The sequence below is a fragment of the Neltuma alba genome, unplaced genomic scaffold (assembly GCF_004799145.2).
Source record: "Neltuma alba isolate B1F8T4 unplaced genomic scaffold, ASM479914v2 tig00012190_pilon, whole genome shotgun sequence".
Classification (NCBI taxonomy): domain Eukaryota; kingdom Viridiplantae; phylum Streptophyta; class Magnoliopsida; order Fabales; family Fabaceae; genus Neltuma; species Neltuma alba.
The window spans coordinates 164,072-280,665 of NW_021636730.1; the positions used below are offsets into that span (position 1 = coordinate 164,072).

Sequence of the window (116,594 nt, forward strand, 5' to 3'; positions counted from 1 at the left end):
CTTATAATCACATCAACAAGCATACAAGGTAAATTAGAAAGTGGTTACCTCAAGTTCTTGACACAAGAACTAAGAGTAGGAGGATTCAAGACCCAAGAGCCCAAACCAAGCTCACTCTACAACAATAAGTTTATAAACATATATTAATAAAAAGACTAATTAATATAGCATTAAAAATAGTTTATTAACTAAATCCCCATAATTGCTTGCTTAAAAAATTATCCTTAGAAAAATAATAATTCATCTATTCCTCCAAGTGACAATTCCTAATACTTCCCAACTCTATTTCTCTCATTCACATCATTAATAAGAATATTTCCTTCAAATCATCCAAAAATCTCCAAAAAGTGTTTACTTTAACTCTTAGAAAAAAATAATCATGTACTATCTATACCTCCAATCATTATTACAATCTTATTCCCTTCTTCCATTAATCATTTCCCATTCATTGGAATTAATAACTTTTAATATTTTCTTAATTTACTCCAAACACCCAACTTCCACTACTTAAAGTCTTTCCAAAAATCATCAACATTACTATTTTAGTGACAATTCTCAAAGTTTAAGCATTGAATCCTTAATATAACCTCAAATGAACTCAACTAAGAGATAAATTTCGAAATTAATATCATCATTAACACAAATCATAATTTCCCAACTAATCCCTAATTTACATTGCCTCAAATAAACCATCCAACTAAAAATCTAAGTCATAAGGCTTCTATTCTAACCCCATAAGCTCCATTAATATCATCAAAGTAAGTTAAAAGCCTCAAATCATTAAAAATCTATTAAGCCCAACACATCTTATTTTCTGTCATAAACTTAAAAATAAATAGAAAAAGTAGGAAGAAAATAGCTTACCTAAATAATTTAGAAGAGACCAAAGAATCTCTCCTTGCTCACACACCGTCTATCTCTCCCTCACTCTCACTCACCACTGCGGCGAAAGAAGAACCGAGGAAGAAGGAGTACTGACGCGATGGAAGGGAAAGAGAAAGAAAAGAACAACAAAAAGAAGGTCGCCTCCCAGACACCGAAACAAGAATGAGCGGGTGTGTGAGTGATTTTTTTTTTAAAAAACCAATAGAGTCACGTGAGCCCACACCAACGCCTTCCTAAACCTTTTTATTATTTATTTTATTTATTATTATTATTATTTTAATAGATAAGGGGGTCACTCCCCTCTCCCAAACGTACGGCAGTGGGTGGCCTCGTGCCACCCACTTGCTTTATTATTATTTATATATATTTTTAATTATTATATATATTTTATTAAAATTATGATTTATCATTTAAACAGTAAGATTAAATTTATGTAAAATTAATTAATCCCATTTTAATGAAACTTAAATCCTAAAACAAAATTTAGAATGTTACAGTGTTGAGGTACTTTTGTTTGTTTCCAAATTTATTGGGCATTTTTCTTGTGATTTTGGAGAGTCTTGTAAATTTATGGGGTTTTTATTGACGTGTGTATTGGTAATTGCTTCACCAAAATCTGCAATTAGTGAAGTGTTATGTTATTATCAGGTCTCATGCTCCTGCTAATAATCTTAATGATGATTGTGATTTTACATAATCATAAAGATGTGTATTTTATTAATATTTGTTTGGTACAGTTAAATATTTAAACTATTTTTGTACTTTCTATCTCTATTTTGAGTGATTATTATTTATAAATTCTATTCTATTTTAATGTTGTAAATTAAATTGTATTATTTTAATATGACCGGTTCGACCCCAGTCCGACCTTCGGTTCGACCAGTGACCCTTGACCCATTGTCTCGATCGGTTTAGTTTCTGGTTCGATTTTTTGTTCCTTACCCTTTTCTTTGACGGTACAAAGTATAAACATCAATCCGACTGCCACAATGCCAAGCTAGAGGATCTCTGAGGCTTTGTTTGGTTGAAGGGTTTTTTAGAGGAGGGGAGGGGAGAAATTTGTCTTTTAGTGCTCCCCTTCTCTCCCCATGCTCCTCTCCAAATTTGGGGTTTTTTTGGAGGGAAGAGAAATATTATATATAATAGTAACAAAATTACTCATACTAACTTTTCAATATTTCAAGTTTGTCTATCTTTTTTTTTTTTTTTTTTCACTTCTTTCTCTTTTTAGCCACTAATAATATTTGATAATTATAATATTATAATATATACATATCATATGTATTAGTATATACATATCATAACATGTGTGTATTATAATTATATATGATAGCGTCTGTATTATAATCTCAGATAACATGCATGTATATTAATATATATATATCATAACGTGTGTGTTATAATTATATAATATGTACACATCATATATATTAATGCATATATTTATAAAATTAATGAGATATAATATTAATTTTTTTGTCACATTTTCTAATTTTTTTATCACATGTAAGTAAGGTAATTGGTTTTTTTAATTGATAAATTAAGAAATAATAATTTTGACATAAATATTGTAATAAAAAAATAAACCAGTCTAAATATAGAGATAATGACATATTTGTCAATTTATAATTACCTCTCCTCTCCTCCTCTTATAAACCAAATAAGAAATACTCCTCCGGTCCTAATTATAAGACCCAATTGACTTATTTGAGGAAATTAAGGAAGTAAGTTAAGTTGGTTATTTATAATAAATAAGTGTTGTTATTCCTAAAATATCCTTGCTAATTAAGTATATTGGCTAGAACTATCATTATTAGAAGGATTATCTTGGAAAAAAATGCATAAATATAAGAGACAAAATGGATTGGGTCTTATAATTAGAACCAAATAAAAAGTCAAATTGAGTCTTATAATAAGGATCGGAGGAGTATCTCTTTCCCTCCTTTTCTCTCCAACCAAACAAAACCATGACTTCCCTTCTCCTCCCCTCCGCCTCCTCTAATTAACCTCCCCTCCCCTCCCTTCCGTGGAACCAAACAAAGCCTAACTTCTGAGTCGACGGCCTCTATAAGCAAAGTCTCCCTCGCTCTTTCATTTCATCACCGCCTCATCATGTCTGAATATCCAAACAAGCCCCCCGGTCACGGATACGGTTACGGTTACGGTGCGCCGCCATCAGGCCAACCATATGGCTCGTCGCCACCCTATTCCGCTAACCCCTATGGCGCTGCCCCCCCGCCGCATGGCCAAGGTAACCCTTATGCTCCGGCTGCTGCTCCTTACGCTGCACCCTACGCACCACCTGGTCAGAAACCCCACAAAGATAACTTCCAAACCCACGGCGGCAGCAGCGGAGGCTACCCGCCGGCGTCGGCGCCTTCGTACCCAAGCCCTTTCGCGACGCTGGTGCCGTCAGCGTTCCCTCCTGGCACCGATCCCAGTGTGATTGCCTGCTTCCAAATTGCAGATCAAGACGGCAGTGGATTGATCGACGACAAGGAATTGCAGATGGCGCTTTCCTCCTACAATCAGAGCTTCAGTTTGAGGACTGTTCGTCTTCTCATGTATCACTTTACCAACACCAACATCAGGAAAATTGGTACTCTCTGTGACATTTTATCTGTTATTTTATTTTTTTTCAATTGATTATGGAATTGTGAAATTCGGATAGGGGATATTAAATTTCCCGATAAATTAAGCCGGAAGAGAATTCTCTCCGGCATGTGGTGCTAAATTTCACGGCCTCGCCGACCCGGGGCATTGTCATCTTCATTCGGCAGCAATCAACCTAAAAGATCCCCGGTGGATGCGTCGGGTCACCGCCTGGACACGTGGCGGTGGGTTTGGTCCTTACTTTGGTCAGCATGCAACTGCATGTAAAATGTAAAACATGCCCTTGCTATTTTTTTAGCTTTTTAAATTTCAAATCATAACCTTTAATTTCTTAAACTTTTTTATTAAATATTGGTCCCTATTGTCTAATACAAACATAGACTATTTTGTTTTGAGATCAAAATTTATGATTTAAAATTTAAAAGACTAAAATCAAAATAAAGATAAATTTAAAAGGTTAAAGATTATATTAATTTTTTTATTTTTAAATTTAAAAGACTATTTTGTTTTGCTCGTCATCTGTTTTTGACCTCTGTGAATATATGGGCCAAAAGGTCCTAGAATTATATTGGGCCACCTTGCATGAATTACGCGGATCTGGTTTGGTCAACTAAACGCGTCTCCCCTTTATATTGTTTTTGTTATCCTTTGTTTTGTCCGCCAGATATCTTGTTTTTATCATCAAACTTAATATAATCTTTGGTCGTCAAATTTGTCTTCATTTTGATTTTAGTTCCACAAATTTCAAATCATAGGTTTTGGTTCATCAAAAAATAAAATGGTCCAAGTTTTTATTAGATTATAGGAACTAATATTTTAAATAAAAAAACTCGAGGAATCAAAACTTATAGTTAAAATTTGGGGGACTAAAATCAAAATTAAGATAAACTTAAAAGACCAAAATTTGTATTAACCCCACCTTTTATATTATAATCTGTTGTATTGTGTTTGACTCCAAATACCTATGTTTATAAAAAAATGTTGCCAACATATTATATAGGTACGGATGAATGGATATATCCACCTTTTGGTATTGACTTTAATGGGAGTGGTTTATGCGGGCCCCCATTTATTATGAGCGGAATAGTACACGCGTTGCTCTACGCTGTTTGTTACGTTTAAAACTCGAGAGTTGATAAAAGAGCAGCTCTTAAATACTTACACTTGATAATTATTTATGAGGATATCAAAATATACTGGAATTTGTGCCTTAACTGAAACTAACTTAGCTATAACTCGACCCGGAAAATGGAGTGAGCTGACTGGAACGTGTCCTTATATTATTTATATGATATTTGGAATTTATTTACATTTTCTTTCTGTTCTTGTCATTTTAATGCAGGACCAAAAGAATTCACTTCTTTATATTACAATCTTCAGAACTGGAGGGTAATTTACTAATTTCGTCTCTGTCAATCTCAATTCGAAATTTTCTGTGTTCCTTTTCGTCACATTCTGAATTGTGAATTCTGGTCATTTCAGTCCATTTTTGAGAGATTTGATAAGGACAGGAGTGGCAAAATCGATTCATCCGAGTTGAGGGATGCACTACTGAGCATGGGGTTTGCTGTTTCACCGACGGTACTGGATTTGCTTGTCTCCAAGTTCGACAAAACTGGTGGAAAAAGCAAGGCTATTGAATATGACAATTTCATTGAGTATGATTTTGCTACTTATCCTTTTTTGTTGGATATTAACTTATCATCCTTTTAAAATTTTGTATATACGGCACCCTTTTGGACTGATTTTTCCCCGTTTCCCTTGTCTGCCGATGCAGGTGTTGTCTTACTGTTAAGGTGAGTTCCGAAGTCACGCTTAATTTTAACACGGTCATATTCATCTTGAATGGTCAATTAGTAATATAATGTTTGATGTTTTATGCAGAAGTTTGTTTCTATATTGAATGGCACCCAATTCCATGATTAAAACCAAAATTTTCTTTGGCCAAAATGATTAAAACCAAATTGAACTTCCAACAACAGGATGTTTAACAATCACACTCCTCTCATTTAACCAAGGAATGACTGCACAATCTGCCAATTAATGGTTGTTAGTTTCTGGAAAGTTAAAAGGGTCTGACTTTGAATCATGTGACTTGCAGGGACTAACCGAAAAATTCAAGGAGAAGGATACCAATTACTCTGGTTCTGCAACATTCACGTATGAGTCGTTTATGCTGACTGTTCTGCCATTCCTCATCGCTTAGAAAGTATTGGCTTGCCTTTGCGATTGCTAGTTCCTGGGTTTTTAAACTGCATGTACCTCCTTTCCTTTGTGTTCAAATGTTGTAAGTAAAAAAGCTCCATGATCTTAACACTACTTGTGTTTAAATGTTGTAAGTAAACAGGTTCTGAGATAGTGATGTGATCTTAGCACTGCTTTCTTTTGTAAAAATTGCCTTCTGTATCGTCTGGCATCATTACCAGTTCAATCTAAATAAATCAACCCTGTGATACCAATTTTTCCCCGAATTCAAATAATTTTAAAGTTATTATTCCAGTACGTTTAATCTGGCCAAAATTGCGACTGTATCTCTGATTTAAGTGAACGATAACTTGGAAATGATGGAAGCTGTAAATCATACCAAAATGGTTTATTTGTTGTCCATCCGACAACGTCAACGGCCATACAAGGTTTTCACTTCCCTCCCTACCTTACATATTTTTATGGTCCCTTGGTATATAACCAAACTGGTCTTCCGTCAAGTTCCTGCGTAGGCCTTGAATTTTCCTCGAATCCCTAAAATTATAAATCACAAAAATCAGAAAGCTGCTCAAGGAAGATTTAAGAATGTTAAGTAGCATTTGATTTTAAGTAATTCCGAAGATAAATCAATAATTAATCTTCAAATTTGATAGAGTGGAGTCTTAACAGTAATAAGAAAGTAGAGACAAGCTTGATTTACTTACATCATTAACAGCGTCCCTCAATGCTTTCACCTGCTCCCTAGAGACTGTCCTCACCTGTGATAGACGAACACAATGTATAAATACAACAGAAGAGATTAAAAAGTTAAAAGTTGAAGCCATTCGTAGTTTAAAGGATGGTGTGAAAGTAGGGAACCTTCTTCACTATAGTCCAGACGACGCCTTCAGTGCAGGGTGGAACCGTAAGAGATCCAAGGTATCTATAATACTTCCTGCTTCCAAATTTAATGACTCCAGGGTTTAAGATTCCCAAATCTCTCTCTTCTTCACCAATGGACTTTATGTGGGGAATTAGCTGCCATTCAAAAAAAAAAAGAAAAAGAAAAAACGAATCGTAAATTAATAACTCATACCCGATCATACGCAATCTGTTCAAGGAATTACTTGAACTTAGCTAAAGAAGCATCATGTTTTGCAGATTACTTAGCTAGGCCTGTGCATGACAAGGCTGATTATTTTTGTATCCTTATCACCTTCCACCTTTAAATGCGGAGGTGGAGATTGATGAGGGGAACTAAACGCTTGCTCTTTATACTTTAAAAAAAAAAAAAAAAAAGCATCCTGTTTGTGTCTGCACATGTTAAATTTTGTAGGGCCGAAACAAGAAACGTCAAACCTTTGAAAGCAAGGGATCAGGGCGGCCATATTCATATAAAATTCCAATAACAGCCGACTTTCCATCATCTGATTCATGAACTGCATGGAGCTCCAGGTTGAACCTGAAAATCAAATTTGAGTGAATGTGACAACACTAAGAACCCTCACAAGACTGTTCTGGTGAATCGCGTGCACCAAACTAACCTTTTCTCGTTCACCGTGTGCTCCGAAGGTGTATGCCAGTGGCACTGTACTAGTTTGTAATAAGTTCCGTTTATGTTAATCTGCCCTGCATATCCCTTCCAATGGACCTGCAAAACAACACAACGCAAACATACTTTCACATTTTACACAACACAAACATATTTTCACATTTTAACATATCATAATTCTATTGAAAAGACCTCATGACAGATATCTAAAACTGTGCAAGAGTTACTGTCGATGGAGGAATTTGCATAAATAGAATGAAAATGGGGCTACCACAATGTCGTGGCCCCTATTCTTGATGGTAGCTGGAGCAGGTTTATAGTCCCTCTTGAGTTTGCCCAAGTCTGGACAAAGTTGGACCCTTTCGTCTAGAAGATCAATGGGAGATTGCAATTTCCCAGTCCCACAGATTTTCCATTCTGGCTTCAGACTCCCCCAATTTTTTGGTCCTTTCCCGGTTTCCTCTTCGTACAGGAATGGGTGTTCGTCCTCTGTCCAAACACCAAATGAAATTCCATTCACAAAATAAAACAAACCAAAAGGAACCAGCACGATATTTCACGAGAAAGGCATTCTCCACGCGTAATCACTGCCTCGTCTTTAAGCATTAAAAGAACAAGTAACCAGTTTACTTGCAAAAATTAAGTAGAGAGAAATATTAGTAAGCAAATCATGTTCACTACGTCATGTGATCAAATTCTTGTCTGTCTACAAAAGAAAAACGCAAATCGAAGCTTTGTGAGAAAATCATCCTGAATCCGCGTAACGAAGATGCCATTATTTTGAAACCAAATATCGTACACGTGAAGAAACAGAGAATGTACTGAGAGAGAGATCATACCAACTTCTTCCTTAGTCTCATCTGCGAATAGGATAGCAGACGAACACAGAATGAGAAGGAGGACGTAAAAAATCGATCCGGGGGAAGAAAGAGAGGCCATGCTTATCGTTGATTGTGCGATGAATGAAGACTAGGTAAAGATATTGTGAGGATCATGTATATATATAGAGAGATTTAGTATACGAATCTCTTTAGTGCTTTGGTGCTGTGGGGAAGCGATCATGGCCTAAAATCTCTCGCCCCTACTATTTACGGACAAGAAATTTAACAAGGCAACTATTTCCTTTTTCGTGAGCCACGGACAAGGAGAATTTGTTTTGTTCTTATTTTCTCAATATTACCATGTTATTTTTTTTCCTCATATCGAACACGCCAAATTCAAATTCAAATTTACGACCTTATTAGTTGTAAACCTACTTACTAACTATTGTTGGTCTATCATACTATCGTTTATGGTAACATTTTTCCACATCATCGTTGACTTCTGTTGCTTCTTTTGACCAGCCGTACACTTCTGTTGCCGAAGTCTAAGGGCAGGGAATATTGTTATTATTTTTTTAAGAAAATGTTTACATGTATAAGATGTTGTATTCTATATTTTAACATCACTGTTTTACTTGTATATATATATTATCACATAAATATGGTTTTTGGTTTGATTGTAATTCTCATAAGAGAAGACAAGGGGCCAACAGCCTAAGACATGTTAGACAAAAAATCCAACAGATGTGGGGATACTGTCGTTATGCATCCCCGGGAAGGAAAGACAAGTGCAGTTAATTATAATAATTAGTGAATAACTCAAACATTATAACTATTAATTTCTTAATTATTCGGAAATTAAGTTTTCAGTTACTCGTCACAGGGTACACCGAAGAGTCCTAAACCACGATTTTGGGCGTGGGACTTTTAGACAAAAAATAACGGAGATCTTACTCATAAGTAAATTAAATCCGGGCATGTTAAATGGCATAACGATGTTGGGGCCAAGATAAATACTTTCTGCCATCTATAATATATAAATGGTAAGTAATTGATTTGCATAAATTGAAAAAATTGGCTAAATTAGCTTTTTAATTATAAATGAATGCTGATTCATGAAAGAATGTGTATTCATGTTGGATGAAAACTCTTTTTATCATGTGCAGTCAATGTGAATATTTTTATTTTGAAAAAATTTATAAATTTAAAAAACAAAATAGATTAAGATTTTGTATTTAAGATAAAGATAAATATTCTCACTCAATAGAATTGGAATAAATAAATAAGTTGGGATGGTTAACCAACCCCGTCTTAAATTTTCTTTTGTCAAAAAAACCCTGGTGGTATCAAGTCTTCGGTTCGGTAAAGCCCAACAAAAGAGAAGGCCAAAGATTTCATGATGCCTTTTTTGACGAGGGGAAGAAGAAAATGTCAGGGACGGACGGATCAAATTAAACTACGGGTCACGGCATTAAAAGTAAAAAGTAAAAACAGAATAATAGCATCTACCTTTTGTTTTCTCACGTACGTTTTGTGCCTTTCTTAGCGTGACGAGTGACGCCCGGAATTTTTTTTTTAATTATCCTCTGATATAAAGGAAGAAACTATTTATGGCCAATAATCTTTTGGTCAGAAAAAAAAAAAATCCACGGTTAGTATGATGCGCGAGTTGTTCTTTCCTTTGTACTGCAATTTGTGCAGCTTACAAGTCAGTAAAAGTTAGCTCAGTGGTAAATATCAAGTTAGCTCATTGTATAATTTATAAAATTATAAGTTGAAATCTTGTCATCCATATAAAATTATTGTTACCAAACAATTTTGTAAGTATCTTTGTAAACACTCTTTAAGTATTGAGACATGTCTTGACCCTAACAAGTTTTTAAAACCTAATTTACTTAAACTCTTTTTTATTAAAAGAAAAAAATATATATGAAGCTGTCTCATCTTTAGTTTAAAGCTTTTGGGCTACGTGCAACGCACTCGTGTGATAATGTATGTTGATTGTTGAGAGTGAATGGCCAATTGATCCAATGAAACTGAGGGAAAATGTTAGGGAAAAAGATTAAAAAAATTACCCTTAAATATAGAAAATTTCAGATCAGTACTGGTGAAAATCAAAAAGCTCATTCAAAGCAGGAGTACTGATTTAGCATTTTCAAATGTTTGCAAAAAAACAAGTTTGCCTCTGAATGTAATTTTAAAAAAGACGAGGCAAACACGGGAGGTTAATCAAAAGCCAGAACAGGGTGCTGATAATACTTGAAATCAAGCACCACGGAATCTTGGGATTGGCCGATATATGCATTTGAGGCTTTAATAAAGTGTATCAGGAAGCCATTGCAGATGTCCATGCCACCGAAGTTTTGTGGGTTTAGGTCTCTCGGTTTTTTCACATCATGCACGAAGTCTCCGAAGGTGGAAGCAAAGAAGATTGCAGTGCTCTCGTAAAAAGAATAGCCCTTTGATTCCCGGATGCCAAGCACATGTCGTGTCAGATCCTGTTGAATAGCCCTTTTTGCTTTGATAATGATGATGCCAAATAATGTGTGATTTGCTGAGAAAAACAGGGATTAGGGAAATGGGACAGGGGCAGCTAAGGAAATTAATGTGATCTTACTCTGACATATATGTGTGATTGTGTGTTGGGTTTGGAATTAAATTTAAAAAAGGTGAAGCTTTGAAAGTGCTTGATCAAGAAAAAAAAAGATAACAAATTGGCAGCACTTGTCCAAGTAGTGAGTGAAGTTATTGTTGGCTAGATTTATGCCATAACAATGTATGAATTAGGTGTTTGCTTCCTTATCAAATTTTTTGACAACTGTGTAATATTTGATGATTATTTGTATTTAAAAGAGATCATTTGAATCGTATAATATTTATTGGTTCACAGTGCCTTTATATGAATGCATTATAAAAAATATAGAAAATTCATAACAGGGCATTAAGTTTACAACATTTCCAAATATATTAACAAAACTTTTACATGTATTCACAACAAATAATTAAGAAAATTTATTACAATTGTTTGTCACATTGATAACTTTTTTAAACATATTAACAGCACTTTTATATTTGTTGACAACAAGTAATTAGGGAATCATAATAGAACAAACCAATTGGCAAACTTAGGCAAGTTACATGTTGTCAATTGGTTAGAATCGTTGACAAATCTTCCGAATATATTAACAATAATTTTATATATACTAATAACAAGTAATCAACAAGATTTATTACAGGACAAACTAATTGAGAAACTTAAACAAATCACATATTGTTTTCTTGTTAGGTGTGTTGACAATTCTTCTATATCGATTAATGATACCTTTATATAAATGGACTGAATAACTTGCATTTGGTATTGTCTTTTCTTTTATCAATTTATCAAAGGCAAGCTTATCTATTACTAAGATCTGGAAATATCAAATTAGTACTCTGACGTTGGGCTTTTTTTTTTTTTTTTACTAGCATTGATATGAAATTTTGCATATTTGAGAATATTTTTTTGTCCTTTTCTCAAAATGTTAATGGGTTTATGGCACCTCAAGATTTTCCTCCGGATTTTATACAGGCACGCATGCGTTGAACTGTTGCATGCACGAGTAGGGTCCATTTGTTAATTGTTATGGACTCGTTATTCTGGCACGGGGCAAATTCATCTGAACATGGGGTCCCTTCATCTACCTGCGTAGAAAGTGTTCAATGGGCTCCTAGAACCCATCCTCTTTGGACTATTCACATCTAATCCGAAAATTTTTTTTTTTTTTAAATAATTAGTATAAAATCTAAATCTAAAATAAAAATATTATCTCAACTCTCACTTTTTTTAAAAAATATTTTTTATTTAAAAATGACTAACTAAAAAACATTAAATTGGGTCGGTCCAAATAGCGCAATTTGTTATAAATTTCATGAAACAAAATTGAAATTCCACCTCCGGTTCTTAATATAAGAGCTAGTTGACTAATTTGAGTAAACTAAAAAAATTAGTTAAGTTAGATATTTAGAATAAATATGTGCTATTTTCTCTAAAATATAATTCATAATCACCCGTATTAGTCAGAATTATTATCTGATGAAGCCTTTAACATGTACAATTACTATAATAAATATCTTAAAAAATAGTTAAGCACGAGAGACGAAATGAATTATGGTTTTATATTTAAAACCAAATTAAATATTAAATTAACTCTTATATTAAAAATTAAAAATAGTACTAATTAATTTTTACTTAGGCTGGGAGCGTGCAGTAATGTCTAATGTGTTATTGATGTTAAGGGGATCAGGCGAGAACAACCTCGGCACCCCCCCTTTTTTTTTTTTTTAAAAGCCTATGAATATTTCTGTGATTTTATTTAGAGGATAAAGATGTACTTAAGACAAGTCACCTTATTGAAACAGACACACGCAATACAGGGCTGCATTGCCTCCGCTGCTTTAATTTTTTAAGTAGGTACAGGGTTCAGTATATCTTTCTAAACGGAAATAAAAAATGGGAAAAAAAACTTGGTGTCTGGACTGCATGCTCATGGAGCCGGCCCGTCAAAGACGCTGGGCTTCGAGTTGGGGTAAGTGGATTACTGAGATTGGTAGTTAAATTCTTGGGCCACGCCATGGGGCTGGTATATCAATGACACAACATTGATATCACCGGGTGTCCGGGTCTTGAGTTTGGGTTAAGTCCGAACTGCTACTTAAAATTTTTGTACTAAAAAAAAAAAAGAACAGTAATAAAATAAATAAATAAATATCTTATTAATGAAAGCTGAGTCTAATTAAATGAGTCAGTTCTTCCTAACTAACGCAGTGAATCAATATTCCAACTATTGTTGAAAAAGGTTCTCATGTTTACTATCCAACAATATCTCTAATAAGATTGAGTTAATATTACATCAATATAATACATCCACAATTATATTTATAGAATAATTCAAATACACAATAAAAAAATCATTGTAGGGGGGATTTTTTTTGAAGCAATAGTATGCTAAGAAAGTCTAAGATTATAGGTAGAGTTGAAATCTTATTTTTATTTTTATTGAATTTTTAAAAGAGAAAATACTACATCTTTGCTGTCTAATTTTGAAATAACATAACTACGAAAGGTTTCATATAAAAATACTCGTACTAAATTTTCAATGATAAACAAAAAATTGAGTATTATAAAAGGATTTTTTTAATGCCAATGAGTATTATATTTTTTCGCCAACGAGTATTATAAAAGGATAATGGTTGTTTTTTGGGTGATAAAAGGCCCAAAAAAAAAAAAAGGGTGTTGGCGGCTCGGGTCATGTGAATCCGCACCTGTTCCTCATACCGTCGGGTCGCATTACCAGCACTACTTATCATAGTATCTCTCCGGCTAGGGTTTAGGACTTCCTTGCGGAGACTCTCCTGTTGTCAATGGCGAATTACGACCTAACCCCTCGGATCTCGCCGCACTTGGATAGGCATCTCGTTTTCCCTCTTCTCGAGTTCCTTCAGGAGCGGCAGCTATACGAGAATGACCAGATTCTCAAGGCCAAGATCGAGCTCCTTAACAAGACCAACATGGTCGACTATGCTATGGACATCCACAAGAGCCTCTACCATACCGAGGATGTACCCCAAGGTACTTACTTTTCCTTGTGCTCTGGTGTTTGTTTTGATTTTTGCTATAATCTGACGGCAGATTGGGTATTTTTCGTCAGAGATGGTGGATATGAGGGCCGAGGTGGTGGCCAGGCTCAAGGCACAGGAGGAGGCTGCCGCACCGCTTGTTGCCTTTCTGCAGAACGCCAGTGCCGTTCAGGATTTGAAGGCCGACAAGCAGTATAATCTTCAGATGCTCAACGACAGATACCAGGTTTATTAACTTCCTTTTATTTGTGATTTTGGGAATCGAGTTATGATTTTGCTTCTAGATAATATGGCCAGCCTAGGAATTGAATTTGGACCTAGACACTTGATCTCTATTTGAAGAATCTTTCCACCTCACACTTTCCCCTATTGTTGAATAGTTGTGTTCGTTGGCGGATTGCTAACCAATTTCATGGAGTCGTTGGCGTGTTCCTAAAATTTTTGTTAGTAATTTGCTGACCGGGTTTAAGGCATTTTGCAAATATTGGCAGTTGGATGACGAGAATATGCACGTATTCAAAATGTTTCTGTATAATGGGTGGTGGCATGGTTTCATAGAAGCTTTGTCACATGTCTCTTGCTTGGGACCTAAATAAATTGTATCGATCAATTCATAGAAGGGCGTTTTTCCCGGAAAGCCCGTCAGATTTTGCTTCGATGCTTAATTGCATATGCATACCTAGGCGATATTGAACTGCTTTTTTCCCTGAAGGTGTCATGGCAAGCTTACATGTTTGTTTTAGTATGCTTCCACTTCCAACTGAGAATCCAATATAATAACGTTTTGATAATGTATTTTGACATCGCTGCTGCTTATTTTGCTCCTCCTACTTGGGATGCTGATTGTTTAAATTGCTTGATCGAGTTGTGACTCTTGAAATGATATCTTTTTAACAGATTGGTCCTGAGCAAATAGAAGCATTGTATCAATATGCTAAATTTCAGTTTGAGTGTGGAAACTACTCTGGTGCTGCTGACTATCTCTATCAGTACAGGGCTTTATGCACAAATAGTGAACGGAGTCTGAGTGCTTTATGGGGGAAGCTTGCAGCTGAGATATTGATGCAAAACTGGGACATTGCTCTTGAAGAGCTGAACCGTTTGAAGGAAATAATTGATTCAAAGGTTTGTTTGATGTTTGAATAGTGCCATCGGGAAATATATTTATTGATTGAAAATTTGAAGTTATCTAAGTAAGCATAGGCTTATCTTTGCTTACTTTCATTGCAGAGCTTTGCATCACCCGCAAATCAGGTGCAAAACAGAATATGGTTGATGCATTGGAGTCTCTTCATCTTTTTCAACCATGATAATGGAAGAACGCAGATTATTGATCTTTTTAATCAGGACAAGTATGCCTTCTGGACTGAACCTGCTTTCTTTACCTGTCTTCATTTGTTCATAGACATCCCACTCATCTCATTTCCGTTGCCAATCCTTATTAAGCTGGATAGTTACTTCCTTCGTTGCATAATATGTGCAATTTTACATTCTGACATATCTAAAATAATACATCTTTTCCAGGTATTTGAATGCTATTCAAACTAGTGCTCCACATCTTTTACGATACTTGGCGACAGCATTCATTGTCAACAAGCGCAGGAGGCCTCAATTCAAAGATTTCATTAAAGTTATTCAGCAAGAGCAGCATTCATATAAAGATCCCATCACCGAATTTTTGGCTTGTGTTTATGTCAACTATGACTTTGATGAGGCACAAAAGAAGATGAGGGAGTGTGAAGAAGTAAGTCACTTTCTGCTGACTGCCCAATATAACCCCCTGAGAGCATTATGTGCGCTTTCTTAAGTGCTAGACGTTAGAGTTGAAGTATATACGAACTTGCTGTTTCACGTCTTTCTTGCTTATAATTTGTCTTTGTACACCTACATTATTACTGAAGGAGCTTGTCACATGCTTACCACCTGCAATAATGCCAGGTAATACTCAATGATCCCTTCCTTGGTAAACAAGTTGAAGATGGCAGCTTTTCTACCGTACCATTGAGGGATGAGTTCCTTGAAAATGCCAGGCTGTTTATCTTTGAGACATACTGCAGAATACACCAACGGATTGACATGGGGTATGAACCTGCTTTCTGATAACTAATTCTGTAACTCCATTTATGCTTTTCAAACGGACTTATTTTCAATCATTTATGGAAAGAAACAGTTAGTTGTATGCCTTTGCAATCTTCTCTCCTTCCTCTCCCCTCCCCTTCCCCCCTTTCCTCTGCCTCTCTTCTAATCACTTTACTCTCCATAACTAAGTATATGCATGAATTGTAAGACTGGTTTCACCAATTGCTGGTCTTTCTGACAGAGTTCTTGCTGAGAAGTTAAATTTGAACTATGAGGAGGCTGAGAGATGGATTGTGAATCTCATTCGTAGCTCAAAGCTTGATGCCAAAATTGACTCTGAAACTGGAAGTGTTATCATGGAACCCAATCATCCTAATGTGTAAGTGATCAAATCTCAAGTCCCATGTTGGCTAGCCTAATTTTCCCGACATATCGACTGTAATCTTTTTCGTTATTCTTGATCCGTACTCGTTGAAAATTCACTACCGCAGATATGAGCAACTTATTGACCATACCAAGGCAGTGTCAGGGCGGACTTACAAGTTGGTCAGCCAACTTCTGGAGCATGCACAAGCACAGGCAGCTCGATGAATATGGTTCATGAGCTGTGTGGAGGTTATACGCTCATGTTTTTATTGGATACCTCGATTTTGTTTTTTTTTTTTTACTTTTTTTAAATTTACAACTGCATTCAATTGGGGGGCCACAGTACTTGGAGCATATGGCTTCCTATCTTCCTTTGTCAAGAGCAGGAGTAAAAACTATGTTAGATAATTCACCTTTGTTTTGGCCTTTTCGTCCGCCTCTGTGCCAAGGAACTAAGCTCTTGTAGTATTAGTAAGTTATTTTTACCTCCGTGATTTCAACTAACAACCCCCCCCCCCCCCAAAAAAAAAAGGAAAAGAAAAGAGGGTGAGCGCTAATCTGCGTTTTTTTTCGTAACGATAAATTTTTAATGGCTCAACGCGAGATGATTACATATTTTACCAATTTTTATGGGAGACAAGCATGTGACTATTATGGGCAAACAAGCGAAGGAAGACAATCTTATGGTTTTTGTCACAAATTTACTAATCATATGCGGGTAGCGTCTAAGCAAATGCGGATCAATCTGAAGTTCGTGGAAGACATCCGGGATGGATCTTAGGAAGACTCAAGTATCCACTGGAAAATTACTGTTGTTCTTCAGATAGTCAAAAAGAAGTAATTTTTACCGAACAATAAAAATATTACAGGGGTATTTAGGTGGAAACAAGACTATAATTTTAAAAATATTTTTATGGTATACAAAGTAAACATGTGGAAGAATTTGTTTTGATTTGTAAAAAATGTGTTTTTCAATAATATTTTTAGGGTTATCTAGACAGTTTTTACGTTTTTTAGTTTTTATAACATGAAAATGAAATATTTTAATTGCTATTAGTAAGTGGGGACATGACCTCCGTTAATTCCGAGCCTACTTTTGGGCCCTGATTTATTAATTTCGTAAAGGAGAAGTGGAGATCGCAGGTCAGATCAAGATGTTAAATTCTCATTCAAGTTCACCTGTCATGGTTTTGGCTTTCGGCGTCCACCTAGTCGTGGCGTCCATCGGAATTCACCGACTTGAAGAGCCAAATGAGGTGGCAATACTAACTTTGACATTTGGCCTCGTCGCCTGGTATATTTCTACTGCGAGGAATGCTTGGTCTTCAACCGCATTGTAAGTTCATCTGAAGTTCTTCCAAACTTACCAACTAATGTGGACTTGTTGAATTTTAAGCATGCCACGGCAAATATTATGTATTACCTCGGGTAGTTAATATAATAGTTAGTTTGACATCTAATTTAATTCTAAATATTAGACTTCAATTTATTTTATTCCCCATATTTATCTAATTTTTTTCACAATAGTTCTTGTAATAGTTACACATGTTAAAAATTCTATCAAATAGTAATTTTAACTAATATATATAATTAGTAAGGGTATTCTAATAAAGATAACACCGATTTATTACAAATAACTAAATAAATCTTTTTTAATCTATTCAAATTAGTTAATTAGCTTTTACATACACTATTAAGGACCAAAGGTAGTATTAATTAAAAATTGGGTTAATATAATCTTTGGTTTCTTAAATTTGCTTTCATTTTGGTTTTAGTTCCGTAAAAGGCAAAATAATCTAGGTTTTTATTGAATTATAGGGACTAATATTTTAAATAAAATGAAACTTGAGGGACCAGAATCTATATTTTGAAATTTCAGGAACCAAAATTAAAATAAAAGCAAATTTCAAGGATTAAAAATTGTATTAACCCTTAAAATTTTGTTTTTATTTTTTTAAGTTCATTATTTTTTTTTATTTTTCTTTCTTTTCATCTTATTCGAGCCAAACAAAGGGCGAAGCTTCAGATGCACCTCATTTATGAAGTAAGCAGAATAACCTGCTTCCTTAGTTGGACTGCAGCTACCAAAGGATCTATTCTCCCAGACTAGTTAAAATCGCAATTTGAGAGTCGGAAGGTTTCTTAATCGAAAATTACAATTGCTGCTTCTGAAATGATGGGAGATGCTAAGATATTTATTTCCTTGGATTTCAAGAATTTGTATTTTTTTTTTTTTGACCGGATTCAAGAATTTGTATTGAGGTCTTCGTTTTTTTTTTAAAAAAAAAAATTTCAGGTTCAAACTAAATATGCAAGAGAACGAAAATAGAATATCCACATAACAAGCTTCCTCCTTTTTTTCATTGGCCATTATATAGGAGGCTCAGCTAATTTTTTCTTGCTTTACCATTATTTTTCTGGAATAGTTCTTCCGTTATAAATAAGCTGCACGAAATAATTGAATCATCGCAAAAGGAAGAAGCAACAGTGGTCGTGCTCACAGTTACTGAAAGCCGAAAATGCATATAATTCATTAATTGCCAATAATTCACAAACATAATAGTCAAAAGGTGGTGGACATTGGCTTTTGAAAGATTCTGTGGCCAGGGGCAAGAATTGCCAATGGGTCATACTCTGATTTTCTTCGTCTCATCACTTGCCATCTTGTCCCAAAGTGGCCTTCCCATTCTTCTTGTGTCCTGTGATGTGCAAGATATTGCTTCACTCCTAGCTGAGCACGCTCGCAGAACTCTATGATCCTTTCATTTCGCCTTTGAATGTAGTCTAAGCTATCTTTCCCTGTCGAAAATGGTACGGCCGAAGAAAGAAATGCCACCAGGTAGAAAACATCTTCCTCTGGTGTGACCAAAGACGTTCTATTGTTCCACCTATTACGAGAGAAAAGGTTACGATTATCATTTGCTAGCTTTAAGGTGGACCATGATTGGTTCCGTTAAGGGTTGACAAGATAATAGTACCTTGATTGATTGACGGGGTATATGAGTATGGGACCGTTGCTTGTTTCCCCAAGAATTTTCTCAAACACCTCATGTGCAAACTCATGGATTCCGCTTCTTGGGATCATAAGATTGAGCCAAGGATGGGGAACTTCCCACAAGCCCTTGGCTCTCAGCTTCATCTCAGAAGCATGCACTCTGTCCTGGAAATCCACGTAAGACACTTCTGATAGGAAAAGTGTCGATGGAATATAGCTCAGCTCTGATAACAGTCGGTCAACTTCCTGCATTTCAAGAGGTATAAATGAGATAGAACCACCGAATTCTCAGTGAAGACTCTCTGGTTACTAGCAATTTGCTAAGGTTAACGACCTAGCTACAGAATTCCTAACCTGATTCATGGCTTCAGTTTCGTCTGGGTTGAAGTATTTTGCCACCTCAAGACTGTAGAAGGTCCTCCCATCTGAATTGAATTGGCTGGCTTGAAGTGGGTCTTTGGGATTAAAGGATGACCTCCAGTTATTAAGAATGCCCGTTCTGTTTATGATTACGAATCCTTCAACATAATCAAATGTATTTTCTAGCGATATCAAGTACTCTTGATCCCTTGCAAATATTGAGAATTCTGAGTACAACACCCTAATCCATTTCACCTGGCAGAAAGTCGATGATCATGTCACAAGTAAGACATTTGCTAGGAGTGAATTTGTACTAATATCTGAAAACATGAATGTACAGTTACCTTCATTGGCGCTGGTTCAAGAGAAATTCTAGCCCTGGTTATGATTCCAAATTGACCAAGTCCACCAAGAACACCGTAAAAAAGGTCGGCATTCTGGTTCTCTGAGCAGGTAAGCACGTCTCCTTTTCCTACAACAAATATGTTTTGCGTACCAGATTAGTGGTAAACGTTCAAAGGGATTGTCACGCGAAAACATTTGCTCAGTATGTTGAACGAAGTTTCTCACTTCAAATATGTTCCTGTTGTCATTAAGCTACTAAAATAATATCCTCATGTGATTTCTGATATGCTCCAAGATTTGTCCAGAACCATACTATATAAAATCCTATTTAGTGGGGGAAGGATAATAGATTTTGCTTGATCAATAATACCTGTGACTACTTCCAGCTGGAAGATGTTATCGATCTGGGGTCCATGCCTGAAGGCTTGTCCGTTTATTCCAGCATTTGATAGAGTTCCCCCAACAGTAAGATGAAGATAATCTGTCCAAGATTTAGGTGCCAGCCCGTGCTTAAGGGTCTCATGCAGAATGTTTATCCATAACTCACCGGCCGAAACATCCACGTAAGGAAATTCTCCACCATGAACAGTCATTTCCGGTCCCTCCAGCGACTCCATGTTCACAACTAGGCCTTGATATGCTTGTGCCTGACCTTGAAGAGAGTGACCGTGGCCTCTGGCTGCAATCTTTAGTTCTGAAGTAGAATCCGTTTCAAAAATATGCTTTATTGTGCGTGAGATGTCTGAAACTGCTTTTGGATGCAGAATTGCCAGAGGTGGACAATGATATATGTTACCAAAGTCTTTGGCTGCATGTTCATTGTCTTCCAAACTGAAGTAACCATCAAGAGCTAGTGTTTGCAATGACAAAAGAATATCATAGGCAGGAATTCTTGGGGTAGCAACAGAGTTATTTCTGCATTGGTTAGCTTTAATTGGTAAACAGTTCAGGCTCACAACTAAGAAGACTATAAAAAATAAGAACTTGCTACGTTCAAAACAATCAGAAGGCAATGACCCCATATTTTCTCTGAAGTTTGCTCAGCAGGATAGGGGCTAATGAGGGGATTGAATGCTGTATTTGGAGGCGGGGAATAGAAGAAATTTAGAGGAGCGCGGCCAAACGAAAGAGGGTTTTTTTTTTTTTTTTGGGGGGGGGTGGTGGTGGATGTTGAAGTTGCTCAGGCACAGATCAAGGGGGGGAATTTATAACACTTCGTCACTGGTGTGGCCCTTTTCTTTTTAGGAAGAAGGCATGTTCAACATTTTCAGTGGACTTAAAGAACATAAATCTCTCCGTGGGACTAATGGTTCTCAGACGTGGGATTTGGCACATTTCACACTCAACTACTGATTGTCAATAATGAGGTGGGGTTTACAAGAATAGGAATGTGTAGCTCTAATATCTATTGTTAGATGTTAAAGATGGGAAAGAGTTTTGACTTTTGAGATGATATGCAAGAAAAATCGTCATTATTAGGTTCTAAGAAGAGGTATGCGATATGAATTTAATAACCATGTTACCATAAAAGTTCAAAATATATTATATTTATGAATTATTGTTTATATATTTCTTTTCTTTTTAACGCGGAACTATTTATTTGGACTCAAATTCAAAATATATTGTCACTGATATATTTTCTCTAGAAGAAATTATGACGCAACAATGTCATGCATAATGCTAATAGTGTACCGAAAGTAAGCCTAGGATGGCATTGGATTGGGGACCATTTTGACTTACAGGTAATTGGTTGTAGATGAACTTAATCAATTAAATGCATCACTGTCAGGTTTTAGAACACACTTCCTTTGTCTCATGGAGAGTGATTGCCGGGTCCGGCCCGGCCGGCCCCTACTATACCAGCTTCCTCGCCCTGCGATTCTGTGAGAATTGAGTCAGATATCGCGGGGTCCCGTTCTAGAATTCGCCTATTCACTTGGCATGTTTAATTAAATGATACATATTTCTCCCCCCCCCCCCCAACCAAAAATTTGTGCCCCCTTCTTCAATAGTAATTCAATCATTTACATTATAATATAACTTAAAAAAAGGAAAAAAAAACCCACTTCAACTGAATTTTTATGGAAGATTTTGATGAATAAATACTTAAAAACTATATATACTTTAAGATATACTAGTTCTTAATGCATGATATGCCTTTTATTAGTTGTAATGACTGTTGAGCTGCATATATATGTCCTTTGTTGCTGCTGTCGTTAATTAATGCAAGAGCACAGCCGACATCTTGAACATAGAGCTCTCTAAGGAATCCAAAGAATCTATATGCTGGAATTTGTTTATCTTATAATTCACAGTGTTGAAACTTGAAACCATGTACAGTTCATAAATCTGCAGTATTCCCTCTGTATATTTTTAGTTTCTGATAAACTTTGTTCATCTTAGATCCCTCTATCAGAAAAGCATATTCCTTTACATCGACTTAGTGTACTTAAGATTGAAATTCTAGAGTGCTCATAAAAATCGAGTCCACATTAATAATAGCTAGAGTACGAGAATATTTACCGAGGGATTATATTACTGATTTTTTTTTTTGTCGAACATTATATTACTGATTGAGCTAATTAAGCCCTTTGGCATTATTATATATCTCAGTTTATCTGTATTGTTTGCATCCTTCCAGTATGTTGAAAGAACTGTGACACAGCCAATTAATTATAATTTAAACTTCGTGTTCTTTTAACCATAACAATATGGGATGATCATAAATTAAGGCACTTAATTAGGTGACGTGTGCTGAAAAATTAGGTGGCCTGGGAACATTCATTCTTGAATACGATATTTTTTTTTTTTTGCCCTTGAAGACTTTAGATTTTATGTGGATGCTGATATTTGATGATTAGAGGAATGAATGGGGCAAGCATTACATAATCAAGTGGGATCATGTAGGGATCAGTACACGTGAACTTCAACGCAGATACACTCAGCACTATCCAAAGAGCTAGTTTAATCAATTACTCTTTTGACTCTTGATCCTACTGTATATCTAGTAGTCCCCAAATCCTAACGTGACTTGAAAACGATGTATTTGACTTGAAAGAAGCGTGTATCTTCCTGGTGATATTATTGTGTGCTGCTTGTTGTGTCTGTAATCTTGCACACGTAGAGCCAAAGAGAAAGCAGAAATGCATTTGCCTTCTTAACATACAGGAGTGGCTTCTCTCCACTGCGTGTTTGGTCCGCTGCCGAAGTGATGCCGTTTTGTAGTTGATTTCCTTCTTTTCTTTCTTACATTTCCATGGGTGAAGTGGCGCCAAGAGAGAGAGAATGGGATGAGGAGACTGTTTTAATTTTTGGAAAGTTGATTGTAATTGGGATCCACTCGAAAGGAATGAAAAAATATTTACAAAACACTACTAAATAAAATCAATAGAAATGATTTTAAAAAGAAAATAAAATTAAATGAAAGAAAAATTAAAATAAATAAAATGATTTTGTAGATACACAATTTTTTTATATTTCTAAATAAAAATTAGTAAAAGATTAAGAGTTAAGTTCCATCCAGCCCCTTAAAATATTTCTATTAATTTTTATTTAGTAGTATTTTGTAAAGATTTTTTTTTATTCCTTTTGGGGGATCTCAACTAAGACCAACTTCCCAAAAATTAGAACAGTCTCCTCTCTCATTCTCTCTCTTAGCACAGCCTCACCTATGGGAATGTGAGGAAGAAAAGAAGGAAATCAGCTATAAAACGGCGTCACTTCAAGCAGCGGACAGGCAGCATGCGGCCAGCAGAAGCTACTCCCCTTAACAGAAGCTTGACATATATGTGTACATGCTGAGAGATATATATATATATATATATATATATTTGTGAATGTGTATGTGTTTGCCTTCTTAAATTGACTGGCACGCCGTGTCATTTCCCCTCCTCCTTTCAAGTGTGAAAGCTACCTGAAGTCGTTTCATATATATAATTACAGACTTAAAGCTCGTGTGTGTAAATAGCTCTCCCGGTACTTGTTATTCTCATGCATTTTTCCTAGATGCCATCCACGGTATTTGTCATCAAATTGAAGCGATGTTGTAACTACTATATATAGGCCTCGAAAAGCTTGATGGCGAATTCTTTTGTTTCTGTTCTTGCAGTTGTTTTACTTTGCAGATACACATGGAAACCAGGAAATAAAAATCTTGGAAGAACTGTACGTATCTTGATTTGAGAAGTACGCAGAGAGAGAGTGCAGGCATGAGCTTGAACCACACACATACACACACAAAATATTGAGTTCATTGACGTACACTACTGATTCTGTTGGCAGGTTTACCTGGGATATTCCTTGGACATACTAGCTAGCTAGACAGAGAAAGAAAGAGGTACATTGTTGTTTTGTTGTGTCATTGTTAGCGTCCATATACATGGCCTCCTAATCATTGTACTTGTGCTGCTTCGTTATATTCTTCCTCATACTTCATCATTCCCCCCCTCCTCTCTTTCGATCTCTGATTGGACAACGTTTTCCAAAAAACCCTCTTTCACACGCACAATATCATTATTATTATCTGTGTGCCCAGTGTGCTGATATAAAGTTACTACTTCAGTTACACCGCCCACCTCCATATAAAGGGCTGTGATTGTGTTAATTTAGCATCGAGGTACTAGTTTCTTCACTCACTCTCTTTTCAACTGTTCCTTTTTCCATCTTTGGATGAGCGATCGATTTAGGTATACTTTTTTCCCTCATCAAGTTACATAGAATATAACAAAAATGATGTGTAAGAGATAACTCAATTATAGGATGCCTTTTTGTGTCGTATAAGCCATGCAAGCAAAGAAATCTGAAACACATACTTATGGGATATGGCCAGCACGTAATTATTAGCCTTTAGTTATTGTTAAGGATACCTAATTAATTTCTTGAACGTTAGGTTTTACTGTTAGCTAGCGTTGTGTCTGAGATAATATATATCCATTTGTTGCACTTTACTGACACATATATTTACTTGGTATATAGAACATCATATTTATTTTTTCTTACAAGAGGAGGACTAGAATGCAAGTATATTAATTGCAATTTAAATTGAAATTGTGTTGGATAAATCATCAAATGCTTCTCTGGCTAAATTGATAACATCATCATTGAATCCCATTTGAATGATAAGAGAAACACTATATAATACAATAAGAGAGAGTCAATTAAGAGCTAAATTCACATAATTATATGTTTGTTCTCCTTGTGTTGCGGAATCAGCCCCCCACTTCTTTTTAAGGAAAATCATTCATTTTTGTCGTCTTACGTCTCAAACACGATTATTTTATGTTGATTGGGATAATCAGTCAAGTCCTGAGGGTCATCCCTAACCAATGATACCTGTGTATTCAAAGGCTTGAATCCCAAAACTAAAACATTAACTCGTGGGCCTGATTATTATAAGGATATTTAATTTCCACACCGATTGGTTAATTAATTAATTATGAAGAGCTGGATTTATCATTCTACTCGTTTGCCCTTTTGATTTTTTTCGCTGGCACAGCTAGCAATGTACGTAGAGTCACAATCATGGAGATGGAAAAGTAGAACTTTTTTTTTTTTTGGCCGAATAAAGCTGAGTATCTATCATGGACGCTACTACTTCATGCCCGACCAACACATTATATGTCAAGACCTTGCATTCTGTTTTGTTTAAGTAAAGTTGGGTAGAATAATGTTACTCCTTTTTATGTTAAATGGTTTGGCGCCAAAATTACATCAAAAAATATAATACTCCTTCCAGTTCTGCATGCAAGAATTATTTGTTTCGGTTTTAAATATAATATATGGTTAAGATGCCTATAGCATTACGACGTATTTTTTCGGATGCATCCAGTACCTTAAAGTATTTTGTAATGTACTTAACACTATGAAATAACTTTTTAGGTACATCTAACATCTCAAAGTATTTTTCTTTAAGTGGTTCCAACACCCAAAATTTTTTTCGGTGCATCTAGCACCAAGGCAAAAATAATACTTAAAAGTATTAAACGCATCTAAAAAATACTTCGAGATATTGAATGCGTTTAAAAAAATATTTCAGGACGCTCGATGGATCTTAACCCTATAATATAAATATATACCTCAATCTACTTTAATTTGTTTATTAAAAGGGATTTCCATCAATAAAATTAGTTTCAATACAAATATAGATTTTTTTTTCAATAGGAATCATCTCAAACCACGATAAGAAATAATTTGAACTGGAAACAAGCTTGAATAGATTTTCATCGGACTCTCCAACATAAATATCGTAATAAATCTTGTTACTTAGGAGAAATCGAGCAGATGTAAAAGTGGAATGAATGAGAACGAAGGAAATGAGGACACGACAGGAGATGATGATGAATAGGAGGGTGCCAGGTGGGGTGGCATCATCGTAAAATGGATTTCCAGCACTGGCTGGGTAACCTAATCTTGTTTCCCATGTCTGTTAAATCATGTCTCTTTAATTTATACATGTTGGGGAAGCCGAAGAGACATTTCTTTCTACTTTTTCATTTCAGTGGGTTCTGTCTTCAAGCATTGGCAGGAGGAGAGTTGTTAACCTACTTATCTCTCATTGGCCACTCTTCTTTTCTGAGTGCTCTTTGCATCTTCTCATTTTTGTACGTTTCTCTAAGGACAACCACCCACCCCTTCCCACTTCTTGATTTTTTTATCCTACGCATGCAAACACTCCCTCTGCTAATTACTTTCTTCACCTATGTCCTTTTGCATTTCCACATGTTAAAGTTATTACTTGCATTGTCTTCTTCTACGCTGGCTAGCTAGCTTCATATATTCATTCATATTATATATCATGACACTGTATATATATGTACTAAGAAAAAAGAAGAAGCTATGTATATATGTTTCTTGTTCCATATATTCATTCAACATGTTATTACTTGTCTTCTTCTACGCTAGCTAGCTTCATATGTTCGTTCATCTTGTATATCCCGACACTGTATGTGTATGTACTAGGAAAAACGAAGACGCTATGTGTGTGTGTGTGTGTTTCCTGTTCCATATCAGGATATCGCATCGATCTGTTACAGGTGAATATGTATATGCAATAATTGATGAAGTGCAAGGAGTGAACAATACATAGTGGTCACACATGGGAGCTGAGGAAAATGATCCATATCGGAGACAAGCAAGCTAGCTAGGGCTGCATATGTCGTACATTAAGTTGAAGGGGATAAGATAGCATGTGGATTATGATACTATCTCCATCGCTAGTGTAATTTAACTATTAATTTGATTTTAAATATAAGATTTTAATTCATTTTATCTCTTATATTTATTTATTTTTTTCAAAGTAATGTTTATAGCATATATTAAAGATTTTATCAAATGATACATAGTTTTAACTAATGTACATGATTAACAAAGGTATTCTGGGAAAAATAACATCTAGTTATTAGTAGTATAAATAACTAACTTAACAAACTCTCTTAATTTATTTAAATTAGTTAATTAACTCTTATATTAAAGATCATTTTATTATAATCGACCCGGCTCTTCGTACTGAGTTCTTACAAATTATCTACTAATTGAATTAAACGAAACCACCTCTCGATCTCTCTTTGTGGGCTGTGTTTGTTAGTGTAAAGATTGGCGGAACAAATGGCTGTGGTGTTGAGCTTTCAAGTGAATTAAAGGCGTCTTAGAAGGACTATTTTTGGGCCTAAAAAAATATCAAACTTCATTAATTGAAGTCTTTTCAAAGGGTTTATGACGATGAGATATATCCCAGAACAAGGACTTGAAGCTGCAAAGCACGAGACACATATCATCTGTCAAGTCCTCCAATGCAGACACCTGGGGTACTTGGTCCCCACTTCTCCTGCTTATAAGCACAAAACACACACACACACACACAGAGATACGACGATTGCGAAATAAAGCATAATAATCTTTGACAACATGCAAGACCCGACACACAAAATGTGCGTGTGTGTGTGTGTGACCAAATTTATTAAAGCACGCCTCAAGCACTTAATTAGCTGTTTAAAAGATAGTGCTCTGTCAATCACTTTCTGGAGTGAGGCCTCAACTCAGTCTTGTCCTCAGCACATGTGAAAACGACTATACCTTACTTCACACAAATCTCATATTATACCACACCACACATATATATACACGCGCGCGCAATTAACGTGCTATTGTACGTATACATATACTGCATGTTAACTGTGCATGCATGAGTATCAATTATACTGCTGCGTCTGCTACACACACATATGTTTACATATGTGTGTGTGTGTGATGTACTTGTTCATTGATATATGGGTCCTCGTGATCAGCCACGTCTCGTTTATAATGTGGCTGCGACCAGCGACAACAACAATTCCGCTATGAGCGCCACGTCTGGTTCATTTCAGTGAAGGACGCGTTTCGGCAAACCCTTATTTGGAGCAGATTCACCATTTGATCCGATTTTGATTTTTGTCAGCTACTTTTATATTACTTCCGGTCCTAATTATAAAAACTAGTTGACTAATTTGAGGAGATTAAAGAAGTAAGTTGAGTTAGTTATTTGTCCTAAATAGGTGTTGTTTTTCTTAAAATATCTTTGCTAATCAGGTGTATTGACTAGAAATATTATTGTTAGAAATGTTACTTTGAAAAAAAATATAAATATGAGAGACAAAGTGGATTGGGATCTTATACTCCTCCGGTCCTAATTATAAGACCCAATTGACTTATTTGAGGAAATTAAGGAAGTAAGTTAAGTTGGTTATTTATAATAAATAAGTGTTGTCATTCCTAAAATATCCTTGCTAATTAAGTATATTGGCTAAAACTATCATTATTAGAAGGATTATCTTGGAAAAAAATGCATAAATATAAGAGACAAAATGGATTGGGTCTTATAATAAGGACCGGAGGAGTATTTATGATCAAAATAAAAGTCAAATAGGGTCTTATATTAAGGACCGGAGGTAGTATTATTGATTTCACTTTGTCTGAGTTTAAGTATGGGGGCTAAAACCAATACTAGTTAAAAGTATAGGTATCATTCATTAAGTATAGATTAAAAAAGTATGAAGTTACAGAGATCAAAACCAACAATTTAAAACTAATTAGTAGGCTCGGTATAAAAACTAATAATAATATTAACCCTCATAATCATCATCATCATCATCATCTTGGCGGTGTATCTTTAATTATAAAATTAAAGGAGACTCCCAAAAAAAAAAAAAAAGATTCTCTCGAATCCTCGTACGGGGAAAGAGAGGATCTCAGGTTGGTACTGGAATTGGAGGGCGATCAATTCCGTAGTTGACTCACCACAAAGGCACAAATCATAGCATTTACATAAAGTTGTATACAATAATTCATTATTGTGATGAATGATTATTGTTTCCCACCTTAGAAGGTTATGCTTCAATTAGGAACCTCACCTTCTTCAGTCTTTCCCCTTCACGATTCAAGACTGAGAAATAGTAACTGATATTTTTGAATTGTAATTCACATCAGACCCAATCAATATGTACTACCTCAAGTCCTAATTATAAGACCTAGTTGACTAATTTGGGAAGATTAATGAATTTAGTTAAGTTAGTTATTTGTCATGAATATGTATTGTCTTTCCTAAAATATCCTTACTAATCAAGTGTATTGGTTAGAACTACCATTGTTAGAAGGACTATATTGGAAAAAGTGGATAAATATGAGAGACAAAGTGGATTGGAGTCTTATATTTAGGATCAAAATAAAAGTCAAACAGGATCTTATAATTAGGACGGAGGTAGTACTAATTTGGGAGACATCGCTATTATACTGACCATGCCTATCAAAATGTGCCACGTTTGGGCATTAAGTTGAAACTTATTTCAAGTTTTCCGCCATTCATTTGTTATCTATTGATATTTTATCAATGCGTCAACTTGGCTACCCGCTAAATTTCCAAGCCTCCTCACTTTTTCTCAAATTTTCATGCATTTTTATTTTATTTTTTAATTTATAATTAGGCACTTTTTCTGCTGTAACGTGGCATGACTTATTAACAGTGGGGAAAAGACCCAATGATAGAAGTGCGAAAACTGATCAAGATTTTTTTAACTCTCACTCCTCCACCTCCCATTGCTTCCCTCATGCCACATCACTACTTTTTCAGTCTCCCCATTAACATTAATCCGGATTTGATGCACATAAGGTCGTTGAAGGTCTTATTTTGTCTTTTTCGCTTTTATGTTTTCGGGCCGAAGTTATAAGTCTGGGTTTACGTGACTCGGTACATGCAAAGCCCACAACTCACAGGAGGACCCAAAATTCCAAAATTTTAAGACCGATTTGAAATAACTTATAAATAATTTTCTGATCGTAATTTATATATAAGAGAAATTTTGTTTTAATTGACATAAACTGTATTTATAAGTATTTTTTAATGTTATCCCAAACAGGCCCCTAGTTATTTACATTTTTCTCCTTTAAATAAAAAGTTGATCGATTCACCCCCAAAAAGAAAGAAAAAAAGAGAGCTGGTTAAACTTGAAACCACGTGCTCCCTACCCGACCTTCAGAGATCGCTCGAACCATGCGGGTGACCAGTCACCAAACTAACCGATCCAACTAGCCGCTCAGCTCTGAATTTTAAAATGCCATTCATCGAATCGGAGCGTTCAATTCCTCCACCTCTTAGCTATTCAGGCATGCGAATTTCTACACTGCATTAGGACTCAGATATGCTATTTGACTACAAGTTATTCAGCTATGCTTTTAAAAGTATTTTTATAATATATGAAATAAATATATAAAAGAACTTGTTTCGATTTAAGAAAAAATATTTTAAAAAGTACTTTTGAAACTATCCAAACACCACTTATAATAACAGGCCCAGAATCCTTCCTGTGAAATTCACTTTTATTAAAAAAAAATAAAAACCACCGAGAAACCCAATGGATGTTCAAAAAAAAACACGCCACATCCAAGTCCTCCTCTGATTCGAAGTTTTCACTGCCCAAATTGAAGTGAAATAAAAATATGAAACCAAAAGAGGAAAAGAGGGAATAAAAGAAACCATATTCTGGCCTCTCTGTGCTTAGTTACGATATGTCAGAATATATGAACTCCTCTGGCAAACAGAGTATGTTTATTGCAACTCCATCTTAGACATCAGCCAAGTTTCCCACTGGTCAGGGATCAAGGGTTTGATCAACTGAGAGGATAGAACTAGACATCATCTCAATGGCAGAGGCAAAACAAATTAGGACTTCAAGATTGGTCTCCAAAAGCATCCCATATATCAAGCATTCCCCTTCTTGGTCCATATCTTCACTCCAAAATATAAATTTATGCAGTCAGTCTACGTACTCATAGTTACAACTTACACATACATATGAGTCTTTTCATCATTCTTCACGAAATAGAGCACACTTGACGACGTGATTCTGAAGCAATAATCAAGCCATTTACCTCTTTGCTAATCCGCTCTTGCAAGTGACTAGAACCACATTATCTTAACCTCACTGGCTCACTTCAATTCAGAGCAGCACAAATAACGGTTTCTAACAGTAACTATAGGTTTGTATAACCTAGGTTTTCTTATGATGATGCTATGCTGACAGATGACTTCCAGAAAGGCCTTTAAACGCAACCCATGTATCAAGAATTTTATTTATTGTCTAGATGTTCGTTCCAAAATCTAACTTAACAAGTTAATATCGATACTAAATAGCTACAATTACAAATAAGCCAGTTCACCATAACTCGCAGTACGCAGTACAAAGAACACTTCATGGCTTGGATTTCAAAGCAATATCATATAATTACCTCTTCAATAACCCAGCCTTGGAAGTGACTTGAATCCCATTAGCTTAACTTTTGACTCCGCAGAACAAGAAATCATATCTACCAGTAATTAAAGGCCTTCTATAACATTGATTTTCTTATCATGACGCCATGCTGGCAGTCGACTTCAACTTCTTAGGTGGCGGGTTTCCTCCAGAGAGAAGCACATACAAATAGAAGCACAGCATCGCAGAACTGAAAACAAAAAAATTCATCCAGTAAACAGGAGTCAAAATCAGTGCCTGCTAACCAGAAGGCATGATAAACTACTGACAATTTCAAACGATGAAAACAAAATAAGTAAGGTTGGAACTTGGAAGTCAAGTGGTGCCAGTACCTTATAATAGCGATGAAGCCAGTTGGAAATAATTTCTTTGCCTGGATTGAAAATAAATAATAGTGTAAAATGATACTGGCCAAAAGATGAAAGCTGTTTTTGTCGAAATAGATAGATGCATTACCAATGAGTAGGCCTGAAAATTTTTCCAGATAAGAACCCCTGACAACGCTGCAAAATTCAGCAACAAGAGGTGAGATGACATTGTAACAAACTTAACAAGCAAGAATGTTTTTTCCTGATTTACCCCAAGTTAGGGTGCTCTAACACAATGACATCATATACCTGCTTGTCCTAGAATAAATGGTAAACTAGATTTTCCTTGCCTCCAGACCTTTAAGCTAAAGGTACTGAGGAACAGTAAAGCCCCTCCAAAGAGAACACCGTTGCTCAGTGTTGCAGTACTCCGTGACAAAAGAAACCCAATAATTCCCCCACTAAGCACAAACCCACCTGCAACAGGAAACGGATCAGATAAGGCATCACATCTTTGTTTAATAAAGGCAATAGGGTAATATGTTACATGTTCACATTAATGATGCACCAATAAAAATTCAACACCCTGTTGAATAAGAAATTCCATCTTAAATTACTTCAGAGTATTAAGTGCTAATAGTCCATCTTCTTTAAAACAACACTCTGACCCTTCATTAACACATTCTTAAGATAAATCAACACATTGAATCAATCAAACTTTCCAAGATTTCTCACTTAACAACCTTAGAACATAAAGTGAGATCATTTTCTTTCCAGAATGATCTAAGTCAAGCTATTTCCTTCAGTTTCCAAGGGTCTTGCAATAATTCCTAAAACTCGACATCTACTATCAACCTGAATTAAATATTAAATAGCCAATAATGAGCACATTATTTAAAGACTGCTTTAAATTATTTAGTGATCTGACTAAGTTAAAAAAAAGGGGGCAAAAAAGGGGGAAGCCATGTGCCCAAACAAATATATTAATTCAGAGCGGTGTTCATGACCCCAAAAAAAAAAAAAGAAGTCAATTTGTCTGCTTCAGTTCTAAGGGAATCAAAGAAACACCCAGCACATAAACATTCTTTTGTCCATTTGTAATAATAGACAACTAAAGGCACAAATCAAATCATTAAGCTACTAATAACCTAAATCACTTGACGTGCAAATAATCAACCAAGGAACACTTACCAAAGGGGATGCCTAAACAAAAATCATGAATCTTTGCAGTCTTTTTCTGCAGATCGGCATCTTGATCCTGCTTTGCCTCTCCAAACCCTTTTTTCCCAGCATCCTGCTTTTCTAAAGTTGAGTATGACTCTTGCTTCTCTTCGACATGCAATTTCGGAATATCAGATGTATATCTAAGTGAATTTTTGGCATCAGAACCAGTAGCATCTGTGCCATGCCCCTCGAGACTCATAGCAACTGATAACTATACCAGATATTAGAATCAGGATCAAATAATTGCTCTGGAAAACTTGCATTTAACAAAAATAGTTCACTTTGCAAGCTTGTTCATGTAAATTGCAATCTCACGAATAAAACTACACTTTCTATCTTCTAGTTTCAAAGATAAGCCTGTAAGCAAGTGTGCATGTCACCGAATCATTCACACACACACACACATCATGTTTACGCAAATTTCTAATACTCTCTTCAGCAATCTCATCAGAGTTACATGTACAAACAGTCGAGCATGTTCGTTCAGTGCAGCCATGAGCAAAAGCAAGAAATTAAGAAAACCAATTGCAGGAACAAAATGGTCCATCTCAATCATTTTTATTTACATTCTTCGACTTCGGAATCATTCACGCGACCAACTCAACTAAAATTCAACTAATTCCAAACTCGCCTACAAACAACAAAGTTCAAACTTTTATAAAACTTCAATTATTTTCCGTCGTTTCAATGAAAGAAGACCTTAACGACGAAATTCAAGAAAACTGAGAACCGAAACTGCGAAGTGGGATGTACCTTTGAGCAAAGTGGTGAACATTGAAGTGAACGTTTTCGCAACTGCAGGCTGCGATCAATGGCGGGGAAGCACGAAAGCTGAGAGATTGCAGCAGCCATCGCGGTGTCGTCAGGATTCAAGATCAAGGCTCGGTCTCGTTTGCGGCCACGCTACGGAATTTATTGCCCAGCGGCCATTGCAGATCTCCAAATGAACGAGTCGAAAAAAATTTTTAACAATAAAAATGGAAGCGTGCTTCCGTTCCCTGATGTACGAGTTGCAATTTAAGAAATAGTACTTCCTATTCAAATATAAGCTAAACCTTTTAAAAAAGATTGATTTTTTTTCTAAGATAATATTTAGTTTTATCCAGATATTTAATAAGTTTTTTTTTAATTTTACCCCAATATATATATTTTTAATTTATTTATTATATTTTTTACTTATTATCTTTATTAATAAAAATATATTAGAAAAAATAAATATATACCTTACATATTTATTGTTTTAAATTAATTTTAATTATTTTATTAATAAACTTAAATAAATAAAATTTAGCTTATATTTTGAGTCGGAGGAAGTATTTCTGCTGTAAGAAAATAAGATAAGAAAAATAAATTTATATAAATTAGTTATTTGTAATAAATATATCTTTTTTTTTAGAATACCCTTACCAATCAATTATTATTTTATAAAACATTTAACATATACAACTATAATAAAGACCACTTTAAAACAATAGATAAATATAATAGACAAAATAAATTAGTATCTTATATTTAAAATAAAATTAAATATCAAACTGAAACAAAATAAATTAGAATCTTATATTTAAAATAAAATTAAATGTTAAACTAATTTTATATATTAACTAACGAATTACTATTATATGGTGTGTTTGTATGCTCATTGAATCAGGCATATGAAATTAATTCGTTGGCAAAAAAAAGATAAAATCAAGTCACAGCAAATATATGAGAATTAAATATTAATTAGCAATTTTTTATGACTGGTAAAAAACTAAAAATGATTCGTCCCTGTCTGTTAATATAATATGGCTGCAAGGAACCCCGCCAAAGTTCCCCGAGAGGTCTCTTTTCCCACTTACGAGCGACTCGTTCCTGCTCTACGACTGCCTAGTCCCGGTCACCTGATGTGTAGGGCTTGCCCAACACCCTCAAACCTGCCATTCTTCGGCGCCTTACTCTGCACAGTCGGAACCCTGTTCACTACAGCTTAACTGGGTAAACCGTTGGAAGCACGGCGCCGTAAGGGTGGTGCCGGAAGCACTGACAATTAAAATGTCATTCTTGACTCGTCTCAACACTTTAGCAAGACCTCTCTGCTCTTCTTTCTTCTGCATCTCACGGCAGGTTCTTCTCAAAATAGTTTCTTTTTCTCCCTCTGTAACTAGACTATTGACTTTCAAACTCGTGAAGGTTGCAGCATACTCTTTGGTTTTCTTTTGGTTGTGGCGCCTTCTTGTGTGTGTTCTTATATTCAGTCGACCGATAGATGGCTATTTATGTATCTACTTATATATCTTTCCTTCTTTTTCATTATTTTTGTCTCTACAGATAGTCACTTTCCTTCATTTTCTTCCTGAAGCTCCTGTGGTTTCTTTTTCCCAGTCTTCTCGCTTCAATAAATTGTCTAGATCAGCTGTTTTTTTCCCCTCATTGTAAAAAACTTCCTTTATTCACAGTGCATTCCATGTTTCGTTGTCATATAGGAATTTGACGGTTTTCAATAGGAGTTTTATGTTTCTTTGCTTGCCCATGTTGCATGTCCACCTTTATGACTTTATTTACTTGTATTACTCCGGTTTTTTTAATATTTGGACATATTATGCTTGTTAACTTCGTAAATTGGATGTCCTGTGTTAGAATCTTAACTCCATGAATTCTTTGATCGTTTTGGTTGTTTCAGTGTTTACTTTCTTGTTTGATTGGATTAAATGACAGCATGACAACAATGTGAGTACGGCCCCTATTAATCCATGTTTGGTTTTTAATTGTGTTTTATGATGGCAGTGGAGATTGGAGAATTATTGCTTGTGCTAATTTTCTTATTATTGTTTATTTGCACAAATTCATTTATTATGTTTTGTTTACATTGGTCACCAATTGAGATGTCTTTTGTTTTATTTGGATTGTGGTTTCTCTCAGAATGGAGGTAGAGATGCAATAACCAGGATGGGCATGAAAACCTGCTCTCTTTCTTCCGTAGGTATTATCTCCCCTTTCTCTGTTTTTGCCTTTTTATCCATGTTATACATATATTGTTGGTAAGGACTCCTGCACGGATGCACATGTGCCTATTGTTATGGATATGACACACCCAGTTATTGTTTTTGTCTCTTCACTCTACGAGAGTACAAGTTCTTGTTGTTTCAAATCATATATGATTTGGAAAAATTACCGGATATCTTTGTTTGTTCTAACTGGTAGCTTCATTATGCCTCTGTTTAACTGAATCATACAAAACCTTTTGATGTTTTCATATTTAAATTGACTTAGACGAGATTTTTCAATCTTCTGTTTTCCTATTTTCAGTTGAAGCTTCGGATTTAGAATGCGACCAGATTCATGAGGATCTGAAGGCAACTGAGAAAGATTCTGCACTACGCTTAGCTGTTTCACAACTTGCTAATGAGTTTACCAGAGAGTCAATGTTATCTTTGCAGAAGTTTTTTCGTACACGTCATGCACCTGTGGTTTCTACAGGCTCCCTGAAGCTGGACCTAGCTCTTGGAGTTGGAGGGTTACCAAAGGTGATTATAAAACTAGCACAATTATCAATCGGGCAAATACCCGGTGTATGAATGTGTCACACATTCATGGCTTTTAGAATATGGATCACATGTTTGCAGGATGCTGATGGGTGACATAAGTGGCATAGCACATATACTTGCTATGCCTTTGAGGGTAAGATGGCCAACGCTCTGCATTTATTGGCCTTCATGGCTCTGCAGCAGGCCTTAAAATGCTTTCTAGCTGTAATTTGGTCTTTAAAATCTCAGAAATTTTCTTAAGGTTGAGTTTGGCTGCCCAAAAAATTACGGATATTGGCATACAGCCAAATGTTGTTGATTTATTTGGAGAAGGGGTGTTGGAGATTTATGTTGGCCTTTCTTTGCTGCTGTTTTTCAAACGCCCCACCCCACACACACGCACACAATATCACTCAATTGTCCATCTGAAAGTCGGAGACATAAAGCTAAGAACAGATTCTTTTACACAATATATAAATTTTGGGCATAATTTTTTTTCTCCTGAATTGTGTGACTTGAACCTTTTTGTTTTCAACAATTTCTAAGATGTCTGTTTTTTGTTTGTGGTCATTGTCTTCTAACTACTATTTTTAATCCATGCAAAGGACTGCCATACTGCAGCCTTGCATGCTGGTTAAATGCGCGGAATTTATATAGTGATGGTCATGCTGATGTTTCTGTATCCTGTTTTACCTACTTTAAAGCTACTTTGTCAGTTTCTTAACATATCTTAAAATAAGATTCAATTCATGATGTGAAAATAGGTCTTCTAATAACTAGTGATAGTGTAGTTCTTGGCGGTTACAACTTCATGGCTAAAGCAACTATTAATAGTCTGGTTTTTGAATAGTCAACTTCCTTCAGATGGTAGAAGTTGATTCATTTAACTGGAGCTAGCTAAAGTCTAAATTTCTATCAGTATATGAGTTCCCTTAGCAAAAATCCTTTTGAAAAATTCAGGGTAGAGTTGTGGAAATTTATGGACGAGAAGCAGCTGGCAAGACAACACTTGCACTTCAAGTTGTAAAAGAAGCTCAGAAGCTTGGAGGTACCTGCTGGCCATGCTTATCTTCATTTTTGCTAAATCCTTTTCATGTAGAAGAATTCAGCTTTTTTTTCCCCCTTGCTTGGGATGAAGTTTAACCTGTTAAATTGTTCTTAAGTAATAACTACAATTGTCATCTGTATGAAACTACTCTGTTACAGATACTTGAATACTGAAAATGTTTGACTTATCCCATTTGAGTATCTAATGCCATTTTTCAGCTGAGGAATTGTAAACTTGTGTTCAAATCTTACACTAGTAAGAAAAATAAATGACGTTTTGATTTTCAGCTCGTCAACTGACACATGAGATGGTTAATTCTCTTGTTTTCCTGTGTCTGTTGGAATCATGTTGGCGTGCATACTGTATTCTTTCATTATTTAATGTGCTTCAATTTGTTCTGTTGGCAGGATATTGTGCATATCTTGACGTAGAAAATGCATTGGACCTTTCACTTGTAGAATCAATTGGTGTAAATACTGAAAACCTTCTTGTCTCACATCCCGATTGTGCTGAAAACTTGTTGAGCATGGTGGATACATTGACGAAAAGTGGAGCTGTGGATGTGATTGTGATTGACAGTGTAAGTGATTAATTTTCAGTGTGAACCTCTGTATCGTCTGAGGATTTGGAAGAGTGGAGTGGCTTCAGATGATGCTGCTTTTATTCTATACCAGGGTGGTTGAGTGTTGAATTCTGAACTTTGAGAAGCTTGGCCTAACCGCCTATGCCATTTTATAAAATGGAGAAGAAAGCTCTTGCCAGACCTCAATTAATTGCTCCTTTTGATTTGAAATCCTGATCTTGGTAAAATTTTTGCAAACCCCCTCTGTTTACAGTCTGTTAGTCTCTCATTAGGCTTAAAAGCGGTATCTGGCTGTTAAGATAACAGCCTTATAGAAGTTTGCTTAACTGCATAGTAACGGACTGTCATTCCAAATAGTTACATTTCATTCATACATTCCTTCATAGTAATGGGCAATACTGTTCTTCATGCTTACTCAAGCTATTCACCATACATTGCTTTCAACCATTTTATCTTTGATTTCGTTCTTGCCCCCTTAGGTCTCCTGTATGAATTTTCTCATGCTCATGCATTTGAGAATTTGTTTTCCCCCACTGTTACGCATGCAGCCCATCTAACATGATGATAACTTACCTGGTGTTGAGCTACTCAGATCTTAACGTAATATGTTTGAATCTGTGTCCTAGTTTATTCTGATCAACACTGGCTGTATCATCCCTTCAAATAATTAATTCTTAATGCTCTAGTTTTAAGGTCTCTAAATCTGTTATTTAAATCTCATGATTACCTGTATCCTGATTTTTGAATACAAACATACTACAGAACTAGGTGTGCATTCTGCGACGACCCCCCCCCCCCAAAAAAAAAAAGGAAGGAAAAACTGGTATCATTCTGTGTTATGATCAGGACCAGACCCTTGACTCCAAACTGTCAAGAATTTTATTTTATTCTGCATTCAGTCCCATTTGCAACTCAGAAACTCATACTTTTAACACGCTGTGAGTTCAGGAGCTTAATAGATGCTCAATTGAGCTCATTGAGTGGATCAGTCGGTTTGAGGATAATAGATATGGTGTTTGTATCCTTGACATTTATTTTTTCCCACTTCACTAAGAAGTTTTTATCATTTCAGGTTGCTGCCCTGGTCCCAAAACGTGAACTTGATCAATTAGGAGTTGGCTGTAAACGAGATTTTCTGAAGCAATTAATGACTCAAGCACTACGGAAAATTCATTATTCACTATCTCACTCTCGAACTCTTATCATTTTCATTAATCAGGTCATAGACAAATCTTTTGTGCAGCGTGCATGTGGTGGTCTGAATATATGGTAAATTATGTCTATGAAACATTATATGGATTTACAGTTCAGTTCTTTCACATACAGGTTAGATTAAGTCCAACATCAGGTCAGGCATATGGGCCTGTTGAAGAGGTTACTTGTGGTGGAAATGCCTTAGGATTCTATGCAGCTGTACGCTTGAGACTTTCAAGAATGGGGTTGTTGAAAAATGAGGATCAGGTAATTTCTGTTGGCGTCTTTGATTTTAAACTGGGATTGCCCAAGAGTTGTCGTTTCTGCCAACTGAATCACTATTACTATCCATGGTATTAGTAAAAAGGGAATTCTCTTCCCCAAAACTCCTTTGTTTTCTTTTGCTTTTTCCAGGACTATACTGAATGGCACTAATTATGTTTCTCCTCGACTCATCAAGATACTTGTTTTGATTGTTTTCTTCTCCCTCTTGACTTCTTCAGCCTGAGGGTCTTGCAGTCTGCGTGCAGGTGGTAAAAAATAAACTGGCACCTGCAATGAAAAAGGCTGAATTGGGAATCAAATTTGGAAGAGGATTTTGCCTTGAAACTGAGGTCTTAGAGTTGGCTTCTGAGCATGGAGCGATTGTGAAGCAAGGAGACAGCTACGTTATCGAAGGATTGGCTTTTGACAGTAAACTTGCAGCTGAACGTTATTTGGCTGAAAATGATGGGATTCTTGATAGATTGGTCGCGGACTTGAGGCGAGTTTTGTTTTAAAGGGTATGATTCACTTTCAAATGGATGACTTGTTGCCATACTCGGCTCCGATCCTTGACCTTAGCAAATGTACTCAGTGTTGCCCTCGATGGGCATCCCTCATCAAATACAGGATCAGAAGAGCATTTCTAAGTTATAGGGGTGTACTGTGTAATGACAAGAACTGCTGCAAGCTAACTGATTAAATTGGACACTTGAATTGAATCATGGTCTGGAATCTATAGATGTACAGCTATCAATAGTCCCACTTTCCATTTATTTGAATTAAGATTTTCAAAATAGGTACGATGGAATATTTCGATTCTAGTTGCTTCATTACAATCCGTAATTTTAGAGCAGATTATTTGCCGCAAACTTTTCAAAGAAACACTGGAAACCAAACTAACAATGCAATGGTACAAAAAGAAGGATCAAATCCGAAAACCAATTTTGACATGTAATATGTACCCAGTAATAACATTGCCAATCCCCAAAACCTGTAAGAATTCTTCGAAAAACCAGAATGAGAAAATTCAAGACAGCCCAAAAAGAAAAAAGGCATATACATTTGTGAAGATGTCATCAGATCAGAATGTGAGCAAGTTGAAGGTTCGGCAATGCCCCTCTCAATCTCTGGTATACCAGTGACACAGCCAAGCATGAATCAAACCTTGCAAGTTTGCCTCCGCATCCTTCTGACGATTTCAGCAACACAGGTTCTCAACACATTCTAATGATAATGATGGTGATCAGCACTCTGACAGCTCTGCCAAAAAACCTCATTGTTTCTATTGGTGCTGGCAGGCGCACCATAACGAGAAGACCAAAGAGAAATACCCTCCTTGTGAGGCTCACTCTGATTGGGGCATAATTCCAGAAACTCTGTTCTTTGCCTTGGTGTGCTTATCGATCTTGCCTTTGCCCTGGCAGATTCCGTCGCAGCCATGTAAGTGGGGAAAACTGGAGAATTTGGCACGGAACTGTCATCTGCAAGTGACACTTTCTTTACGTGAGAAAATGATTTCCTTGGCAGTGAAATTTGTGAAATCAATCCTTCCTGTGACTCTTCTCTTTTCGCGCTCTTCAGTGAGACTTGTGTTGGACCATGCAAGTCTGTTGTGATAAGGTTTGAGAGAAGATCTGGTTTATGAGAGGCATCCCTGTTACGTGTTTCTTCCTGCAGCCATTGTCCTAGAGTACGGCAGCTCTCTCTTCCAAATTCCTTAGGGGGCCCATATTCTTCTGTCATGTGGGAATTTTTTCTCTCCTACAAAAGATAATTACATGGAAATTCTCAGAGATATGATGATTCTGAATCACTGTCATGAAATAGAAGACTCAGAAATAACCAAACTGAGCCATAAGTAAGATGAAGTCAAATGACATTACCCTGTGTGAGAAGGAATACTGTTTCATGCGTTCTCTTCTGATAGTGGCCTCTTGTTTTCTCAACCATATGGCTTCTATGTCTTCTTTTGAATGCAAGCTGCAATCCCAAGTCAATTGACCATGGCAATCAGGATAGAATTTCTCCTGTGGATTAGAATAAGGGATTTGTCATATCAATGTAGATTTGATTTATTGATTTATGGTGTCAAAATTATTCAGACATGGGACCTAGTCCTAGAAAGGAGTTCTGAAGCTGAGCGCCTGGGTGAGGGAATTTCACTAAACATGGAGTTAGTAAGTTGAATCAGTATGAGGACAAAATTTTAGAAATCATTCAAACCAGTGTTTTATTAAATTTTTGCTCTCTAGTTGGACATACAAACATGTCAGAAATACGCTTGACTCACAAGTGATCTAACGTGTTATCAGTGATCAGTTTGGTCTATAAATGTATGGTAAATCAACTGTACTAGAAATTATTCTATATCGACAAATGAATGACTGAAACTTTTTGGATTGCACTCTTCCATACCTAATTTAATTGCCCATATTCACTGAAAAACAGTTTCATATGCCTACCTTAATCTCCTTCTCTTCCAACTTCTTTTTCTGCCTTGGAAACTGATTGCTCTTGTCATTCTTGTTGCTTTTTTCTGCAGTATGACTGTTTCTTTCATATATTTCTACCGTCTCTCTTGCACCTGAAGGCAAATGCTTCAAAGTACAGAACATTTGACGCCTCACAGCTTGACCACGAACTATAGCTTGAAGTCTCACAACTCCCTTCAATGCTCTTAATGCTTTTCTAGCCTAATTTCCAACTTCGAATTCAAGTTACTTAAGGTGAAATTATGCATAGAGCTAACTTCACATTTTCAATGAAACCAAGTAGAGCTAACTTCACATTTTCAATTTAAAGCTGAGTTGTGAGGAAGCTTACAAGATGTCCACGGTATGCGCTTTGAATTTTAGTGGCAGCCAAGTTCCGATTGCCATTGGATAGATAAGAATAGGAACGGGAAGAACCAGTTAGCCTGACAACCTCAGCAGCAGCATGAGCGGCAGCAAGAGCAGCTTCTGCAGCAGCTGCTGTTGCAATAGCCGCTGTCAAAGCATGCTTTCTCTGCTCTTCTTTTGCTTTAGTAAGTGCTCTATTTGGTGCTGTAATTGTAGGACATTGTCTGAGCTTAAACCTTCGAAGACTCCATCCCCATTTCTTCGGCTTCTGATGAGATTACAGATTAGAATACATACATACGTGTGTATGTGTGTATATATCTATGGACACACGCACCAACAAAACAGGTACTATAAGATGCATGCTTCTTGCTGTATTAAAAGGTTCCAGGACTTGTCTTACTTTGGCTTTTGACTCAGGAGTGAAGAGCCTTTGCACCCATCCGAACCAGCACTTCCACTTTGCCATGGAAAGCTATGACATCATATAAACCAACTTCTTCCTCTTACACCATTATCTATTCCTCATTCACTTCCTACATTTGATATTGAAGAATCAGCAGGGGCCAAAGCCAAGAAAAAAATTCAGATACTCGATAGACAAGACTTTATAATTGCTAAGTGGTAATTAAGATGTTTGGCTTATCTTTATTCTGCTTTAATTGCTCATCTAGATGTTCACCAATTTGTCAAACATAAAGCTATCCTACAACATCAAGTGCCAAAAGAAAAATCACAACTTTATATTTAGTAACCTGAACTACTGAGGCATTAAATCAAACAAATTGCACGAATGAAAGGATAAGTTGATTAATGGTCAATGCTTCATGGAGCAGCATGGTGATGCAAAACAAAGACTGAAATAAATGAAAACATAAGAAAATCAGAAATCCTTACTCCCATCATACAGCAAGCCCTCAAATCCATCTATGCTAGCTAGATATTTCCTGAAAATTCCAAATGAGTTTCTCTCATATGGATGTGGAAAAATACCATTGACTTCCTATCATTATCTCTGTTATCACGTAGAGGAACATTAGTGTGCTCAAAATGCGAGAATGCAAGAAGCCAGGAACTGCATTGGGAAAGGCAAGCCGATCGATGACTATTCCAAATGATGTGGCCTATGCAGTTAGGTTTAGATGAATGGTGACTTTATAGCAAGTTCATTCAACTTCATGGGGTCCCTCTTCTCTCTCTCCCCCACAACCGTCAATTTTACAACTTCTTGGGTCCTTTTCAAATGTCTGCTTTCATCAAACTTAGTAAAATATACAACTTCCCCACTTGAGAATATTTTCTTTTTTATTGTTCCATACTTCCATTGTAGCATATTATTTTGTTTTGCCAAGCCGTATTCGTGTTGAGCTAGCCTCTCTCACTATTGAATTATTACCATGTGAATTTAACTCTTTGAGGGATGCCAAAAGTTGGGGCTCTTTTGGTCAAGGATGTGTAGCACTTGTTCCTCTGTACAAGTATGCATTTTCCACTCGAATTGACCAGCGCAAGGAATATATTTCCTCGTGTGAAGTTTGAGACATTATAGGATGTCGAAGTGACCCATGAAATGCAAAGACATTACAGTTTTACCTAAATCATTGTTTATAAATATCAGAACTCCCGTGGCATAAACTTAACCTTGAAACTATAAATTACTAAATTTACTGCTGGAGGGGACCAAGATCAGCATATTTGCTATATTATCTGTATGTTTTGCAAGCCTCACAAATATCAAAAAGAATATTTTAGGCCTGAAACAGAGCATTGAAATGCTCAGAGTTAGAAGAGGTTCTATCTTTATCTGTCTCTTTTTGGTTCTTGGTAGGTTAATCGTTATCTGAAATCTGGTCCCAGTGTCCCTCCAAGGTACTTGATGTGATCACGTTTGTGACTTCTCACAAGGTCGAGCCATTCAATAGTGGTCCATGGCCATGAATATATATAATAAGCGCGAGCCTTCCTAGTGTGGTCCAACAACAGAACAAGGGTAAGAAAAGTCACATATCAATGCACAGAATTTTATTAGAATCTTTTTCTTTTGCATGAGTTGCTTAATTAACAAAGCAAAAACAGAAAAGTAGCTTTCATGTGCTGTCTCTATGACCCGTCGAGATATTGATTATGGGATTGTGTATATGGTCCAAAGAACTTTGCTTTATACCTACTAAAAATTGCTGATCTGTCTCAAACACGCATGTTCTTTTCATTAAAATGATAAAACCATACATATGGAGGGAAAGAAAAGCACTTTTCCATGACTTTTCTTAATCCAGAAATCCTCATTTCTAGTAACTTCGGTGACTAGGTAGGCTATAATTTAGTGATGTTCATTGAACTCTGTCTAAGTTGTATCTTTACTACCTAAATATACTAGTTTAACACGCATTTACAATCTTCTTAGCTTCATGTTGATCCAAATGAAAAACACTTGTTTTGCATGCCTTTTGCTCTCGAGCCTGATGTAATAATTAAGAGCAGATCATTAGATTATGGTATAATGATCCTTTGCTTAAGGATAATTTAATCAAAGTAGACTTGATTTTCTCGTGTAATGCATTCCTTTTTAATCTATCAATCATTTTATTCCATTAGAATAATTTCTATGTTAAGCAAATCAAAAGCACTTGCTTGATTAATTGACATATAATATAAATTAAAGCTCACACAATCGTTGATTAATATTTGAATTTTCTCATGCGTTTTTTTTCTTTTCAATCGTCATAGTTTTCTCTTGATTTCTGGACGTCATTGTAGAAGCCCGGCAAAACAATTCCATTATAGAGAAATTTGATTCAGGACTATTAATTAGTTATGTAAATTTATTTTTAAAAGACCAATTTTTTTTTTTTTAAAAAAGTTCGTGTTTGAAAGATCGTTCTTTTCTCTTTTTCAAGTTGATATTATGGGGCGCAGCTTCGGGTCTTGTTCAATGTTCCTGTTGCCTTCATTAATATTATCATGTTAAGGGGAAATAACCTACTTTCACAGTAGGCCATCGCTATCGCCTATCATTATCGAGATATATATAAATATATATATATAATACAAAATTTATAATAAATCACATTATTTGCTAACTCATTCCAAATGTCATTATTAATTTTTTTAATTTTTATAAATTCTTATATCTTGTTATTTTCATTTTAAAAAAAATCTCCCGGGGAAGCTCAGAAGACAATTGGCATCACTAATGACTAACTTAATAGTTTTAATATTAATATACTATTTTCGGTCTTAATTATAAGATTTCGTTTGTAAATTACAAACAAGATCTTATAATTAGGACCTAAGTTAGTACTATACATTCACACATATGCATGTTTTTAATTAAAAACATCATTTTTTATAAGGGTCAAATGAAGATTATGAGCCTGTTTAGAACAGTTTATAAGTAGTTTATAAGCTACTTTTCAATAGTGATTTACAGAATACGAGGTAAGTATATAAGAAAAGTTTTATTTCGATTTCCGTAAAACATGTTTATAGGAGATTTTTAACACTGCCAACAGGGCCTATATCAACATGCAAACACGCTCAACGCGTGTTTGATGCTGTGGCCTCCCTCCCAGGGGGTTGGCATCACTAGATCCAAGAATTTTTGGCAATTAAAACTTCATTTTATATTTTTGTGATGGTTGTGATAAGAAATTAAAGGGTAAAACTGTGTAATAACTATGGAGCTCCTCCTCTCCTTTTAGTATTCATATTTTGTGCCCCATTTTTATTAAATTTAAAATGAATGGAGCTATTTACTAACTTGCCAACAATATAAATTTCTATATTCTTTGTACTATCTCTGGTCTTAATTATAAAAGTTAGTTGACTAATTTGAAAAGATTGAGGAAATAAGTTAAGTTAGTTATTTGTAATAAATATGTGTTGTCTTTCCTAAAATTTTCTTGTTAATCAAGTGTATTGACTAGAACTATTATTATTAGAAGTATTTTTTTGAAAAAAAAATACATAAATATGAGAGACAAAGTAGATTTGGATCTTATATTTAAGATTAAAATAAAAGTCAACGAGGTCTTATATTAAGGACCGAAGGTAGTAGTACTCCTCTAGTCCTGAATATAAGAGCTAGTTTACTAATTTGAATAGATTAAATAAATTAGTTAAGTTAATTATTTATAATAAATAGTTATTGTCTTTTTTAAAATATCTTTAGTAATCAAATGTATTAGTTACAACTATTATTATTACAAGGACTATTTTGAGAAAAAATAGATAAATATAAAAGACAAAATGAATTAGAGTCTTATATTTAGAATCAAAATAAAAATTAAATGAGTTCTTATTTTAAAGACAAGAGTTAGTATTAATAATTAGAGTATCGGTATGCTTGCTTTTATGTTTTATATCCTTCAAATAGCGTTTAGCAAGCGCTAGATTTTCATGCCTGGTTCCAACTTTTATTTTTGGGGAGTGGGGGACAATGGGCCAAACCCCTACCGGGCCAGGCCATTTCTTTCTCAGTTTTTTCTTTTATCAGTTTGCAAAATGTTAAATTAATATTAACGAGAATTAATCCAGTTGATAAGAAGTTAGTTCATAACTCACAAAATTATGAGTTCAAATCTCTCTGCTAATGTGAGAACCTTATTGCTGGGGATCTATAAGTGTCTCTATAAGCATTCTCTGAGTTTGGAGGCATACCCTGACTCTAGTGAACTCTCAAGACCCAACTCACCTAAACTTTTTGGTACCAAAAAAAAAAGTTAAATCAATTCATTTTTTAAAAAAAATAATCAAAATTCATCATGTATGTTTGTGGTATATATAATTTTATAAGTTCGAGATCCCTTGAGAATTAAATTTCATTAATTCTGTATACAATGATGGCTGAAATTTAAATTTAAATAATCAAATTTGACAACATTTTTCACTGCCTTGAAGTTTACTTATAATCTTACGTGGTCGGTGCTTACGCCAAAACTAAACAGTAGGGGAGCATGTTAATGAGATGTCATTTGATTGGCAAAGCATTGAAGAGAGTTGCGTTATGCATTTGAGGGAGGGGATAGGTCGGGTGAGCAGTCAAGTCATTGTGTGTTTGACGAGCTGTTTCAACTTTGAGAAGCAGGCAGCATTAGTGGAGGCCTTGTCAGGCCGCGGAACCCACATTTTTCACTTGCCCCCTGAATCTCATTCTAACCTTCTTATCATGGATTTAGGGTGTGTTTGTATGAAACCAAACCGTGGTTTGGAAAAGTGATTCTGGAGAATAGATTCTGGAAAAAATAGATTCTGTGAAGAATAGATTTTGTAAAAAAGTGATTCTAAGAAGTGAGAGTGTTTGGATAGTTGTTATCAGAAGCACTTTTTATATATACAAATTACTAAAAAAAAGACATAAGTTAATATGATAATTACAGAAAAAATAGATTTTATGATATATTTTAATTTGAAGAAATAAAATTGTTAATAATATGTTTTTTATCAACATAATTAATAATACATAAGATAATATAATTAATAAATAATTAATGTCTATATATATTTATAAAATATAAGATTAAATATATTTATAAAAAAATATGTTTATAAAAAAATAACAAGATACATATTATATAGGCCCTCACACTCTCCCTTTTTTCTCCAAAAGCAAAAAATTTTGCTTTTTCCAAAACTATGGTTTTGGAGTCAAAACCATGGTTTTGACCCAAAACCATGGTTTTGGTTTTTGGAGAGGCTGTTTGGGTAGCATTTTCCCCAAACCATGGTTTGGGGTGCTATCCAAACAGAGCCTTAGTTGAAAGAGTTAAAATTTAAATCCAGATGACTATATTTAATGCTTAATAATATTTCAAGAAAGATTGTTTTTAGTAAGAAAGTATTGTACCTAACAAAAAAACCTATACATTTTTTATAAAAAAAAGTCAATGTACTATAAACACAATGGAAGATCTTATAAAAATTAATATAAAATAAAGATCCAATTTCTGTGGTAGATAAAAATGTATTTATATTTAATTTTCATGCAAAGTTGGGAATTATTATACTATCTCCTTTGAGTTTTTTTTTGACCAAGCTATCTCCTTTGAGTTTAAATGTAAAATCTAGTCTGTAATATACTTGTACTATAGATCGTATTTAATATTATCTCCAGTTTTAATTATAAAATTTTATTTATTATTTATAAATAAGGTAAGTAATATATAAACTTCGGATGCTTCCACATCAGCAAGGCCGACACCCACCAAATCCCTCCAGCTTTAACCAAGTTGAGGTGTACTTGTGAATAGATCTGGTCTTTCCCACCGCACGCAGTCAACGCGAGGGTCGCCCCTTCATTCACTCCCTTCTTGTTCCTCTGTCCCGTACGTCCACAATTAGCTTGTTTTCATATTCATTCCGATTCAATCACGTGTCAAATATTTTTTTGAAAATTCATATCCAAGTACACGTGTTCACATCACAAGCATACACTCCATGCCTTTATATACATATATATATATATATATATAGATGATGATTTCTTTTTTGGAAAAAAAAAAAGAGAGATCGGACTCGTTTCTATAAAGAATTTTTATTGCTCAGTCTTCTATTTGAAATTTTAAAAATAAAGATGCAGAATATTTTAAATATGATGCGATGTGGAAAAAATATGTTATCAATAAACAGACAGAAAAAAGAAAAGAGATCGGTGTATCTTAGCGGGCCCGGAGGAGAACTGGAGAGGAGCAAGTCCGGAGAGAACCACTGCCCGTTGTTACCGTGAATAATATGAACTCCTCGTGTACTTCTTGAAGAAGTTTTTTTTTTTTGGTCAATACTTCTTGAAGAAGTTGATTAATGATAAGAGATATTATTATGGATATGCCCGCGGATTTAAAAATCAGAAAAATATGTATCCTTCTCCATTGAAACTGGGGTGGGCCATCCTATACGTGGCATGAAGTTTGAGAAGTAAATCATACAGTGGTGATGATTTTAATGTTATGTGTAGTGCGCGCGCGCGTATATATATTGATGATTTTGTCCCCTTCCCCAGCACATAATGAGACTAAAATTAAATATTTTAATAATCCATGCGGAAGATGAAACGTTTCTGTCCGTCATCAAAGTTTGTAGGAAAAGCCCACATGCAAAACGACAACAACTGGTCATGAAATATGAGGAAGATAACATGATTGCGATATTTTTGTTAAACAAAACGACGGCCATGTTTTCATCACCTTATTAAACCCACCCTATCATTAGTGCATCATATGCCCCCGAGTGCTTTTCTCTTCTTTTTCTTTTCTTTTTTTATTAGAAAAGCGGCAGGAGTCCATATAGAGCATGCGATGCATTGTGAGTTAAAAAAAATTGATTGTTATGAAACTATTTAGAAAGTGTTCAGGTAAAATTTAAAATAAATTTTACAACATACAAGATAAACATGTAAACAGAGTTTTATTTGATTTACGTAAAATACTTTTTACAAGTGTCTTCTGGCTTTCCAAGCACTTCCTAACTATATAAGATGGGTTAGTATTTTGTGAAAGTGCTTTTTTGATTTAATCCAACATGTGTTTTATAATTTTCCTAAACTCCCAGTCAGTCATGATTTTAATTCTGATTTCTGAGGCACGTTGAATATAAGTGACGAGGGGGTATTTTCGTATTAAGAAAATCTGTATAAAGCTTCGGCATTGAGAATTTCTGTATCTACATGTCTACCTTCTTTCAGACATGCCTGCCTCACTCAGATATTATTCACTTAAGTTTGATATTTACATATTATTCTTTATGCATAACCTTGATCAAATATTCTGCTTTCTTACTTATGTTACTACCTCCGGTTCTAAATATAAAAGCTGGTTGACTAATTTGAAAAGATTAAGAAAATAAGTTAAGTAAGTCAATTGTAATAAATAGATGTTGTCTTTCCTAAAATATCCTTACTAATTAAGCGTATTGGCTAGAATTACAATTATTAGAAGGACTACCTTGAAAAAAAAAGAATAAATATGAGAGACAAAGTGGATTAGGGTCCTATATTTACGGCCAACATAAAAATCAAACGGGATCTTTTATTAAGGACCGGAGGTAGTATTACATTTGATAATGAGTTTCAGTAGTATTATCTTTTTTTTTCCCACTATTTAATATATGACGTCTTTTATTGATTATTTGTACTTTATATGATTTTTAAAATTTTAAATTATGATAATAATTATTAAGTGAAAATTATATTTAAATATTCATGTCATTTGTTAGATTATATATATATTAGTAATAATTATTATTAAATAAAGTCGTGGAAATATAAACGACTTGATAAAATTTATATCCTTTTGATGATTATACAGTGAGTGGCTTCAATAAATAAAATTAGAATGTAATCAAATTTATGAGCAAAAATTAACTAAAATACTAACAATTATTTAAGACTACATTTGTTCACTACTGCCTATCCAAATTAATACTAAGGCACTGGCTGTAAATGTGTGGATGTGAAATTGATTGTTGAGAGATTATTTGTTTTCAAGTACTAGTTACACGGCCACACCGCTTACTGGCAGTAATGTAATTTACACGACGGATGCATGATTCTAGCAGTAATAATAAATTATAATGCTTTTATTTATTTATCTGTGTTAATGCAGGATATATACGAGCTTAAATGGGGCATTTAATGTAATTTAAATATTTAACCATGAACATTGTTAAGAGACAACATAAAAGTCTAAGGCTATTTACGACACATGACGGGACCGGACTAGAGATGGAACCAGGACAAGCCTGTCTTAGTTTTGTCCTAACCTAATAAACAGGGACATGACAGAAAATTTGTCGTGTCTGGTCCTGTCCTAGTGCTATCTTGGTCCCAATCGGGACGGATGGGATTGGGACATTCCTTTTTTTTTGTAAAACATTTTTATTTTATGGTTGAGCTATTGCAATGGATTTTTCCCCCTTCTGGTTTTAGTTCTTTGTGCTTAGTCCTCTATAAGCATCTTTTTATTTTTTTGTTTTATTTTTTTGAGTTTAGCCACCTTAAATAAAAGAGTAAATAAATAATAATTAGTAATATAATAACTTCAAATTCATTTTCACTATTCCCAAAATTATAAGCAACTATAAAAACTCTAAATAAATAATAACCATTTAACTACATATATGCTAAAAGCTGCAAATATGAATATTTTGTATTACATATGCTTTGAACATTTTGTGTTTTTAACGTTTAATAATTATACTAATAAAAAAATTCTACCACGACAGATTGAGAGGGGATTGGATAGGACCATCCCATCCTAGTCCCAGTTCTATTTTTTGTCCTGTCCCAACATGTTGGAATTAGAATGGGACTATTTTGAACACCGCTACTTAAAATGGATTACTTTGTCCTTTTTAACCTCAATGAGAGTTTTCATTATCAGGCAAGGATGAAATATTAGTCGAGCAAATCAAATGATTGACAGAGCATAGAATACGCTTTAATACACGATACACGCGCATATATATTAAAGGTGGGTGAGAATTTGTCCAATTACATAATAAAATAAAGACTAGAGGCACGGATAAACTATTAGTTGAAGTGGTAGTAGTTCTACTCTTGTAAAGAGGAAAACACAAATTCAAATTTCTAAAAATGTACTTATTTGGAAAACTATTCTTTAACGGTCCAAGATACGAAAGAAATTAGTTTCAAGTCTAATCAAATGTGTAACTAAAAAATAAAGATAATTAATATAAATTCAACAGATGTACGTCTAATTTAAGTTACCAAAATTACAAAAGACACGGGCTAAAATATTTGTGTATTGATGATGCCTAGTTAAAAATTTAAATATTTTTATTTTTTGTTATCAAACTCTACAATGAAGATATATATATATATATACACACATCTTTAATAAATCATCTTGGTGGCATTATATTTGTGTGAACTACATGTTTTTTTTTTTTGCCTTATGAATTAACTGCTTAATAGGCAAGTTTAATACGATTTAATGTTAAATTACATAATTTATTGCAGAGATATCTTGGCCTATTCTATGGTTGAAAATTCAAATACTGTCATGAGTTCAACCAGTGATTGAATTAAATTAGGAAAGTAATCATTGTTATTGGCAAAAAAGTAATACTCCTCCGATCCTTAATATAGAACCTAATTATTGAGTTGGTTTTAATCCTAAATATAAGACCCATTTTTCATATTTCTCAATTTTCTCTAAATTACCCCTATGAATACTCCCTCAACCATAATCAAGTAGAAGAGGGGAATGAAGTATTAAGAAAAATAATTATGGTGTTTTAGGAAAAATATGTCACTTTTCTTATGATTAACTAACTTATCTAACTTCTTTAATATAATCAAATTAGTTAAATGGATTTTATATTAAGAACTGGAGGAGTAATAAGCAGAAAAAAAGAGATGGAAGAGCTACAAAATTAATTAGAGACAAAAATATAAAATATGCATTAAATGATTATACGAAAAAACCAACCCCTTCAAAAATTTGATGTTTATGTGGTGAACCAGGAGAACATGTTATTGGGCAATTTTGGAACTAACTGCATTATCAACTGTTCTATAAATACCATTGACTGACGGTGACACTAATCATATTGGTAATTGATCTCAAACACGAGAGCTTTTTAGTTAGTCCCAAATACATGATTCAGTTTGCATATATATTTATTAATTTAAACTGAATTGCTTTATAAAATAAAGTTTATCAGGCGGAGTTATTTGGCTGACAAGCATTTCCTTAAATCTTGATTTAAATAAAATTTGCGACTCAATTAACACGATGATGAGTGTGTAAGTTTTCTTCCAGTAAATGAAAAATGACCCCAAAAAAATTTATAAATTTAAATGGATCTTATATTTATATTAAGAAGATTTAGGATCCATGAACAACTCATCATCCATGGAGCCCACGAAGCTGACGCAGGTTTTGAGATCAAAATTTACAGCTAAGAAAAAAACGCAGGACTGAGGATTCTACCAAGAATTTGAAAACTTGTAACCTGCGATCCAGACTGTTGATGTGCATTCCTAAGCTAATCCGCCTAATCCCTGTAACTTTACGAATCCCTAGCTAGTTTGAACAGCCTCATCAGTGATCAGTTTCACTTGGCATTCACTGGTCAGCCAGTGATTGACTCAAGAAAGAAAAGCGCAAAAGCGTTTCATGAAAATTAAAGAGAAAAGAAAAGGGAAAGAAAAGAAAGAGGAGGTGTCCGGTGTGTAACCGATTGCTGTTTGTTTCGAAGGGGGGTGAACAGGAGGAGAGGCGTGCGAGACACACCGTTTCGATTTTGGCACATAGTGCGTCATCGTCAGCGCCTGGTATTCGCCCTCACGAAAAAAAGCGGTTTTGAGAGCAAAAAGGGGAAGAAAGAAGCAAGCTAGGGACTTGGTCCTCACACCTCACCGGGGGAACCAAATTAGAATAAGGAAACACCGATATAGTTGTAAATCCCAATACTATGGGCTATAAATACTGATCCTTTCTCCTTTCTTCCTTCATCCATGTGCATCTCTCTTAAGCAATCCCTGAGGAATCGTTCCTTCACTCCTCGGAGCGTTTCCTCTTTCGGGGGGGTCCCCACGCTCTCCCTTCTCTATACACTTCTTAATTTCCTCCTATTCTTCTTCTTTCTGCAAAATTCTGATATCCCTGTCTGATAGTCCCTGTTTCTCTTTTCGGGTTCTTGTTCCTTAGTTTTTTTTCTCGCTGTCCATTTTCCTCTTCTGGGGGGTATTCTCTTTTGGTTCTGGAGATGGCCAATTGGAGAAAACAAGAAGACGCCAGTCGTCATCAAGTGGGTCAGTGGAACAGATCATATAGCGGAAAGCCTCCTCTGGGTTAGTATATATTTGTGGTTTTTATTTTTAGAGCTGCTGCATGAGTATCTGCTAGTTCCCATTCACACTATTTTGTTTTTAAAAGCCATGTAATGGTGGGGTGAGTGATGAAATTGTTGGACGTGGTTTTTGTTTGTGTTACATGGTAACCTTGCTTTGAAATTTTTTACTTGGTTTTCTTAGGAGGTTAGGTTCCCCTCAAAATTTTTAGCATAAGTTTGATGGGGCGATTATGGTTTTCTGTGCCATATGTTTCTGTAGACTGGCTTTAACCATTGCGTCTGTTGTGGGCAGAGCTTGATAATCTAATATACTAGGGTGTGGCTCTCAAGTTCTAAAGGGCCGGGTGGGGTTATGATGAGAAATTTAATTTCATTTCTTTTGCTTTGGTTGGTAGGTTGTGGTTCCAGTTTCTTCTAATAGATGCTTTGCTTGTTCGTTGGGTTGATTGGTTTCCACTTCATTGATTTATTGCTCTGGAGTTGCTTTAAGATAACTGATTTTCCTTCATTTAGTTTATGTTCTGCACATCCTGCCCTGTTGCAAGTTAGGTTGCTGGCTGGTAGGGTTCAAGCTACCGGGGTCTTCATTTGCATTTCGTATGTTGATTTCTGCTGGTTGATTCATGCAGTTGTACGTAAAGAACTGATCATTTTGATCTTACCATTTTGTATGTCAATTTCTCCTAATTTATCCATGCAGTTGCCCGTAAAATAGAGATCCCTGCTTCCTGAAATTGGCAAAGCTTATTGTTGCACACATTTCCATTGGAGCTGTTTTTTTATGTTGGATCATGTCATATTATGGAACGAAGCCTTCTGGATTTTGGCAATGTCAAAGTAACTTATCTGTTAATTGGATCTTTCTATGATGCATTTGAAATTAATCACTTCCCCATTGAGCTATGGATATAGAAAAATCTTTAAGATAATGAGATTGCCTTGTGTGAGTTGATGTTTTGTACGTTCTCTGTCATGGCTTTGTCGATTTTGCGTCACCTATGGGGGAGAAACCGTCTCACATTTTTTTCCCCCGGTGACATGCATCTCAAAATTACCATCTAAATAGGTATCTATGAGACAAATCTTTTGGCTACACGCGGAGAACAAAATGGACATCGATGAGGTTTTAGATAAAGCTGTACGATAACTAAATTTGCTTTATTTCTCGACTGTCTCTAAGACATACTTCTCTTCTGTCTTGTTCTAGCATGATCCTAGGTCCTTTCATGCATTTAATTGAACAGACAGTTGTATTTTTCTTGATATGCAGCAGACAGGTGGCAGGCGACAGTACCTGTATGGGAAAAGAAATTTTGTGCTGTAATTGGTTCAGTTCCATGGCCAAAGGTGGTAGAAACCAAGAAGTATATATATCTACATGACAATGTGGTGAAGTGGGATGATTCTGCTGGTAAAGAGGCATTTGACAATGCTAAAAAGAAGTTTTGGGCAGAGATCAATGGCCTTCCCTGCGATCTATCTTTGCCTGACCCTGAAATGCACATTGACAATGTGGATTGGAATTCGACTGTCGACCCTGAGCTAATTCTGGACTTGGAACGAGAACAAGCTCCCGGTGACAAAACTAACGATGAAGTTGTTATTCTTGATGGTTCTCACCTCTTGGACCCATCATTTTTCTGCACAGGATGGGGGGAAGCTGAAGCCATAGTGCCTACAGGTTGGGGGGAAGATGAAATTTCGCCAACAGGTAGGAGGGAAGCTGACACCCAGCAGCCTCCAGTTTGGGGGGATTCCGATGTGAATGTACATAGCCAGGCAGATAAGTGCACTGGATATGGGGATCCCAGTCTGAATGTAAATAGTGGTCTACTTCAGGGTAATATACCTGTTCCTCCTCCTACTGGGTGGGGGGATCCCAACCCGAATGTAAATAGTGGAGTAACTGGATGTCGCCCGAATGTAAATAGTGGAGTAACTGGATGTCGGGAACCTGAGACAAACTTACCTAAAGATAATCATTTTCCTCCTCCTCAAGGTTGGGATTCTGACCTGAATGCATATGGTGGGGTAAATTGCAGCACCGGATGGGGGGAAGCTGATACTGGTGAAGGCTCCTGGGAACAGTACTGTGTCCCTCAAGAACCTGCGAAGGTATCTGAATGGGTGAACCAAGAGAATGATTCCTGGCGATGGAAGGATGGACAACAAATTGGTTTTCAGAAAACTGGCAAAGGAAGAGGTAGTGGGAATTGGGGAAGCTTTGATGGGGGCAACAAGAGGAGAGAAAAAGTGGCTTTCAGACAGCAAAGTGGCTTTCGGACCAGTGCTTGTCATGGTAATGAGAATCAGATGGGTGGTAGAGGAAGGAGAAACAACAGGGGAAGGAGGGGTGGTTTTGCTTATGGCCGTTCTTATGGGGACAACATGGTCACTGGTAGGTGGGAAGTGAGGACAAAGTGAGGATCAAAGAAAGAGATTGGACTGCAAGGAATCCCATGGATTTAAGCTGGAAAGAGCCTATTTGAGTTAGTAAGTTGCTGTTTCGGGAATATTTGGTAAATATGATAGGATTTTGAGGAGAGTCAACATTTTCATTTTCCGTTTTCACATCGTATCTGAAGATAGCCGTTCTAGGATATGAATATGTCCTTTTCTTAGCTGAAAGGGTCGCGTTCTTAGGTAAGTTTAAAGATAGAGAGCTCTTATTCCTGAATTTATGGCAGCATCCAAAGCTCGTGTCGTCGATCTGCCCATCCAAAGGCCGAAAGGGTTTTTTTTGTTGTTTTGTGGGAGGAGGGAGAGAGAAGAAAAAGAAAGCTTTTGTTGATAGGTGAATTGTTCGTTGATATATTTTCGTATAGCTGAATCGTTCGTTCCAGCCTCATTGAATCTTTGCTACCTGTTTATTCCCTCTCTGCTAAACTATTTATCTGTTGCTATCCAATGCATTGGCACCCACACAAGTAAAGCTGTTTGCCCACGCGAGCATGCAAGAATTCACAGAAACTCTATTTTTAAAAGTTTAAATGGTGAAGATAGTCTGGGTATGAACAATGAAATATAGTGGAGAAATGTTACTGTTAAAAATGGATTGATAATAGTGGCAAGTATCACCATCACATTGAGTTCTCTTAACTGCATCTTGCAGCTGCATTGATTAATTAGCATTATGATGATACTCTTATTTCCCTAATATGCAGAATAAAAGTAGTTTTCTAGGGGAGAGTAAGAACTAATTCATTCACAGCGACAGTCTGTCTAAGTCATAAATTTTGATAAAAACCCGAGATTTCAATTTAGTATTGATATTGATATTGATGCTGATTTCTACATCAATATTAGACAGTTAAAATTCAGAGAGGTTATATTTCCGACTCCTACCAAAGAACTCAGGAAACTTCATGAACTAGAGAGCAATTTTCAATCTCCGAATAAGAGCTGTATCGTTGCTAACATAGGATAGTGCAACAATCTAATCACGCTAACATAGGATAGTGCAACAATCTAATCAACTTTTTCTTTCCTCAAACTCTTCATTTCAATGAGCATATACAAAATTTTGGTTCTTCAAGGTATCCCAAGAGAACAGCGCTGTTAGTGTATTGAATTCAGTGTATACAAGGTTCATGACTCAAATGAAACCAAAATAAATTGTGAAAAAAAGGCATTCCCTCATCTTAAAAAACTATATTCCTCGATACAGTTTTTCTACAAGAATGATTATACAACAAATCTGAGCATCTACCGTTGTTCCCATGGATAAAACTTTGTGCATCATTTGTACCATCCAGCTAGGAAATATCTCAGCACGAAACAGAAGCAGCATGCAATAGCCTGTTTACAAGAGGGTTACAGGGGCTATGAACAATATACCACACCACACAAAAATTCTAACTGAAGCAGGAAAAAAAGTGAAAATTTAGGTCATATATGTCGTCCTCAATAATTTTAATTAAACGATAATTAAGACTTAGAAAATTTTGCTGAAAAAAGAGTTACAAATATCACTTCATGTAGTTGCAAGTGTGAGTATCAGATGCAGATCAAGCATTTAGGTCTTATATGTCATTCTCAATAACCTTTTGAGACCTAAGCGTCATTTCCAAATCAGTAGCTTGAACATGACTAGGAAACAAAAGACCTCTAATCAAGTTTGGGTCAGTTTTTGCACATAAGCCGTAAACAGAATAACCCATTTCCCCATGCCAATGTGCCTGGATTACATTTTCCAGGCAAGACCAATGAAACACTAGGGTTTGCTTAAATCCTACTTGACACAAATTTAACTTGGAAGAATAGAAGGAAAAAGGAAAGGGAGAAGGGTGGGGATAGTGGGGTTGCGGGCAGCTAGGGGGAAAGAATAAAAGATAATAACTACCTGGAAAACAAGAAGATAAATACAAAGTGACTTTTCAGACTTCCGCCCAAGCTGTCTCAAGAAAAAATTAACGAGTGTCCCGTCATTTGTCCCAGTCAGCAATCCAGTTTGAGGGTCAAACCTAGACAGAAGATGCACAGATTTCAACCAGATAAATACAAGCAGGATGTCTAATAGAAGTCCTCACAATGAAAATAGGGAGAGGCTGTCAAAGCCTACCTCGGCAGGCGATGCCTGGGACATGGAATAAAGCCAGAGAGCTGGAGAAAAGCATGTCATATGTCATACACATTTAGGGGAATTCTAAATTATAACAATTTTTTAGTACACAGAGGGACAGAGAGAGAGATTGTGTAATAACCTGGGGCAGTGACAAGAGAAAGTTCAGCACTTGAGGCAGGAAGAAGATCAACAACGTTTCACTGAATCAAAAATTAAAGTTAATCATGAGGTATTCGATAACAACAGTGATACAAGATGATAAATCTGGGTAGAATGGTCTAGATGTGAATGCTTTGAACTCAATTGCTTGCTCTTTCCTGTTTCTAACAAAATAGATAATTCAGTTTACTTGGAAGTTCATTGTTACACGTAACATGCTTTCCTCTTTTCGCATTTTGTGATTAGTATTCCAAATTCCACTTCTTGACTGAATCTTTGTGCCCTCAGCAAATGTCTTCTAGCCCTCACAGATGAGAGCACCCTTGGAAGCCAAGTATGGCTATGAGTTTTGAGTGAAGAATTTATTCAAGTCAGACCAGCATAAAAGGACGAATCTAAGTTTCCACAGTTACAAATTTTGATGACATTCCCGGTATAGTTTAGTCATACTCATCATGCCTTGGTAGCCTTACACACACATGGGGAAGGCAAAGAAATTGCTTCTTTTGTTTGAGAAGAATAAAAGTGCAAGGTTATACCTATAATGGCCTAAAATTCCAACTACAGCCATGGTCATTCCAGCAAAGTATGTATAAGTGTCTCCAACAAAAACTGCGGAAGGATACCTATAATGAGCAAGACAACAGCCTGATTCAGCAAATTACTCTTTTATTAAGCAGGAGAAGACAAAACGATAAAGATACAGTATTAAATACCAGTTGTAAGAAAGCAGAGCCAAAGAGGTAGCTAGTAAGGGCTGAACTAGGTAGATAGAGAATGCATGTGCATGCTTATATTCAGGATCTGTTGATCCTCCTATTTGCATAATATTGTGTATCACGATCTGCAAACCCACAGTAACTATCATATTCCACAGCCAAAACAGATTTGATTTAATCTAACAAGCTTCTATGCTTACAGCTGAAGCAATAACCACTGTCTGCCCAACTTCAAGCCCATTTATTCCAGCATGAATATTGATGGAATTTGTGCAAAAAACAGCCAAGAGCCCCATATATAGTTTATATATCCATCCTGCCACAAGAATAAGTGGTCAACATTGCGAAACTATGAAGCAATTAGTATTAGTGCCCTTTGGAAGGCAAGGGAAGCTTACCAAGATCCAAAATTTCTATCCCAATATGTGGGGCAAGTGGCTTCGGTATAACTATAGTTGTGTGACCAGCATAAGCCATTAACAAAGGAAGTGCCGCAATTGATGGAAGTAGTAATTTCCTGCTCGTCCCAATCACATTGCATAACAAAAACAATAAGAATATGGGTGCGCGTGTGTGTATCCTTGGAGACAAACACAAACCCTGGAAAAAAGGTACTAAAAGATCATATACTCACACTCTCCACGGGACATCAAGAACATCATCAACAAATCCAAGCAATATCATGAAGCAGATAGATGCTAACGCTGCATTGTATTCCACAAGCCACTGCAGTATTAAAGTAGTTAGTAAATCAAATCTTCAATCATGAACTTGTACCAGTCACAAAATGTTGGAGCTAAACTAAATAGTCAAATACCTTGCTCAGAAATAATAAATAATACTTACATTTGAATCTGCTGTGAAGTTGAAGTATTGAAATAAGATTGCCAAGACCAAGAAGACTATGCCAACGACTATGCCCAATGACTCAGGCCTACATAGAAAATAGTGACATTGTCAACCAAAACGAAAAATATAGGTCGCATATAGCTTGCTAACAGTGCTCTGTCCCTCATATTGGATTTGACTTTACCACAACAAGCTTGGGAAACACTAGGTCAAATGCTTACTAAATCAACTTATAATGCAAAAAGCAACTATATACTATCCCTAGTTTGGATTGCTGATAGGAACCTTCACAAGCATATACACTTACAACAATATTTCCTAATAATTCCACCTGAGGCCCTGCTGAACCCTTTGCATCTAATTTTTTTAACGACCTGCACCATTATTCAATATAAATCTCAATTCCATCCATTTCAATAATCCTTCTTGCATTACCTCACCCTTCCACACAGGAACATATAGATCTCTATGTGCCATCTACTCAAAACATCCTCAACAATTTTTTTCCTAACTTATTCAACTGAATCAGTTAACGAGGTGAGAAGATACTCACTATCCTTTCCAACTGATGGAAATTCTGAAAACTCATACAACTTTCTCTTCATTTTCTACGTACCTCACAGGCTTAAGGTCATTTAATGTCTCAAACTAGCCAACTTACCCAAGCAACCCTTCAACAAGTCCCTGACTTCCTTCTATTAAAATCACCAAAGCTTTAATGGACAAACTTTGAACAAGTTATATGGTCATAGTTTCAAATGGCATGGCTTGTGTTTTGTATGGAAAGCAACAGTGTAAGCATTTCACCCAGCGGGCATACAAAAGGGAGATCAAACTTACACACATGGAAGTATACAATTGAAATAGAATTTCCTGTTGAAAAAGAGCAGGTCCCAATTCTACGAACTTCAATGAAAAACACATGGAAAAATAAAACCAAGAGTAAATGACATTATTGATTCATTTGATGGATTCCCATCTTAGTACAGAAGTATTCCCATAATCTATAATCCATATTCTAAATAGAGAAAATCAAATAGAACCAATAATCATGTCGCACAAGAAGACAAATCGATAAAAATCACAAATTTATCAGAAGCTCAATATATCCTTTTTATCGATAATACTCAGGGATAGCTCTTTTACTCAAAAACTGGCCTATTCATACTACTAGGAAATTTTATTAAGAAATCCTAACCCTACTGAAGTATCAGAGAGGTTAACATTTCCCTACAGTCAATTATTGATCAAATCCTGAAATTATTCCAGTTATCTAAATATAAAATCATAAATACCAAAGGATAATTACACCATTATCAAAAAAAAAAAAAAAAACTGTAACAAAAGGTCATATGTTATTTCTCATGAACAAAAGATACAGGAGGCTTGAGAAAATACCCCGTGGGGGGTTTGATGCAGGTCCACATCAATTCGCAAACATAGCAAAAGCTATTTTCCAAAGGAGATATATAGTACTCATCAAACCGGTTTGATAATTAATGAACAGGAAGTGCAGGATCCGAGAGAAGTCATATTTCGCACCGAATTGCATTAATATCAGAATTACAAAGGACTGAGGGTGGAATCATTACGTGTAGGAAAAGCATACTCAATCGGAATGAAAGATATCAAACAAAACCCAATTAGAGATTTGATCCGAAATTTAGTTACACCTGAACTCAAATCTAGAAGATCATTAGTGCACAAATTTGGTTAAAAAGCCCAAACATTTAAACCGACGCTTAATTATGCAGAAAACGCATCGAAAACCAAAATCCACCAATTAGCCACTTCATTAATCTACACGGTCGTTAAAATGAAATAAAGTCTCACACTTTGACGGTGCCCTGATCGGTGCCCTTCTTATTGATATCATAGCCAAACAGATTTCGCCTGAGAACATATCTGGACGCCACGGGGATCATTTTGACGGTCACAAAGAACCCAGCAAGGCTCATCACAGCATTGATGAGGATGGATCTCCTAAGCTCTGGCTCAATGTTGTAATGGCAGAAGATGAGATACAAGTAAGGGATGACGAACAGAGAGAGCTTGAGAACGAGGCCCCATTTTGGGGGTGAAATTGGAGATTCAGTAATGGCGGGCTCTTGGGGTTTTCGCGGTGCATTGTCCTTCACAGAGGTTTCTGCGGAGGCGTCACTTGAAAGTCTCTTCCGAGGAGCCATAACTCTGTTCCCCCGAGCTTTCCACGGTGGGCGCCTTTCTTCTATGGATGCAACGGCGACGCTGAAGGTTTATTCGTCACACCACCAATCTAAGAATGCCACCTCACCAATATTGTCCGCGTGGAATTCCCAGAATCAAGCTTTAATTTCAAATTCTTAAATTGTTTTTCAGATTTTAAACTCTAAATTTATTTTGGATAGATCTCAAGAGAGGATTACGATTTATCTTGAATTTGCGTTTAACAAATTTGAAATATACTTCTTCTTGCCCTATATATAAGCTTTAAATAACTTAATCACGTTTAATAAATTATCAGTTAAAATTAGTTAATTTTAATAATAGGTTAGAAATGCATCTTTTTTTTAAAAAAATTTGTCTTTATTTATTAAGAGAGTAAATAAGAGTCAATACATAAAAAAAATGATAAAATAGAATATATGGAAGTAATATTAATGTGAAATGTGAAATAGTACTAAATACAAATGTGAGTACTAAATACAGTCAATTAAAATAAGAAGAAAAATAATAAATATGCAGAGAAACTCAAAAATAAAATTTATATTTTGAATCAGACGCATGTTCGTGAAGCTTATATATAGCAGTCAGGCGATATTTAATTGATCAGGTTTACCAAATTGTTCGAGCGGCACGAGGAAGTTTAATGCAGACGATGAAACAGCTATGCCCCTCGTAGGATCATATCTTTTATGATCTGAAGGAGCCCTGGAAGCAAATAATTTTTCTCAAAAAATCAAATTGCTGGCTTTATTTATTTCCTTTTTTTTTTAAGCTTTAGGATGAAAAATATACATCTATGAAATCTATAGTAAATGTGATTGCTTTTCGATCTTTTGTTAAGGAAGTATTTAAGTAAAACTAAATCATAATTTTAAAAGTAATTTTATGACATATAAAATGTAAGTATATAAGAAAAATTTTATCTTGATTTTTTTAAAAAATATTTCTTAAAAACACTTTTTTCCATCTAAACACTTAAATGAATTTTCGACCAAAAAAACCGCGAAAATTGATGTAAGATCTAAGAAGGGAAGCACGGGAGTAGAAGTTGTACAGCTGGAACATTGAATACCTAGAAAATTGACCAGCATTTCGATTCGGAATCTTGATTGGTCAAAGCACTTGCACTGCCACATTACCTCTTATTCTTAATACAAGAGTTTGTTTGATTTTCAGTTTAGTTATAAATATAAGAATCTAATTCATTTTGTCTATCATATTTATTTATTTTTCTAAAATAATTCTTGCGATAATTTCATATATTAAAAATTCTATCAAATGGTAGTTCTAACTAATTACATGATTAGTAAAAATAATTTAAAGAATTCAAATCATATTTGTTACAAATAATTAACTAAATAGATTTTCTTAATTTATTGAAATTAATCAACTAGTTCTTATATTAAAGACTGAAAGAAGTACTTTATATCATGACTTTATACATTATATCAAAAGAGTTGCAAGAATAAACCTATGAATTAAAATTGTAAATTCATACTCCTTTGTTTTGTTTTTTGATATAAAAGTTATTTTATTAATTTAGTAAATTGAAAAAAAAAACTGAATAAATTACTTAGTTTCAAATTTCAATAAGTATGACCCAATTTTTTTTAAAAAAATTCTCCCATAACACTAAATTATGTGTTTATGAGTGATGGCAAAAAAAAAAAACCTCAAATCCTTAATTTAAAAAAATGATAAATATCAGAAAAAAAGTAAATTAAAGTTTTATATTTAGATTTAAAATCAATTGCTTAACTAACTTTTATCTTTAAAATCAGAGAAATATAAAACATTAAAATTTATTGGAAATTGTTGTATTTATAACCACAATATCATGATTTATGAAGTGCTTCCTTGTTTTGATGGCTGAAAAAAAAAAAGTATTTTCGTAGTCCAGTCGTTTCTTCATCATTACGAATAGTCAAATTATTTAATTTTTTTATCAAGACATTGAAGATTGATTATGCAGGTATAATATTGTGAAAGAGATAATATAAATTTATCAATATATTTATAAAATTTACAGTAAATCATATTACCTATAATTTGAATTTTTTTTAATTAGTACAATTGTGTAGCTGACTTTGTATCCAGAAGGAACTTCAGAAGAAAAGTGATGAATTTGGCTCAAAAATATTGCGTATGAACGAAAAATCTTTGTAGAAAAATCAAATTAGCAAGATATCAAGAACTTTAACCTCCCCCAGAGAACTATGAAACTAGCAACAGTTTTCTCATAAATAAAAGACTTGCAAGAGGAGAAAAATTATCAAGATAAAGTCAAACATAAAAATACCCACTACCCAAATAATGAACTAATTTGTCTTTGAAAACAAATCAATAGCTTCTACATCCCAACGTATTAGAAGCTAAAGTCAACACATTGAAATTAGCAACTCGTTCCTTGTTTTGCTTGATCTACTCATCCTAACAAAGGACCTGCATTTAACAAAAAATCCTCCCACTAGTTTGTGAGAACCCGGCCCCAGACCCATTAGCTGAATCCCTTCAATATTATCTACATAGCCCATGATAGGATCTGATATTTATACATAGATGAAGCTATCTTTCCTTCTCTCTGAACAGTTAGTGCTTAGAAAATGCTGTAAAAACTTACAGAAAAGGGAAAATTTAAAGGATCTCTTAAGATAAGTTGAACTGATTCCATAGACAGGGTGATCAGAAGTAAAAAGGGCATTATTAGATTTAGGACGCATTGGCAAGCCATATTCAAAACATCCAACAGGAAACTCTGCTTACTTTGAAATATTGGCTTATTCTAGGAATACCAAATTTGCTATAGATGTGGAGAATGAGTGGTATAATCTTCACATTCTACAGGAATCCCATCCAATCCAATCAAGCAAACCTAATCTGTAACCACTGTCAGATATTTTTAGGATGCCTTTGGTCAACTCTGAAGGAGTAAGGAGAGGTGAACTAGATTGCTACTAGATTGCAAAATAAAAATATGAACGATAGATTCATCACGTGTCTAACAAAATGCATTCCCACATACCTCGGAGGAAAATTTGAACATTGCTACTATATGGCTTAAGTCTTTAGTCTTCTGATTTTAACTTACAACCTGTTGGCATATTGCTGATGTGGTCGTCCTAAATGAATGTCTATTCTAACACATTTTAAGCAAATTGTCCTTTCATAAACTTGCTTCAGCAGCTCTTGTAAACCCAGATCTGGAAACATTAAATTCCCTCAAACTCTAAATAATAACAAACGGGGTTCTGAAAAGAACTTACCACGGTAACATACACAGGGAAGCCAACGAACAAAGGACAAGCTTCAAGCAAATGAACTTGCTATGGGAGTCTAAATACGAATTAAGCTGCGTTTCTGCTCAGCAAATACATGGTTTAGTTTTTCCAAGTGAAAAGGCGCATCTTCATATTCTAATTTCTGCCAGATCAACTGGGACCACGAGAAGTTAAACTTGCTCAGAACTAAAGCACAAATGTGAAAACCACCTTTACTCACCAGAATGGATTCTAAAACTTAACATGCATTGGGCAAAGGAACCTTACCTTCCACACTGAAACACCCATAACATTAAGATAGGAGATTAATAGCAGATTATACTCTCAATCAGCGCAGGTGCTTATTGTGATAAACATCTGGCACTAGAAAGAGGAGACCATCAAAATTCAATTTTATGATCTATCATTAGTGTGCCATGCACAATGAGAAACTGTTACAGCTTATTATTTATAGTATCACGAGTAACGCTAAAATACCACACTGCTTTCTATCTCACTTTCTCGCATGCATAATCCTAAATAAAAAGCACAATGCGACAACGTGACGGCAGATCCCAAGATTCAGATATGCCCATCCAAGGTCAATTCGGCGGTAACAGAAAACATAATTTCACTCGGAATTTACCATCACCAAAATTAACAACGACGAAGCCCAGGCACGATTCGCACCTAGAAAAGAGAAACTCCGAAACGTCCACAACATGGTTCAACCCCAGTGAATCGAAAGTTCAGAGAATTTTAAATCCGACGGACAAAAATCCAAACCAACCCTAAACCCAAGCCTCTCAATTCTCAAATAGGCGGTGGAATAGCTCACTAAATTCCTGATAGATTTCATATTAGTAAGAGACTACCCCACTCGACTGCTGGAATAGCTCAGTTGGTTAGAGCGTGTGGCTGTTAACCACAAGGTCGGAGGTTCAAGCCCTCCTTCTAGCGAATTTTTTATGCTTTTCTCTCCAATAGAACAGGCCGCGCGAACGGTTCTACTAAACGATTTTTGAAATACACAACAATGGTCAAAATACTTATCTTTACAACATAACAGGTCATGCGAGCGGTTCTACTCTCCATTTTCTAAAATAAAAAACACAGGCCATGTGACGAGGCGGTGCTTTAAAAATGTTTATCCTCTATTTGAGTGGAGAGGAAAATTTAGAAAAAGAAAGAGAATAAAAGAAAATAGAAAAAAATTCAAGAAATAATATTTGTATTCTTCCTGAGAAAACATATGGAGGAAAAAAATAGAGCAGATGTCCCAGACTCACAATGCTTATACCCTGATTTATGTTATATTTCATGTTATGAGTTATAACAAAACCATACAAAAATAAATACTATCAGAGTATTTTTCAAGTAAAAATGTTTGAAAAATATATTTTTCATATTTATATATTTTAAAATCAAATAATTTTATATGCCTAAAAATATTTTTTAAAATAAAATAATAAAAATAAATTCAAATAAAAAGGAATAATTAAATGATAAGTTGAAATTTTTTTTTTTTTATATTTGTGTAGACTTAAAAATAATTTAAGAGAAATATATTTTCCAATATTTGGCAAGGTGGTTTGATGGGGTTGGTTGGATGAGAAGACCGCAATGAAAGTCACGAGTTGGCTGAGGTGAGAAGATGATACTCCTCCGGCCTTAAATATATGATCCTTATACTAATATATATAAGGGTCTTATATTTAGAATCGGAGGAGTATAGTAAAGGATAATGGTAGATGAATTTTTGAGTGAAAAGAAAATTTATTACCATAGCATACAAGACTAACACTAAAACATAAATTATACCACCTCCAGTTTTAATATAAAACATAATTGACTAATTTGAATAGATTAAAAAAAACTAAATAAATGATTTAATTATAATATATGTTATTATCTTTTTGAAATATTTATATATATCATTAGATTACACTACTTCCCGTCCTTCATGTAAGAGCTAGTTTTATATTTAATTTAATCTTAAATATAAGACCTTAATCTACTTTGTCTCTTATATATATTTATTTTTTCTAAGGTAATCCTTATAGTAGTTATATATGTTAAAAGTTTCATATTAATTCTAGTTAATACACATTACTAGCAAGGGTATTTTAAAAAAGATTTACCTATATATTATAAATAACTAATTTAACTAATTTTTTTAATCAACTCAAGTTAGTCAACTAGGGCCCTGTTTAGATTAGCATTTAAAATCACTTATAAGTACATTTTACGTAAACTAAGATAAAACTCCTCTCATATATTTATCTCATATTTCATAAATCACGATTAAAAAACTACTTGTAAACCATTCCAAACAAGCCTTAGTTCTTATGTTAAGAACCAGAGGTGGTACATCAGTTTATAAATAAGGCAAATTAGTATTAAAAAAACATAAATGCTTTAAAGTATTATATTAAGGATTTTAGGTAGTATTCCCTCCGTTCCTTATTATAAGAGACATTTGATACTTATGGCATGTTCCTATATATAAGAGACACTTACAAGTTGTCTCTACTTTTTTGTGTTGATTTACTATATTACCCATATTTATTATCTCCAACTCACACTCTCTCTCCCTCCCACTTCTCTTTCTTTTAATAATTTAATTGTTCTCTCTCATGCTCTCTCTCCTTATTAATGAGGGTATTTTTGGAAAAAAATTATACTTTTTACACATTAATTGTTCTTAACTAATTTTAACTGTTTTTTTAATCAACGTACTTCGGTTATTTGTCTCTTATAATAAGGAACGGAGGGAGTATTAATCAATTTATTCGCCCCCGTATTAAATTGATGATTCATCATTTTTGTCTCTTTTATCATTTCTGCCCTTGGAAAAGGGGGCGAATGATGAAAAATCGGTTTTATATTGTTTGATGTTTCCTTAGTTGAAACGAGCATCAGTTTCTATTCCCAGGGAAAAAAAGAGAAAAAAAAAAGAAGATTACCTTGAGTTCATTGGCCCTCTCATGAATAACACCAATGCTTCGGAAGGTTGTGGTTTCTCTGAATGCAGGAACTTATTGGCTCCTTGAGTATGAAGACACACTGATAATTCAAGAAACGGTGAGAAAAAGAATGGAGGAGGATGACTGTCCATTCAAATAATTGGGAAGTTATTAAGCAATGTCAAATTTCAAAATTAAGCCACTGCTTGCAAATTTGATAGCATAAAATAGAGGTTTTGTACCTGGAAAGTCCTTAGTCTTGTGTGAAGCTTCCTGTGATCGAGTGTCTCACACTTAGTTTCAAGTAATTAACCCCAAAAAAACAGAACCACATTCTCCTTATTCTGGGCATGCATCTCTGTTTATTGATAAAACATCATAAAATATCAAATTAATTTTACTTGGATGTACAAGCAAACAGAATGCAAAGCACTAGGAAAGGATAAGCGCACCCAAGACCTCGAAGCGATCCATCAGCAGAGAAGTAAAGCCACCGACAAGAGGTTCCTTAATCTGCTAGCTTCAATTCTAACTTAGGCTCATTAAACAGTTGATAGTTGTAAATGTAAATATTTCATTCCGACTTCAGGATTCCACCTTTCAAGAAAGAGGATCGAAAGAAAGGTGACAAGCTCTTCAAACATCTTTTGCAAGAGTTAAATATAGTACATTCAAGAAAAAGGGCAGCAATGAAAATTGTGAAGAAATGAATCTCAATGATACCGTAATAAACTACACCACATTGGCTGAGTCTTCTTTGCCATCAAGACTGACTTCTGTAATAGCACGGTCAACCTACGAATGGGATTATAGGAAACATTTCAAGAAAAACGTTAGCACGGAGGAGACAAAGGAAATGCAAGTAGAAAGATAAGGAACATATATCAATATCAAAAGGCACAATTGCTTCAGCTGTAGCCAACAATTAAACATATAGTCATCACTTACTCCTTCAATTTTCATGTATGCTTACTGAGGTAAGCAAATAAGCACTGAAATATGAATAAAGAGTGCACAAAATGGTTCTGGTCATTGACTTCATCATGGACTACAATTAATAGTATCGCCATTACAAAAATGAAAAATTTTTGTAAACATAATTGACTAATGGAACTTGAGAATTGCTCCATCATATCGCTTACCAAAAAGGAATGCAAATATTCTTGGAAAGGGAATTCACCAACTCTTGCTTAGATTGATTAGTCAGACTTTAAAAATAAAACCATCAGTATTGCTTACTTGTTCAGAGATAAATAATTATAAGGTCAAAGTAGTAAGAAACGGAAAAAGTGGGAGCACTGAAGGGCAAGGCTGTTCTGTAACTTCCTCCTGCAAACTTTCAGCTTTTGGAATTGAAAAGCCATCACCAGATGATTCATTTATCAATAGGGTGAGTAAGATAAGAACCAAGAAGACAACGATAGAGATTCTGGCCCAAAAATTAGACATTCGCGACCATTTCCGTCCAACAATTATAAAGATGTTTTTCCTCTTTCGAGGAGAATTTCTTTTTGGCGTAGTCATGAGTTTCTTTTAATAAAAATCCTGGGACGGCATTTGTCCCTCTCGAGAAATAAGTCAGTATTTATCACGAACACTCTAGCAATAGCCAAGTCATAGAATAATGCAAGCATCGAGGTTCAAATTCACGGACTTGGATTCTTGGAACAGGAGTGTAGGAAGAACAACTTCAAATCATAAGAAAATTGTTACCTCCATCCAAAGTAATTAAGAGCGAAAACCACAATACCTGGAGATTTTGTTGCGAACAAGCAAGTTATTCTTGAAAAGCCAAAAAATTTCAAAATTCGCAACACTCACCATGCAAGATAAAAGAAAAATTAATGTTAGAGATGCACTTCCTGACATGAATCAAGATTGATACCAGACAATGCATTTGGAAAGCAAATGAAAGATAAAGTATCAATCAATTAACAAGTACAGTTAAACAATCATCATAAATGCAGCATCTACCGAAAAAAAAAAACGACAAAGTATATAATAAAAAAATTCTCACAACAACAAACTAACAAAACCTACTTTTCAACAACAAACAATGGTTGTGTTAAGAGTAACAGACTCAAAACCATTACGAAGCTGTAGGTAGCCAAAAAGGAAATCTTTCACCTCTCCAAGAGACCTGCGCCAAAGCCAGAAAACAAATTAACCCCTCCCTGTAATAAAAGGTTGATGCTCCAAAGGGTACCCAGCCCATGCATTGAAAAAACTCCACTTTCTCTTTCTTTCTTTCTTTCTTTTTTGAATAAAAATCACTTAATTTTGTGGGGGAAATTAGTTTTAGAAAATTTTACAATGTTTAAACTTTCTGAGAAAGAATGCGGATTTCTCATTACTTTGAGAAGCTACTTAAGCTTCCAAAAATAATGAGATGCGGCAGATCACATAGAATATTACCAGTATTCAGGGTAATCAGCAAAAGAAAAACGCAAACCCAAGGGCAAGATGGTCAAAAACAGTTAGTGATGTAAAGCACAACTATAGGAAGCTAAAAGGGATGAAACATCACACCTTTGTTTTCATAGGCTACAGGTTCCCCATGGTAGAGTGGTCATAGGCATTCCATGACCTAAAGAATAACTAAAGGCAGCAAGACATGAAAATTGGAACAGATGAAAGCATGACGTGCACAAAAGGCGAGCCTGCCTTGTCAGTAACCACAACATCCTTATAGGCTACGATGTACTCCAAAAACAAGCGAGGATAAGGTTTCCTGAGAAATTTGGGTAAATGGCAATAAAGAAGCACAAAACTCGGTATCCCATTGGAAATTTATGAATTGTCCAAGGGCTACACGATAATTCGTGACAAATCAAAGGGATTTCTCCCTAATAGGTCACGATAGCTCCTTTGTTTGAGTAGGATTAATCAGTTCATCTCCTACTTCAACACTTATCACCCCAAATTCTACAAGCAACCCTGACCCTCCTCTTGTAAGGAATAATCATAACCTCAATGGACTTTAGGTACCATCTTAAGACAAGATCTTCCATCACGCACACACCTCTCGATTTGCCCCAAATATCATAATCAATTGCCGATAGCCTACTTTCACCTCTCCAAGAGACCTATGCCGCTTAAAGCCATGAAACAGATCAATCTCTCCCTACAATAAAAGGTTGATGCTCCAAAAGGTACCCCAGCCCCTTGCATTTGGGAGGAAAAAACTCCATTTTCTCTCTTTTTGAAAAAGAACACTAAATTTTGTGAAGAGAAATTGCTTTAAGGAAATTCTACACGGTTTAAACTCTTTGAGAAAGAAAGTAGATCCCTCATTACTTTGAGAAGCTACTTTAAGTAGCTTCCAAAAATAATCAGATTCAGCATATAAGATAGAATATTACAAGTATTAGCAAAAGGAATACTCAAACCCAAGAGTAAGATAGCCAAAAACATACAAGAACAACTATAGGAAGCTAAAAGGGATGGAACATCACATCTCATTTTCAGAGACTACAGATCCCTCATGGTAGAGTGGTCACAGGCATTTTGTGACCTAAAGAATAACTAGAGGTAGCAAGACATGAAAATTGGAACAAATGAAAGGATGACGCGCACAAAAGGCAAGCCTGCCCCATCAATAACCATAAAGTCCATCTAGGCTATGATGCACTCCAAAAACAAGAGAGGGTAGAAATTTGGGGGAATGGAAAGAAGCCCAAAACTCGATATCCCATTGGCAATTCAAGAATTGTCCAAGGGCTACACAATAATTCGTGAGAAATTAGAGGGATTTCTCCCTACTAGATCACGATAGCTCCTTTGTTTGAGTAGGATTAATCAGTTCATCACCTACTTCACTCATCATCCCAAATTCTACGAGTCGCCTTGACCCTCATTTTGTAACGAATAATCATAACCTCAATGGACTTTAGGTACCACCTCAAGACAGGATCTTCTATCACGCACACCGCTCAATTTGCCCCAAACATCATGATCAACTGCCAATAGCTTACTTTCACACCTCCAAGAGACCTATGCCCCTTCAAGCTATGAAAGAAATTAACCCCTCCCTATAATAAAAGGTTGATGCTTCAAAGAGCACCCCGCCCATGCATTGAAAAAGTTTCAAAATTCACAACAGTGCTATGCAAGATTTAAAAAAAATTGATGTTAGAGATGCCTTTCCAGACATGAATCAAGATTGATACCAGACATCAATTAAGCACTACAGTCAAACCATTGTCATATCAATATCAAAAGGCATATTGGTTCTTTAGCTAAAAGTTAAACATATAGTCATCAATTACTCCTTTGATTTTCATGTATGCTTACTAACAGAGGTAAGATAATAACCACTGAAATATGAATAAAGAGTGGACAACAATAATAATATCGCTATAACAAAAATGGAAATTTCTGTAACCATCATCGAAGGATATAACTTGAGAATTGCTATAACATGTGGCAAAGTAAAATATATTATTTCGGGGCCTACCAAACAAGAATGCAGAATATTCTCACACCTCTTGCTAATAGACTCCAGATCCCACCAACCCATTACCTTGAAGAGTAAAGATCAAAAGAAAAACTCAAACCCAAGGGTAAGATGGTCAAAATAAGAAAGCTAGATTTACATGTAAAAGCTATTAACATTTTTTCTCATAGCAGTGCGAAAATACCAGTCCCTTTTTCTTACAGAAGAAGAAATATCATAAGAAATATCGCAACAGTAAACAGGATAATGAAATGACTACTGAAACATTTGCACTTACCAGCTTCCCGCTCTAGACGGCAAATAAACTCAATGGGCGCCCAACTTCCCATCCGCACTCCCTTGAAACTTCATCGGAACCACTGACCCATTTCGATGGTCACGTTCCTCGTTGTTAGATGCATTACCTGCATTTGAAACAGAAAACATAACTGATATAACACAAGTTTCAACACCATGTCAACATATTCGTGCTGACGCAACTTGATAATACATTTTAATTCAATATGGCTAACCATCACATTCAAAGGGATCAGAAAACATATAACGTTTGCATTTTAGAACTAACCCTATCGCTTTAAAGGGATGAAACGAATCGCACTAATACAACAGTTACCGGAAGATAAGATAAATACTAACACAAATGAAAGTTTTGACCCTACCAGCTTCCCTCGTCTTGGAGACCTCCCCAAGGCCACCCCAACTTCCAGGCGTTACAAATAAGCGCCAAAAAGACGCCAAGAATTTTTTGCCTGGCGGGTTTGGAGAACATTGAAAAGCCATTCCGCCCCAAATTGCCTTCCTCTGTCCTCCAAATTCCTGCCGGACTCCTCAATCCCCTTTTGCCCGTTCGAGTCAAACTAGCCGTTTCTGATTCCATGAACTTTCTTCTCCGGAAAATAATTTTTTTAAAAAAAAATCTTTTTTTTGCTTAGGAAAAAAGGTTTTTCTTAAATATTAAGAGTTAAAAAATCTTACGAAGTTTTCTGTCATCATTAATAATAAACGATAATTTTAAAATTAATTATTTCATTTTCACCTCTTTAAAAAGTTATAGCGGAAATTTTTCAATTTCTTACAAGATGTAAATTGAAAATCTTTTATTGGGAAAAAACTGAAATTATTACAAGCCAGCTTTAATTCCAAATGGTGAAAATTTATTTTTCTAGAAACCATTTATCAGTAGCAAACCTTTTAAATTAGAAAAACATGTCCAATTCTAGAAAATGTTGGAATATCTCGCCTGAATCAAGAATAGTTAATATTGTAAATTACTCCGATTGCCCTCTTTCTTCGTAATGAAAAGCCATGTGAATTAAAATCCGTGGCATGAGAAAAAATAATTTATTTAAGACATATCTTTGAATAAAAATTTATAATTTGATGTAAAATTAGAAGTTAAAGATTAAAAAAAGTAATTGTTCGTAAATATATTGACCTCCCTTAAATATATTGACCTCCCTTATGTTTTTAGCTGATAGTGATAAAAATATTCAGTTAAGAAATATAAAATAGAATTTTAAAAAATACCATATTAAAATAAAAATTTAAATAGAGAAAAATAAATTATTTTATTTCTCGTGATTTTAAATTGATGATTCATCATTCTATTCTCTTTGATCATTTCCCGCCTAGCCAAAGGAAGGTGAACGATGAAATATTGGTCTAGGTAGTTCTCTTTCTTTTACCTGTTTTTGTATTGTTTGGAGTTTTCCCGAAAACAAAAGATTACCTTGAGTTCATTGGCCCTCTCAAGAATAATATCCACTGCTTCGGAATGCTGTGGTTCTGTGAATGCAGGAACTAATGAAACTATACCACACCGGTCCAGGCTTCTTTGCCTCCAAGACCGACTTCTATTATAATAGCAAAGTCGACCTACGAATGGGATTATTGGAAACGCAGAGGAGAAAAAGGAAACATGCAAGCAGAAAGATGCAGAACACATCTCAAATATCAAAAGGCATATTTGGTTCAGCTGTAGCTAAAAATTAAACATATAGTCATCACTTGTTCCTTTAATTGTCATGTCTGCTTCCTAGCAGGTACCAAGCACTGAAATATGAATACAGAGCGGACAAAATGGTTCTGGTCATTGACTTCATCTGGGGCAACAATACTTGTATCGCCATAACAAAAGTGGAAAACTTTTGTAAACATAATTGACTAATGGAACTTGAGAATTGCTTCAGCATGAGCATGGCACAAAGCAGAATATATTCCTTTGGGGCCTACCAAAGAGGAATGCAGAATAGTCTCACACCTCTATTTAATAGACACAAGATCCCTCCAACCTATTTACCTTGAAGAATGAGGGGCAAAAGAAAAACTCAAACCCGAGGGTAAGACGGTCAAAAAACATTCGGTGATGTAAAGAACAGCTAAAGGAAGCCAAAATGGATGAAACATCACACCTCGTTTTCATAGACCCCAGATCCCTCCAATTTGTTACCTCGTTCAGCATGCATAAAGTTCAGCAACACCCCAGCGTGATAAAAATATGAGCACAGCCAGGCATAGGTCTCTCTCTCTCTCTCCGTGGTGAAAGACATGTCTCATTTTAATGGCTAAAAATTATTCTCACTTAAATCTCGGGCAGGTAGTTATTCAAAGATATTTAGAGCTGGATGAACTTGACAGAGTTATGCATCTAGATGACACCAGGTTATCATAGACCATTTAATTTTCCGAAAGTATATTACCATAACAAGCCAATGGGGTTAAAATATATTCTTCCGGCCCTTAATATAGGACCCAATTGTTGAGTTGATTTTGATCTTAAATATAAGACCTATTTTTTATATTTATCAATTTTCTCTAAATTACCCCTATAAATACTCTTTCAACCATAATCAAGTAGAAGAATAAGAGAGAGTATTAAGAAAGATGATTATGGTATTTTAAGAAAAACGTGTCACATTTATTATAATTAACTAACTTACCTAACTTCTTTAATCTAATCAAATTAGTTAAATGGGTCTTATATTAAGAACTGGAGGAGCATCATTTTATCCTCCTGAAAAGCAACTTTAAGTAGTAGCAAATTGAGGCGTGTGCGAGTGTATAAACCAGAAAAGGAATTTGATTGTTATTAAACAACTAAAACCCCTTGTGGGGTGATGAGATGAAACACTGTCATGCCACATTATTTTCTTGATGAGTAACTAGAAAGGACCGAAAGAGCGATATTACAATTAATGCGTTCAATTCAAATGCACCTCTATTCTGCTGTGCACAGTATTATACATCATCGTAAGCCCCTTCAAGATTTCCCATATGAGTGTTGACGATAGACCTTCACACAAAAATCTGAAGGGTCAAGGAGATCTATTACTTGCTGAGCTAATTGATGCAACATGGTTAATTTTGATCCGCTCCTCCAAAGAGATTTGATAATCAAGAATCTTACTCTTTATGACTAGAATCGATGATTAAAAAAAAAAACAGAGAGAGAGAATATCAGTTTGAAATAAAAATGTTAAGTGAACGAAATTGTCGAGTTTAATATCATCATTTCATTTAAATCAGAAAGATAAGGGAAAAAATCGTACAGTTGAAGCATGTAAAAACTGGAAAGTGATCAACTTTACATTTAATATATTCCCCAACAAGCCGCCCAAAAAATGGCTCAGTGGTGGCTCCAGACACATTTCACTGTTCACAACAACTTATTGGCTCCAAAAAAAAAAACTCAACGGCTTGGGTTTAGCCGGTTTTACACTTGGGCCTTCAACGTGATGTCATTTTCACCCAATTTTGGAGCCAAAACCTGTTAACAAATTTGAATTTGAATTTCAAAACTCCCACTGATTTAAGAGACAGACCCGCCTACCTTGTATCATTCTCTTCTTCGGAAGAAAAAACGCTGCAGATTAACAGATTGTGTTCTTCCTCTATCAAACACGGCAACAGCATCCATGGGTATATTATTTCGTGTCTTTATTCCGAAGCATCACACACTAATAAGTGGGTGTTCGTTCGGTACTATGTATTAATTACAATAGATGCTTTTGTATATTGATTTTGTATCATTCTCGTAACCATTAATGGTAGAAGCCAAATCATTTTATGCATTTATTAAATTATTATATTATTAGATATTGTAATATTTACATTGTTAGTAATTCCCAGGTGAGTTAATATGTTTTCAGTTTCGTACCATTAATGCTCCTATATCCTCTTCCACCCATAACTTGCGGTAGGTGTCAACTCCTCATTTTCATTAATGCTAATCCAACCTAACCATCTTTACATTCTATATATATGCGGGACCATATCTTGTGCCTTTTCTGTGGATGCCTACCGCAAGTTAATGAAAATGCTTTGTTTTTCTGAGGTGCTGTGAATGGCTCGACATGGATCACCCCTACTTTCCACACTACATGAAGGTGTCTTTAATGGTGCGATCATCGTCAAGGTTGAGAGACTGGTTATGCGGGATATGGTGGTTGGAAATCATGGCAGACTTCATCCTATCAAGCAACTTGTGGTAGTCGACATTGTTATGTGTGACAAGCAGGTATTAAGTTTGTGTTTTATTAATCTGTTTTTTCTGCGTTCCATGTTTGGAAATCATCTCTTTGTCAATCTGTTAATCTGCAAACAGAACACACGTATGCTTGTGCTTCTAAGTGATGATCATGCAATCGAGAGGCATTCATGGAGGTTCCGTGAAGAAGGTTGTTTCTTGATGTCAAACTTTGATGTTGGGGCTGGTGCTAAAGGTTTTTATTTTAATTATTTTATGCAGGAATTTGAATTTCAAGTTCTATTCCTTATGTCATTGTGGTTGATGACAATAAACTTTCTTGTATGATAGGTCTGTTTCACATGTTACGTGTTTGCTCCATGGTGATACTGCTGAACCTGCTTATGTGACACTCCGGGCATTTAAGGGGAGGGTGGATGTTTTCATAGTCATCCGGTTTGTTATGCAACGCGTGTGTTTCGAAGTCCACCATATAACCTGGACAACCATAAGAGGGAGGAGAAGTAGTAAAGTAGCATGGGGTTCAATGAAGATGTTAGGGCAGGTAGGATAAGTTAGGGGAATGTAATTTGTGTGTAGTTGTACTATCTTCAAGCAATGTTTATTCTGACATTAATTCCTGTTAAATGTATCTTGTACTCTTATCCTATAACGGTATGTTGTTCCTCTTTGGATACATGATTCACGATTATTAACCCAACTTTGAAATTCCCCTACATGTATTGGTAATCTGGGCTTCGTTAATACCTTTGGTCTATTATGTTTTATCACATGGGCTAAGCCTAAGCCCATTTAAAAGACAAAGTATAACTGTTAACTAAATGAAGTTGGAGTTATTAAAACATCTCATCGAAATGGTACTCATCGTAATACCATCACAGCAGTTCCGCAAGCTTGCAAGAAAACCCTAATCATCTACGACATCAAAATTGGGAAGAAAAGGAGCCAGGACGTGAGAAAAGTTGTACCCAGCGCCAATAATTTCCATTGGATGCTATTGATGTCTGCTCCCATCTCTTGATATTCTTGATCTTCATCCGTCTCCCTCATTCTGTCAACCATCTCCATCATCTCTTTCAATTTTGTTTGAAGTTCTATTTTATCCAGGAACAACTCGTCCATGTGCTCTACCAATGTATTGATGACATTTTTCTACCTCTCCTCCAATACGGGGTCTGATGACATTCAAAATAACCACAGCCCCCTGTAGATATGGTAAATTTAATATTTCAAGATTTCCTATGAATCACTACATAAATTTTTTACTCTTACCTCCCAGTAGCTTGATGTCGCCTTCCATGGTGGGACTATAGGTCTCAATCGCACTCTTACTATCTATATAATACCTGTTCAATGTAAGTTGCCCTTCCTAAATGTATATTATTTTATTATTTAATTCTGATTATCCCTTTTTACAAGCATCGACATGTCTCTTTCTCACTGAAAAGGTTTTTCCGAAGAGGTCTAACAAATAGGTCATGGTTTAGATTTTTGTCAGTCAAATTTTTTAGTGATACTCGCTGTTTGAATTTTTTATTTTTGATTTGGTTAATTTATCCAGAAATACAATCTTAGTCATGCCTTAATATGTTTTACCATTGACATTGTGTGCTATTCCCCAACACGCCACTAGATTCAGGCACCTAACAACATATCCATGATCAACTACATTTAGGATATTCTCTTGGATTGAAATTTAGATTAAAATGCGAGTATCTTTATCGATGCTGATATATTATTTGTTGCAATTTATGTATATGGTTGATATCTAACATCAATTAATTATCACATGCCCACTACCATACGTATTCCAATAATATATCTCCAGATTTGTAATTTAGACCTATATTTAAGTTCCTTCATAACACAGTCCATAATAATTGCACATTCAACAGATGTACATATAAATCACTCCCCACTGTTTCACATAATATAGGCATAACTGAACTGAATATTAATACAATAACAAATACATAGAGGTTGACGACAAAACATTAGTCACACGAACACATTGACACTTACATGGTTAAAAGTGAAATCCTCTCACAGTCCATAATAATTGCATATTCAACAGACATACATATAAATACCTCCCACTACTTCTCACAACATAGACATAACTGAACTGTAGATTAATACGATAAAAAATACATAGAGGTTGACGACATAACATTAGTCACACGAACAGACACTTACACAGTTAAAAGTGAAATACATAGAGGTTGACGACATAACATTAGATTGACATGCCACTTAGAGTGATTATAGTCTTCAGTCATTGTCCTGTTTAGTCATCTGGAATGACAAAACCGAGTTCGTTACCTAGATCTGAACTACATGGTAGATTCAGATCAAAGTCATGTGCTGGCCTCTCAACCACGTTTGTTTGAGCATCATCTCTATTATCTTGGTTTTGGTATGATATTGCTCTGTATATAGTGTAGTTTGTTCTTCTCCTAACTCTTCTCTGGATTGGAGTCACCATCATGTAAGCATGAGACCACAAGTCGTGGATGGTGAGTGATTCATTGAGAGAAGTAGGCATTACTGCAGTCACGTAGGGATTAAAATGTCGAAGGAAGTTCATGTAGTCAGTGTAATCCAAGTAGTTGTACCTGTTTGCAATATCCCAGCTTTGGCTTCTGAAACCCTCATCACGGAGGTAACCATAGATGATCCTTACCATTACATAGCGCAACCCATACCAGCTTGCTGACCCTACTCGTGTCTCACCCATTGCTGTTATGTCGTATTGAAGACTACTGGTGACTGAATCAGGTCTAGAGTATAATGTGAGTGGTCCACACCGTACCCGGATGTATGCAACACCTTCAGCTCTCCAGTGCGCCATTAAGTCCCTAAGATGTGTTTGGTTGATCTCCTGGACCATTCGCATTCTGATGCAGGAAGTTTTGCACTGAGGAGATTGGATGTGGTATCTAATGTTGTGGGGGCTTCCTTTATATCCTGTTATTCCAGGTATCTTTTCTATTATCATAGTTTTTTTTCCATTAAACGCATATTCTCTTGTCTTATACTATTGCTTCATTTGTGTATCGTAGGTTTACTACCTTTGGTAGTTGTGTGATAACATTCACAGAGTATGTATAGTCTGTTATATGCCTGCTTTAATTTAAGGTGCTGCAGGCTCATTAAATGCTCAAGTGGAAGAGACAAAATGTATATTTTGTGAGGTAGGAAGTTTTGCACAGAGATGATTGGATGTAGTATCTAATATTGTGGGGGCTTCCTTTATATCCTGTTTGTAGGTATGGGGTTCAATGCAATTCTAATATTTAAATTAATCTTGATTATTAAAATATAGTTTTCTCTTTCTATTTTTTGGAAGACCACCTAGATATATCCATTAGTCGTCAATTTCAACCTGTGAATTTCTGGACATAATCATTATGATATATTATACCTTGTAGTAATGATTTATGCTCTGTTTGATATGATTGGTTAGTATTAGTGATCTATTCCAGAAGCTTATTTATTACTTTTTCATTATATGACCATGCAAAGAATTTAGTGATAATTTATTTCATATTACTTCCCTGATCGCACTGACAGTTTTATAAAATCCTTTTATTGTCCACCTACTTGTATGGATGACTTAATGAGCATTTTCTGTTGTATCATTATATGATTATATGATGCTTTTTTAGACACTTGTATATTTCAAATCACCCACTGAATAGGAAGTGAAGGTTGATGCATGATAATTTCTGGGTTTCACATTAACTTCATCTAATTAACAATCTTCATAGATGGCGACGATTTACTAAGATGGGTAGTCATAAGTACCCTGTTATTCCAGGTATCTTTTCTACTATTATAGTTTTTTTTATTAAACGCATATTCTCTTGTCTTATACTATTGCTTCATTTGTGTATCGTAGGTTTACTACCTTTGGTAGTTGTGTGATAACATTCACAGAGTATGTGTAGTCTGTTATGTGCCTGCTTTAATTTAAGGTGTTGCAGGCTCATTAAATGCTCAAGTGGAAGAGACAAAATGTATATTTTATATAATATTATTTTAAATGCTTCAAGTTATCTCATTTAAGGTATTATCTGGTCAACTGTGATTCATTTATCTGAATACGTCAGTATTTGGTTGTATTGTTGGCATTTATTAATGATGCCAAAAAAGCTGTTAACATTAAATGATTGGCAGTTACCTTTTTGTAGACTTCTGTTTAGTGAATCTGCCATGAATTAGATTCATAGAATACACAGAACTAATAGGAAAAACGACAAAAGTTATTAATGACAATGTCATAATTCATAACATATTGCCTGGTCCATATTCTCATTTTGAGACTGCCCAGTTTATTTGAAGAGGTCAAAACCTTATGGTACCAGATATGGTGAAGATAAAGGACTAACTTTATCATATACGCTTATATATCTTATTTAAACTTATAAATTTAAATATTTTTGTGCATAAGACATGGTAATCCTTCTTATAAAACTATTATCCTACCACCAAATAACTTACTCAAATATAAGTAATTTGAACTTTTAATAACTGATAAGTAATTAAAGTAAAAACGTCAATTTGTCCCTCCAACAAGTTATGCCTAATTTCACTGTCCACATTTTCTTCATGGTAGCAGCATCTGACATTGTAATTCGATATCCTTGAGATCTTCATTGTCGAAGCATTCATTTTCATCTTATGCCATTAAATGATCAGATGGAGAGATATACGTCAGTACCTGCTGTGTGCAGGTTGATTTTCAGTATTATATTTACCTGCCCTATCATGTCAAATTCTGTTTTTAAGGTTATCATTTTGCCTCCCTGATGTGGGAACAGTTCAGACTGCCCATAATGACAGCTTTGCACTCATGTAGATTTGTATATAAGATTAATTTATTATTTATTATTATGATATTATGATATTATGATTTTTTGTTACTTTGAGTGCGTATTAATTTTATAATGGAGTATTGTTGTTCTTATTATCCGAACCATCCCTTCTTCCATTTTATCCAAAAGAAATTTAGAGGAGTTCATGTAGACATTAAATTTTGATTATATTTCTTTGTAGTACCTATTTGTTCATGAATAGTCTACCCACATAACATAATGTTTTAACAAGAATTGATCCCGCACTTGAAATTATTTATGTTATCTTATTTTGATTATACATGTTCGAGAGTATGTGTGTCATTTATTTCTCTGTGCGTGGGTTTGTGATTTAATTCATGAATGACATTTCATATTAGTTATTATGAACATAATTAGTTACTAAACTCTCTGTCACCATGGAATATATGTCATTGTGAACATAATGAGTTATTATATCGTAAAATGCAGATGCAGATGCGGATAAGTTTCCTATAAAATGACTTTTACACTCACTCACGTTCAAGAAAATATATTGTGACATGATGCTTGATTATGCATGTGTTCAGCATTTAATAACTTAAATTTAACCTCTTCGAAATATTATTATTTAACCAGTTTGTGTACATCAATATCTTAACAATTGGTCCTAACCTCATTAATACTGCTATTTTCATGATTAGAATATTAATCTTGGATGCTTCAATTCAAGGTTCAAATTTTTCACCTGTACAATACTCCCGCCAAAAGATTTGCTCATCTTTCAATATTTTTAAATCAAAATTTTGAATCCTTTGGCGGGAGCAAGTGCATCATGTATGGGTCTTCTATATAAGCAGAACTTGTAGATTAGTTGATGTATGCTCAGTTGAAGTCCATATCACATTGGTTTGAGGTTGTCTTATACAAGTCTAAATATGAGGAGAGTTTCAACAATCAAAGAGCTGCATGATGGTACAGACAGGTGGAGAATTGTTGCAAAAGTATTTCGTAAATGGAATGTCTACCAGAAGTCAGCTCCTGCAGAGTTATTTTGCATATCTATGGTGCTTATAGATGAGGAAGTTAGTTCTACTTGACATTTTTTTATTCACTGTAAACTCTGTAGTTTATATTTAGTAAACTCTACATATCTTATAATATTTAACGATATTTGTTCTCCACATATTTTATGTTGCAGGGCCATAAAATTCAAGCCAGTGTGATGAATAACATATTGCATGAGCAATATCGAAATAGCTGCATAGAAGGGACTACTTATTTCTTTGCCAACTTTGTTGTGTCATCTAATGTTACTCAATATAGAGCAACTAATCACCCATTCAAGATTAATTTCACACAACAGACATTCGTCAGAATTGAGCCTAATGTCAATCCATCCTTATCTTTCTCTTTGATGAAGATACAGGATATATTGAAGAATACTGAGCACAATCATGTTGATTATCTTATTGGTATGACATGACATATGTTAAGTTATGGGATAGTTAATTATAGTTAATAGTAGTTACTTGGTTAATCGAGCTGAGTTGATAATTGTGTATCCTTTAGATGTAATTGGCTTTGTCAAGTCACTTGGTCACTTGGAGGAATATAGGAAGGATAACGACATAAAGCACAAGCTCAAGATGGCGTTAGTTGATCAAGAGTAAGTTATACTAATAAGTATTAAGCTTTCATGTGCAGTGAATATCATACGTAATGTGTTTCTCACTTTTGTGTTGTGATAAATTGCAGGGACAATGAGATTGAATGCATTCTATTTGATGAGTGTTCAACAAATGCATACACATCCTACTTGGAGAACATGGACTCACCTGTGGTTGCCTTATTTAATCTTGCAAGAGTGTCTTTCGCTGATGATGGTAATGAAGATTATACTTTTATGCTAATTTGTAAAATATTGAGAAGTTGTTTGGTGATTTCATTCAGATGTACCCGTGATTATCTTACTTAAAGTTAACTAAATCATCAATTTCAGGATCACCTCAGATCTGTAGCTCATTCAACGCCACTAGGGTTTACTTCAATCCCATAAACAATCAGGTGAAGGAATTCATTGAAAGGTAACGATAAATGTCACTTTGAACCCAGTTTTCTTTTATGTAATTTGTTATATCACTTAAACCGGACTGTTGTTGATTGATTTATTGTACATGTGTTAGTGCAAAAGACAAATCTTCACCTGTGCTGTCCTATGTAAGCCAACCTGCCCCAACCCAATTATCTCAGCCATCTGTTGCAAATATTTTGAACAAAAACAAGAAAGTGGCAATTTCTGAAATTCCTCACCAAAACACGGTTAGACACTCAGTACACCTTCAAAATCATTGTCTACATAAATGAAACCCATTGAAATATATTTTTTCCAAACTGTTCCCAGGTCGATCCATTCATTATTAAATGCACAGTTATGAAACTAGAGACAAGACATGGATGGATGTATGATGGATGTAGTAAGTGTGCAGCTAAGCCAAAGGATCAAAACGGTTCCTTATATTGTGCAACATGCAAGAAGGCACCTGAGTCTGTGGATCCAAAGTATGTAGAATTAACACGGTCCTATAAATATTATCATCAGTCATTTTATATCGACTATTGTAATATTGTAATAATGTTTAATATTACATCCTGGACAGGTTGAAGGTAACATACATTGTTCATGATTCATCTGGAAAAGTTTCGGTCACTTTCTGGGATAAGTTAGCTGTCCAGTTATTTGGCAAGACTGCACCTGAGTTGAAAGTCTCGCTACCAGAGGTTACTGTCAACTTTTAAAATCATTTAATTGGATGTCGATTCCTAGATTTAACGTGATTATCATATGTAGGGAGACGAGTTTGAGTTTCCTGAAGCATTGGATAATATAGTTGGCAGAAAAATGATCCTGAAGCTGAAACTTAACGAGTACAACAAGAAATTTCCACATTCCAGTATTAGTGTTATTCAGTACACTAATTGTGAGGACTTGATGGACCAGTTCACTCAGGCTTCTTCTGATGTACAGCTCTTTCTCATCATATTCAGATTATATTAATATATTAATTTTCAGAATCAAATCATTTAATAATTGATTTGGATATGTTGTAGGTTAGCACGGGAAGTGCCGGCATAGCTGCTGAGGTTTAATAATAATTTTGATTTGATTTTTATAATTTAAATGTTAATGTTCATAAGGAGTAAATATTTCTTTAAATAGTGCCATTTTTTAATTTATAATTATAATTTTCATTAAATCATGCAGGCTGTATCTGAGACCAATGATGGAGAAGTAACTCCACAAGCAGAACAAACCACTGGCTTTCACTCATCAACTCCTGATCATGTTGACACTGATGACAATATAACATTGTCTAAGCTTTCAGAGTGCTTGAATCCTATGCCAAACAAAGGCAAAAGAAAGGTCATTGCCAAGAAAGCAATAATGTTAGATGAACCAAGTAGCAGCAGCAAAAACTCATCCACCGTCTCTACTGGGGAGCCTGTTGTCAAAGTGATTAAGCAAGAGAAGATGTAATGCTTTGTTATGCCTATGTATTAGGGACTATTTCATGTCGTTCTTTCCATATTGTGTTTTTATTTCTTTCTTCCATTATGTGCTTTTAGTTATGACATGTTCTACTTTAGTTGCAACTTCTACCATGTATCGTGTTTACTTCAAGTAATGGAACTGTTTTTACTTTTAGCTTTCCCTAATATAATTATGATAGAGGCTATGGTTGATGAAAGTAGTGCATTATAGATGTCATTTATTGTTGAACACATTGGTTTACAACAACGTAAAGCATTCCACGTGACTATACTAGAATAAATTCTATGGGTTCAACCTAAGTAGGCTAGCGTTGAATCTTGAATCACTAACCAGAATAAATTCTAGGGGATTCAACTTCAAAGTAATAGGTTGAAATAACAAAGTAATTGGCCTAGAAGTAAAGGTTTACATATGGCAATGTTATGAAACAATGAACTTATTACTTTGAAGTTGAAAAGGTCATTATCTACGTAAATGGTGGTTATCTCTATCTCTATTTTTTAAATAAGGGTTGGCTGTTCCCAGTGTAATATTTTAGAAAGGATAAAGTTAGAATTGTATGTAAAATAGACTTCTTTTAAGGAAAATAAAAGTATGTCACATGGTAAAACATAGTAACATAGGGTATCAAATATTAATGTTCTATTATCAGTAAATATTTTTACATATAATTATATAGTCATATATGGAAATTGTAGTGTCCATAGAGTAATCCCTAATTTTTTACCCAAAAACTATGAAATATATGAGAATATAATGGATTTGGTTATGGGCAATAAGATATTTGTACATTTATATTTTAGCTGATCTCTTTCGTAGCCAAACACAAACCATAAGTTCAAAGATCTATCACACAAACCATCTTTCCATTCAGGTCATGTATTCTAATTTTTCCTAATGATAAATGTACCTAATACCATTATAAGAACTTGATCTATTACCGTAAGATCTACATAATACAAGACGAATTAGCAACAATAACACACATAACAAATATATTTAGCAATACATGAGTTCAACTTTTTACGGTATTTGAAAGATGGGCATCTCTTATGTAGCAGGTTCACTATATCTACTTGGTTTATTAGTTTCATTAAGTAAGATGCTCAAGGATATATATTAGCATTTACAAAACTTACATTGATTCTCAAGCGCGTTTAAGATAGGTACTGATGCTGTGAATAAGCCCAAAGTAAATACCACGTGTAGGGGCAATTTGAATGATACTCACTTGATTCTGCTAACATATTACCAGCTTTTTGCTGTCAGAACTGCTCTGCAATATAACAACTTCTGCATATCCCAAAAGTCATGCCAGTCTGAACATATACGCTGTTGACTACTGTGTTTTATACTGTTCCAGTTGTTATATTATTGGTCAATTACTGTACGAAGTCTGCATATTTAATTAATGCTTTGAATGCTCTGAATTGGACACGCCTCACTTGAACCAGAAAAACATGGGAACAAAACATTATATACATGAAATCAAAAAATCATATACTATTGCATTTAACATAGTCGCTGGTGCATCACAGCTACACAACCTGAGATGAAAGCTTCTATACCAGTTTCAAATTGCAGTGGTCATTGCATGGGAATATCTTTTGTTTTCATCCAGGAAAACTATACTTTGATGGAATACCACTACAAATCCAAGTAACATATCATCCAGCTTCATAACTTGTACAGGTATGTAGTTGTCATGCTTGCTTATACCATCTGCTATTTACGAATTCTAGATTCTGGATTCTGGATTCTGGATTCTAGACAATCAATATTTTAACTCTATGCAGCATGTTGTATCCTACGTTAAATGCAAAAACTACCTTCTAGCATTCTCTTAATAGTGTGTAGTTATAACTACAGAAAACTATTCGTTAAGTTGTTTCAAGCATGTTTAGGAGGCCAGATCGAAAACCCAACATATTACTCCAAGACGAAGTTCAGCAAGTGAGTGATACAGGAACCAATATTCAAATCATGCAGACACAGCCTTCAGCAGTATTTAGCCAACAGAATGGAGTATGTAATCCTAATGAAAGGAAGAGAACATTGCCATTGGAGAATATCACTAACATCTCTTCAAATTTTAATACGCGAATTGAGATATATTATGCTGAAGGTGATAACTAATTGTTGTTTTTCATATTTAATAAGCTATCTCATGTATACATTATATGTAATCTATAACATGAGGACTGACCTTGCACAGGGGTTGAGAATAATGGTAATGATATATCATATCAACCAACCAATGTCAACGCAATGGGCACAGAATCCGTGTACAAGAGGAGAAGCTCAAGGTTGAAGTTCTTTCAAGATATGAATAAGAGAATAGACAATAGCGAAAATGCCAAAAGGAGCAGAAAAAAAACTGAACGACCAATTGCACTCAGTAAGTTTTTATTTTGTATGACTTAATGTAATTTTCAACACTTAGTAATATTTCTTAATATATGCGAAATTCATTTAAGCTCACCCTATACACTCAACTACAGAGACAGCATATCAAATCGATGCACGGACATGTCAAAGACAAGATTCTTCAATTGCGTACACACGAGGTAGTAACAGTAGTAAAAATTTAGTCATCACTGAAGATGAAAATCTGAATTTCAGTTCATTATCGTCAGCCAGCCAATGTGTTTCAAACTTGGAACATCGACCTGGTAATTTCAAAGATTTTGATGATTTATAATGGATTGATAAAATGCTGATGAATTTAGGATTAACATGAACATTACTTATCACAGTTAATGTGAAAGATATGGATTACAGAAACACAGAATTCTCCTTTGATCATAATGGTAACCATACTTCAGATGAGGAAGACGAGATCATACTTGAAAAAGAAGGTTAGCATATGTTATCTCTTTTAGAGTTTACAGATTTGTTACACAGATGATTAAACATTTGCATATTATAATGTATTCTTTTTATTAATCTCCATAATTTTTAAAGATGATCATACCACGTGTGACAACTCAAGACTCGGTGATTATGAACACAACCACGGATCATACAACACAATAGGTATATACCTTCATATGTGCACATTGTAATTTTGCAGTATTATTTATGGAAACTTATTTTGCCAGCCATTATCAAATTTTTTGTCATATGTTATTATGCAAATTTGTAGAATACATGGACGAAGGTGATCCCTCACATAAATGTAAACACTGTGGAGCATGGCTTTGGTATAATGAAAGAGTGAAGACAGACAAAAAGAGGAATGCAAACATGTTTAACTTATGCTGCTTGGGAGGAAAAGTACAATTACCAGCAATGAAAGCACCTCCACAAGCTTTGTTCAACCTGTTCTTTGACAAGACCTCTGTGCAATCAAAGAGTTTCTACTCTAACATTAGACAATACAACAATATGTTCTCATTTACATCAATGGGGGGTAAAGTTGATCATGCTATGAATTGTGGCCAAGGTCCTTATTCTTTTGTGTTATCAGGTATGAATTATCATTGCATTGGTAGTCTATTACCTCCAGAAGGATGCAAGCCTGTGTACTCACAACTATATATCTATGACACTGAGAATGAGGTTGCAAACAGAATTAATGCTGTAAGGTATAAGTTCTATTACTTTTATTTGGAAATTTGATATTAATCTATGAGGATGATAATTTGCATGTAAGTAGGTATTTTAATATTTTAATCTGTTTTTGTAACAGTAAACATCAAAGTCATTCAGATATAGACCCAACTCTTGTGCAAATCATTAAGGACATATTGGATGATGTTAATCCGTTTGTTCAACATTATCGTTTTGCATCTGAGATGATTAACAGTCGTGGAAGATCTGATCTGAAGATGCGTCTAATTAACTCAAGAAACACAGATGGGCGTGTGTACAATCTACCTTCTGCTTCTGAAGTTGCAGCATTAGTAGTTGGAGATTTTGATATGTCCTACAATGTTAGAGATATTATTATTGAGGAGCTTTCTGGAAGACCAAAACGCATCAATGAATTACATACAGCCTATTTGCCCCTTCAATACCCATTGTTATTTCCTTATGGAGAGGATGGATATAGAGATGATGTTGAACATCGAGAGGAAACTCTTGCAAAGACAAAGAAAAGGAAAAGGCTTAGTATGAGAGAATACTTCACATATAGATTAATGAGCAGGGAAAATGAGACATCAGTCATTTTACATGCTACAAGATTATTACAACAGTTTGTGGTTGATGGTTACACTATGATTGAAGCTCAAAGATTGCATTGGGTGAGGACACATCAGAAGGAGCTTAGGGTTGAGTTATACCAGGGTTTATCAGATGCTATTACTAATGGCGAGAGAGATGCCTCATCTATTGGCAAGCGTATAATTCTGCCTTCATCTTTCACAGGAGGTGCACGTTACATGTTGCAAAATTATCAAGATGCAATGGCTTTATGTAGATGGGCTGGATATCCAGATATTTTTATAACCTTCACTTGTAACCCAGCATGGCCAGAGATCAAGAGAATATGTGAGCATGACATGTTGACACCATCTGATTCACCTCAACTCCTTAGTAGAGTCTTCAAAATGAAATTGCAATCAATGATGAGGACTATTAAGAACAAGAAGATATTTGGGAGGGTACGAGCAGGTTAGTAATTGCTACTTTCACTTTTATCATTTCTCATTATTTGGTCATATGCCATTATACATTTACATAAAGTATTGATTTTAACTTGGTTATTGTTTTCTTATCACTATTTCTTTTATTTCTAGAGGTATACACAATAGAGTTTCAGAAGCGAGGTCTACCCCATGCACATATACTCTTATTCCTAGATCACTCAGATAAAATCAAAGAGCCAAGCGATATTGACAACATCATTTCAGCTGAAATACCTGATAAGGAATCAGATCCAATTTTGTATGATTTGGTCAAGAGATTCATGATTCATGGACCGTGTGGAGCAATAAATCCTAAATCACCTTGTATGAAGGACAACAAATGCAGCAAATATTTCCCAAAGAGGTTTAATCCCAACACAACAATTGATGACGAAGGTTACCCTACATATAGGAGAAGAGATCATGGTCATACTATAAAAGTTAAATCAGTTCCATTGGATAGTCGTTACGTTGTTCCTTACAATCCAATGTTGCTAAAGATGTTTCAAGCCCACATTAATGTGGAAAAGTGCAATCAATCCACATCGATCAAGTATCTTTTCAAGTATATCAGTAAGGGTAATGATCGAGTAGTTGCTGGGATTTTTGATGCAAATGGAGGTTTTCTAGATGAAATTCAACAATACTATAACTTCAGATACATTTCCGCATGTGAAGCTACTTGGAGGATATTTGGGTTTGACATACACCATAGACATCCTTCTATTGAGAGGTTGAGCTACCATCTACCAAACCAACAGCTTGTGATTTATTCAAACAATGATGATGTCACAAATTTACTTAATAAACCACGTGTGTGCGAGTCACAGTTTCTAGCATGGATGAAGACCAATCAAGAAGGGGGATTAGCAAGAACTCTTACTTATGCTGAATTCCCGAATCATTTTGTTTACCATAGAGATAAACGAGAATGGAGACCTAGGAAGAAAGGATTCTCAGTTGGAAGGATCACGAACGCTTCACCATCATCAGGTGAACTGTACTATTTGCGTATCCTGCTAACAAAAGTGAGAGGACCAAGATCATATGAGGAGATAAGGACTGTAAATGATGTATTGTACCCAACATTTCGTGAAGCATGCTTTGCACTTGGTTTATTAGATGACGACAAAGAGTTCATTTGTGCTATCAAGGAAGCAGCTATATGGGCAACAGGAACATCATTACGCAAAATGTTTGTCAGCATGCTCCTTAGTGGTTGCCTCAGTCGTCCTGATTTAGTCTGGCAAGGAACGTCTAAAGTGCTATCGGAGGATTTGCTCTACATTCCACATGGTCATCCTAATATCTCAAGTGAGTACATTATTAATATATCATACTAATAACTTTGAACTTGATTTTTTTTTTTTGTATTAAGAAACTTATCAAATAAGATATTCTTATATGTAGGGCAATTGGTTACATTGGATCAAAAGGAACAAGTCGCATTAAGAGATATTGAGAAGCTTTTGCAAGCAAATGGTAAGAGTCTGCTTGATTTTCCTTCCCTACCGTTACCATTAGATACCCCAACGATTGATGTAAGCAATCATCTTATACTCCAAGAACTAAACTACAACAAAGAGGACTTACAACATGAAGCTACGAGATTAGTAAATGCATTGAATGATGAGCAGAGAAAGATATTTGATAAAGTGATGAGTTCAATTGCAGAATCTTCAGGTTGTTTCTTCTTTGTGTATGGTTATGGTGGGACAGGGAAGACCTTCTTATGGAATGCTTTGACGTCATCATTACGTGCTAAAGGAGAAATAGTCATAACTGTGGCATCAAGTGGAATAGCAGCAACATTGCTGCCAGGTGGTAGGACTGCTCATTCAAGGTTTGCTATTCCTATTCAGGTAAATGAGTTCTCAGTTTGTGCAATTAAGCAAAATTCACCTCTAGCTAATCTAATCCAGAGTGCAAAGTTAATTATATGGGATGAAGCACCAATGATTCAACGTTACTGTATCGAAGCAGTGGATCGTAGCTTCAAAGATATCATGCATTCCAATAAACCTTTTGGAGGGAAATGTATGTTAATGGGGGGTGATTTTCGTCAAATATTACCAGTAATACCAAAAGGAACAAGAGCTGTTGTTGTTAATGCAAGTATTAGTTCTTCACACCTATGGCGTCACTGCACAATCTTCAAGTTGACCAAGAACATGCGTTTAACGTCCTCTTCAGGAGATGGTCAGATCCAAATACAAAAGTTCTCAAACTGGTTGTTAGAAGTTGGTGATGGCAAGATTGGTCTTCCTCATGATGGAGTTGTACAGATAGAAATTCCGAAGGAAATCTTGATAAGCAAATACACAAATGCAATGGAAGCTATTGTTTCTGCAACATATGGTGATTTAGTATACAATTTTGGCAACCAGGATTTCTTTAGTGATAGAGCTATACTTGCTCCAACCATCGATCATGTGAACCAGCTCAATGAGTACATGTGCCAAATGTTACCTGGTGAATCATACGAGTACCTAAGTTGTGATACAGTATGCAAATCAAGTGAAGATACTGATTGTTTTGAGAACTTGTATACCACAGAGTTCCTCAATACAATTAATAGCTCTGGATTGCCACCACACAAGTTAATCCTTAAAGTTGGTGCACCTATTATGTTATTAAGGAATATTGATCAAGCAGCAGGTTTATGTAATGGGACACGATTGATAGTGTCTCATCTAGGCAAGAATGTCATTGAAGGAGTAACTTTGAATGGGTGCAGTATAAGCCAAAAAGTCCTCTTACATAGGATGGATATGAATCCCTCAGAAAGTAGATGGCCATTTCGCTTAAGGAGGAGACAATTCCCAGTGACTTTGTCATTTGCAATGACTATAAACAAAAGTCAAGGACAATCGTTAAAGAATGTTGGGTTATATTTGACTAAGCCTGTTTTCTCGCATGGTCAGCTTTATGTTGCCTTATCTCGTGTCAAGTCAATCGATGGTTTGAAAGTTGTGGTTGATGAGAACGGTGGTTGCTGTCAAAACACAACAATCAATGTTGTTTATAGGGAGATATTTAACAACTTGCCTTGAGGTTTGTTTGTACGTTAATTTGTGTTTGATCCTACAATTACAATGTTAACACTTTGTGAGGTAATTTCCATCCTGCCAATACAAATGTTTTTTCCTGACTCAAGTGGTGATGTTGTAAATGAATGTGATATGTGTGATTGCATATGGCAACATTTATTATTCAGAATTTATGAAATGTACACGTGTTATATGAGTATGTGGTATGAAATTCTCCCCGTGCAAAGCACGGGGATGCACCAGCTAGTTCTTTGAATATCTATATCTTAATGTATAAAATCTGGTGGGAGCTAATACCAGGGCTAACAGGTCGGTACTTTGATTTATACCTCTAAACAAGTTCCACCGCCAGGCTTGAGGGCAATAGAAAAGCATTCGCGTGCGCTAAGCTCTCCCATTCCCAGATTCTCCAAACAGAACAAGTTTGCCATTGGAGATCACCTAAGAGTTACACGGAGGTTAAGTACAATTTTGATAATTTAAAAAAAGAAAACAGAACAGAAGATTAGTTACTAAAGTGATCAACTATTCTTTACTCACACACGAAGATCAAACTAACGGCGCCGCCCAACATGTTCCATGATGGATTCAGGGTTCTTCTGATGCAGTTTATTCCAGAAAGGAAATAATGGCCGAAAGAAGAAATTCCCGGCGCCAAATCGAAGGGCGCGCCAAAGCACCCATTATTACCGTCAATTTTTGGTCGTTGCCGTCAAATTATAATCAGTTAATCACCCGTATTGTTCCAGCTGGGATTGTTGTTCCTATCAATTTTTGCCTTTTGCTGTATAATCTCCCGCGCATTATCAGTCGTGAACTATAATTGCCCATTGATTAGCATATATTATCCAAATTCTTATTTAGTGAACTATTTTCCCAGCAAAACAAAGGAACTTTTTCACACCAAAAATCATAAAAGTCTCTTTTTGCTTGGAAAAAGTTTTTCTTGAATATTAAGAATAAAAAATTATAAACAGATTTTCTGTTACAAATTAATTTTAAAATTAATTATTTACTTTTAATTTCTTTATCAATTTTTATTGGAATTTTTTAATTTCTTGCAAGATTTTAATTAACATTCTTTTCTTAGCCAAAAAAATTGAAAATCTCACTAGCCCGCCGGCCTTTTCAGTATTAAATGGCGAAACTGTATTTCAATTAATAAAAAATTAAAGACATTTTATCAGTTACCAACCCTTTAGCCCAACGAGTAGCCTTTTCCGTTGCCCTCTTTTTTCATAATGAAAAACCATTGGAATTAAAATAGGATGGTATGAGAAAAAATAATTTATCTACGACATGCCTCCCAATAGAAATTTATAGTTTGGGATAAAAAATACTTATTTGTAAATTTATTGACCTCCTTTCATTTTTATTTAATACGGATAAAAATATTATATTAAAGATCTTAAAATAATTGAATTTTGTTATTTAAAATTATGTCTTCATAAACCAATTGTTTATCCCCATCTCCCTCCAATTAAAAAAGAATTTTAAATAATTAAGTATAAGAATATTTAAATAAATGTTTTAAAAAATTGTATATTAAAATTAAAATAATATAAATTATGTTAATTAATGTGTCCCTTGTTATATTAAATTTGTCATTCACTAAATTTTCAATATATGTGTTTGAAATGTCATTTTAACTAACACATATTTAAATAAAAATAGAATTTTAAAAATAGAAAGACACCCGTTTTAGACAGCCTTTGATTTTGAGAAAGGCTTACATAAGTTTAAATATAAAATAGAAAGAATAAGAAAAAATAACCAAAAAAACTGCCAAAATAAAAAAATTACAAATAAAAACCCACAACAATATTACTATAAGTTTTATAATATGGGTTTTGACAACAATTTTTATGAACAGACCCATGTGTGTAATTTTTTTTATTTTAACAGTTTTTTTTTTTGTGATTTTCTCTAAAGAATAGCTTAAAAAATCTTTTTTTTTTTTTGGGGGTTCAACAGAGGAGTGCAGTTTCTATCGCGTGACTTGATGGTGACACTATATTGCTCTCAGCCTCAGCCTCTCACCATGAAGCCAAAATTTCGGAAAGGCCTAGAAAAAGTCTTTTTATATATACACAAACGGAATTCAACAGACAGAAAGAAGGGGCTCTGGCATGATCCCATTAACGATGTAAAACATAACGACACGATATTTAAGTCAGCAATCAGTCTAAGAATATGACGGATTGATGCTTCCTTTGCTTTCTCCCATGACACCAAGAAATCGAAGTTTTGATCTAGAAAGTTCCAACATGAAGAAAATACAGAATATAAGCAATGTGCTCTTCTTTTCCCCTTTTTCTTTTCATGTTTTTTGAACATTGACTGTGTAACCAACTGCTGAAATAACCTGGGATCAGGGACTTGTATTGATGGGGACTAGGAGATTTAGACCTTATGACAGGAGTTTCTGATATTAATATGAGCTGCAATGAGGGATCCAATATTGCCCTCCAAAACAGAATTTAGGTCTGGCACCTCAATGCCAGTCTTTACATCATGCACTAGCTTGTACGGATAAGAGACATATCTGCGAGCTTCTTCTTGCCATAGATTCACAATGGCATCTTTCCTAATACCACTTATCCCGGAAACTCCTTGTTCCCTTGCTATCACTTCAAGTTTAGATTTCAGTCTGTTAAGCGCCTTCATCTTACTAGCAAAGAGGGTTCTCTCACCTGCCCAACATGCTAAGCTTCAACATCTAGGGAAGTTCATATCAAATTTCAAAATCCAAATGGAGGTTCTGATTTAAACTACTAGAGCATTAAATTCTGACACAAGATTCTGGACAGGAAGTGAATAACACTAAACGTGAAACTAAACATGTATGTAAGTGAGTACCTGCGGACTCCGCACTTATCCCAGTAGGTTGATGCTGAATGCAAACTCTTGACCTAGTATGGCTCTTCTGTTCTCCAACACTTGAAGGCGATGAGATAATCAAATCCTCATGATCAATTTCCAGGTCAGATGAATTCTCAAGGAGCATCGGAACAACATCCACAACTGCTGAGCTGGCCTACAAAATTTAATTTTGCTAAGAAAGATGATATCAAATCCTCATGATCAATTTCCAAGTCAGATGACTTTTCAAGGAACACGGGAACCACATGCTTAACTGCTGGGCTGCCCTGCAAAATTTAATTTTTGCGAACAAAAATGGCCCTAAAATTTCATTATTTACTGCAAAAGGGTAAAGAGTAATATGGCAATAAAGCAGCCGAACCTCATTCTGTATGCAGATCAATCAAGATTACATAAATGACAGCTTTAAGATGTAAACAGAATCTTCCATTCAAATGTTATCAAATCCGTCAGTCAGTCGGTATTTTTAAGTATTGATTAATGATCAAATCCCATTTCAATTCCAAAACATTCTTTATTTTCATCAATTTTTTAACCTGATTATGATAATCCTGACAAAATGAAAAGTTCCTTAAAAACATCTTAGAGTGAAATCAGCAAATTTGGTCCATATCCACTTAAAGAAGCACAAAGGTTCATGCAAGGACAAATTTGAACAAATGCAAACTTTTCTTAGGTGCATGAATGGAAGTGAATTTTAAGATATAGTCCATGGCATAGGAAAGTCACCTCCAGCAGAGAAGATTCATCCAAAGAACTCCTTATCATGTGGTGAGCTCCTTTTTCTCCTGAAAGATAACCATAAGCATACTCAAATTCAAATTCTACAGTTGCTGAGGCAATGCCACCATTCTTGAACAGGCATCTATCAACTATTCTTCCTTCATCACCCTGCTTTTGGCCCACTTAAGATACATACTTAGAAGCTGTTCTGCCCAAAGCTGTATTTACGCAAAAGTGGGTCAAAGAATGCCAGAAGTACATGTAAATAAATAGCCAGAGCGCAGATAATATTGGATCACAGTTTGGACTGTCAACAACCCAGCTTTACAATAGCTCATTTTGAACATTCAGTTTTATTGGGAAGAACAATACAAAAATCCACACATTCAATGAATTTTCAGGCTTATAGAATATCTGTCAACAATTTGCCTCACATATGTGAGAGTATGCTTTGAAAAATATAAAGCCTGATTAAATTGGCATATTGAATTAAACTGCTGTAGAAAGGACTAAAGAAGCATTTGGTGTTTATGGATACAGCAATATGGAAAATTAAGCATTTAGGTTCTAACAAGAATACGAGGGGTGATGTTAACTTTAGTTCCAACTGTGTACTCCTTGAAACAAGATCAAACTAAGCATGGAGGTTCATTACCATAAAGAAGTGCCAAGAGCAAACATATGATTATCAAACCTTATGACGGACGCCAGTCCCAGCTTTAATGATCAAACAAGCTCCCTCCAGATCAAATGGGCCCTTAAGAAGCTTAGACGTCTCATATCGATCCAGAATCTTGCTTACATCCAAAGATGCCTCATATGCTTGCTTATAAAACCCATAATCAATAGCATTCATCTCAGCCAACTGAGTAATCAGCTTTGCTTCCTCCACCTGCAGAATACCAAAACATAGAACACTGAATCATTTATTTTTTGCAAAACGAAAATAAAAAAGAAAAAAAGCGTGTAAGAATATAAACTAGAATGAGATTAGCTACATGCTTTTACTGGTTACAGCAAACATTATGTCTTTTGGGATGCTGAAGCTGTGAGGGCAGTCATGTTATAACTTCATCAGGAAGCAAAATACTAGCTAGCCTTCTCTAGGATATCAGAATTCCTAATCCAAGCATTCACCACATTGTGGTTTCAGGGGATTGGTCGAATGAAGATTGGAGAACTCTACTACAAAAGGAAGTTTATAGTGGCTACGACTATGAATGAATGCTGAATAATAAAAGATGTCATTCATAACATTAGTCATATCACTAAGCTTCATAGAATAGCATTCCAACTATTATGGCTCATTAATTTATTTATCCATGTTTCATTCTTAAATTCATTGCTATATCGCAATTATCATTAATCAATTTACAAGATTCCAAAAAATCAGAAATTCATAAGCCAACAAATCATCAGCAACCAATTGTTTCAAATAGGGAGGGGGAAAAAAAGAATCACAACCAAACTTCTGATGAAATTGATGTGAAAAGAGGATAACCTTATATTTTAAGTCCTTAAGAGCATCAACTACTTTGGCACTCTTTGCTAACTTGAGCAGAATGTCATTGGACTTATTAAGATCATCCCATAGATTATAGTTACGTATCATTTCTTCTTGCTCAATCCATCTTGCTTCTTCCATTTCCAAGGCTGTAGGTGCAAACATCTCAGCACGAAGAACTGCATCTTCAATTTTCCTTCTTAGAGAAAATAAACCTGATTGTATTTATTTCAGTAGGTTGTCAGAAACAATGGACACCAAAGAAGTAAGCATCAGACAAATAGTAAATGTTGCTAGCCTAATAGAACTCCTTATTTAAAATTGGTTCAATGGCTTAGCATTGGCCAGCCAAATTAGCAGAATAGGTGTCAATAACATAAAATTGAGGGCCAACTCAGGAAGTTATGTCTAGAAAAAAGGGAGATAAAGAAATTAGCAACTGACAATCTACAAGTTTGATGAAGGCCACCGCTGTTGCACACGGCATCACTTTTCCAAAGGGAAAATATATGCATGATTCCCCACATATTGTATGTGCAACTAGCATGACCTAAAGGGTTTATATTAATTTGTAATTCAGCTCAAGTAGCTTTTCCATCTGATTAGTACCTTTTCTCAAATTCCACCAAGCCATTGAATTATCATGCCTTAAGTTTCTAGGCCATCAAATCAAATGTCACTGCTACTAGTTACTCCCTCCATCCCAAAATGTAAGTTATATTCAAGACCATTTGAGATATTCAAAATGCAAGTCATTTTATAGAATGCGGTGAGCATTAAATGTCTTTTTCCCTCAAATTTACCCTTATTTATGAGAGAAATCAAGAGAGACATCATTTATATGAGGTTACTATTTAATAAGGGTACTTTTGGAAAGTTAAATGTAATTTTTGAGAAGTTTAATATATTTAACTAACAACAACAAACTTTATTGGTAAGCGTAAAATGGTTAAAAATGATTTCTAATTTGGGTTAGAGGGGGTATCTAAAAAGGTAAATGTCCATAGGCTACCATTGTCCACATTAAAACATTAATAGCAAAGTAAATATTACGCTTACAAAGCCTATTATCACATCAACCAATGTCCAAAATAACACCATCAACGCACATTCTTGCCCCAGTTATCGCGAAATAATGCTTATTTCTTCCATAATCAAACATCAAGAGAAACCGTTCCAGAAAGAAAACACACAGCCGAGCACTAGCCCTGGTTATCTACTAAAAGCTTAAACAGAAGATGCCTCCTTCCGTTTCTATCCTCAGTTAGTCAATCACACATTATTTAATTAGAGGAACTGAGTCCATTGACAAACATTTCAGTATAATCCAGACATGAACCACAGAAATCTGAAATCATTTATAGTTCCTGTACGCTATTGCGTGCAAAGAAAGCAATATGGAACAGACCCACTTGTTCGTAGACTTTTTTCCTGTCAACCATGGAATGACAAGCTCTAATTCCCAGCTGAGTACGTGGCTTTTTCTTCCTCAGAGCATCCTGCAATTTGGCACCGAAGGAAGCCGAAGAATCATAAGAGCTTCTTACACAAGCACGATCAGAGGCGATGGTCGCCATTGCTACGTTTGGACGCTACAGCTATTTCCCCAACTGCTCTCCTCCTCCTTCCGTGCACCCTCTAACCTTGAGATTCTTATCTTCAAATTCATTTCAGAAAGACGTTCGCTGCCAATGACGACAAGTGGACTACAATATAACCACAACGGGGGAGTGGATAGTGAATTGCGCTCGTTAGTTGCCGCCAACTGCTTCTAAATAAAAAAGAATTGAGAAATGAGGGGCAAGGTTGGGCGAGTATAATGCCACCCGGGAAAATGAAAATTGAAGAATAAGTTATAATTTCTTTTTCGTTCATAACTTGTGAACATTATATTTAGTTTGCTGGTGGAAAAAAAAAAAGAACAGTATATTTAATTTATTTTAAATTCGAATACATTAATATATGTGAACAAATACATACACACAAATATATAATAATATTCGCATACGCAACGCAAGCTTCATTTCAATGTATATCATTCTTTCTTCTCTTTATAAGACTTTTTCAGAAGATTATGATATTTTTATTTATGAAATGTTTCACAGTCAATCAATATATTTTTGAAAAAATATCCTAAAAGGGTTTTTCTAAGAAAAAGAATAAGAGAGAAAAACACTTAAAAATGATTATTTTGAAAAGATGAAGTACTTAATATGTAAAATTTTCTCGACTTTCTTAATCCATCCTTATTTATTTTATAAATTCATGTGCCGATTTTTTTTTGATAAAAAAAAATTCAACTGCCCCTTAATTCATCGATTTAGTTAAGAAAATTAATGCTTGAAAAAATTCGTATACGGCTTTATATATACAATCAAGGTAACTTCTTTTAAAAAAATTTAAAAAAAAACTCGTAAAAAAGACAGGAAAAACTGGTGTTTTTACTTGCCGCTTGTCTGTGGGCGAAAAATTTCCGGTTATCATCATCATTATACTAAGATCGACGACGCCAAAAAAGCAGGGGAAATGATTAAGATTGACAATTTAAAAACGAGATTAACAGAACAGGTCTCCATTCGATGCTTATCAAGCTCATCACCTGATGAGCACCCAATGCTCATCACCTGATAAGCAATCTGAACCGTTCAAATTTAATATTATTAAATAATTATTTTAAAAAATAATAGTTAAGAGATTATTTTTATTTTTTATCTTATACCTATTAAAATAATTATTTTTTAAAAATAAAAATAAATTCGGACCGTCTAGATCTGATGAGCATTGGATGCTCATCAAAACTGATGAGCACCCAATGTAAATCCTAACAGAAGATCTTCCACATTGGCGAATGAAATACATTAAGGGGGTATTTGGATAGAAGCCAAACTATGGTTTCAGAAGTGCTTTTACGGATTACGAAGTAAATATGTGGAGGAGGTTACCTCGTTTTGCGGAAAAGTGATTCTGAAACCGTGATTTTGGTTTTGCCAAACACCCCCTAAGGATAACAAGATCTTTTTTCCATTTCTCCAACCACACAGGTCTCTTTCTCTATACATCTCAAGTAGATTTGCAACGTTTCTGGCAAAATCAGCGATAAATCCAGTTACAAGCCCAAAACTACAACAACCGCCGGCGGGGCTACCTTGTCATATTACCCGCATGGTCAAATTTCGAGTTGCACTAGAACTCTCTCTTTAGGGGTATGAACCCATTGGGCAAAAAAAATATACATGGGTGGCGATAGATATGGTCTAATTCTGCATCACAAGAAATCATGTTAATCATCACTCGGCAAGTCACCATCCTCATAAGGACTCTGCAAACTGAAAGGCCCCCATGTCAAGTTCTTGTCTCATGACACAGTTCATAAACCACTCACTACTGAAAGTTCGGATCCCCTTCTTTGCAGCTACCATTGCTTCTTCCATATCTTCTTCACATGTCACAAAAATGGTTGAGGATGTTTCATTTACTTTCTTCAACCCACGAATAACCTGATATACCAAAACAGCGGAATTTGTGACAAATTGAATATATTTATCTATAAGCAAGCAAAACTTAAGTGAGCAGGAAGCAGATGCAAGACAACTCTCAAGTTTTTCCCTGCTGTATGTAAAGAAAATAGCTCCTAATAAATAGGAAAAGATAAAGGGCTTATGCTTGGCATTAAGGAAGCTTTATATGATTAAAAATTTCAATTGGCAATGGAATTTGAAGGTACCACTTCCCAAAGGGCTCATCGAGTGATTAGTTGTGAATTCCAAAAAACTCATCACCACTTTAGGTAACCTAAAAGATAATGTAATGAAACCACAAGATATTTTGAGTTCAGGTTTGTGGATTTAAAAGACATCTTTGAGAAAGCTACCTCATTTTTCAAGCACGACCCGGCTTGATCCAAATTAGTCGGAGTCTAACTCCAGATATGGGTGGTTTGCTAAGAAAAAGAAAGATAAGACTGGAGAAATCTCTCTCTCAAGGAATTCAGCTTTTCCAATATTCAGTTCACTTTGAAATTCTAACCTTGATATAGTTAAAACGAGAATCTTAAATTAGAACTAATAGCAAAACAGCTTAACCTTTTGAGAATAGAAATCTTCAGAGCACTATTCTTAATAGAATTGAATTTTGGAACTTTTGAGTATTGGAGAACGGGAAAAGAATGAAGTAAACCATCCTTAAGAGGTCAAACACTGTTTTTATGATTGGGTGTGATATGTCAAACAGTGTGTGTGTGTGTGTGAGAGAGAGAGAGAGAGAGAGGTCAAACAACATGTTTTCATGTGCGTGCGCGCATATGCCTGCGTGTGTCGCACCATGTCAGAATTGGTATTCAAATGTTTCATATGGTTAGTTCTCAGTACAGTACACGCTTATAAGGTGCAATATTCTACTAAGCCAAGAGGGGGGGGGGGTTTCCAAACACATACTCTATAGTTTTCTTAAACCATATTCAGATTTCAGTCTAATTACTATACTCACATTGCCACCAGCAGAGCTCACAATTGCAGATAGTGTTTTAGCAGGAGGTTGAACATGCTCTGCAATGCACACGTTGTACCCCTTGAATAAAGCTCGGGGGTTGGCTTTTGCACGGAAAACTGCACTTTTTAAATCAGATCTGTACTTCAATAGGTAATCCTTGTCATCTAATATGTAAGCCAACTCATCTGCATATTGATTTAAAATAACGAGTGGTTATATTGCCAAATGAATAAAAGATATTAAACTAGATAGTTGGCTTGACTTACCAATAAATTTGCCTTCACGACAGCTTTCTTTTAACCAATCTGATGAGACCACCCATGCCCTGTGTAGTAACATCCACATGAGTTGTGTATAACTTTTTTTTTTTTCAATACCTCAACCATAATCAGGTAGGAGAGGGAGAAAAGATATTAAGAAAGATGATTATGGTATTTTAGGAAACAAATTAACTAACTTACATAACTTCCTTAATTTCATCAAATTAGTTAAATAGGTTTTACATTAAGGACTGGAAGAGTATGATACTATCATATGCACAACACTAATCACATCAAACGTGAAACAAAACAGGAGCCAGTGCTTAGTAAATTAATAAAATAAGAAAGAGAACTACCATGTGATGACAAAACTACAAACATTAATCAATTTATTTCATTTTTTTTTATTAGGTTTGTATTTTCGACGTGCATCGTCCAGTAACTAGTTTAGTTTTGCCACTCATTGTTCACCATAGATATCTTAAGATAGTGTGCATTTAAGTGCATCAGGCACGGCTTCATTTCCCATGAAGTGATCTTGCAAGAAGTGCTCTCTGTATTATCTGCTGTCGGTTGACATGATCTACTGGAAACTTTACTTAATTAAAAGAAATAAGCCGAAAAGAAGCAAATTAAAAAAAAACAATCTCAAGACAATAATGAATTTAATAGTTGAAAAAAGGAATTAATACAAAATTTGGTTCCTCAAGTTTGCCTTCATTTTAGTTTTGGTTTTGGTTCCTCAAGTTTCAAACCATTGGTTTTGATCCCTCAAGTTTCTTTTTATTTGTAACATTGATCCCTATAATCTAATAAAAACTTGGACTATTTTGCCTCTTGAGCGACCAAAATTTATGGTTTAAAACTTAAGGGGCCAAAACAAATATGAGGGCAAACTTGAGAGACTAAAGTTTATATTAATCCTAGGAAAAAAAGAACATTTTAATCTGCAAATAAGTGCACTGTTAAAATTTTAAGATCTTGGCAAATTGTGAACACTTTTCAGGAATATCAGCAATTAAATTAAAATAAGATGAAAAATAACTATGCAGAAGTTAGATAAGATTATTTAGGTGGTATATAAGGAAAACATGCGTATGACCGAAAAACATGCAAGATTCAAAACACTCATACTCAAAGGTGATCAAAGATGACGAAACAAATTAATCCGCTTCATTCAAGAAACAAGAGATATGCGTAGCATCAACATATCAAAATTAAACCAGAAAAACAAAGACTCCGATAATCTCAAAAGCTCTAGCCGCAAATGAAAACTATTTAAACAATATATTTCATCCACAAATACTTTCTCTATGAAGCTAGGCAAATGGACGTTTAGAACTAACCCTGAGCAGAGGGCAGTGCAGAAATTCAAAGTTTTCCTCACTTTGCCTGTGACAATATGTGTGGTCATGCTTCCTTCAGAGGTAACAGTGCCACCAAGGGCTTCAATTACCTATTTATAAGAAGAATATCGTCAAGGCTTCATACATGACACAATCTCCAGGAATTTATCACATTACTAGAGAAAAATAATTTTCAAAAAATTCAGTTTGACACAATTTGATTTCTAAAAACTTTGTTCCTCCCAACTATGGTGAATCAGTCCTCACAAGGAAGACGATTGATTTGTTCAGAAGAAGCAAAGCGTATTCCGACATAAAGGACAATTAAAGCAACATGCCAGTACCCAGTACTGCCAATCCCGTACATGAGAATTTCTCTGGTAATGCAACTATCAAACATACCTTTGTAAGGTGCATTTTCTTAGCATCATCAGCAATATTCATCAGCATGATTCTAAAGCATTGTTTAGTTGATAGCTGTTCATTGTTGACTTGAGCTTCTAAATCTAAATAATCCCCTTTGAGTTTCTCAGAATTCTTTTCTTGGACAATCAAAGAGTCACCATATGGGAGCTCTGCTGAACTTTTTCCGCTCAAAACACCCCATGAGCATCCCACAAAACAAGAATTAGTCCTATCAACCTCTGACACGAAACCCCAGCTAGACTCAGATCTATCATCAACTAAATGGCAACCTTTCACTCTTTTTGACTTTAAGGATGACAAAGAGGCTTCCCAGGTCCTCTTTGCACCTTTTGTGGAATTAGAACAATCCTTCATTTCAGCATCAACTTCATCGTTTGCAAGTCCTGCAACAGCGGGTGGTGTTTCACCATCTGCACCAGCAAATAATTGCAACCATCAAATCTTGTTTATAGAGCAAAAGATTATAGAATATACAATAAATAGACCTAAGCAAAGAGACTACAGTTGCTCCCTCCAATTTTAAAAAACTATTAGACTCCAGAAAATATCCCCAAATAGGAGAGGGAGACGCCCAGACAGACAGATTAAAAGATATACCAGGAGAAAACGCACCGCTCAATTCATCAGATTCTTTTGAAAATCCATCATTCACCAAAGCCTTGGGATGACTAGTTTCCATATTATCTGTTCTATCAGTAGAGTTGTTTGAAAGATTCAAATCAATGTGTAACTGTCCTGTAAATTTAAGCTGGTCGTTCTTGTCATTTCCAAATGTCAAGTAATTCTGACGTTGTTGTGAGGGAAGACACTTCATAGAGTTAGTAGCGTCAGCTGAAAATCCCATCCTTAGATGGAAAATCATGAGTGTAGAACCACCAGGAAAGCATAATGCTTTACGAATATCAGCTTTTATAGGTAACTTGCGAGCTCTACCTTTGGTGTCCACCTCTGCTATTGATATAAAACCCTGCAATTCCAAAGTTAAAACTTAAAAAAAATACAGTAGCATCAGAACTGAAGAAACAACTTTCACATGAATTAACAAAATTTATGGCTCTATGCTTAGCAAATTGCATGGGACAACGTTGAGTATTCATCTTACCATGAAATTTGCCCTTTCTAGTTAAATGTTATACTAAATTCACTCATTTAAAAAAACGCTTGTGTATCAATCCAGCACTGGAAGCATTTAAAGAAAGACTCAAAAATGAAAAAAGATTCTGTTAAAGTAAGCAACAAGATATGACTATAAGATGCTTCATACTCCTATCCTGGGATGTTTTATTTATAATTTACATCTTTAACCCTTAACAGGAAGGCTCAAAAATGAAACAACAATCTATAAATGTAAACAACCAGATATGACTATTAAGATGGTCCCCAATCCTGACATGTTTTAATTATGTTTTACCTGTTTAACCCAAAACCCTTCAGATTCTTTGTCTCCCCAGCAGAAAATTGAACGAATGCCAACATCTTGAAATCTCTTCCGTAGCTCTACAAACAACATATGACCAAGACCCTGTAAAATATTAACTTAGAAAGCTTGCTTGAGCCAATAAGTTAGTGAAATTTACTGTGCCAGCATAAATGGAACCTAAACAAGGAGCAGAGGTCGTGTGTTAGAGAATTAACAAAGTGCTTAAACTATTATATAAGCTGCACCATCTTTATACTTGAACAGTTTGAAATTCAGATAGACTTCTGATTACCAGATCCTTCAGAAACAAGATTAGCACGCAATTTGAATTTCATGCGTTATGTACCTCACTTCCCAGAGATTTCACTGTGGCAGTGCTGGTTATTAAAATGGTTCTCCTAAAGGCATCGCCTCTTCGTTATAAGATACAAGAACAAGAAAATTACTATTGGAAGCTTTCAAGCAAATCTTGGAACCAACCAAAAACAACAACAACAACAACAAAATAGTTTTATTTCTTCACATTAGTCATTACAACTTCATCTCTTGGACCCTAGTCATCATGACATCATGATATTTTGAAAAGATAAAATTAAATTAAGAAAATGTAAATAAGGAGAAGAACAGACCTTGCGTTGATAGATTGCACTGACCGCTGCAAGTGGGATCTCTGCATACTCTGTATCTGCAGGGACTATTTGATATGTGATAGCAGCTATAACCTATATGGGGACGAAACGGATTAAATAAAGAAATAAGTGTTTCTATAATCCCACTGATACATTCAACTGCATGATTATAAAATGGAAAGAAACGAATTTTTAAATTAATTATAAATTGGTAAATCCTGGTGATCTTTAAGATGAAAAGGAAAGGATCAGCATGAGATCAGCAAGGTCAATAGTTAATGAACTAGCACTAGTGGGATTAACCATGCACTCAGGTTCACCTGGCAAACATACCTTTCCAGAATTTCCAACAGAACCAGATTTCAGAAGCAGCGTACGATATTTTCTGCAGGCATAAACAATCAATGAATGAAAGTTTCTTGCACCATTCAACTTACTCGCGACATGTATATAATCTTAAGGCACACGGGTAACAATTTTTCCCCAAAAAGAGACTGTAAATTACGATCAGCGTGATTAATGAACTAGCACTGCAGAACAACTATAAGCACGCAAGGGAAGAGAGTGAAATGAGAAGAACGTAATACCCATTAGTTACGCATCTCTCAAGAAATTTTGATTGTTTTCCAGTATTCGCAGCATAATTCATTCCAGGAAGTTCTGTCATATACATCTGCAATACTTCCTGCCCACTCATTGACGGAAATACTTTAACTTAAACTGATAATATACAAGAGCGAAGAGAAAAGATTCTGTAAACATGGAGACTCACACCAGATACACAGTCTCACACAGAGAGAAAAAGTTTTACCTGCAGGTAGGATTTGGTAGTGCCGTCAGCATCTTTAGGATTAACAAGGACGAATTTATGATCTACATAAACCCGGAAATTTAAAAAAATTAAAAATAAAAACATCATTGGATTGTGATAAAGACTAAACTATCAAACAGTCATCGGATAGTCATAAAGACTAAACTCTCAAACACTCGATACAATGATATGTGAATGTAACATTTCACCTCTATCTTCAAGCTTAAAATTCTCAGAATCATTTCCTTTAGTCGTAACTTCGCCTTTCACAACTGCAAAATTGGAAGATAAAAGGCCACAAACAATCTCCGTCAAAATCCCAATCAATCCCCGTTTTACGATATATGTTTCTTAGCGGGGGACAAATCACTATCGCACACCTGATACTTTAATCTTCCCCCTTCCTGGAAGAGAAATCTGGAGGCCATTTGAATCCGACTTGCAGGTGAAACTTTTGGCCTCAACGAGAATCTCGCAGTTACCTGTGAGAGAAAAAAAGTGTTGAGGTCCAGGTCAGCAATGGAGCAAAACAACGAAAAATGTTGCATTCTAGGGTTTTACCGATACGGATTGGAGACGAAGGCATTGTTTTTGGCGCCATTGTTTCTGTGTTGTGTACTACTGTTGGAATACAGAGTGGAACAAAACTTCCATGTAAGGCGGGAGCCGAGGGCGGCGTGCATGCTTATATAGAAATTCCAGGGTCATTTTCGTCAATCAGCTGGCGAGATCAAGTTTTTGGGCCAGGAGATCGTACAATGTGTCTAATCCAATCAAAACAAAGACAAAAGGAAATAAGGCCCAAAAGTGAAAAAACAGAAAACAAACAAATTCCTTTTGGGGCATCCGCGCATCTGATTTTTGTATTTTTTTTTGGGGTAAAAGTGCGTCTGATGACTTTGTCGTTTGTCAAATGAGTGGAAGGCTTAATCTCTATGCATAAAATAAACAAATTTAAAAATTTTAGTTAAGAAATATGATTTTGGTGAGTTTTGTTTAGTAAAGCAGATAAATAATAATTTTGAGATGATTTTTATCTTAAATATTTTTATCAAAATGCTTTTTTGTGCCGGCTTATCAAAATGCTTTTTACCTTTAATACTTTGGAAGAGATTTACACATATTGCCGGTTGAGAACGCTCCCCTTCCATGAGTAGTCTTGTATTTAAATTTTGATAGTATAATATTTTGCAATTTGAGCATGTAGATAGGTTGAGACTCAGATCAGTAGTAATTTTTCGTTCCGGTATCTTTTTTCGTGCTGGTGTCTTCCTATTGTTCAGTTCAGTAGTACTTTTTCGTTCCGGTATCTTCCTATTATTCAGTCTGATCTCAGCCTTAACCTATCTATCCGATTCTTAATATAAAAATTTGTTTGTCTTTTATTTTAATCTAAATATAAAACACAATTTCACTTTATCTCTCATATCTATCTATTTTTTTTTCAAAATATTCTTTGTAATGACGAAAGTTTTAACCAATATACTTGATTAACAAAAATATTTTAAGAAAGACAACACCTATTTATTATTAATAAACAGCTTAACTAATATTTTTAATCTACTCAAATTAATCAATTAGCTCTTATATTAAAGATCGAAAGTAGTACTATCAAAATTTAAACACATGACTACTGATCTGAGTCTCAACCCATCTACATGCTCAAATTGCAAAATATTATACTATCAAAATTTAAATCCATGACTGTGCGTGCATGAGAGCGTCTTGCATGACCTTTCCCCCTAATGTATAAGTGCACATGTAGAGAAGATCCATTGATCATATTTTTCCTCCTCTCCCCTTTTTAGAGGTCAAAAGCCCAAGTCAATTTATGAAGCCAGGAACCCTAGTGTGGGACAGCATAACCCAATTCATATGATACAACAATAGAGACAGCACACCGACCCCCCCTCCCAAAATAGCAAAATCTGCATCTGAATAATTAACGATATAACTGGAATAAATTTTTATAATTTTTATGCTGTATATATATATTGCATAGTACGTTGGCAAAAAAAATTATATATTGCATAGTACTTATATAGATGCAAGTCAACTCCATGAGGCCACATGCCATCCCACAAGAGAAAGCTGAAATCAAGTGACATAATGGATTTCTTTCTCTCTCTCTCTCTCTCTTTTTTTTTTTTAACACTTCTATAGCACATGTTGCGGGTCTTGCGATACAAATTTGTCTGCTAAACTTTTCTTTTTTATGTTTGACTTGACTGTTTACCAAAGGAGACTTTGGAAACAATGCAGGATGCGGACATATGAAAAGTCAGAACATTGCCTATACAGGAGTTACAGGAAGGTAAAAAGCTACAGCAAATATGGTGAGTACTAAGTAGCTTCAACGACCGCCAGCCCGATTCTCAGCATGCTCATGGGATCAGGCGTTCAGTCCGGTTATTGGATTGCACAGATACCTGCATCTTAGGCTGCTTATGCAGTTGGTGGCTTTGCTCCACGCTCCGTTTTCACGAGAGTGTTTGGACCAGTTTCAGCTGAAAATTGGAAGTTCGTCAATATATAAACCACAATATGAATTAGACAAATCACAGATGTAAGGAAAAATTCAAGTATCTCAAACTGCTTCATCGTAATAACTGGTGAATTAAAAATTTTAATCTGAGTCTCCCATAGTACCCCCAGTGCAGAAATTTTCAATAGTCAAGTTAGGCATTAAATTAGCAACTTCGCATTCTTACCTTCAGCCTTAGAAAATAGAATGAATTCCTCAAGCTGGGCTTCCATCACAGAAAGATCTTCATCAGCGTCAAGATCAAATGTATCAGGCAGCAAATCAAGCACATCACTGCTATCAAATTCGACCTCAGCATTGTTATAATATCCTTCCCCATCCTGTTGCTGGCTAAGCCAATAGTCATGGTACCATCTCAACGTTGTTACCAGTTGCCACCATTCTGGAGAAAAGTCCTCCACTTGGCGGAAGGCAGCAGGAATGTAGATAGGAGCATTAGGATTCAATGTTGATCTTCCTCCAGAGAGTAATTCCATCTTTTGAGTTTGACTTAGATCCTTCTTCTTGATCTGTGTCACAGGGCACGGTGACAGATCAGCAACAGTATTGGGCAGGATGAAGAGCTAAATCGAATATAATAATAAAAACAACATACACACACAGGCCCACCAAGATTACAAGAACAAAAGTATGTGCAAACAATCCCGTTGGCAAGGCAACATAAGCTTGATATTCTGAATTTACAAGATCAAAACACGGAAGTTATTCGTAGTTTCAAGCCAAAACAATTCTTGACTCCCCTGCAGTTACGACCTCAACAAAATCATTATATTTTGAAACCTTCGAGTTAGAAGCCCACCCAAGATAATAAGCGACCCGAGGAGTCAACCCTAAGTCATTATATTTTAAACTATTTAAGTGTTTCACCGCGTGATTCAAACCAGATGAACCAAAAAGAACGAAGATAAAAACAACGAATTTGACCGGGCGGTTGACAATTCCATGACTCACAAGAGTATACGACCATAGCAAATAAGATACAGTTCATCATTGTGTCCAGGGCCAAGTAATCATAAATAGAATGAGATTAGAGATCCCAAATTTCGAGCAGATCATGAGGAAACCGAATGATTGAAGACATTTCATAATTTGATCGAGCGGTTCTTGCTCGCGGAAAACTAAATCGATCTTCCTGAGTCTCGCAAAATGCAGCGTCAAAGAACCAAAATCACCACTAATCCTTGTCCCGTTATAAAACAATACTGGTTCACGTATTTTTCATCATCTTTCGTGATAAAGCCTAATTCTTGAAAACCAGTCAAACGTTGGCACCTCAATTTTTCCCTCGGTCTCATCTCCTTCCCCGCAGCCAAACAGAAATTCGAACGCAGATATTCATATAAAAACGAAAACCCTTGGGATCGCGAACAGATCGGAGAGGAGAGAGAACAAATTACCTGCAAGGAAATAAAGGCGATGACTAGTTCAGACCAAGGGGCGAAGCAAGAACGAATAGAGAATGCGAAGTAGCGAAAGCGAGGTGGGGAGGAAGATAAATAAGAAGACAGGTTAGGGTCCCGAGCCTCGGAGGCAAAGGTTCGGAAGGGGGTGGGGCCCGCGGGCTCGATGGAAACAATGCACCGTCCACTGTGCACCTTCGGACGCACCCGGGAGCAGCTAGTGGGGTCAATAGAATGGTCCGTGTGAGGCTACCCTTTCCCTTTGTTGACTCGCCTTGCTGGCTTTATAGTTTCCGTCCCATTCGTGTTTTTCGAATTATTAGTATTAATAATCAATAATTAATAATTAAATAATTTATAAGTAAAAACTCGTCCACAGGATCATTTCTGGTGGGATTGAGCCATTTACTATATGAGTCTATTAGGTTCCACAGGTATAGATCCTCGTTTTGTCGCAATGATCTTGTGGGCAGTTCTAGGCGTTACCGTGGTTTTAGAGTTTTACTAAAAAGAGAGGAGACTTATATTGTTTAGTGACCGGACCGTTTTTAGCGCAGGGCGGCAGGGGCTGGGTTTAATTTGTGTGTTTTCTTGGAACGAAGGACATGTTTATTTAGAGCAATGTACTTTTTATGTTGTAACATGTATAAGTTAGTTACGAAGTTAGTTGTGGGGGGGGGGGGACTAGGTTAGTTTTTATCAGAGATATGGCATCTTGATATATATTATTTCTTATATTTATTATTTTTAGACTAATTTATTTAACTTATAATATACAATTTAATATTACATAGAGTTACTGCTGGCCAAAAAATATTACATAAAAATGATTAAAATATTTTAAGAAGATCATGTCATATTTGTTACTCCTCCGAATATAAGACTCATTTAACTAATTTGATTATATTAAGAAAGTTATAAGTTAATTAATTATAAGAAATGTGACACATTTTTCCTAAGATATCATAATCATCTTTCTTAATACCCCATATTCCTCTTCTACTTGATCATGGTTGAGAGCATATTCTTAGGGATAATTTAGAGAAAATTAATAAATATGAGAAATAGTTTTTATATTTAGAACCAAAACTAACTCAACAATTAGGTCATATATTAAGGACCGGAGAAGTATAATTAAGCAGTAATTCATTTATTTTTTTTAACTTGTGTCAAATTAATTAAGTGACTCTTATATTAAAAATCAAAACAGTATTAGTAGGGCATATATCATGTAGCTATCACGTTCCTTTTGGAAAATAAAATATAATTATCCATTCTCGTAGTAATAAGCAGCACTTAACATCCAATACATCACTTTCATACAATTTTATTAGATTTCAAATGAATTTTAAATATGTAAATACTGATATCAGCATAGTATAAAGAGCTTATTTTAGTGGGGATTTGTAATCCAACTAATACTAAACATTTTTGTCAAGACATTTTTGAATGTGAGGCTGTGAGTTTGGATCTCAATAATAGAAAGTGTAACGAGCAGGTAAGTTACAATGAATTAAAAAAAAAAAACTTATCTCTTAAATCACATATGACGCCAAAAAAACGTGTCTGGTCAATTATAAAAGTATGGAAATAATATTGAATTTTCATTTTCAAATGGTATCTGTCTGCCGTGCATGCACGTGACCTATATGCACATGACTTGTCTATGTTACTTCATTATATATAAGAATCGAAAGATTTCACTATATACAAGGATCAAAAGATTTTTTTTTTTAAAAACACGTATCATTTTAATATAGACAATCTTATTTAAAATACTATCAAACATCAGTAGTAAGGAATTTAAATTTTAATTCATCCCGCGATTTATTATTAAAAAAAAGCTTTTTAAATATACCCAAGTCTAGTGGTGGAGTGGAAAAATCTCCAGACAATGAATGCTTATTAGCTTGGACAACGCTCTTGGTTCCTGAGGTCCCATCAATTACATACGATGTAATGATTAATTAGTAATAAATTGCATGTCTGGGATATGGGAAGCACGAGCCCAAAAATCTTCCCATAACGAGCTTTGCGCGCACATGGGGTTGCTGGGGACGGATCGTGGAGGGTGAAACCTTTACTCAACAAAATATCGCAATTATCTGAAAGCTCAGGAGCAAAAGTGGCCACTGATGATTATGACGATTATCTTGAAGAGCGTGGCCATTGCGTGTAATCATAACTAAAATCTCTCTTTTAGCATTCTAAATCTCGAATTCAAAAATGATAATCATAAGAGAGTTCTTCTGTGCTAGGCAATAATCGCACCGAACCAGGTTAAAACTGGAGCTTGGCTTACGGGTCTAGACGAGCATCAATTTTACGTAAAATGAATGCCTTAATTAAAACATAGTTTTAGAGTCTTCCGAGAATGTTTTGTCGTTGTTAGTTTTTTGTTGTATTTGTATATTTCTATGGTTAAATGGCGTTTAAATTAGTTTTACGCACAAGTCAATTAACGACGTCGTTGTGATTGTTGGAATGAAAATTGAGGCGTTAACTTGCTACCGTGAAATTCTCAAGTACATTCCTAAAACGTTTCGTTCAACGTTGATTTTGCTGACTAAATGACTTATTCTGAGAGAGATCAGTTCTGTAATGAGGGATAACCATCGCCCATGTCAGTGGTATTAATGTTGAGTTAAAAGGCCTGAAGCATCGCATAAATAATACTACCTCCATTTCTTATTATAGGAATTTATTTGACTTTTAATTTAATTTTAAATATAAAACCTAAATCCATTTTATCTTTTATGTGTATTTATATTTTTCAAAGTAATCATTATAGTAGTTACACATGTTAAAAATTTTATAAAATGATAACTGTAATTAATATACATGATTAATAAGGATATTTTAAAAAAAACAATTAGGTCTTGTAAGGACCAAGAATAACATAAATAAGCAACGTATTGACCGTCCTAGCCGTCTCGTTAGTTGAATTGTTCAATACAATGAGATGAGTTGAGAGATACCAGCAGCAAGCACAGGCTGATCGACTCTGGCTGAATATAATATCCACTCTGCGGTTTTTTTTTTTTGGTTGAGAAAATGATTAAAAAAATCGTGAAAATTACAAAATCACAAATCAAAATTTTTTACAAAAATATATTGTTATTTATAAGTCAATTGTTCTCAAAACTTATTAAAGTGTAATAAATCATTATTTGAGAATTTATAGTTTTCCTTATCTTTATTTGTCATTTTTCTTTTTTTTAATTATTTACTGAGAGGTAGATAAATTAAGTCGCCGACAATGTAAAATTATAAGCGATATAAAACTCACAACTTGTTTACTTACGAAGAGATCGGACTAATATGCCATTGGGCTGCTGGCAGCATCATGACCTGCCAATATTGATGCTGGAAACTGACTCTGGCAGCACTTGGCCTTCAGCGTTAACTCGAAATCCGGTCCGATCTGTTGGGCGTGGTCCGTTTTTGTTTTTATCCCTTGTTCCAACTTAGCCTGTTAAGAGGTGGGCTCAGTTCTCTTGGGTGGCCAGCGCTTCTAGAAGTTTCCTCATGGATCCAATTCCACCCCCTTTTGTTTTGCAGGTCCACATGGCCGCTAAAGAAGCTGAAATTGACCCACTAGAGTAGACACATAATGATATCCCATTATTTTTATAACACGTTACGCCAAGTGCTCGTCACCGCTGTGATAAAATATTAATCGCTCAAAATAGTTCATACTTAAATTAAATACTTAATTTATATTTTTTAATAATAAATTTGTTTATGTAAAAAGCAGTGATTATAGGATTTTATTTATTTTAAATTCTGTTTATACTTAAATAACAAATTATTTAAAATACAAAAAAATTCAAATCGAGTCTAGATTACCCAAAAACAATTTGAAAAGTGCAAATTAAGACAGGTATTCCATGCTCTCTTTTTAAGGAGCATGGGATGGGACTCATCACGTTTTCGAGAGAGTGCAAACTAGTCTAAAGGAGTGTTTGGAATTAAGAAAAATCACTTTTACAAAACACGTATTTTCATATAAATCAAAAAAAATTTCGTATATTATGAAATTAATTTTAAAACCA

At 35.1% G+C, this 116,594-nt stretch overlaps 14 protein-coding genes, 1 long non-coding RNA gene and 1 other non-coding gene across 21 annotated transcripts; 7 read left to right on the forward strand and 9 right to left on the reverse strand.

Annotated features, from left to right (window-relative positions):
* Nucleotides 1-2,896: 2,896 nt before the first annotated feature.
* LOC114724459 (probable calcium-binding protein CML49) lies at nucleotides 2,897-5,969 on the forward strand. Its single transcript, XM_028910812.1, has 5 exons — nucleotides 2,897-3,484; nucleotides 4,841-4,887; nucleotides 4,981-5,156; nucleotides 5,276-5,294; nucleotides 5,600-5,969. Exons 1-5 carry the CDS (start codon nucleotides 2,998-3,000, stop codon nucleotides 5,702-5,704), a joined length of 834 nt encoding a protein of 277 aa, XP_028766645.1. The 5' UTR covers nucleotides 2,897-2,997; the 3' UTR covers nucleotides 5,705-5,969.
* A 109-nt stretch (nucleotides 5,970-6,078) lies between these two features.
* On the reverse strand, nucleotides 6,079-8,173 carry LOC114724479 (alpha carbonic anhydrase 4-like). Its single transcript, XM_028910834.1, has 7 exons — nucleotides 8,074-8,173; nucleotides 7,506-7,723; nucleotides 7,227-7,333; nucleotides 7,042-7,144; nucleotides 6,562-6,720; nucleotides 6,408-6,461; nucleotides 6,079-6,237 (listed from the first exon to the last, which is right to left on the reverse strand). Exons 1-7 carry the CDS (start codon nucleotides 8,171-8,173, stop codon nucleotides 6,163-6,165), a joined length of 816 nt encoding a protein of 271 aa, XP_028766667.1. The 3' UTR covers nucleotides 6,079-6,162.
* A 5,253-nt stretch (nucleotides 8,174-13,426) lies between these two features.
* LOC114724454 (eukaryotic translation initiation factor 3 subunit E) lies at nucleotides 13,427-16,601 on the forward strand. The gene is made up of 8 exons (XM_028910802.1): nucleotides 13,427-13,663; nucleotides 13,743-13,897; nucleotides 14,569-14,796; nucleotides 14,902-15,023; nucleotides 15,196-15,415; nucleotides 15,610-15,752; nucleotides 15,992-16,129; nucleotides 16,242-16,601. Exons 1-8 carry the CDS (start codon nucleotides 13,456-13,458, stop codon nucleotides 16,339-16,341), a joined length of 1,314 nt encoding a protein of 437 aa, XP_028766635.1. The 5' UTR covers nucleotides 13,427-13,455; the 3' UTR covers nucleotides 16,342-16,601.
* A 2,078-nt stretch (nucleotides 16,602-18,679) lies between these two features.
* On the reverse strand, nucleotides 18,680-20,943 carry LOC114724481 (cytokinin dehydrogenase 1-like). The gene is made up of 5 exons (XM_028910835.1): nucleotides 20,187-20,943; nucleotides 19,816-19,943; nucleotides 19,466-19,726; nucleotides 19,095-19,357; nucleotides 18,680-19,004 (listed from the first exon to the last, which is right to left on the reverse strand). Exons 1-5 carry the CDS (start codon nucleotides 20,836-20,838, stop codon nucleotides 18,680-18,682), a joined length of 1,629 nt encoding a protein of 542 aa, XP_028766668.1. The 5' UTR covers nucleotides 20,839-20,943.
* A 10,427-nt stretch (nucleotides 20,944-31,370) lies between these two features.
* On the reverse strand, nucleotides 31,371-34,100 carry LOC114724461 (protein FATTY ACID EXPORT 1, chloroplastic). Of its 2 annotated transcripts, none has more exons than XM_028910815.1 (6): nucleotides 33,879-34,100; nucleotides 33,093-33,329; nucleotides 32,211-32,378; nucleotides 32,050-32,096; nucleotides 31,926-31,966; nucleotides 31,371-31,783 (listed from the first exon to the last, which is right to left on the reverse strand). In XM_028910815.1, exons 1-6 carry the CDS (start codon nucleotides 33,898-33,900, stop codon nucleotides 31,690-31,692), a joined length of 609 nt encoding a protein of 202 aa, XP_028766648.1. In that variant the 5' UTR covers nucleotides 33,901-34,100; the 3' UTR covers nucleotides 31,371-31,689. The 2 variants fall into 2 exon arrangements, with proteins under 2 accessions (XP_028766648.1, XP_028766647.1); XM_028910814.1 differs by having other exon boundaries at nucleotides 33,093-33,336; nucleotides 33,879-34,099.
* Nucleotides 34,101-34,965: 865 nt separating this feature from the next.
* LOC114724496 (DNA repair protein recA homolog 2, mitochondrial) lies at nucleotides 34,966-40,476 on the forward strand. 2 transcript variants are annotated; one of them, XM_028910850.1, is made up of 9 exons: nucleotides 34,967-35,231; nucleotides 35,888-35,912; nucleotides 36,027-36,087; nucleotides 36,414-36,631; nucleotides 37,592-37,679; nucleotides 38,087-38,259; nucleotides 39,335-39,481; nucleotides 39,589-39,723; nucleotides 39,960-40,476. In XM_028910850.1, the coding sequence occupies exons 3-9, from the start codon at nucleotides 36,054-36,056 to the stop codon at nucleotides 40,233-40,235; spliced, it is 1,071 nt and encodes a 356-aa protein (XP_028766683.1). In that variant the 5' UTR covers nucleotides 34,967-35,231; nucleotides 35,888-35,912; nucleotides 36,027-36,053; the 3' UTR covers nucleotides 40,236-40,476. The 2 variants fall into 2 exon arrangements, with proteins under 2 accessions (XP_028766682.1, XP_028766683.1); XM_028910849.1 differs by lacking the exon at nucleotides 35,888-35,912 and having other exon boundaries at nucleotides 34,966-35,231.
* A 144-nt stretch (nucleotides 40,477-40,620) lies between these two features.
* Nucleotides 40,621-43,029, reverse strand: LOC114724482 (protein IQ-DOMAIN 14-like). The gene is made up of 5 exons (XM_028910836.1): nucleotides 42,964-43,029; nucleotides 42,544-42,828; nucleotides 42,183-42,413; nucleotides 41,604-41,747; nucleotides 40,621-41,481 (listed from the first exon to the last, which is right to left on the reverse strand). The coding sequence occupies exons 1-5, from the start codon at nucleotides 43,027-43,029 to the stop codon at nucleotides 40,945-40,947; spliced, it is 1,263 nt and encodes a 420-aa protein (XP_028766669.1). The 3' UTR covers nucleotides 40,621-40,944.
* A 10,762-nt stretch (nucleotides 43,030-53,791) lies between these two features.
* Nucleotides 53,792-57,301, forward strand: LOC114724457 (uncharacterized). Of its 2 annotated transcripts, none has more exons than XM_028910807.1 (2): nucleotides 53,792-54,372; nucleotides 55,648-57,301. In XM_028910807.1, the coding sequence occupies exons 1-2, from the start codon at nucleotides 54,288-54,290 to the stop codon at nucleotides 56,796-56,798; spliced, it is 1,236 nt and encodes a 411-aa protein (XP_028766640.1). In that variant the 5' UTR covers nucleotides 53,792-54,287; the 3' UTR covers nucleotides 56,799-57,301. The 2 variants fall into 2 exon arrangements, with proteins under 2 accessions (XP_028766640.1, XP_028766639.1); XM_028910806.1 differs by having other exon boundaries at nucleotides 53,793-54,372; nucleotides 55,645-57,301.
* A 529-nt stretch (nucleotides 57,302-57,830) lies between these two features.
* On the reverse strand, nucleotides 57,831-62,870 carry LOC114724456 (UDP-N-acetylglucosamine--dolichyl-phosphate N-acetylglucosaminephosphotransferase). The gene is made up of 11 exons (XM_028910805.1): nucleotides 62,499-62,870; nucleotides 60,663-60,750; nucleotides 60,451-60,542; nucleotides 60,215-60,333; nucleotides 60,017-60,132; nucleotides 59,814-59,941; nucleotides 59,637-59,723; nucleotides 59,078-59,138; nucleotides 58,936-58,976; nucleotides 58,717-58,837; nucleotides 57,831-58,172 (listed from the first exon to the last, which is right to left on the reverse strand). Exons 1-11 carry the CDS (start codon nucleotides 62,849-62,851, stop codon nucleotides 58,113-58,115), a joined length of 1,266 nt encoding a protein of 421 aa, XP_028766638.1. The 5' UTR covers nucleotides 62,852-62,870; the 3' UTR covers nucleotides 57,831-58,112.
* A 2,240-nt stretch (nucleotides 62,871-65,110) lies between these two features.
* On the reverse strand, nucleotides 65,111-67,059 carry LOC114724491 (uncharacterized). Its single transcript, XR_003738316.1, has 2 exons — nucleotides 66,416-67,059; nucleotides 65,111-66,302 (listed from the first exon to the last, which is right to left on the reverse strand). It is a non-coding gene; the product is annotated as an uncharacterized LOC114724491 (long non-coding RNA).
* TRNAN-GUU (transfer RNA asparagine (anticodon GUU)) lies at nucleotides 67,014-67,087 on the forward strand. The gene has a single exon. It is a non-coding gene; the product is annotated as a tRNA-Asn (tRNA).
* A 16,721-nt stretch (nucleotides 67,088-83,808) lies between these two features.
* On the forward strand, nucleotides 83,809-86,408 carry LOC114724483 (uncharacterized). Its single transcript, XM_028910837.1, has 11 exons — nucleotides 83,809-83,955; nucleotides 84,072-84,345; nucleotides 84,443-84,539; nucleotides 84,629-84,756; nucleotides 84,873-84,957; nucleotides 85,057-85,192; nucleotides 85,275-85,432; nucleotides 85,531-85,651; nucleotides 85,722-85,892; nucleotides 85,982-86,014; nucleotides 86,136-86,408. Exons 1-11 carry the CDS (start codon nucleotides 83,809-83,811, stop codon nucleotides 86,406-86,408), a joined length of 1,623 nt encoding a protein of 540 aa, XP_028766670.1.
* A 2,283-nt stretch (nucleotides 86,409-88,691) lies between these two features.
* On the forward strand, nucleotides 88,692-94,107 carry LOC114724484 (uncharacterized). The gene is made up of 6 exons (XM_028910839.1): nucleotides 88,692-88,821; nucleotides 89,180-89,281; nucleotides 89,569-90,010; nucleotides 90,115-91,040; nucleotides 91,166-92,368; nucleotides 92,465-94,107. The coding sequence occupies exons 1-6, from the start codon at nucleotides 88,692-88,694 to the stop codon at nucleotides 94,105-94,107; spliced, it is 4,446 nt and encodes a 1,481-aa protein (XP_028766672.1).
* A 2,057-nt stretch (nucleotides 94,108-96,164) lies between these two features.
* Nucleotides 96,165-100,969, reverse strand: LOC114724453 (peptide chain release factor PrfB3, chloroplastic-like). Its single transcript, XM_028910800.1, is given in 7 exon segments — nucleotides 96,165-96,797; nucleotides 96,964-97,141; nucleotides 97,717-97,883; nucleotides 97,886-97,928; nucleotides 98,405-98,602; nucleotides 99,212-99,429; nucleotides 100,623-100,969. Coding segments are annotated over 7 exon segments (1,263 nt in total). The 5' UTR covers nucleotides 100,792-100,969; the 3' UTR covers nucleotides 96,165-96,507.
* A 1,391-nt stretch (nucleotides 100,970-102,360) lies between these two features.
* Nucleotides 102,361-109,370, reverse strand: LOC114724467 (uncharacterized). Of its 3 annotated transcripts, XM_028910824.1 has the most exons (15): nucleotides 109,156-109,370; nucleotides 108,975-109,076; nucleotides 108,804-108,866; nucleotides 108,595-108,656; nucleotides 108,371-108,468; nucleotides 108,117-108,168; nucleotides 107,784-107,876; nucleotides 107,146-107,256; nucleotides 106,332-106,701; nucleotides 105,711-106,144; nucleotides 105,309-105,418; nucleotides 103,969-104,027; nucleotides 103,700-103,887; nucleotides 103,086-103,189; nucleotides 102,626-102,711 (listed from the first exon to the last, which is right to left on the reverse strand). In XM_028910824.1, the coding sequence occupies exons 1-14, from the start codon at nucleotides 109,193-109,195 to the stop codon at nucleotides 103,094-103,096; spliced, it is 1,878 nt and encodes a 625-aa protein (XP_028766657.1). In that variant the 5' UTR covers nucleotides 109,196-109,370; the 3' UTR covers nucleotides 102,626-102,711; nucleotides 103,086-103,093. The 3 variants fall into 3 exon arrangements, with proteins under 3 accessions (XP_028766655.1, XP_028766656.1, XP_028766657.1); XM_028910822.1 differs by lacking the exon at nucleotides 103,086-103,189 and having other exon boundaries at nucleotides 102,361-102,711; nucleotides 109,156-109,365; XM_028910823.1 differs by lacking the exon at nucleotides 103,086-103,189 and having other exon boundaries at nucleotides 102,361-102,711; nucleotides 106,347-106,701; nucleotides 109,156-109,362.
* A 1,232-nt stretch (nucleotides 109,371-110,602) lies between these two features.
* Nucleotides 110,603-112,601, reverse strand: LOC114724471 (protein EARLY RESPONSIVE TO DEHYDRATION 15). The gene is made up of 3 exons (XM_028910826.1): nucleotides 112,537-112,601; nucleotides 111,306-111,648; nucleotides 110,603-111,101 (listed from the first exon to the last, which is right to left on the reverse strand). The coding sequence occupies exons 2-3, from the start codon at nucleotides 111,613-111,615 to the stop codon at nucleotides 111,040-111,042; spliced, it is 372 nt and encodes a 123-aa protein (XP_028766659.1). The 5' UTR covers nucleotides 111,616-111,648; nucleotides 112,537-112,601; the 3' UTR covers nucleotides 110,603-111,039.
* Between the last annotated feature and the right edge of the window lie 3,993 nt (nucleotides 112,602-116,594).

Coding starts and splice junctions, on each gene's coding strand:
- LOC114724479 (XM_028910834.1), bottom strand. CDS start 8,173: ATGGCCTCTCTTTCTTCCCCCGGATCGATTTTTTACGTCCTCCTTCTC. Junction 7,334..7,505: donor ATAGGGGCCACGACATTGTG/GTAGCCCCATTT, acceptor GTTGTTTTGCAG/GTCCATTGGAAGGGATATGC. Junction 7,145..7,226: donor CACACGGTGAACGAGAAAAG/GTTAGTTTGGTG, acceptor TTTGATTTTCAG/GTTCAACCTGGAGCTCCATG.
- LOC114724459 (XM_028910812.1), top strand. CDS start 2,998: ATGTCTGAATATCCAAACAAGCCCCCCGGTCACGGATACGGTTACGGT. Junction 3,485..4,840: donor CACCAACATCAGGAAAATTG/GTACTCTCTGTG, acceptor ATTTTAATGCAG/GACCAAAAGAATTCACTTCT. Junction 4,888..4,980: donor ACAATCTTCAGAACTGGAGG/GTAATTTACTAA, acceptor TGGTCATTTCAG/TCCATTTTTGAGAGATTTGA.
- LOC114724467 (XM_028910822.1), bottom strand. CDS start 109,195: ATGGCGCCAAAAACAATGCCTTCGTCTCCAATCCGTATCG. Junction 108,469..108,594: donor CTACCAAATCCTACCTGCAG/GTAAAACTTTTT, acceptor ATGAGTGGGCAG/GAAGTATTGCAGATGTATAT. Junction 107,257..107,783: donor GTGCAATCTATCAACGCAAG/GTCTGTTCTTCT, acceptor AATATTTTACAG/GGTCTTGGTCATATGTTGTT.
- LOC114724471 (XM_028910826.1), bottom strand. CDS start 111,615: ATGGAATTACTCTCTGGAGGAAGATCAACATTGAATCCTAATGCTCCT. Junction 111,102..111,305: donor TCTATTTTCTAAGGCTGAAG/GTAAGAATGCGA, acceptor TCCAATTTTCAG/CTGAAACTGGTCCAAACACT.
- LOC114724454 (XM_028910802.1), top strand. CDS start 13,456: ATGGCGAATTACGACCTAACCCCTCGGATCTCGCCGCACTTGGATAGG. Junction 13,664..13,742: donor TACCGAGGATGTACCCCAAG/GTACTTACTTTT, acceptor ATTTTTCGTCAG/AGATGGTGGATATGAGGGCC. Junction 16,130..16,241: donor GAACCCAATCATCCTAATGT/GTAAGTGATCAA, acceptor TCACTACCGCAG/ATATGAGCAACTTATTGACC.
- LOC114724461 (XM_028910814.1), bottom strand. CDS start 33,977: ATGGCTGCTGCAATCTCTCAGCTTTCGTGCTTCCCCGCCATTGATCGC. Junction 31,967..32,049: donor ATTTTCAGGCCTACTCATTG/GTAATGCATCTA, acceptor TTTTCAATCCAG/GCAAAGAAATTATTTCCAAC. Junction 31,784..31,925: donor GGCTTCATCGCTATTATAAG/GTACTGGCACCA, acceptor TTTTGTTTTCAG/TTCTGCGATGCTGTGCTTCT.
- LOC114724483 (XM_028910837.1), top strand. CDS start 83,809: ATGAGGAGAGTTTCAACAATCAAAGAGCTGCATGATGGTACAGACAGG. Junction 83,956..84,071: donor TGGTGCTTATAGATGAGGAA/GTTAGTTCTACT, acceptor TTTATGTTGCAG/GGCCATAAAATTCAAGCCAG. Junction 85,193..85,274: donor AAATTCCTCACCAAAACACG/GTTAGACACTCA, acceptor AACTGTTCCCAG/GTCGATCCATTCATTATTAA.
- LOC114724496 (XM_028910849.1), top strand. CDS start 35,160: ATGTCATTCTTGACTCGTCTCAACACTTTAGCAAGACCTCTCTGCTCT. Junction 35,232..36,026: donor TCTTCTGCATCTCACGGCAG/GTTCTTCTCAAA, acceptor GGTTTCTCTCAG/AATGGAGGTAGAGATGCAAT. Junction 38,260..39,334: donor ATGTGATTGTGATTGACAGT/GTAAGTGATTAA, acceptor TTATCATTTCAG/GTTGCTGCCCTGGTCCCAAA.
- LOC114724457 (XM_028910806.1), top strand. CDS start 54,288: ATGGCCAATTGGAGAAAACAAGAAGACGCCAGTCGTCATCAAGTGGGT. Junction 54,373..55,644: donor TAGCGGAAAGCCTCCTCTGG/GTTAGTATATAT, acceptor CTTGATATGCAG/CAGACAGGTGGCAGGCGACA.
- LOC114724481 (XM_028910835.1), bottom strand. CDS start 20,838: ATGGGGTCATTGCCTTCTGATTGTTTTGAACGTAGCAAGTTCTTATTT. Junction 19,358..19,465: donor AAACTGAAGCCATGAATCAG/GTTAGGAATTCT, acceptor CTTGAAATGCAG/GAAGTTGACCGACTGTTATC. Junction 19,005..19,094: donor TACCCCGTCAATCAATCAAG/GTACTATTATCT, acceptor CTCTCGTAATAG/GTGGAACAATAGAACGTCTT.
- LOC114724482 (XM_028910836.1), bottom strand. CDS start 43,029: ATGGCAAAGTGGAAGTGCTGGTTCGGATGGGTGCAAAGGCTCTTCACT. Junction 41,748..42,182: donor TGGAAGAGAAGGAGATTAAG/GTAGGCATATGA, acceptor TCTAATCCACAG/GAGAAATTCTATCCTGATTG. Junction 41,482..41,603: donor AGTATTCCTTCTCACACAGG/GTAATGTCATTT, acceptor TATCTTTTGTAG/GAGAGAAAAAATTCCCACAT.
- LOC114724456 (XM_028910805.1), bottom strand. CDS start 62,851: ATGGCTCCTCGGAAGAGACTTTCAAGTGACGCCTCCGCAGAAACCTCT. Junction 60,543..60,662: donor ACTTCACAGCAGATTCAAAT/GTAAGTATTATT, acceptor TTAATACTGCAG/TGGCTTGTGGAATACAATGC. Junction 58,838..58,935: donor CCCAGGCATCGCCTGCCGAG/GTAGGCTTTGAC, acceptor TCTTCTGTCTAG/GTTTGACCCTCAAACTGGAT.
- LOC114724484 (XM_028910839.1), top strand. CDS start 88,692: ATGGGCACAGAATCCGTGTACAAGAGGAGAAGCTCAAGGTTGAAGTTC. Junction 88,822..89,179: donor TGAACGACCAATTGCACTCA/GTAAGTTTTTAT, acceptor TACTTATCACAG/TTAATGTGAAAGATATGGAT. Junction 91,041..91,165: donor ATTTGGGAGGGTACGAGCAG/GTTAGTAATTGC, acceptor TTTTATTTCTAG/AGGTATACACAATAGAGTTT.